Source organism: Amblyomma mixtum, chromosome 10 (assembly GCF_055824585.1).
Source record: "Amblyomma mixtum isolate Tamu chromosome 10, ASM5582458v1, whole genome shotgun sequence".
NCBI classification, from domain to species: Eukaryota; Metazoa; Arthropoda; class Arachnida; order Ixodida; family Ixodidae; genus Amblyomma; species Amblyomma mixtum.
Window position 1 is genome coordinate 145,035,293 of NC_143021.1, and position 144,179 is coordinate 145,179,471.

The window sequence follows — 144,179 nt, forward strand, 5'->3', positions numbered from 1 at the left end:
TGTATGCTTATGCATGTAAGTTTTGTATGTTCAGGATAGTGTTAACAAAGCTGTTGGTTCATTTTAAACACAAAAGCCGTCAACTTCAAGTTGTAGCAAAGAGATGCCAGTAAAGACAAAAGCTACCATTGCTTTTTTGTTTTTGTTCAGCAATCTTCCGCCTGACTTCAAATTGGTCTTTTCCAAATTTCTGATGCCTATATGCCTCAGTTAATTTTTTTCCTTTGAAAACCAGACTGGCAGTGAAATAGGTATATTTTCCTGAAGATGTTGATAGTCAGCAACTAATAGCACACTCCAAAATTGTACAGATAAGTGGTATAAACATCAATTAACAGGTAGTAATAGTAATGCTCACATTTGGTTGCTAGCTTTACATTCCGACATTTACTTTCCGACATTGTACATTTTACTGATGAGTAAAAATAAGCCTTAAACGTTGCCTTAAAGTTGTACCAGAGAACATGTGCATGTATGTCTGTCACATACTTAAAAGGATTATTTTAATTTCAATTTTTTGTGCCACATCTGGAAATCCGATTCTAAAAATTCTGCTTCAGATGTAAGCGTTTGTTTGACATAACCAGATAATATGGCCATCGTATCCGGTTTCCCTGACTATACGAAGTATTCTTTCTCTGCCTAAGCCAGGAGCCGTTGGATGTAAACCCTCCAAATTGGTGCTCGCATTTCCTCTACCTGCAATCCAGTTTACTGGCTCCCACATATCATTATGTTTATATTAATGGGAATGTCATGTATTGACTTCTATGCAGTACAAAAGCACCAACTTTGTTTTGGATTCACAGCAACATTTGATAATGCTTTGGAGCTGCCCAGAGTATATATGCCAGCTTGTTTCGTACACGGCAACAACGACATGGCCTTTACGACCAGAGTGGCGGTTGTGTCTTTTGTTCGCAAGTCGGTCGGCGCGTTTTTCTCGACCCCCCCCCCCCCCCCCCTACCTCACCCCCGGGGGATTCGATCTCGTTCGACAGCCGAACCGCGGCTCCTAGAACCCTCTGGCGTTTCTTAGAAAGAGCTCCTGCACGTGTGCTGTGTGTATTTATTTTTATACATTTGTGTGTTTTCAGCGCTTTGAAGCGACCGACTTTCAGAGGCGCCGCGAGAAATGAGGAAAGCAGCAGTGGGGCGGGAAAGCGACAAGGAGCAACAGTGTGACTGCAGTGCTTCACTGTGCGAGTGCGCGAGCGACATGCGAGACTTTGGCAACGTGTATTCTAGCCCTGTAGATAAGTTTTTCTTGTGCATATAGCCTCTGTTTTTTTTCCTACTTTGCGTTTGTCGTTAATCCACGAGTTTCAAACGTGTTGCCATAGCGCTTAAGTTACCCGGGACTATGGCAACGCCTGGGGGGTGTTGGCTGTGTGCAGTCTACTTGCGAGCTCTACATGGACTGAGGCGAGAGCTGAAGCTCAGAATTCAGTGTATTCGCCATCTTTATTTGGTTGGGCTGAAGGCCATCGGTCTGGCAAGAAACTTGCAGAGACCTGAACGACAAGAAAGCCTAGAACATTTCTGGCAAAACAAAATTTATTAACAAGTATTGTGATCCCTGTCGGATTACAATACTTATTTTAATAAACATACAGGTGGAAAGATTTGTGTTGAAGATCAAGGTGCAAATGACTGACCCGAAATGTTAAGTGAACGCAAGTTACGATCAGAAACCTTTAAAAATACCGCTCCTATCACCCACAAAACAACCACATGGTGCTGCTACGAACAGGCCATCCATATAAAACCTGCTTTCTTGTAAGCGAGATTTATGGAAGCAACTCATATTTTACGCGAAACTGGTCGTCTTCCATGTAACCGTCTTCTATAAGACTTTTTAGGCTACGTGATGGAACAAGGAAAACACGTGGTTTATTTGACGCTGTTGGTCTTTTGTAGTATTCAAGGGAACGAGTAGGTTTGACCTCAGATACAAGATCAGCCCCTTTTTTGGGATGCATGAAGCTCAGTCTTATCTTGTGCTCGAACGGCCACTCTACAATGTCGTCCATATCACCCTTGTGCAGGATGATCCGTACATGTAGTGTCACGGATTCACCGTCTCTTATGAACACGACCCCGGGTGACAAGCAGTAGCCCCGCAGGTATACCTTCTCGCTCTCGTAGGTAGTAGAGCCTTTCGTCACCGCAGTCTCAAGGAGTGATTTAACATTTTTCACAAAAAACACGCACAGCGCCACGCCTAGTTTAGCATTTTGCAAAAGCTCCTTCATGTAGTCCAGTGCCTTCTCCCCCTTTTCATTCTCTGCAGCTTTGAATTCTTCGATGGCATTAGCAGTTTGTGACAAGCTGTCTTGGGTTAAGCGAGTCATCGTAGCCAAGCTGTCTTTGTGTGCTTTTTCTAATCTGCTGAACCTTTCTGAAATATCAAGTGCATCAATTCTTCCACAGAGAAGTTCGAGTTTCTGTTTAGACTCGCTGGTTTCTCGCATGATATCTCTCAAATTGTCATTATGCTCTTTTGCTCCAGCTACCAGTTCCTTTGTCAGGGCCTCCTTCAAACTGTTTACTCCGTGAGATACTTCCATCAGCCGATCGGAGAGTGTTCTCATATCTCCTGTCATTAGCCCCAGAATTTCCTTCACCTCTCCTGCTTGTTCTTCAAACGTTCGCGTGAAAGAAGGCAGAACAGCGTTCTCATTGCCGTCTGTCGACATATTTCCATCACTATCGGGTCTAGGTGACTTCACCGGATTGCAGAAGTCCGATCTAAGGTGTGTGATCGCTTCGCAGCGAAGTACGATGTCGGAGCACTTGGGACAGCAGACGGAGTGGTGCCGACATTCTCGATGGAAATGCTCAACAATTGCCGAAACAGCCATCACGCACTGACAGCCATTGCTTTCATTCCAGCATTTCACCTGCAAATATAAAATACACAGCATGTAAAGAGCGATTGAAATATGAAGAAAACGACATCGTCGCGGTCTTTCCTTTGCACAATTCTTTGCTTTACGAACTGAAACTGGCCGTTCGTGTAAATGTCAACGACTACAGCGAAATTTTCTTTTATCCTTTGATGGCTGTGATAAGCGGAAACGGTAACACAGAAGTTTTTTTTTTGAAACCGGGACATTTTATTTGCAGTTGGCTTCTTCGGTCAACTTGTGTGGATTTTTTTCTGCCAGGTTCTGAGCAAGCTGAAACAAAGATAGCAAATAACATTCGTAGAACTGGCAACTATTGTTTTGCTCAACCGGTACTCAAACGTCAGATTGATACCTGTTTGCCGTTTTACCACCAACAAATTACGCGTACATAGGTTTGCAATTAGGCTCGACGAAAAATTAAGAGCCGTTGCAGACGCTCTGCACAGTGTCGCCAACGGCCCATGGGCTGTGGCGAAGCTCTTGCAGGAGACACTGAAAATCGAGATAGTTGGTGGAAGATGGCTTGCAATTCAGTAAACAAAACGACGCGTTGATAACGATAGCGAGCTCCCCTTAAGCCATTTAAGCATGCTTTCACGCACAGGACACTAACAGCACTGTGCTTTCCCTCGGTAAGATGGGGGCAAAGGCATGGAAAAGTATTACTTCATATCGTGCACTTTACCCACTCACGATGGCAGTGCAGACCTAGCAGATACGCCTCTTACAAAGTCACACAAACGTTTTCCCAATTTTTGCAATTGTCTAATGGTAAAGTTCAAGCCCCTTAGCATTGCGGGCAAACGAATGTGAATGCTGCGCTTTTGACTATCTGGATAAAGGAGCACAGGACCGAAGAAAAGGTGATCGCCTAATGCACAAGGTCGCTTTCTTTCTTGGAAAGTCGGTGACAAACTATTACTTGAATGCTGCGAAGCGAACTGGAATTCTTTGCGTGTGAATAATTACTCATTTTTTCCTCACACAATAACAAAATGGAATGAACTCCCGCCTGAGGTTGTAAACAGCATCGATGCCATTAACAAAATTACTTATTGATAATTGCTGTTGTTTTTCGTGCTCTTTACTATAATCTGTTACTCATATGATAGTTTTGTGCTATGTAATCTGCCGCGTTTTTTTATGTACTTTTGCCCCTCCTGTTTGGACCCATCTTAGGGTCTGCAGTATTCTATAAATAAAATAAATAAATACGCAGGAACAAAAGAACCCTCAATGCACTGTGGAGCTATCCATGTGATTTCTTAGGAGATACCAACAGATTCGTCCAATCCATACTCCTGCCCAAAGGACGAAGCGATATTACGCCGCTATTAAGAGTGGCGAGGCGCGTAGGTACTGTCGCGATCACAATATTGCGGGACGTCGGAAAGCGTGGCAGCACTGCGTTCCGCGCCATCTAACGGTGCAGCCTCGCTCCTTCTCCCCATTTCAGGCATTTCTGTACTGTCACTCCTAGCACGCGCGCAGCACGTAGATCGCCGCTGGCGCCAGGTGCCGCTTCGGAATCTAGCGAACCACGACGGCCGCGCCTGATACCGCCTAGGCCGATCGCTGCCAGAGCGCCGACGACGACGAAGCGTCGATGAAAGACGAAGTGCCGCCGCGCTGCACGAGATCGCTTGGGTTGGACTGGCCGTCTTCTGCACTGCCCGCCGTTCTCCTCGCCGTTTTGTGTCGCCTGCCGTGAACACCACCCCCTGTACCATTTGCGCAGAAACCCCCTTTCACTTGGTGGCATTTCGCAGATGCAGAAACGCATGAGAGGGACCCGCTTATATACCTTCCACTAACAATCCCCGGCCAATCACAAGGCATCAGGCTTAGAACAACTGCTGAGGTCACTCTGTCGAATGTTGGAAAGAAATATCGGCGCAAAAGCTCATGGGTAGCGCTGCTGATAATGTCTTAGTGGCAGCTCCGTGCCGTTCGATGCCAGGACGCATTCTAGTACTAATTGCAGTGGATGGGAATTTCACTGGGCATTTGCAAAGTTGGACTGGGCTAGCAGAACACGCCCCCCCCCCCTACTTGTGCATTTTTTTTTATTTCGCCGAAAGCAAGGAAACATGCACATATTGCATGGCGCTCCAATTGCGCCATTCACCCTATTCTGCCTCCGTCTCTGACACGCCTCTTCTCCGTACGGACTCGGCCTCAATGTGTATGGCCCACTCCGGTTGACGCCATATTAAGTGCAATCAATGAATGCCGTCGACGTAAAGTTAACTGCGCATTAGTGTCGCTTAGTGCTGGACTCGCGTACACATCTGAGAGAATTGTTTCCGAGTGTCAATTCACTTTCAAGGATGGTATTTTCACTTCCTGGTCACAAAAATTAATCACACATTTCCTTGCTTTTTTGTTTACTGTAGCTGTATTTTTCGCGTAGGCCTTGGCATTCCACCGTTCTTCACGTCCAGCATCAGTTGTTTATTCTAGCATTCAGGGTTTTGTTCCCACTTAAGCGTGTGCGTGCTGGAAACAGAACTACGCCTGTGAAGACCATGCACACGAATAAAAAAAATTCGAAGGCCATCTCCCGTTATGACTCGGCAAATTCGCGCACTAAAACAAACTACTCGTCATAGCAAGTCCCCTCCCCTTTCCCCAGCGTCGATCCTCCGCGAAAGCGGCCACTATCTGCTTCACCCATCGCAGCGCCAGCGGCACCTGGCGCTCGTTCCGATCTTCATGTGCCGCGCGTAAGGTAGTAGTGAGGCTTCAGACATGCCCGAGAAGAAAGAACGAGCGGGAGTGCGCCGTTAGGTGGCGCAGAACGCAGTTCTGCCACGCTTTCCGACGTCCCGCAATATTGTGATCGCGACAGTACTCTCAGTAAAGTTACTCTGACGGCATCGATTCGCAAACACAACTACGTTGTCCTTCCACTAGGTCCGCTTTTGAAGACATTACTAACGAACTGAGACATCTCAAGGCATTCTGTTTACTCGGGGTCATGCGCTGAGCACGTTGACGGCGGAGTTCCTCGCCGGGTGCAGGCGAGGAACTCCGCCGAGGAACTATCGTCATTCAAAAAGCTGAACACTACGAGGCATGAAACTTTGTGACACATTCCAGCGGCTAAAAAGACAGGGACAAAGGATGACGAGAAAGGACGAACACCGGCGTTCGTCCTGTCTCGTCTTCCTTTGTCCCTGTCTTTTTAGCCGCTGGAACGTCTCACAATAGTACTAGCAACCAACTAGCCCAACTTTTTACGCTTAATAAAACTTTCTTTAGTCCTCGCTTACCTCCGTCCTGAGCAGCTCATCAGCAGGGAATTTTTTCCATTCAATGTCCTCCTCCGGGCACTCGTAGCCGTCCAGTGGACAGACGTGTGAGCAGCCTTCCTGGGTGCACTGCTCGTAGCAAGGCTCGCACAGGACGTGCACGCAGGGAAGCCACGCGGTCTTCTTGGGCACCAGTCCGCAACCACTGCATACCCTGTGCTTCGGAAGGGGCCTGGTGAAAAGCAAAGGCTTCCAGTCCAGTTGAGCGGAGAACCCGACCAGCGTGTACTGCGTGCTGTCAAGCGGCATCATTCAACACACGCTCACTGCTCACAGAACTGTGGAACTAGAGTGCAGCACACGCCCTATACAAAAGCGCGCTATCTTGAATCGCGGAGTTATCTTCTCCGATAGCGATAGGTCGTCGCCAGGCAAGTGTGCGAAGAAAACAATCAGTTCTGCTACGACTGCTGTCTTACTGCCTCATTTTTTTTAGCATGAAGCGACACACGAAGTGAAAGCTTATTTTATAAATGGTTTGCAAGCTGAAATTACAAAGCCTACAGTTGAGCGGAGCGTCAACCAGCCTTGCACTCCAGGCACCTGGCGGCCGCTTTTGGAACTGGAAAAGTCATGATTTTGCACTCTTCTCTCCCTCGTTCTCTGTTCCACACGACAACCATCACCCCCACGGCAAACCTCCCTCCCTTTCTCTCTATTCTAAGCTTTCCATTTGTTGCGATCAAGTGCGGACTAGGTTACCTCGTATCTTCGCGGGCGATAACAAAATTGGTGGGGAAGTTCTGGTAAAGCCAGTGCTTGGCACTTGTTGATTTTAGTGACTTTGCAGCTTTGCGGGCGATAACAAAATTGGTGGGGAAGTTCTGGTAAAGCCAGTGCTTGGCACTTGTTGATTTTAGCGACTTTGAAGTTAGAAAAAATATATCAACACAGCATATCAACGTTGCGTCAAATTTGAAATCTAACGTTCGACGAAAACTCGTCTGGTCGGGAAGAAGATTCATGAATTCAATAGAAGGAACGCCGACCAAAAGGTTGTTGTTTAATATGAAGAAGACGTTTCGGCTTCCATACGGAAGCCTTGATCACTGGGCGGAAAGCCCAAAGCACATCGCTTAAGTGCGCTGCAGTAATCGCCCCAAGCATCTTGCGTACGTAGGCGGGAGATTGCCTGCGTTGTGGTTAAGGGTTTTTTCTGTTGTTTGAATTATTAGGGATTCCAGATATCGACGTGACAGCCAATTCTTGTCTCTTGCAATGACTGAAGCTTCTTCCCAGGCTATTTTGTGCGTTGCGGCTTCCACGTGTTCCGCAAGTGCATTAGAAGCAATCCTCTTGTTCCTGACGTCGTTCTTGTGGTCCCTCAATCGTCGTTCGAAATTCCCGCTCTCGCCAGTATAGCAGTAGTCGCAATCTGCGCAGGGAATCTTGTAGATCACGCCAGGAAACTTCTCTTTCTTTATCTTGTCTTTGACAGACACCAGCTCGTGCCTCAGCTTGCACGCCGGAACGTGAGCGACGTGTACGCCGTAGGTGTGTAAAACGCGAGTGAATTGAATGAATAGCATGGAAGACTCCATTCAATTACCGGTTGAGGAGGAGGCTGCTTGCCGTCTTCCTTTTCTGGACGTTTGGGTTGAACGCCGCAACCACCGCCTTTCTTTCAAAGTTTATAGAAAGGACACCCACACAGGCCGGTAGCTTCATTATAATTCCGTGCACCCGGTTTGCCTCAAACGCTCCGTCGTGGCTTCCCTCGTCCGACGTGCCAAAAACATCTGCCCAAGACCAGAAGATCGGGCTGCTGACCTACACCAAGTGCGCCGAGAACTGAGTGAATGCGGCTACCCGAAGCACTTCGTAGATTCCGTTCTTCAACGGCCATCACGCCCGTCAAAACCAGTTGGTCCCCCGTGCCGAGCTCGAGCCGCTACCCCATACGTACCGGGCGTGAGCGAGTCTCTGGCTCGCGTTTTACGCACTTAGGGCGTATACGTCGCTCACGTTCCGGCGTGCAAGCTGAGGCACGAGCTGGTGTCTGTCAAAGACAAGATAAAGAAAGAGAAGTTTCCTGGCGTCATCTACAAGATTCCCTGCGCAGATTGCGACTACCGCTATATTGGCGAGAGCGGGAATTTCGAACGACGATTGAGGGACCACAAGAACGACGTCAGGAACAAGAGGATTGCTTCTAATGCACTTGCGGAACACGTGGAAGCCGCGACGCACAAAATAGCCTGGGAAGAAGCTTCAGTCATCGCAAGAGACAAGAATTGGCTGTCACGTCGATATCTTGAGTCCCTAATAACTCAAACAACCGAAAAAACCCTTAACCACAACGCAGGCAATCTCCCGCCTACGTACGCAAGATGCTTGGGGCGATTACTGCAGCGCACTTAAGCGATGTGCTTTGGGCTTGCCGCCCAGTGATCAAGGCTTCCGTATGGAAGCCGAAACGTCTTCGTCTTCATATTGTGACGGACTAAAAGACGACGAACGGGCAGTGGCGCGGGTAGGAGCGCGTGAGTATTATTTACGTCGTGCGCTCCTTGTTGTTGTTGTTGTCCTCTAGAAAGTGGGTATGCGCCATTTTCTAGAGGACAACAACAACAACAACAAGGAGCGCTCGTGCTAGGCCCGCAGCCATTAAATCATATCATCGCCATCCATCATGTAGTCCTGTCTTCATCGGCTTGCCGTCACGTAACATTTGGTGTAAGGTGCTGGGTACCTTCTTCATCCCGGTCCCAGAGCTTAGGAGCCTGCTGTACACCGAGGTCTTCTGTGGAGAGCTCACGGCTTCGCACCTCCCGGCGCTTCCCCAGCCTGCCAGGTATGCCTCGACGCCGCCGCTCTTCACCGCTCCGCCCCAAGCCCCGACAAGAAGACACGACGACACAACGACCGCCGCAACTGCCCTGTGACCCCACTCGCCGCCCACATGAGACTCAACCACCTACGACCCCACTGAACCGAGACCGCCGCCACTGACCAGAGAACCCATTGACCACTGACACACGAGAAACAAGTACCCCAGCCCCTGCCGTTGGGTGTGTCCACGGGCCTCGACGTTGACTTCCAGAAACCGGTGGCCCCTCAGTCTTCGTGGACCTGGCTTCACCCGCTCATCATCTCTTTCATCGTGACGGCAAGCCCTTCATCTTCTCTTCTCTGTTCATATGTTCTGCCACGCCCATCGTCACGTCCTGCTCGTCATCGTCTGTGGCATTCTTCTAGTTCGCGCGATCGGGACGATCGCTCGTGGCCCCGAGTCATGTGACGGACTAGAAGACGACGAAGCGGGCAGTGGCGCGGGTAGGAGCGCTCGTGCTAGGCCCGCAGCCATTAAATCATATCATCGCCATCCATCATGTAGTCCTGTATTCATCGGCTTGCCGTCACGTAACAATATTAAACAACAACCTTTTCGTCGGCGTTCCTTCTACTGAATTCACAGCGTCCAATTTCAGATAATACCGAAGAATACGTCGTGCGCACTACGATCACTGCCTGTTCGCAGAACCATAAAAAAAAAAGAAACTGATAGCCCAGCAGGGAGTGACGGCTGCTGAAGGAACAGCACAAACAGTGAGGGAAGCGGGCCTGATACCTCCCTCGCCTCGACAGAGAATTCTGGGCCATGGCGCTCTTCATGTTCCCGGTCGACGCTCGCGCGATAACCTCCAAATCGCGCTCGACTGTACAAGGTGTTTCACGTAACATGAACCAAGGATTAAAAAAAAACTGGCACACTGGAGCTGGGTGATACCAACGACATATTGTTTCCCGCCGCGTGGCACTCAGAGTATTCTTTAAGTATAGGGTAATTAGTTAATTAGCGAAGATTAATTACTCAAATTTTCTAATATTCACACTGGGGCCAGGTGCGTTTCATTATGCTGTAGAGGGGATTACGAAACCGTCGATCCTGTTTTTTGTAGCAACGTACCACTTACGCGGTCCTTTTTTTCGCCATTTTAGGAGAGCCCTCTAAATATGAAAGAGAGAGACCAGGTGATAGCACTCATGCGCTACCATATTCGAGCGCTACCAACCGTGTTTTGAACGAAATAAATGTGCGCGCTGACCGTGCCCAAGTAAGCGGCCGCCGCTCAGTTTGACGGGCTGCAAAGTGATGAAGTGAAATAAAAAACGGAGGCTTCGTTGAAATATGCGACTTTAACAGCTTTTAATCCCTTTTTTGCTTTGTCTATGAGATGACACAGTAGTAGTTCCTTCTGATGGCAAGCGAACACTCCTTGTTCAGTCTTGGTGCACTTGGCATCGCTACAATAAGGTAGCGCTTGAGCGCAATAATGAATTTTTTTTTTCATGTTTCGCTGGCTTTGTTTAAATGCTGAAAAGAAGACCACATAAATGATAAGTTGCTACAGAAAACTGGATGGGTTGTTTCGTAACCGCCTCTACAACTTAATCAAATGCGCGTGACCATAAAATTAATATAATGAAATTTGCATAATTAATCTAATCTAATTGCCCACTTAATAGGAGTTAAACTTACTTTAGGAGGACCGCACGATGAGAAACAATATGTGTTTTGTTTTACCCAGCTCCGGAGTGCCAGTTTTTTTCAAGCCATAATTCAAGTTACGTGAAACACCCTTTATTTTAAAATGCCAACAACTGCGTATGTTTGTATTCGCATAAAAATTTCTGTTACTAAATGCCGTCTGTAGCTGCTCGCGCTGTGCGCCAACGAAAAAGGTAAAAAAAAAATGTCGACCCTGAATTAACTGTCATATATAGAATTTACAAAAAATTATATAAACTTTTTTTTTATCGTTGAGCGCTCTTGAATAATTTATTTTTTTTTTCTCTGTACGAGCATATATGTAAATTAAATTTTGAAGCAGTTTCGACTCGGGGCATCTGTTTTTGTTGGCTTGCTTTGTAGCCACTCTCGCGTGTCGCCGCTGCAGATAACGCAGTGATTTTGATGATGAAGACCGTCGTTTTGCAGATTAAAGCTCCGTTTTCATGTCTGAGAACTGAAGATTTATAGTTTTAAATAACGTTCTCGGTATTTATACATGTTTCTCTCTGTTAGAGCCCAATTGAAGCTAAAACTACGGCTTTTTTTTCCCCTGATTGTAAGGGACATGCACCTTTAACGGCGCATTTTCATTCCATGTTTGTGTCATTTGGGGACGAAACGACGAGGGCATTTATTCTATATTAACCATTCCGTGTTCAAGGTCAACCTAGCCTAATTAATACTTACTCAACGAGAACTATACTTAAGCCGCGGGATTGTTAAATGACAGTCGACAGCGGCTATGCTTTAATAACATAAAGGACAACGCTGTTGCATGGTGGAGTCCTTAAAGAAATTATTTTTCCATTTTTATTATCTGCATGTGTGCGATGCATGAAGATCGATGGCCATCACTCGCACCTTGTCATTTCTCTTGTTGCCTGCTGCATTAAACGCAGTGTACTCGAAAACTAAAAGATAAACACAGATTGGTTTGGTTTATTGGGGTTTAACGTCCCAAAGCGACTTAGGCTATGAGGGACGCCGTAGTGAAGGACTCCGGAAATTTCGACCACCTGGGCTTCTTTAGCGTGCGCTGACATCGCAGAGCACACGGGCCTCTAGAATTTCGCCTCCATCGAAATTCAGCCGCCACGGTCGGGATCGAGCCCGCGTCTTTCGGGTCAACAGCCGAGCGCCGTAACCACTCAGCCACCGCGGCGGGGTGCAAAAAAAAAAAAAAACACTCATATTCCACGTAAGCATACAAGTGTATGGAAAGGAGTTGCTCGCAATGACATACGTGACGGAAGCCAACAGGCAACGAAATGATGGAGCATACGGGATGGTTTTTTCTCCGAATAATAGTGTTAATTGGAGAACAATACTTTAAATGTTTAGCCACTTAAAGATGATAGATAAGAAAGCAGAAGAAAAAACAACCACATGGAGCTGGTTGGGTCTGAAACCACGACCTCCAAATTTCCCCAATTTCGCGAAATACCAAGATTCGAACCCACAACCGTTCGACAGGGAACCTAGCGCTGATATGACAAGCCACCACCGCTCTTTTTTGTTTACTGACAGGCCACACTGCAGCAGGTAGTCCGCAGCAGGAAAAAATGAAAGGCATGCACTTAAGTCTGCTTACGTGCGGAAATGGGAAAGCATTGCTTAGAGCTCCGTTGCCTCCTCTCAGTTCCAATTGGACGTCCGTCCTCGTCGGCGTCTGGGAGAACTGACCGAAACGTGTCTCCGCGTGGCTTTATAGGACACAGCTGCTCTATATCGACGTCCATTACTATAGTGACGTCCTAGTTTTGTCTGGGCATGTCTCGTAACACATGACCTAACGCGTGACCTGTAGGGGCACTTTGCTTAGCTATAATGGTTGTAACGAATCTTTGATGTAATTATTTACTTATTGAATGAAATAATCAATTATTCTATTTGCATAATAAATTTATTGATTAGTAGTTAATGTATAATTAATTATTCAAACAATATTGGTTAGTTAAGACCAACCAGTAATCGTTAGCAAATTAGATTTATTAATTATCATTACATTAGCTTCATTATTATTTTATTACTAGCAATTCATTCAGGAATTACTACCAATTCACCACTTTCTTGAATTGAAATGAAATCTTTTTTTGCCATCAAGTACAGATAGGGGAATTGTTGAAAAAAGCTGTCCTTGGACAGCTTGACGGGTACGCAATCCCTTATTTCGGCAGAGTGGCGGCATCACATAAGCAAACATATTTTTGATGCCCAAACATATGATGCAGATATAGTACCCATAGTAAACGAAAACAACAGAGGAACTGACTCTTACAAATTCAAAAGAAAACAACCGCAAGGCTAGATAACATTACATAGAAACCAAATACATCTGCCGGAGGTCCTTGTAGGTTGCCGTGAAGAGGTCAAAACGGACCGAATTATAATAAATCAACATCGTTGGTATAGTGTACATAAGGTGTTTCCCGTAATTTCAACGTGACATCGGTACTGACCAATCCTCGAAGTGTCTTGTAATTAACTTGGAGTTCTGTCCTGTATTCGGATAGGTTGCGTATATTGTTGATATTCCTGTGGATTTCCTGTTTATATACATCACTTAAGCGATATGTATAGAGATTGTGAGCTGGAATTACACCAGAGTTGTTAAAGAAAGTTGATGTGGTAGCAGTATAAGAAGCATTATATGTGTGTCGGCGATACCTTTTCTGTACCAGGTGGATGTGTTCTATATTATTGGATGTCGTGTTTCCCCATACTAATTGACAACAGTTCAAGTGTGATTGAAAGAGTGAATGATAAAGCAAACGTTTGATGCGTGTGGGAAGGATACATCTCAAACGAACTATTACACCAGTTATTTGACATATTTTGCTTAGCACATGCTTGACGTGATTATCCGAGGATATGTTTGCGGAAAAGGTGAGACACGCCCTGTCCACACTTCTTTTCCATATTCTGTCCACGTGACTCATGAGGCAAGAAATGCTTTGGCATTAACAAAATGCTTATATACGAAGCACATATACATCTCTTGGGTTTACCGCTCGCGGTTTTATCGAACTTATTGCGGTTTAGAGAAAAGTATGGTGATCTTGCTGCCATAGGCTGTAGCAACAAGCTGCTGTAACAGCGGTCTAAATCGCGTTTCTTGCAGAAAAAAAAAAGTGCCGAACCATGAATATGTGTACCTTACGCCCGGTACTTCACAACCACAAATCGTCATATTCGTTCCTTTTTTTTTGTTGCAGATAAGGTGGTAGTGTTTGCAGCAACAGGTAGCAGCACATTACGGCCTGTACAAAACAAATATAGTGGCCATGGTTTACTTCGTTTTTTTTTTGTTACTGGCGGTCAGTAACGGGAAGTTGACTGTTTGCCACTCAGCGTTCTATACTTACACAGAATCACATAAGCTCGTAAACAAAGGGCAACGAAACGAAGCTACGAATATTCTTGCTTAACGCTAACCCTTACAACTTACACTCGACACGCATAGAACCGCGCAATTTTTATTTATGAACTTTCTCAGCTGCCAAATACTTCGGCCCCACGAAGCCTCTTTCTCAAGCAAAATATTTTATCGGCGCGAACAGTGGCGGTGCTCTCACTGGTCTTAGACGACATCCTGTGCCGAGAAAAAAAAACCGTACTGTGGCAGTCGAGGTTTTCTCGCATGGTTTGGTTTGGTTTATGGGGTTTAACGTCCCAAAGCGACTGAGGCTATGAGGGACGCCGTAGTGGAGGGCTCCGGAAATTTCGACCACCTGGGGTTCTTTAACGTGCACTGACATCGCACAGTACACGGGCCTCTAGAATTTCTCCTCCAAAGAAATTCCAGCCGGTTTCCGAGTGCTGACATGCTGTGGTTCGTCCCTCCATTGCTCTCTTTCTCATCAGTTAGTCCGTTGAGATACTGGAGGCACGAATTTGCGGAAAGAGGAGTGCCGCGTGCAAGTTTACGGACTTGCGGAGGGCTTTTGAAAACTAAAGTTGTCCCCCGCCCTCATGCCGCTTTTTAAGGCGAAAGCCTTTAATGGCTCATTCTCCCGTCTGTCCGTCCGGTGTTACATCCAGCGCCTGGGGTGACTCATCGACGAGCGCAGCTTCCAAAAGGTGACGTCATCTTCGTCGACAGGTGGAGCTGTCGGCGCGGCGACATCGAGCGCTGCTCCGTCGTCAGTCGGTGGGGGGCAGCTAGTGGAGGAGGATGGCTCCCAAGCGGTGCAGCCGTAACATACACAGGCAGTCATTGACAGTAGAAGTAGTGCGACGAAGGCTTTCGCCTAGCGCACTTTAGGCTGCCAAAGTGCCGCCATAGTTTTTTTAAGCGGCAAGCTTCAGTAGGCTAGTCAACACCACGCTTCGCGTGAGCCGGAGCCCAGATTTGCCACTTCTACGCATGCGCGAAAGCGAGTGACGTCACGCACGGCGCAGGTGGCCGCAGCCGCCGCGACTCGTCACTACTAAAAAAAAAAAGAAACTGCGTCGAGGCTGGGAATCGAACCAGCCCTTTCGGCACTTGTAGCGGAAACGCTACCACACCGCCAATAGGACTCCTTTTTTTTTAAAATAGGACTCAAGGTTTAGAACATAAATAAAGGTGCATCTAGTGAATGCATGGGTCTCATAAATAAAATAAAAGGAATGAACAAGTAAAAAATTGAAAAATAAAAAAACAATAAAAGTAAGTAAAGGAAGATTAAAAGAACAATAAAAATACGAAAAGAAAGTGGTATAAAAATACAATGAAACAATAAAAGAACAGTGCGCCAGGAAATGTTTTCGCCTTGCAGCACTTTAGAGAGGCAAAGTGCCCCCTGAATTTTAACCGCGCCGACTTCCGTCTCCTCCTCCGCCTCCGTACAGGCAGTGTGTGGACGGCCGAACGCCTCCACCGTTATCGTGGTACTCCCAGTGCATTGCGCGCCAACTGCGACAGCCATGACGTCAAACAAAGCATAACTGCAGCTTTTCGCTTGTATATCCAGGCTTAACCAGAGCTAAGCCACTGCCTAATTTTTTCTTATAGTACAGGTGCCTGTTTTTAACAGCATTTGGCACTTCAGCTGCCGAGATGGCGGCCTCCTCATCAGCGTCACAATACTTATATTGAAACGAAATTTAAGCGCACACGAAAAAACGCACACAAGAGGAGGATACACACAGGACAGGGTGTGCTTTGTGTATCCTCATCTTGTCTGCGTTTTTTCGTGTGCGCTTAAATTTCATTTCAATATAAGCTATGCACCATCTAGCCCAAACAGAAGTTTTGTTAAGTCATAATACTTGCAATAAAAAATTACGCGCAATGCGAGAGGAGAGGGTGCGTCCACGAGATGACCTGCCCGTGACCGTTTTTCACGGCGGGGCACGTGCAGACAATCTCGTTCGGGGGCCTCTTTTCGCGTGCGTGCTGACAGGCTCCCCCACCAGCTTCTGCTTTTGCGTTCCCTCTCTTTTTGAAAAGTGATGGGAAAATAGCTCCTGCCTCGCAACAACCCCAGCAGCGCCCTCTAGACCTCGCACTTCGTGCACTAGAATGCGAGGCCAATGAACGCCGGCGTCGAGAACAAGCAGTGCGTGCCTCGCAAGCCAAAGAAAGAAGCTGTCGGGTGCCGAGCGGAATTCGAGAGGTGTGTAGGCGTATCTAGTGCAGGCTGTGCAGATAGCTTCCTGCCTCATCATAGCCTGGCAACTCTGTGTTTGTTACCCTTCATCACCCAGCACCTATGGCCCTATTTGTGCCATTGGCACGTGCTGCAAATCACCAAATACATTTCATGCCCTTGCCCTGCTTGACTGCTTGGCCCATTAAGTTGTTTCATTCAAATCGGCAAGCTTTTAGAAAACATTCCTGCAATAGCCAAGTTCCTCTTGTTCTTCATGACATGCACCTTGACTGCAACATCCCCCTATGATGCTTTTTTTCTTGGTTTTGAAAAAGCATGTGATTCCCTTATTTATGTAAGGCTTGCTTCCTCGTGCTTTAACTTGCGTCCAATAGCTCTAAACTGGATTCAAGTTTAAACAGCCAGCCGTCAACAGATTTCCCTTGCCAGTTCTTGTGCATTCTGCCTTTTACTGCATTCTTGGGCGTCCCCCAATTCTTTTGGGCTTCAGCTTTTTATTACCCACATTATGACCTTCCCTTCAGTGTTTTAACAAATGTCTTTTCATTGACGGCTATATGGCGTCTGCGATCTTGCAATCAATACCGGCGTTTCAGTTCTCCAAAAGAACATTTAGAATGCTCCAGAATGGCCTATTTGCTAATGCTACTAAGGATGCACTGATATTTATTTTATTGTTTGCATAACCGCATTTTTTCGACTTATAAGGCCTTACCGAGAAAGGTATATATTCATTGTATACTGGTTCAAATGCTCAGTCATTAATACAGCCCACAATGTAGCATGGTCTCACCTAATAATCCTTATACGCCTACCCACAACTTAGGGTATTTGCAGCAGAACATCTACTTAGCATCGCCGTCTTCCAAGTCGCGTTAAAATCTCCTGTGTGGCATCACCTTGGGTATTCATATGGCACAAGGCACAAATCTAACTTAACCAGAATCCTGAAATGTGTTCACACCTGAGCCGCTTGTTTTATCCTCTCAGATTATTGTTCGAGCTCCAGGGTCACAGCACCAAAGGTGAATCTTCAAATTTCTTCATGTCGTACAGACACTGCATTTTTTAACTCTTTGCCGTCACATAAGCAATCTGTTCCGACTCATGGTTCCTTCTGCACAAGCAGTGTTGTGCCTCCCTTAGCTTAAGCCACTGCATTTCAAGATTCATTTTTGTTTCTGCTACGAAATGCTGGAATTGCCTTCCACCGTTCAAGGCTTACTAATCTCTTGTCCTTTGAGCTGGCCACTGCAGAAATCCATGCAGTAAATGATGATGTCCATCCGCTGATGTAGGTAAATCCCCCAATGCGCTGAAGAGTTGTAATAAGGGAGTAATTATTCATTAGCATCCACTCAAGTACAGCGATAAGGCTATAAAGCTTTCTTTCGTAGCCGGATGGCTGTGCTTTGATGCTATGGTCAATTACTTTTTCTTAGTAAAAATTTCAGGGGAAGTTTGACTGTCTAAAGTGCATAGAGGCCAAAGCGTTTTCTGCACCACTTTGATTGCCCCTGTGGCACTGGAGACGTCACACATAATTAATGACTAATTAATAAGTAATGACAAAGTACTAAATATTAACAAAATGCTAATTAACGGCTATTTACTTATTAATGACTAAACGCTAATCAACTGCTAATTAATGACGCTTAAAGGCGCAGTGAAGGGGAATCTGAGCTCGTTTTTTTGCCACGGGAACTCAATCTACAGGTTCCGAGCATTCTCAGAAACATTGATTTATTGCCCTGTGTGGCCGATTTCTCTAAATACATCGGATTAACGTCCGGCTCCCGCCTTTATTTTTTGAAACCCCCGCGTACGGTTGGCGGAGTCGACCAAGGCGTGGAGTGCCTTTCATCCAGTCCCGTGGCGGCTTGCCGCTCTGCCATCGGCGGAGTAATGCGTAGCAATCCCTAGTAGCAAATAGTCCGCGCGTATTTTTATTTCTGCGGGCTTATTTTGCGGCTACATTATCTGCGAATGAAACTATTTATTCACGGAAACATAAAAAACAGAATAAAGCGAAAGCAAAGCCTCCGCGGAGCTGGCTGAAAGGCACTCCGCGCGTTGGTCGACTCCGCCCACCGTACGGGGAGAATTAAAAAAAACAAAAGCGGGAACCGGACGTTAATTCGATTGAATTGGGGAAATCGGCCACACAGGGCAATAAGTCAAAGTTTCTAAGAATGCTCGGAACGTGTAGATCGAGTTCCCGCGGCAAAAAGACGAGTTCAGATTCCTCTTCACTGCACCTTTAAGCTTCGATCGCCTTTAGGAGTGGAAAGCGGCAGCGTGCTGTAGCGCTGCCAGGCAGTCAACGGAACGCCACCACCCATTCGGCGCGATGCCTTGTCGGTTGGAAACACCTTTGAACGCAACGCTTTTTGAGGAAAGGAAATGGCGCAGTAATTCTCTGTCGTCTCGGCGGACACCCGAACCGCACCGTACAGGAAGGGAGGAAGTGGGAGTGAAAGAAGAAAGACTAAGAGGGGCCGTAATGAAGCAACTGAAAATTGTATTTGAGGAAAGAAATTACTCAGTAACTGTCTCGCATCTCTCGGTGGACACCCGTCATCCGTTTGCAGAGGAAGGGAGGAAGTGGGAGTGAAAGGAGAAAGAGAAGGAGGGGCGCCAGCTGTGAACCCTGTGACATCCCCTGCTCCTCGCGCATGCGCAGCTTGGCCTTTCTAGAGCTCTGCGTAATGGCTCAGCGACTAGCGTAGTGTTGCTTTCGCAACAAAAACAAACTATTCAAGTTCCTACTTCTCTTTAAAAACAAACTATTCAAGTTCCTACTTCTCTTTGGCACATCATGTCAGCTCATCACTCAAGTATTACCGTTAGTACGGTTTAGGTATAACAATGTTGAAATAAATAGTTCTAATGAAGTGCTTAGTCGCTTGCTCAGCTCAACAAACCAATGGTTTGGTTTATTGGAGTTTAACGTCCCAAAGCGACACAGGCTATGAGGGACGCCGTAGTGAAGGGCTCCGGAAATTTCGACCATCTGGGGTTCTTTAACGTGCACTGACATCGCACAGTACACGGGCCTCTAGAATTTCGCCTTCATCGAAATTCAGCCGCCGCGGCCGGGATCGAACCCGCGTCTATAGGGTCAACAGCCGAGCGCCGTAACCACTGAGCCACCGCGGCGGGGCACAAACCAGTGCAATGCTCTCTTATGCATAAGAACTATACTCAGGATAGTGTTCACAGGGCTGTTGGTTCATCTTAAACACAAAAGCCGTCAACTTTAAGTTGCAGCAAAGAGATGCCAGAAACGACAAAAGGCATCACTGTTTTTTTGTTTTTCTTCAGCATTCTTCGGCCTAACTTCATATTGGTCTTTTCCAAATTTCTGATGCCTATCGATGCCTCAGTTAATTTCTTCCTTGGAAAACCAGACTGGCGGTGGAATAGGTATATTTTGTTGAATATGTTGACAGTCAGCAAGTAATAGCACGCGCTAAAATTCAGTGGATAAGTGGTATGAACATCAGCTAACAGCTGGTCCCATTTACATTCAGATATTGTACATTTTGCTGATGAGTAAAAATAACCCTTAAACATTGCCTTAAAGTTACATCAGAGGACATGTGCATATATGCCTGCCAGATACTTAAACAGGTTATATTTAATTTCATTTTATGCTACCACATCTGGAAATCTAATTTTAAAAATTCTGCTTGAGATGTAAGTGCTTGCTTGAGATAGCCGGATAATTTTTATTTTTTATTTAGCATACTGTTAGTCCCACTGGGACTGTTACAAGAGTGGATTTTTAAGCAAGAAGATGCAAATTAACAGACAATAATACAACACAAGGGCCAAACAATCAGGTTTAAAAAGACAAGATGTTAAAGCATTCATAAGCGGTAACATCAAGAGCAGCTCTGGCTGTTATGAACTGAGGCGAGAGCTGCAGCTCCGAATTCAGTGTATTCGCCAGCTTTTAGTTGGGCTGACGACATCGGTCTACCAAGAAACTTGCAGAGACCTGAACGACAAGAAAGCCTAGAACATTTCTGGGACAGCAGAAATTTATTAATAAGTACTGTAATCCCTGTAAGTGCATGGAGTCGGAAACATACCGATGGAACCATTTTTGCTGAAGGTAAATGAATACAGGACTGATCCAAAACGTTAAGTGCACGAGAAACCTTTTAAAATTCCGCCGCTATCACCCACAGGACAGAACCAATTGCGACTGCTCAGAACCGGCCACCGACACCAATCCTGTTCTTTTACAAGCGACAATTATTAGAGCAACTCGTATTTTACGCGAAGCTTGTCGTCATGCACGTAACCGTAGCTTATAAGGTCACTGAGGCTGAGCGAGGGAACGAAGTAAGCAGGCGAATTGCTTGACGCTTTTGGTCTCGTGTAGCATCCAAAAAAACGAGAAGGTTCCACCTCAGACACATTATCTGCGCCTTGTTTGGGATGCATGATGCTAAGCCTTATCCTGTGCTCGAATGGCCACTGAACAACATCGTCCATGTCACCCTTGTGCAAGCGAATCCCTGCGCACAGCGTCACGCAATCCTTATGTTGGACGAACTCCACACAAGGTGATAGGCAGTATCCGCGCAAGTATACTTGCTCGCTCTCGTAAGCAGCAGAGCCTTGCGTCACCGCAGCCGTTTGGAGGGATTTCACATTATTCACAAAGAACACGCAGAACGCCACGTCTAGTTTTATGCAATTCAGTGCCTTCTCCCCGTTTTCATTCACTGCATCTTTGACTGCTTTGATGGCATGAGTAATTTCGGACAAGCTCTCTTGTGCTGAGCGCGTCAGCGTAGCCAAGCTATCTTTGTGTGCTTTTTCCAATCTGCTGAACTTTTCTGAAATATCGAGTGCGTCAATTTTTCCACCCAGAAGCTCGAGTTTCTGTTTAGACTCGCTGATTTCTCTCATGATATCTCTCAAATTGTCATTATGCTTTTTTGCTCCAGCTGCCAGTTTCTTTGTCAGGGCGTCCTTAGAATTGTTTACTCCGTGAGATACTTCCATCAGCCGATCGGAAAGTGTTCTCATATCTCCTGTCATTAGCCCCAGAGTTTCCTTCACCTCTCCTGCTTGTTCTTCAAACGTTCGCGTGAAAGAAGACAGAAAAGCTTTCTCATTCTCGTCTGTCGACATATTTCCATCGCCATCGGGTCTAGGTGACTTCACCGGATTGCAGAAGTCCGATCTAAGGTGCGTGATCGCTTCGCAACGAAGTACGATGTCGGAGCACTTGGGACAGCAGACGGAGTGGTGCCGACATTCTCGATGGAAATGCTCAACGATTCCCGAAGCAGCCACCACGCACGGACAGCCATTGCTTTCATTCCAGCATTTCACCTGCAAATATAAAATACACAGCATGTAAAGAGCGATTGAAATATGAAGAAAACGACATCGTCGCGGTCTTTCCTTTGCACAATTCTTTGCTCTACGAACTGAAACTGGCCGTTCGTGTCAATGTCAACGACTACAGCGAAATTTTCTTTCATCCTTTGATGGCTGTGGTAAGCGCGAACGGTAGCACAGAAATATATATATATATTTTTTTAAACCGGGACAATTTGTTTGCAGTTGGCTTCTTCGGTCAACATCTGTGGAATTTTTTCTGCCAGCTTCTGAGCAAGCTGAAACAAAGATAGTGAATAACATTCGTAGAACTGGCAACTCTTGTTTTGCTCAACCGGTACTCAAAGATCAGATTGATACCTGTTTGCCGTTTTACCATCAACAAATGACGCGTACATAGGTTTGCAGTTAGACTCGACGAAAAATTAAAAGCTGCTGCCGACGCTCTTCACAGTGTCGACAACGGCCCATGGGCTGTGCCGAAGTGCTTGCAGGAGACACTGAAAATCGAGATAGTTGGTGGAAGATGGCTTGCAATTCAGAAAACAAAACGACGCGTTGATAACGATAGCGAGCTCCCCTTAAGCCATTTAAGCATGTTTTCACGCACAGGACACCAACAGCACTGTGCTTTCCCCTAGTAAGATGGGGGCGAAGCCACGGAAAAGTCTTACTTCATATCATGCACTCTACCCGCTCATGCTGGCAGTCCATGACATAACAGATACGCTTCTTACAAAGTCACACAAACATTTTCCCAATTTTTGCACGTGTCTGATGGTAAAGTTGAAACCTCTTAGGATTGCGGGCATACGAGTACGAATGCTGCGCTCTTGACAACCTGGCAAAGGAAGGACAGGACCGAAGAAATGCTGATGGCCTAATGCACAAGGTCGCTTTCTTTCTTGTAAAGTCGGTGACAAGATATTACTTAAATACTGCGAAGCGAACTGGAATTCTTTGAGTGTGCATAAATACTCATTTTTTCCTCACACAATAACTCAATGGAATGAACTCCCGCCTGAGGCTGTAAACAGCATCGATGCCATTAACAAAATGGCTTATTGATGATTGCTGAGTTGTTTTTTGTTGTCTTTTACTCTGTTCTATTAGTCATATCTTAGCGATATTGCTTATTGCTTATCAATTGATTACTGATAATTGCTGTTGTTTTTTCTTGCTCTTTACTATGTCCTAGTACTCATATGCTAGTTTTCTGCGATTTAATTTGCCGCGCTTCTTTTTATGTACTTTCGCCCCTTCTGCTTGGACTCATCTTAGGGCCTGCAGTATTCTATAAATAAAATAAAATAAATACGCAGGAACAAAAGAACCCTCAATGCACTTCTGGAGCTATTATGTGATTTGTTAGGGGGTATTCGTCTAACCCATACTCCCGTCTACAGCACGAAGCGATATTGCGCTGCTATTACGAGTGGTGAAGCGCGTACTCTTAGAAAACTTACTCTGACGGCATCGATTCGCAAACACAACTACGTTGTTCTTCCACAAAGTCCGCTTTTGAAGACATTACTAACGAACTGAGACTTCTCAAGGCATTCTGTTTACTCTGGGTCATGCGCTGAGCACGTTGACGGCGGAGTTCCTCGCCGGGTGCAGGCGACCTATCGTCTTTCAAGAAGCTGAACACTACGAGGCATGAAACCTTCTTTAGTCCTCGCTTACCTCCCTCCTGAGCAGCTCATCAGCAGGGAATTCTTTCCATTCAATGTCCTCCTCCGGGCACTCGTAGCCGTCCAGTGGACAGACGTGTGAGCAGCCTTCCTGGATGCACTGTTCGTAGCAAGGCTCGCACAGGACGTGCATGCAGGGAAGCAACGCGGTCTTCTTGGGCACCAGTCCACAGCCACTGCACACCCTGTGCTTCGGAAGGGGCCTGGTGAAAAGCAGGGGCTTCCAGTCCAGTTGAACGGAGAACCCAACCAGCGTGTACTGCGTGCTGTCAAGCGGCATCATTCAACACACGCTCACTGCTCACAGAGCTGTGGAACTAGACTGCAGCACACGCCCTATACAAAAGCGCGCTATCTTGAATCGCGGAGTTATCTTCTCCCGTAGCTATCGGTCGTCGCCAGGCATAGTGTGCGAAGAAAACAATCAGTTCTGCTACGACTGCCGTCTTACTGCCTCATTTTTTTTTAGCATGAAGCGACACACGAAGTGAAAGCTTATTTTATAAATGGTTTGCGAGCTGAAATTACAAAGCGTACAGTCGCGCGAGCGCCAACCAGCCTTGCACTCCAGGCACCTGGTGGCCGCTTTTGGAACTGGAAAAGTCATGATTTCGCACTCTTCTCTCCCTCGTTCTCTGTTCCACACAACAACCATCACCCCCGTGGCAAACCCCTTCCCTTTCCCTCTATTCTAAGCTTTGCATTTGTTGCGATAAAGTGTGGACTAGGTCACCTCGTATCTTCGCGGGCGATAACAGAATTGGTGGGAAAGTTCTGGTAAAGCCAGTGCTTGGCACTTGTTGATTTAGGCGACTTTGAAGTTGGAAAAAATATATCAACGCAGCACATCAACGTGGCGTCCAATTTCAGAAAATACCGAAGAATACGTCGTGCGCATTACGATCACTGCCTGTTCGCAGAAACATTAAAAAAAAATGAAACTGATAGCCCAGCAGGGAGTGACGGCTGCTGAAGGAACACCAAAAACAGTGAGGGAAGCGGTCCTGAGACCTCCCTCGCTTCGGCAGAGAATTCTGGGCCATGGCGCTGTTCATGTTCCCGGTCGACGCTCGCACGATAACCTTCAAATCGCGCTCGACTGTACAAGGTGTTTCATGTAACTTGAACCAAGGATTAAAAAAAAAGTGGCGCACTGGAGCTGGGTGATACCAACGACATATTGTTTCCCGCCGCGTGGCACTCAGAGTATTGCCTAAATATAGGGTAATTAGTTAATTAGCGAAGATTAATTACACAACCAATCCTGTTTTATGTAGCAATATGTACCACCAACGTGGTCCTTTCTTCCGCCATTTAAAGAGAGCCCGCGAAATATGATAAAAAAAACACGTGATAGCACTCATGCGCTACCATATTCCAGCGCTACCAACCGTGTTGTGAACGAACGAAATGTGCGCGCTGACCGTGCTCAAGTAAGCGGCCGCCGCTCAGTTTGACGGGCTGCAAAGTGATACAAAAAACAAACAAACAAACAAACAACGTAGGCTTCGTTGAAATATGCGAGTTCACTGCTTTCCCTTCCTTTTTCGCTTTGTCTATGCGATGACACAGTAGTAGTTCCTTCTGAACTGGCTGTCGATGGCCTGCCTCTCACTTATCGCAGATCACAGCACGCGCGTTATTCATGTTCAGGAAGAATGTGGTGACGCATATGAAGACAGCTTAGAGAGGCGCCGGCCGCTCGCTTCGAGACGGTCAGAGAACACGCCTTGTTCAGTCTGTGTGCGCTTGGCAGCGCTACATTACGGTATAGTGCAAGTTCGCAATAATGAGTTTTTCTTTTCATATTTCTCTTGCTTTGTTTAAATGCTGGAAAAAGGACCATGTAAATGATAAGCATAACAGAACGGTGGGCCTGTTCGCATGGCACGTCAAAGAGGAAAAACCAGCCAAAAAAAGAACACACAAGGAGACAACCACGCAGCCCCTGTTGTTCTCACCTTGTGTGTTCGTCTTCCTTGGCTGGTTTTCCTTTCGTAAATGATAAGTTCCTACAAAAAATTGGATGGGTTGTTTCGCAACCGCCTCTACAACTTAACCAAACGCGCGTGACCATACAATTAATATAAATAAATTGGCATAATTAATCTAAGCTAATTGCCTACTTAATAGGAGTTATAATAATTTTAGAAGCACCACACGACGAGAAACAATATGTGCTTGGTTTCACCGAGCTCCGGAGTGCCACTTTTTATCAAGCCATAATTCACGTTACGTGAAATACCCTTTATATTAAAATGCCATCAATTGCGTATGATTGTATTCGCATCGAAATTTCTGTTACTAAATTACGTCTTTAGCTCCTCGCGCTGTACGCGAACGAAAAAGATAAAAAATGTCGACACGTACTTCATTGTCATATTTATAATTTACAAAAATTTGTATTTTTTTGCTATTGATTGATTGATTGATTGATTCAATTTTATTTGTCAACATTCATACAGGGCATGCTTGTGAGAACATCTGGATCCCTAGCTAAAAGCTAGTTGGGATCCATGCAATTCAGTTTCAAAGAAAATTGCAGGCATAACAAAAATTAATTACATACATATAAAAGCTCATGAAATTAGAAATACATAAATGGGCACATAGAGCAACAATATTCAGAACACCAAGCCTCTTTTACAAATACATACAAACACACAAAAATACATGAAAAGAAAAAACGCTGGCTTCACTCATTGTTTATAATATTTTTTCAATGACTCAGGAAAAGTTTTACAATATTTGAGTTCACTTGGAAGCTTGTTCCACAGCTTAGTACCAACATGGGCCATCCTTCTTTCTCCATAGACATTTTTCGTTTTCGGAAGAAGAAACTTTCTATGAGTGGCGTTGCGAGTGCATAGCGGTGGGATACAGAATAGCGATGAGTGTAACGGGTAATTGTCTTTAAGGCATGTGTGTATTGTCAAGACAGTCCTGTATTCAAGTAATGATTGTAGTGGCAGTGTATCCATCTGTTTAAAAAGAGGAGCAGTGTGGGCGTTGTATCCTGAATGTGAAATGAATCGAATTGCCCTTTTTTGCAAGACCCTAAGTGGTTCCAAATAAGATCGGTAGGTGTGGCCCCATGATTCAATGCAATATGATAACTGGCTTTGAAAAATTGAGAAATAAATAATTCTGAGTATGTCATTACCAAAATAATCTCGGCATTTGTACAGTGCAAAGCATGCTGCAGCTAACTTTTTACAAAGCGCCTGAATGTATGGCTTCCAGTGTAGGTTCTCATCTAGAATTATTCCAAGATAAGTGATGTTATTGATAAGTGCAATAGGTGTTCCCAGCCATTGCACGGAAGGCAGGTTTTCATGTATTATTTTTCTGGAGCCCCTAAATATTATGCATTTTGTCTTATTAACATTTACAACAAGTTTATTTGAAATAAACCAACTACACAAAGTTTCCAATTCTCGGTTTGCGGTGCTAATAAGTTCCGTTGTAGATTCATGAGCACTTAGAAGAGCAGTGTCGTCAGCATACATAAAAACAGCGAAGTGTTGTGTGAAATGCGGCAGGTCATTAATATACAAGGAAAAAAAAAATCGGACCAAGGACTGAACCTTGAGGCACACCAACCGTAACTGTTTCAAAGTTAGATTTTACACCACTAAGTTTCAAGATTTAATTTTTTCTTTCCCTGCACGAGCCTATATGTAAATAAAATTTTGAAGCAGTTCCGACTTGGTGCATCTGTTTTCGTTGGCTTGCTTTGTAGCCACTCTCGCGTCTCGCCGCTGCAGATGAAGGAGTGATTTTATAATGCATTTCATCCCTTTCCAGACTAGAGCTTCGTTTTCATGTTTGAGAACTGAAGATTTATAGTTTAAAGTAACGTTCCTGACATTTATACATGTTTCTCTCTTTGAGAGCCAAATTTAAGCTCCCCTTAGTGTAAAGGACACGCACCTTTGTCGGCGCATTTTCATTCCAAGTTTGTCACATTTGGGGGCGCGAACGACATTTCTTGTATATTAACCATTTGGTGTGCAAGGTCAATCTAGCCTAAATAATACTTACTCAACGAGAAATATTATTTAAGCCGAGGGCTTGTAAGAAGTATAGTCGACAGCGGCTAGGGGTTAATAACACAAAGGATAATGCCGTTGCATGGTGAAGTCCTTAACTGAAATTATTTTTCCACTTTGATTATCTGCAGGTGGGCGATGCATGAAGATCTGGGGCCTTCACTCGCACCTTGTCAGTTCTCTTGTTGTCTGTCAGGTTAGACGCAGTGTACGCGAAAACTAAAAAGAACACAAATTCCATGTAAGCATACAAGCGTAGGGAAAGGAGGTGCGCGTTATGACATACATGACGGAAATCAGTAGGCACCGAAACGAAGAAGCATACGGGATATTTTTTTTTCGACTTGTGGTATTTGTAATTTCACATGTCCGACTCTTCTTATTATGATAGTTATTGTGCTGGTGCCAGAATGTACTTGTTTGAGTAACACTGCTACACCCAGCGTTATTTTTCGTCAGTGTTTATTGTTGTTTTGCATTGTCACACCTTTTACTGTATTGCCCCTCCGGCTAGGGCCAGTTTTTGGCCTGCAGTATTATTAAATGAAATTATTTAATTAATTAATTAATTGGAGAATAATAGTTTCAATCTTTAACCACTTGAAGATAATTGATAAGGAAGCAAAAGAAAAAGCAACCACATGGCGCTGGTGGAATCCGAAACCATGACCTCCAAATTTCCCCAATTTCGCGAAGTACCACGATTCGAACCCACAACCGTTCGGCAGGGAACCGAGCGCTGATATGATAAGCCACCACAGCTCTTTTTTGTTTATTGACAAGCCACACTACAGCCGGTAGTCCACAGCAGCATGCACTTAAGTTTCCTTACGTGCGTAAATGCAAAAGCACTGCTTTAGAGTTCCGTTGCCTCCTCTTAGGTCCAATTGCACGTCCGTCCCCGTCGGCATCTGGGAGAGCTGATCGAAACGTGGCTCCGCGTGGTTTGATAGGACAGAGCTGCTCTATATCGACGTCTGTTACTATAGTGACGTCCTAGTGTCGTCTGGGCATGTCTCGTGTAACGTAACTGAACGCGTGACTTGTTGGGACACTTTGGTTAGCTATAAATGTAGTTGTTCATTGATGTAGTGTTTTCTTATTTAATCAAATAATCAGTTGTTTTTTAAATGTTAAATTAGATGATTAGTAGTTAATCTATAATTAATGAATCAATAATTATTTGGCAGTGTTAACAACTTAGTCTCACTAATTAATAAGCAATTAATTTTATTGCTATTCAATTTTTGTTCAAATCTGGAGGAAATGCTAGTATTTCACCAATTTCGTGAATTACTCGGAGTAATTAGCGAAATTAATTACCTTATCATTGAAATGATTATTTTGTTTAGTGATTTGGCCACTTAAACTCTTTATTAACATTGCATACCATAATTACACTCTTGCTTGATGACTGACAGTTGATGAGGACACGCTCTATCCACGCTTTCTTTCCACAGCCCGTGGTGACGTATTCTATCCACGCTACTCATATGACAAGAAATGCGTTCGAGTTAATAAAAGGCTTATATACGAAGCACATATATTTTTTGGCTCGCAGTTTTATAAACGTACTGCGGTTTAAAACAAAGTATACGGTGATCTTTCTTCCATATGGTTTTGCAACAAGCTACATTAAGCTTTAGGGCATACGGACAGCGGTCTAAACCGCGTTTTTGAAAATAAAAAAAAGTTCCCAACCATGAATATGCCAGCTTACGCCAGGTACTTCACGACCACAAATCGTCATTTTCGTTCCTTTTTTTTTTTGCGGATAAGGTGGTCATGTTTGCAGCAACTGGCAGCTGCATTTTACGGTCTGTTGCAAACATATAGAAGCCGTGTTTGCCTCATTTTTTTTGTTACTGGCGGACAGTAGCGGGGAATGGACTGTTGGCCACTCAACGTTTTGCTAAGCGTCGCCAATACTTATCATCATATAAACTCTTAAACAAACGACAATGAAATGAAACCACGTATGCATTTGCTTAACGCTAACTCTTGCAATGTACACTCGACACGTACTGAAAAGCGCAGTACTTGTTTATGAATTTTCTCAGCTGCCAAATACTTCGGCTTCACGAAGCCTTTTTTTCAAGCAAAATAGTTTATTGGCACGCACAGCGGAGGTGCTCTCACTGGCGACATCCTGCGCTTAGAAAAAACAGTTCTATGGCAGTCGAGGTTTTCTCGAGCGGTTTCCGAGTACTGCTGTGCTGCGGTTCGTCCCTCCATTACTCTCTTTCTCATCAGTTAGTCCCTTAAGATTGCGCACGACACCAATTTGTGGCGAGAGAAGTGCCGCGTGCTAGTTTACGGACTTACGGAGGATTTTCGAGTCCTAAAGTTGTCTCCCCGCCCCAATGCCGCTTTTTAAGGCGAAAGCCTTTAATGGCTCATTCTCCCGTCGGTCCGTCCGGCGTTACATCCAGCGCCTGGGGTGACTCATCGACGGGCGCAGCTGCCAAAAGGTGACGTCATCTTCGTCGACAGGTGGAGCTGTCGGCGCGGCGGCCTCAAGCGCTGCTCCGTCGTGAGTCGGTGTGGGGCAACTAGTGGAGGAGGTTGGCTCCCAAGCGGTGCATCCGTAACAAACACAGGCGGCCATTGGCAGTCGAAGTAGCGCGACAAAGGCTTTCGCCTAGCGCACTTTAGGCTGCCAAAGTGCCCCATAGTTTTTTGAAGCGAAAAGCTTCACTAGGCTAGTCAACATCGCGCTTCGCGTGAGGCGGAGCCCAGATTGGACACTTCAGCGCATGCGCGAAACCGAGTGACGTCACGCACGGCGCAGGCGGCCGCAACCGTCGTCGCCGACTCGTCACTACTAAAAAAAGAAACTGCGTCGATGCTGGGAATCGAACCAGGACCTACGGTATTTGAAGTGGAGACGCTACCACTCCGGCACGAGGACTCAGTTTGAGCATGAATAAAGGCACATCTAGTGAATGAATGGGTTTCATAAAGTGAAAATTAGAAAAAATAAAAACCAATAAAAGTAAGTAAATAAAAATTAAAAACAATAATAACAATAAGAAAACAAAGAAATATAAAAAATAAAAGGGAAAAATAAAATATGCAAAATAAAAAACAGTGCGCCAGGAAACGCTTCCGCCTTGCAGCACTTTAGAGAAGCAAAGTGCCCCCTGAATTTTAACCGCGCCGACTTCCGTCTCCTCCTCCGCCTCCGTACAGGCAGTGTGTGGACTGCCGAACGCCTCCACCGTTATCGTGGTGCTCCCAGTGCATTGTGCGCCAACTGCGACAGCCATGACGTCAAAACAAGCGTAACTGCAGCTTTTCGCTTGTATATCCAGGCTTAACCAGAGCTAAGTCACTGCCTAATTTTTTCTAATAGGACAGGTGTCTGTTTTTAACAACAGTTGGCATCTAAGCTGCGGAGATGGCGGCCTCCTCATCAGCATCAAAAGAATTGCAATCAAAATTGCGTGCAATGCGAGAGGAGGTGGTGCGGCCACGAGATGACCTGCCCGTAACCGTTCTCCACGGCGGGGCACGTGCAGACAATCTCGTTCGGGGGCCTCTTTTCGCGTGCGTGCTGACAGGCTCCCCGCCAGCTACTGCTTTGAGTTCCCTCTCTTTCAAATATGATGGAAAAATAGCTCCTGCCTTGCAACAAGCCCAGCAGCGCCCTCAAGACCTCGCACTCCGTGCACTAGAATGCGAGGCCAATGAACGCCGGCGTCTAGAACAAGGAGTGCGTGCCTCGCAAGCCAAAGCAAGAAGCCATAGAGTACCAAGCGCAATTCGAGAAGTCCACGAAGGCATTCGCGCAATTCCGCGCAGCCCGTTCGGTTGCAGTGGCTGTGCGTGCGTGTGTTGATCCTACAACGACCTCGCGGCACTAACACTGTCCTGTCAATCTAAGCAGCATGAGCCGTTTCCGGATGCTGACCTCGCTACTTGCCGTTGTTGTGGCTAAGTGGTTATGGTGCTCGGCTGCTAACCTGAAAGACGCGGGGCCGATCCCGGCCGTAGCGGTCTCATTCCGATGGAGGCGAAATTCTAGAGGCCTATTACTTTTCGGGCGATCTCTCTCCTGTATCAAAGCGCTCACGGCCGACACCCACCCCCCTGTAAAGGCCTCAAGAAGGCCCTCAAGAAGAGAGAGGAGCGTTGGCTTCTTCGCCTCTACACCAACACGGTACTGTGCCCGGCAGTACTCAAACATTTCAATTCGGCCTTTTCGGGCGAGTGTCCACACTGTGGGGAAGTGTGTGCGGACACGTATCACATGGTGTGGGCATTCCCTGCCAATCCTGCTTTCCCACCCCACCCCCACCCCACCCGAGAGGACTGGGAGGCTGCCCTGCTCGACTGCTCAACTCTCCAGGACCAATGAGCCCTGGTGACAAGAGCCCGGGCCCGCGCGGAGGCCACAGGGGTCCCGGTCTAGGGATCCCTCCTAGTGATTGTGAGGGATACCTCTTTTGTGAAAAGTATAAATAAATGTTTACACCGCTACCATCATGTACTGTGCGATGTGAATGCACGTTAAAGACCGCAGGTGGTCGAAATTATCCGCGCCCTTCACTACGGCGTCCCTCATAGCCTGGGTCGCTTTGAGGCTTTAAAGGGACTCTGAGGAGAACAGTATCAAATTTTTGTTAGCAAAATTGCTTAGTTCAGCATTTCGTGTCATTGTTGTTTCTTGTCCGACGACGAATGATGCATTAAGAGATTTGGATTCGAAGTTCAAAAACTTTTTCCCGCCGCTGTGATTCAAACTGGATACTCCTTGATGACGAAATAGCTGAAAATGACGTAATCGGAGACTCCGAAATTGCTGATGGCAAGTGGTACAGACTAGCAGCAGCCGAAATGAAAACTACCACTGGCTGGGCGTTGAAGTCCTCTTATCAGCCGTCGCTATACCTTCGCTTTGTTTACGTTCGCAGCAGCGTTACGGTGGATGCCGTTCCCGATTCCGACAGTGAATTTCTCGCAAAGAGCTGCGGCCTTCACTTCAGCGTACTGAACCCCACAAAAGCGTGCGACGCTTTTGAGTCCTGAGTCGGTGGGTCTGGCAGGATAGCCCGCGCACCGACGATTCGACAGCGTCGGCAGCAAGCCAAGCTACTGGCGCGGCAGCTGTCACCGTCGAACCACCGTCACGACTGATCAGTAGAGACTGGTGTACGTACGGACATATTTAGACTCTGTAATAGTAGTCCTCATAGTTCTGGTTATGCAGCCCATGCAGCGTCTTGTTAAGTTGACGATACAAACACGCCCAGCGGTGTGTTTGATAATGTGGAGGCTCACGCAACATTTGCTAGCCACATGTATTTTCCTCGTCGCAGGTGCGTGCCGCGGCATGACCTTCATTCGGTCGACGAGCACTTAGAGGGGCACTTGGAGTTCGCCTGATGCTCCGCACTTCCAAATCGAGGCGCGTAAGAAACCACGCTTGCACGCAAAGCGCATAACCGCGATGCACGTAACTTAGCTGGCCGGCTGTTGCGCCAGAAAGTGTAGGTTTTCTTTCCCTTTCAACATTAAGGTTGTTTTTTTACGTCTTCTTTGCGTGAGAAGAGTGCACAAGAAATTTCAAAACAAACTACACTTCAGAATCCAAACGCGTAACTTTCATGTAGTACGTTTTTCGGCCTCAGAGATCTGTGGTTTCTTTTCTCATATTTCGGCATCGCGTTTACTTGCGAGATTGGCCTGTGGAGGCGATACTTGTATTTTAGCTCATGTTCTTTTTTATTTTACAAGAGCTTTGTTTTCACTGAGAGTGGTCTTTTTGGGGTTTGGTGGTAGTACCCTATCAATACACGCCAACCTTAATGTCTCATCAGTATCCGTTTAAACCTCATAAACCTAAACCTAACCTTAATACATTGCAGTTCTGCACTTGTTGTCGCCTAATATCTCTTTACATTGCCGTTATCGTCGCGTCCATTTTCTCCCTGGGACGAAGACAGACGAACAATAAATTTTATTAGACAAGCGGGAAGGACTTGAGCGCCTCTTAACGTAGCAGGTCAACCCCACCTGATGGCCAAGAGCTTATGCGCCACGACGACCCAGTCTGGGACGAAGGAACGCGAAGCGCACGGAGTCTGTGCCGCAACAAAACAGAAGCGACCCGTCAGTCGGAGCGTCGCACGAATCTGCGCCCTCGTCGAGCGGATTAGAGGCAAGTAGAAGCCGAGAAGCTAGGAATCATACCACCGCAATGTCGTCCCAGAGGTACTTGCGGGCGCAGTGCTTTGTGCTTCCGCAAAATGGCACAACATTGCGACCACTTGGTGTGCGGGGAAATGCACGAACTGACCCTTGACTATGTAACGAATGCTGTAACAACGAAAAAATATTTTTTAACAGGAAAGTTTACTTCGTGGACACTTACGATTTTAAAATCAATAAAACTTGCCATCCATTTATTTCTCTGATATTTGTTCTTGAAACAGTGACTTGTGCGTGAGCAACACCTCTGTAACAGTTCATGACTGTGAACTAATGCACCTTGATTCCGATGACTGATATATCACTATAGCTTTTGGTGTTGCTATGTGCTCTGGGTTGTCGATGGAGCATATATTGCGTGTTGTTTCTAATAAAGCTTTCAGTTGATAGTCAGCGCCGGTCCTGTTGTCCTCTTCCTTCTTTGTCCCTCGTCTCAGCGCTGTTTTTTCCCAGCAGTATGTACCAACTAGCTCAACTCCCCGTTTTATTGTTCTTGGTCAGCAAGTGTGTGCAAATCGGCAGCCAAAGATGAAAAAAAAACAGCATTGTTTTTCACGTACGTTCAGGTTTTGTAGAAAATGTGCAAAACTTTAGTGGGCCCCATTTTTGTTCCCTAACTTACCCAAAAGCTCGCCAACGCCGCAAAACAGTCCGAGATACCAATGAAGAAACGATATACCCGGTGTTTCAGGTAAGATGTTCCGCAATATTTAAAAAGAGGCTTTTTGAGTTAGAAGTACGCCTTTTTCGCCATTGCAGTGTCAGCGATGTAGCGCATCAGAATACAGCTAGAAGTGTTATCTAGAATGCTGGTTAATGAATATAGACTAGTTAAGTTTTAAAATTACTGTTAGCCTCCTTATTTATTGAGGGTCGTGTAGCGCACCTTAAATAATATCTATGTCAGTCGTCAGGGTTTCGAAAATGCGTTTACCTTCGCTGCTGTGGCCCAACACATTTGGGCTATTTTGAAGTGTTACGTGGACCGGAGCGGTTGCTTTGCCTGCAAGCTTTTCGCAAGCCCGTGTATTTTGGTGCATGTAGACATGGGCGACAGCTCCGAGGCTAACTGCGATTTCGAAATTCTATAAACTAATATGAATATTCCTTACGGTTGGCTACGCACCTCTCAATAAATAAGCAGACTAACCGTGCTGAATTACATATAAAATAAGAGCCGCCAAACTCATGTTGTAACAATGAAAAAAAAATGCGGACATGAAAAGTTTCGAAAGTACTTGTCTCGTCCGCCGGGCCCATGGAGTGATTATCCGAGTAGGCCGCCGATTAGGTGTAGGTTTGCATCGAAATAGAAGACAAGAGAAAGAAAAATAAATATTGTACGTTGTACACAGTACTCAAAATTCTTATAGCAGAAGAAATAGCATAAGTGAATTGGGTTTGTTGGTTGACGTTCATATTTGAAACAGCGCGAAGGGCGGGACACAAGGAAGGACATACCACCTATGCTGGCTTGTGTCCCGTCTTATGCGCTGTTTCAAATCAGAAGAAATAGTAACGTGACTAACGTCAATGAATAAAAAAATGAATGGCAGAATTTTCATCACCGTTCAACGAGACAGCACATTACGTACATCTCGACTTATTTAAGAAAAAAAAAACTGGACGGACACCATGGCTTTCTCTTTAGTCTTTTTTTTTTTATAACAGCAACTGAGCCCCGACTGGTCCCATTCGCAGGAAGCTGCTCATTACGTCAGTGAAAATAGTGCACTACCATTGGCCGACTGTTGAGCACGTGAGATGAGGAGCATGCGGCTGAGAGCGCGCAGTACAGGCGGCAATAAAAGTACGCGCGATGAAGATAACGCGCGATTGGCCAATCACCGAGTGCGTTCTACACTCTTGCCTTCGCTCTAGCAGAGCCAAAAAGTGAACAGGCACCGCCTCAGGTGTACACAAAGGGGCAGCTACCTACACTAAACGCTGTTTCATGGCCGCTTTAACTAAACAGAGAAAAAAAACAGTGGAAAGCAAACCGCAATAGTCGGGAGAGGAGGTGTCGCAGCCGCCGCTGTAAATGCTAATTAGGAGAAGGCGTCAGACATCCCAGGAACGCTTAAACGCGTGCGAACGGTGCACGCAGAGTTGAGGAGGATACACAGCCCCGATTTTCCCGCCTATGCGCAGCCCCGTTCGCATCATCCTTTCGTGCGCGCCGGAACGAAACGAAACAACGACATAAACGGCGTCCAACCAAAACCGGGTTATCGGCGCCGGTGGCCGGTCAGGACACGTATCGCTTCATCTCGGACTCGCCGTAAGTGGTAATCCCTCCTCCCTCCTCCTTCCCACTCTGTACATCCTCCGCACTGCTAATTCAGTGCACCTGATGTTCTCTTTCTCTCTTTTTACCAACGCTCGCGCAACGCGCTTCCCAATTGCTTGGGAAATTATGCTCTGCCCGCCACGCCGTAGGGAGCTTACAGAATGGCACGCTATCGCCCGCAGCTTTCAGAGACATTAACCCTGAGAGAACGAATACAAGAGAGAAGAAAAGGAGGAAGGAGAGAGAGAAAGAAAGAGAGAGAGAAAGAGAGCATCCCTGCCTCGTATTCTAGGCATCCCAAGTGTTTTGTCTGGACGCGCAAGGAGCAGATACCGGGCTCGCTTTCGGATGCGCACGGCCGACTTCGGCGCGCGTTTACCGAGCGCGTTTACGGGGTCCAGTTCGCTTAACGGTCAAGATGCTGAGGGATGGACGCCGATGTATCGCTCCTGTCTCGATGCGTGCCGGACTTGTGGCACGGACTTGGATGCTCTGGACGCTGTGCTTGTGCCTCCTCAGATGTGTGTGGTGCGTCTTCGTCTTCCAGCCGCTTCAACCGGATGCTTTTCGAACACCGGTGAGTGAAGTTTTATTAGAATTATTGCCACCGATACGCGCTGCGTTGCGGTACTGACAACAGGGAGACTTTATGGTGAGTACTGCATGAGGTTCGAGCGAGTTCATTAAATCTGATATCGTTTGAACTGAATTTTGTTGAAATACCTTAATTGAATGAGGGGTATTACGTACCGCTTATTAGTGCACATGTAGTGTAATACGGGTCGAGAGCGCTCGGAAACGATGCCAATAATTAAATTTATTTATTTATAAATACTGCGGTTTTGAACAACAATTGAAATATACCTGCGCTTAAAAGACACGGACTGAAAGAAAGAGACACACACAGAAAGCGCTGGACTTACAACTGAATTTTTATTCGGGAAACACTGCTCTTTATGCACACCAGCAGCTGATAAAAAATGGAAGATGGTAACACCCGGATGATAAAAATTGACAACTGTCTCGTCACATGTCCAGTCCTACCTTCCCTTTTGTAAAAATGCCCTTTCCTTTGATAGTAGTGAAAGGGACGTGCTACTCACACATGCAACCCCACTGTCCGCTATGCTCATGGCTTCAATTATTTCACGCGCCGTTTGGTCACGGTTCCTGCTTACTATCTTCGTCTCGTTATAGGAAGGTACACATTTACACTCTTGACAGTGAACAACCAAATTCCTATCGCCCTTTCGTTCCATGTTCTTCCGATGTTCACGGAGCCGCTCGTTCAAACATCGCCCCGTTTGGCCTACATATGCTTTGCCACATGTAAGCGGCAACCTGTACACCACACCTTCTGCGCATGCGACCATGGGGACTTGGTGTTTCTTTTTACACCCCTTAGCTTTTCTCTCCGGGTACGTTACTATTTTGCATAAGTTTTCCAATTTGTCTGGGGCTGAAAAAACGACCCTAGTTTTTACCTTCGAAGCAATTCTTTTAAGATTATGGGACACCCCATGAATGTACGGAATCACCACCGTTTTCTCCTTTTGTTTTGCTCCCTCCTTGCTAGGCACCGTACCCTTTTTGCCAAATTTCTTGAGCATGCTTTTTGCCACCGACACCAAAACCTGATCCGGATAACCTTCCTATAACGAGACGAAGATAGTAAGCAGGAACCGTGACCAAACGGCGCGTGAAATAATTGAAGCCATGAGCATAGCGGACAGTGGGGTTGCATGTGTGAGTAGCACGTCCCTTTCACTACTATCAAAGGAAAGGGCATTTTTACAAAAGGGAAGGTAGGACTGGACATGTGACGAGACAGTTGTCAATTTTTATCATCCGGGTGTTACCATCTTCCATTTTTATCAGCTGCTGGTGTGCATAAAGAGCAGTGTTTCCCGAATAAAAATTCAGTTGTAAGTCCAGCGCTTTGTGTGTGTGTCTCTTTCTTTCAGTCCGTGTCTTTTAAGCGCAGGTATATTTCAATATGGTAAACCAACTCGCCCAAGAAACCACTCTGTTGAACAACAAGACCATCGCAGGTGGGTACGTAATTTGTGTAACACCAAAGGACAAACAGGAAAAAAATATACAGCAGAGAAGGCGTCACCAGCAGCGAAATTACTACATGACACTGTACTGTATCGTTTCACAACATTAGAATACATACACTGCAGTCATAAAGCCAAGCATATAAGAGGTATAATGTCAAGCACTTTGAGTAAATCAGCACAAATTACTGAGGAAACGAACACTCAAAAGTTCGTTATTGTTGCAGCAGCGCCTCAGAATGGGACAAAAAATCAGGGGGCACTTTGACTGTCTAAAGTGGGTAGAGGCGGAAGCGTTTTCCGCACCACCTTCGCTGTTTCTGTGGCACTGGTGGCGTCACATATATTTGAGTACTAATTACTAAGTGATGGCAAATCACTAATTAATTGTTAATTGCTGATCAATGCCTGAATACTAATTACCTGCTAATTAATGACGCTTAAGCTTCGTCTTTAGGAGTGGAACGCGACAGCGCGTTGTAGCGCTGCCAGGGAGTCCACGGAACGCCACCACCCGTTCGGCGCGATGCCTTGCCCTTTGAACGCAACGCTTTTTGAGGAAAGGAAATGGCGCAGTAATTCTCTGTCATCTCGGTGGACACCTGAGCCGCACCGTAGAGGAAGGGAGGTGGGAGTGAAAGAAGATAGATAAAGAGGAGCCGTAATGAAGAAAATGAAAATTGTATTTGAGGAAAGGAAATTACGCAGTAACTGTCTCACATATCTCGGTGGACACCCGTCAAAATTCAGGGGGCACTTTTTTTACTTAAATTGTGGTCATTGATGTGTGGTTAAGATGTTAAGCTTCGCCCCTAAGAGTGGAACGCGACAGCGTCTTGCAACTCTGCCAAGGAGCCCATAGAACGCTATCGCCCATTCGGTTCTACGCCTCGCTCGTCGGTAACTTGTTTTTTGAGGAAAGGAAATGTATCTGTCTCTCATTTGTCTATGGACACCTAAACCTCGGCGGAAGGGAATGGAGGAGGATGAGAGTGAGTGAAGACACCGTATTCACTAGACGCGCCTTTGTTCATTCCAAACCATCGAGCTGGCATGGCGAAGTGGATAGCGTGCTCGTCTCTCACGCCGAAGACCGGGGTTCTATTCCTGAGCTCGACCAATTTCTTAATCGCTTTTATTTATTTATATGGCCTGACTAGTAAAGATAATTAGGCTAATTGGGTAATTAAGCAATTAACTAAGCTCAGTCTCACTTACTTGGAGCATCACTATACGATCCCTTCAATTGGTTGTATGGTTACTAGCCAAAGTGCAATTGGCCCCGTTTGAAATTCGCGCACTGTGACGTCACGACCGTTTCCACCAATTGAAAAGCGTGACATTTTCTGTCGACAACTGCTGCTTACAACGATGAGACATTAAAGGCTTCCGCCTTAATAATTCTGTTCTACTATATGACCAGCAAGGTTGTTCTATTAAGGCGGAAGCCTTTAATGTCTCATCGTTGTAAGCAGCAGTTGTCGACAGAAAATGTCACGCTTTTCAATTGGTGGAAACGGTCGTGACGTCACAGTGCGCGAATTTCAAACGGGGCCAATTGCACTTTGGCTAGTAACCATACAACCAATTGAAGGGATCGTATAGTGATGCTCTAAGTAAGTGGGACTGAGCTTAGTTAATTGCTTAATTACCAAATTAGCTTAATTAGCTTTACTAGGACATATAAATAAATAAAAGCGATTAAGAAATTGGTCGAGCTCAGGAATCGAACCCCGGTCTTCGGCGTGAGAGACGAGCACGCTATCCACTCCGCCATGCCAGCTCGGTGGTTTGGAATGTACTAAGGCGCGTCTAGTGAATACGGTGTCTTCACTCACTCTCATCCTCCTCCATTCCCTTCCGGCGAGGTTTAGGTGTCCACTGACAAATGAGAGACATACATTTCCTTTCCTCAAAAACCAATTTACCGACGAGCGAGGCGTAGAACCGAATGGGCGATGACGTTCTATGGACTCCTTGGCAGCGTTGCAAGACGCTGTCGCGTTCCACTCTTAGGGGCGAAGCTTAACATCTTAACCACACATCAGTGATCACACTTTAGGTCAAAAAAGTGGCCCCCCGAATTTTGACGGGTGTCCACCGAGATATGTGAGACAGTTACTGCGTAATTTCCTTTCCTCAAATACAATTTTCATTTTCTTCATTACGGCTCCTCTTTATCTTCTTTCACTCCCACCTCCCTTCCTCTACGGTGCGGTTCAGGTGTCCACCGAGATGACAGAGAATTACTGCGCCATTTCCTTTCCTCAAAAAGCGTTGCGTTCAAAGGGCAAGGCATCGCGCCGAACGGGTGGTGGCGTTCCGTGGACTCCCTGGCAGCGCTACAACGCGCTGTCGCGTTCCACTCCTAGAGGCGAAGCTTAAGCGTCATTAAGTAGCAGTTAATTAGTATTCAGGCATTAATCAGTAATTAGCAATTAATTAGTAATTTGCCATCACTTAGTAATTAGTACTCAAATATATGTGACGCCACCAGTGCCACAGAAACAGCGAAGGTGATGCGGAAAACGCTTCCGCCTCTACCCACTTTAGACAGTCAAAGTGCCCCCTGACTTTTTTGGTAATAGTTCTAGGAAAATAGGAATATTTGTAGAAATGAAAGCTGGTGCGAGATTGAGAAATTACAGCTTACAGTAGAAAGCAAACTGACATTACCAACAGCAATAAGTTACGTGAGATCCTGTTACATGTGCATTTGAAGGCTAATCTCGAAAACAGCAAACTTAAGCACTGTGAGAAGCGAGCTGAATTATCAAGTCTGCCTCTGACGATCTACGAAGGAGCATGCCAACTGTGAACTTAGCAAAATTTGGTGGTCTGAAGCACGCCTGATATGCTCAGTAAATAGGCGGCAATTCATCACATTGAAGGAACAGGGAAGAGAAAGTTCCGTGATTTTTCAGCTACGGTCAATGCTACTGCAAATCAAAATTTAACTGAACAGTAGGGTGTTTGATGCATTCAATTCAGTCTGAGAAAGTACTGTCGCCGTTCTGGAGGTTGAGTGCGCTATGAATAGACTCCCGGAAAACAGGATTAGTCTCAAGCATCCAGACAGCAACCGTTGCCTGCTAGTTAAGGTTTCTTTATAATCTTGTGTATGTGTTTAAAATGATCACACAAAGTTTCTCGATGAATATGCGCTGTTGCGCCGCATTTAATGCCGCTGGTACAGTCGTGCTGAAGCGCACTGATAAAATTAAACCACCGGAATAAACTCAGACTTACAGCTTACGAAGAAAGAACAGCATCAGCTGCTTTTCGTAACTTTGCACTGGGGCTGTTTCTAGGACAAATGAAAACCGGGTATGAAGATAAAAATTTATGCCTAAATACCCCTGCAAAACAAAAGTGTTAGGGTGAAATAAATTATTAAACATATAAAAATCACAAAGAAATAGATATGAAAAATTATAACGAAGCGAGAAAGTGTTCACGACGGCTGGAGAGTACGTACATTTTCGGTATGTTTACACAAGTACGGCGCGGTTCGGGTGTCCACCGAGATGTGAGACAATTACTGCGCTATTTTGTTTTCTCAAAAATTAATTTTCACTTTCTTTTTCTTTTCTGCGTTATATAATACAACTGGAGTATCGCTAACGCATTGAGCACAAGCTTTTTTCTATATAGTTTGCTTTATGGGGTTTAACGTCCTAAAGCGACTCAGGCTATGAGAGACGCCGTAGTGGAGGGCTCTGGAAATTTCGACCACCTGGGGTTCTTTAGCGTGCACTGAGATCGCGCAGTACACGGGCCTCTAGAACTTCTCCTCCATTGAAATTCAACCGCCGCGGTCGGGATCGAACCTGCGTCTTTCGGGCCAGCAACCGAGCGCCGTAATCACTGAGCCATCGCGGCGGGGCCTTTGATATAATACGACTACATCGTTTCACGTGTGTTCTGCAATGTGCTTCTAGTAAGAATATTCACGCTTGAAAACCTCGATGTAGAGTCCTTGCAAGCACCGCAGTGTTCGACAAGTCTGGCACCTTCCCTTCTTCACGACTGTTGCGTGCTCCCTGAGCCGGTCGTTGACGCAACGCCCTGTCTGCCCGATATACGACTTTCCTCACGTCAAGGAGATTTAATGCACCACGCCAGTGGCATTCCATAAAATGGTCCCCGTGAGCCCAGTTTTTTCTCGTCACCGGTGATGCGTCGACCCAACTGGCCGAGGTTCCGAGGGGCCGAAAAAACAAATAGCATATTGTGCCCGTTCACCTCCTTTTTGAGGCCATGGGAGGTTTTTGTGCATGTTTATTGCAGTACGCCACTCCACTGGCGTGGTGCACGAAATCCCCTTGACATGTGGAAGGTCGTACATCGGGCAGACAGGGCGTTGCGTCAACGACCGGCTCAGGGAGCACGCAAGAAACCTAAGGAATGGGGAAGGTGCGAAACTTGTCGAGCACTGCGGTGCTTGCAAGGACTCTACATCGAGGTTTTCAAGCGTGAATATTCTTAGCAGAAGCAGATTGGAGACCACAGGTCAAACAATAGAGGAGTACACCGTGAGCACACCGTCCATTATGCTTTCTGATAAAGAAATCTCGTTTTTAAAAAGGAACGCTTTAAACTGTCCATTTTAACCCGCTCCTGTACTCTTTTTAATTGTTTTTTCCATCCTTCATAAATTTTAGCCTGGTTTTTGCCTTTTCTTTTCTTGCGTCGCCTTCACCTTTGTTTACGGTTGTCTCCATCTTTCACTCTAAGTTTCACAGTTTTAGCCTCGTTGTTTTTCCTTAGTTCTTAGTTATTTCAGCTTACGTTTTTCAGTGGCTTTGCACCTTCATCGTTTACTGTTTTTACTGTTGGTTCCGCGTCTCATCCCATTTTGCTCAGTAAGTTTCGCTAGTAATACAGCATTTTGTTGATGCCCTCAATCGTGGTATTGGTATTATCTTCACTTTCAGAATCTTTATCTTCCTGTCTCCTTTTATCCTTTTATCAAGATATCAATGGTGCGTAAGCTTGTACACATTGGTATAGTTTAGATTGATGATCTGGCGAGTCCGTAAGTGTCATTACTTCTCTATTTTGATCCCTGCTGTGTCATGTGGTGGTTGTTTAGAGCGTATAAAAGGTAATGCTCGAAGCGTTTTTCGAATAAAAGTTTGAAGTTCTGCGCTCTATGTGTGTACGCGTTTTCTATCTCTGTCCGTGTTTTTTTCGCGCAGTTTAATTATGAGCGAATAGAGGAGTCTTATATAAAAAGAAGCTTTTTCCCAATGCGCTATAGCGATGATCCAGTTGTATTATATAACGCAGAAAAGACGTTTCTTTCACGATTTTTGGGATAAAGGTGTGATGCGTTCCTTTTTCCTTGTAGGGTGTGCGCCTTCACTGGTCTGAGCGCATTTAACTTGCGTGTGCATCGCTAAATAAGCAGTTGTCAGTCAGCGCCGTGTTTCTTCCTCCTTCCCTTCTTTGCCCGTGTGCCGTTGAGCTGAGAAACTATGAACTTAAATGTATTTTTTATCTTTATATAATATTCCGCCCTTGATTAGTTAAAAGAGGAGTTAAGGATCTGACTTTCCTTGAACAGCCCTTGTTTTCTAATGATTCATTTTCTGGTGTGCGAGGAAATATCATGTCTTGGCGGCATTTTCTTCTCCCGGTGGCATGACTCAGTCTGCGAGCTTAGAAGCATGATTACTCTCTGTCGAAAGCCACATCATAAACAAGGTATAAACAGAAATATATGCGTTTGAAATTCGCGAATGGAATTTTAAATTCTTGAGCACAGTTAGCAACGCCGTGAAGTCAAGCACGATCGCCATTTTTTATACAGCTCGAACAAGACGATTGTAACGCTTAACTAGTCATTCTTGTTCACACGCGGAGTTGTCATGAAGCAGACACAGTAGTCTCGCAACGCCTTGAAAGGCCGATTTCTCAGGCGGGAGCAAAAAATTCACCAAGCGTTTGAGAATTGGAGCACCCTGGCGCATTTCTGCGGGCCTTTGTTAGGAACAACAGGAGCACGCGTTATGCAAGCGAAAAAAAAAAAGAACTAGACATATACTTTTTCACTGCCTTAGATTTTACTAGTAGCCAGCGTAAGCGAATGCAATAACTTGTTTCAATTTTCGGAATGAATAGATGCGAGATTTTCAGGGTAGCGAGACATGCGGTTTAGAGCGGCGGAGCACAGGACTGAATTTTCTCTATATAGTGGTTCGAGCTTCGAGCAAAAGGAAGGAACTCAGTGGCAGCGATAGCTATAATGATCGCAGGGAATGAGAGTTGAAAGGACTGAAAGGTAGCGAGTGGTGAGGAACAATGAAAACCTCGTTGTGCAATCTGCAAGCATCGTCACGAAGATTCTTGAACATGGCAGAGTTACGCACGCGTGAGTAGGACCTTTTGCAGGGAAATCAGTCGCGCTGTTAGAAGGCGCAATAACTGAAACCGCGTGGCGAGCTTAATTAGTCCACGCGCCGGCGATAAGGAAGGATTAGCACTGTTCAGAAACCCGCCGCGATGGCTCAGTGGTTAGGGCGCTCGGCTACTCAGCCGGAGTACCCGGTTCGAACCCGACCGCGGCGGCAGCGTTTCGATGGAGGCGAACCGCAAAAGGCGCCCGTGTGCTGTGCGATGTCAGTGCACGTTAATGATTCCCAGGTGGTCTAAATTATTCCGGAGACCTGCACTACGGCACCTCTTCCTGCTTTTCTTTCAGTCCCTCCTTCCTCCCTTCCCTTACGGCGCTGTTCAGGTGTCCACCGAGACATGTGAAACAGATACTGCGCCATTTCTTTACCCCAGAACCAATTTTCATTCCATTTCATTTTACTATTCAGAAAGCCAGCGAGTTTCAGCACCGCTTCCTTGCCTCTAATACAGAAGTTCCACCACAGTAAATCCAGGATTGGTCAGAAGTAGTTTCCATGGCAAGTACGCCTATTGGGAAATAAGGTATGTGAATCATTGCATTTTGGCCAAGTTGGTGTTTCGAAATCGGTTTCTCGGACTTGCCTCAGTTTAAGTTTGCGCCTACACACCCGTGTCTCTTTTCTTGCGCATGTGTTGTGTGTGTGTGTGCAATTACACGTACTGCTGGAAGTAATGTATTAGGCTCTGGTGAACGATTTGAACTGCCAAATATTCGTGACTGTTGGAACAAGCGTCCTTTTCTAGTCAGCAAGGTGCGGGTCGAGTGCTAGTTGGTAATCCATAGTAAAACTAAAGCGCGGCAAATACAGCGAGCACAGCAAGAAAGAGCTCGTCCGTCATCTTTCTTACGTCCCTGTGTTTGCTGCGCTTGACGCTTCCTTTCCTACTCCCTGTGTACGAGTACGTCGCCTTGTGACTGCGCTTTTATCTAAGGGTTTCGACAGAATGAACGAATAGGCTACGAAAAAGCGCCCAGCGACTGCATCTATGATTGGGCATCTGAACATGTGGCATGTAGGAAGGTGGGAAGGGCACTGCCAGCGAGTGGACGGAGGGAGAGGCACTTAATTGAAAACTCTAAGATCTATTCGCTATCACATGATCTCCTCTTCAGCATTATGCATGTAAAAAGCTGCAGATAATTCACTTAATAGATGGCGCATGCCCGTAGGAACGTTTAAGCGCTCGCGGCGCGTACAACCGGCTGAAGGGAGATGAAGATGAGGGCAGGGTTGCCAGATGGCTCTGACCTCAGGTAGCCAAATTGGCCTCCGTAGTAGCCCAAACGTAGCCAAAAGCGAAATTTTTGCGTAGCCCAAAAGTAGCCAAAAATATTTCTTTTTGTGACGACATTTCTTAAGCATATTGAATTAATTTTAAAGAGGAATATTTACATATTAGATTTCTTTCCCGCATATGATGTCTGAGGGGGTGCGCACGGCGTGTTCTTTGCGTTGTTACGTTTTGTACCCGTCATGCGCGCTAACCAGTGCGGCTAACCAGGTGCGCTAAACAGGTCCTAAAGATGGGGTCGCAGTTCCACTTTGCAGGCGCGGCAGTAGGCCATATCACCTGAGGCGGGTGACAACAGCCAGTCTGCACGCGGAAAAGAACGGCGGCGCTATATAACGCAATCGCAGCTCTAGTTTAGGAATCTTTCACCTTTTAAATGTTCGCGCGCAGGTTAGACACATCGACAGTGAAAATACCTTACTGTATACTTACGCACCCTCACATTTCAATTTTATGCTTTAAGGCAATGCAATTTTATGCTTTAACTTTCACGTAGTGTCCACTCATCGAAAGGCCATGATCCTTGACCGCCTGAAACACGTAGGTTTTCTCGAACAGAGCGTTTACAAATTGTTACTTTGTAGGAGACACGCTCAATTTCTTTAACCTGCTATAGCCTGCATTTTGATTCCAGCATGCCTTTTATTTCTGTCACTGTATAATTGTAACAGAGCACATTATAACGAATTTAACTTTTTTTTTCACGCATAAAAAAGATGTAGCCCAAAAGTAGCCACATAGCCAAAACGAAATTTCTGACGCCAACTGGGACAAAAAGTAGCCCAATTTGGCTATTAATAGCCCAATCTGGCAACCCTGGATGAGGGCAGGAAAAAAAAGAAGTCAACGCGCCGTGGATCATTGCCTGCAGCTTATAATGCGCGCTGCCACGTGCAGTCTCCTTTGCGAGCCGCCAGCGATGATGGTTATCATTAGGCTGGTGGTAATGGTGGTGATGATAGCGATGATTATTATCATAATCATTGTTGATGGGGACAGGTGGGATGATTATGATGGATTAGCCAGTGTCTAAAGCGGCTCGAAACATACAGTTTGGCGATTAACATCTCACCTCACGTTTCGGTGATGCAGCCGCTATTAGGGGCGCACAAATGAGATTCTTAGATAGCAAAAATATAAAACCATACGCATATAGCAACAGCGGCAGCATAGGAGCGTTTCATGTATTTATTATGAGCACTCGAGTTGCCGTTATTGTATTCATGTCCAATACTCAAGGACAAAAATTTTGAAAATTGAAAAATTGTAAGACACTGTTGAGGAAATGTTGAAGGTAATGGTCCGTTCTTCTGATATGTAGCAAAATCTTTCTTTCAAAGTGTTTCCATCAATCGAATCCAACAGTTAAGACTGCCATAGAAAACCATTCGGGTCGTTTTTAACGATAGCAAAAGCGTTAATAGAAAGAAAAGAAAAGAAGGGTGCCGTCGGGTAATCTGCAGATATATTGATTGCCAAAAGACATTTAGGTAACTTAATTAATTAACATTTAAGTTTAGTTTATTGCCAAATGTTATACTGCGGAATTGGGGAAACCTTCAATGGTGTAGGTGAACCCAGTTTTTAAAATTCACAAATGGAATTGTGGTTACACATACCGAAGTGAAGTCAAACGCTCACATGGCTCGGTACTGTCGCGCCCGTGCGATGGTTTTGAACAAGAGCTGCAGGAAACTGAGCCTTCCGTGCGCTTTTCGAGACTCGACGACTGAGAGTCAGTTTTCTCCAATCATATTCATTTAGTTCAGAAGGAGAAGTGAGTTTTGGTGCGAGGGTTCGTAGTCCATTTGGAAATAGAGAGAGAGAGAGAGATTAGAAGAGAGTGAGCATTAATGTGACTTTACATATCAAACAGTAAAAAAAAAATATCAGCACGGCTGCCCGCAAAGACCCTGTAGTAGCCTTCCTCGTAACTCGACCGCTGTTGGCGAACGTAGCACCATAACACCAACACTGGAGTCCCCAAGAAGCATGGCGATCCTCCGAAGGTTTTAAGAGCAGCGCGTACGGTCTGTTTTGACTCCGGAAGGAAGGAGCGGGTCTGGCGGATCCGGTGGTGACACACAACGTGAAGCATAATTTTTTACTCACACACGTGAGTACCATGAATCGCTCGGGATGAACTCCTTGCTTCCCCTCCCCACTGTTCCTTCTTGTATGCGTTTTGTGTTTATATATTTGTGCAGTTGACTGGAGTAAATAAAGGAGCAGTGTGAAAGTGAAAGCCACAGAGAGAGTGTTTTTTTTTTAGGTCCCTGCGCATGCGGCCCCGCCGCCCGAACTAGTCTTGCGCGCAGTTTTGCTTTATTTAGTGCGGCTCAGTCGTTACTTGCGTGGTGTTAACGGTCCCACATTAACGTTCAGAAGAAATTACACTGGCGACGCACGACCGACCCCAAATTGAAACACCCGTGGGCAGCCCACTCGAGCCTACAAGTGCGGTGGAAAAACAAAAATACAATCGCACGGTCAGAAAAAGGATAACACTGCTACAAAGGAAAATAGAAGGATATGAGTTTTAACTAGAAAGAAAGCAGCGGAACTGGTATGCGGTAGCATGAGTAGGAGTCTGCATAAGAAATCATGTGGCTTCTGCTACGAAACTTGTTCGACCCTACAAATACAAAAACGGCTGAACGCAATAGACTCGCTCAAATAGTACACCACCATGAAGACAATTTACAGAAGAATCAATCAAAGAACTCAACGACAGATACCTAAACACCACGCACTACACCGACCCACTTCCCTGGTGCAAGAACGAGCCGCGCTCTGAATGAGACCACGAATTCAACGCGGCGGAAGTATGGCGGGCCACGCGCCAACTGAAAACAACATCACGCGCGGGACCCGACGGCGTCACCAACAGGAGGCTGATAAATCTAGACCACAAGTAAGCGAGGGCTCCAACTGACCTAATCAACAAACTCTGGAAGGAGGGTGAAATCCCCCAAGAAAGGAAACACGCCAGAAGCATCTTTGTCCCTAAACCAGACAAGGAGCTAACAGGCGAAACCCTAAGGCTCATCTCACTGACATCTTGTTTAGGGAAACTCATGGAACAAGTAGTCTTAAACAGACTCCAAGGATACACGGCGGATCATTCTTACTGCGCCCACTGCAGGAGAAAGGCCTCCCTCATATCTCTCCAATTAGTTTTGTCCTGTGTCAGCTGCAGCCACCCTATCTCCGCAGTCATCTTAATCTCATCCACCCACCTAACTTCCTGCCGCCCCCTGCTACGCTTGACTTCTTTTGGGAACCACTTCGTTACCCTTAAAGGTGCACTGAAGAGAAATCTGAACTCGTCTTTTTGCCGCGGGAACTCAATCTACACGTTCCGAGCATTCTTGGAAACTTCGACTTATTGCCCTGTGTGGCCGATTTCCCTAATTAAATCGAATTAACGTCCGGCTCCCGCCTTTTTTTTTAAATTCTCCCTCGTACGGTGTGCGGAGTCGACCAACGCAGGGAGTGCCTTTCACCCAGTCCCGTGGCGGCTTGCCGCTCTGCCATCGGCGGAGTAATACGTAGTAGTCCGTAGAAGCAAATAGTCCGCGCGTATTTTTATTTCTGCGGGCTTATTTTGCAGCTATATTATCTGCGAATGAAACTATTTATTCACGGAAAGCTAAAAAACAAAATGAAGCGAAAGCAAAGCCTCCACAGAGCTGGCTAAAGGGCACTCCACGTGTTGGTCGACTCCGCCCACCGTACGAGGGAGAATTAAAAAAAAAGGCGGGAGCCGGACGTTAATTTGATTTAATTAGGGAAATCGGCCACACAGGGCAATAAGTCGCAGTTTCTAAGAATGTTAGGAACGTGTAGATCGAGTTCCCGCGGCAAAAAGACGAGTTTAAATTCCTCTTCAGTGCACCTTTGAGAACTAAAGGTTCTAATGGCTTCGCATTACATGCCATGCCCAAGCTCATTTTGGCTGCTTGATTTCGACCGGGATGCAATGAACCCGCCTTTGTTCAACGACGCCCTCTGCCCGCTTCCGATCTCTTAACGTTACACCAATCATTTTTCTTTCCATAGCTCGCTGCGTTGTCCTTAACTTAAGCTGAACCCTCTTTGTTAGCCTCCACGTTTCTGCCCCGCAGGTGACGACGGGTAAGATACAGCTGTGGTATACTTTTCTCTTCAGGTATACTGGTAAACTCCCATTCATGATCTGAGAGAACCTGCCATATGCGCTCCACTCCTTTCTTATTCTTCGAGTTAGTTCATTCTCGGGATCCGGATTCGCGAACACTACCTGCCCTAAGCAAATGTATTCCCTTACCACTTCCTGTGCTTCGCGGCCAATCGTTGAGTGTTCTTTTCCTTCCGAAGCTGTTAAGTATTACCTTAGGTTTCTGCATATTAATTTTTCGACCAACCTCCTTTGTCTCTCTAGGTCATCGATCATGCTTGCACAGGCAAAGCAGAACGGTGGGTCTAAAAAAAATATCAGAGGTTAACTGAGACATCGTTGGAGCTACGAGCAGTGACCAGAGTACTGAACCTGTTGGCTGCACATAATTATATTCAGGGTGTGGGCATCCCCGAGAATGTGCTGTCTGTGGTGAGAGAAGGAGAGGGAACTTGTGTTGCTGTGCGGTTGGGTAAAGAAGCGACATGCTGTCACACAATTGTCGCTGTGAGTTATTGGTTCCTGAGAATGGGGAAACATTTTGCACTTTATTTTTCTAGCTGCAAAGCCGAAAGTTGGGCAAGTTGGATAACGTTCATGATGTAACAATAGCGCAAAAGAAACACGAGGGACGGAAAGGAAACGACGCAGACAAGCGCTAGCTGTTGCGCTGCGTCGGACAAGTTGCAATGGACCGTTACACGCAGGGGGACCTCATCCGGAGCAAGGGCTACTCCTGCCAGGAGTTCACAGTCGTCACCGAGGACAGCTACCTGCTATCGCTGCAGCGCATCCCCCACGGCCGGGTGGTTGCAGGAGTTCCGCCTCTGCCCAGGAGCCGGCGGCCACCCGTGCTGCTGGTGCACGGATTCCTCTCCTCTGCGGTCGAGTGGGTCCTCAACTACCCGCACCAGAGCCTCGGTGAGCATCCACTGGACGCCGAGCCAGATGCGTCTCTGTCTCGATTGATGAATGCAAATAGATGTAAACTAATGAACACGCGGAAATATTAGACGAGAACCCCTCCTTTGCTTCCTGTCCCTTGCTACTTGATGTGTTTTACCACGAAACTGTTGTAACTACTTACGCCATATAACTCGCTATTTCGTGGTGCTTGAGGGTAGCAGTAGTAGCAGCAAGCAGTGTTTATGTGAAATATTAATGGCTGAGAATGAACGCGGGCTTGACTAATTAAACCCCCGTCACTGCCAGATACAGATATACAGGCGATCAGGAACTTCAGTGCAAGGACGAAAAGGAGGGAATGGAGACGTATGAACCTTTCTTGAATTAAGGGGAGACGCACACCTACAAATAATCGAAATAGGCGAAAATTTCGGCTTTGCAGAAATGGAATATTTGGGATCAATACTTTTTTGCCCAGAAAGTTTCAGGGTCTAAATTCGACCTCCAACTACAAAGTTATCTATATATTTGGTGCCTACGAAGCCCGGAAATGGCGATTTCGCATCGGAAAGCGGCAGGACTTCGCGTCCGTCGTCACGGAGGGCTGCGATCTTGGTTTTGATTGAAAGCGGGGCCCATTTTACACTTTCCTGGCATTACTCAATATTCTGAAATATTTTCGGAACGTCCGCTTTTTTGTGAGGCCTCGACAACGACCTCCGAATGGCTGGTGCGCACACTTCAAACACGATTCACTCAGCTTCGTGTTTTTTGCCAACTTCACTAGCCTTACCTCAGCTTTTATTATGTTTTAGGTTCAATTTCAATTAATCTTATGCCGTTGAATTCCGAAAGAACTGAACTGCGGAGCTCTGCTGTTTTTGTTTGGCTGAGTCATACATATCAAATTTTGCGAACCATAATTGCACTTAACTATAGAATCACAGCCTGCGGAGCGAGCTGGTGGATGATTAAAAAAACTGCGGCGCAGCGACGACCACACAAGACAGAAAAGAACACCTGCATTGTTGTGTGCTGTCGCTGCACGGCAGTTTTTTCAGTCGCCTAACTATGCTTCGTAATAATGACGCTTGGAAGAAATTCCACATTTTTATATGATGATATACTTCAGCAACAATATAATTAGCATAGCTACAGAAGAAAGGTATTTGCTACAGGTTCATTTGAACTGAAACTAAAAACTGTAGAAAGTGTCTCAACGAAATGCATGAAAGAACTATTTAGGCTTCAGTTATTTTCCGATAATATGAGAGCTAATTTAGATATATCGAAGCTAATTTTATTTTTGAACACAGGAAGACAAAACACATATGCACACCTAATTTCGTTAAGATATCTAATATAATAAAAATGTTCATTTCAAGACCCCCGTCTCCCCTTAAGAGGCCGCAGGAATATCAAGATTAAAGTGCAATGGTTTGCCGTCTGGCACCAAGGGACCCACTGCGCCATCCGCATGCAGAGAAGAGAGAGGTAGCAGATAGGTGAGCAATTAGAGGAGAAGGATAGGTTAGAAGGGGGTGGGAGGGGGGTGTCGTGACGGCTCCAGTGCGCTCGACCCACAGTTTAAGGAGCCAAAGTCGCATGCCTAGTGGGACGAATAAATAACGTAAATAAACGTGGACTTCGCGCAATGGCTCATACTGTCGTCTGTTAACAAAGCGTGTCACACGTGTTTAACACGGGAAGTAAAAAATCAGAAGAAAACCAATGGTTGGTTCAGATAGCGGAGGAAAGAATGAACCTAGAAGCCAAATTCGATGACTTTAAATTTATTAGTTCATTAATTATAGGCAAAAATGTCAAAATTGCGTCGAAATAGCTTGGACGTCGATATAGCCACGGGAACGGTGTGACGTCACATCCACCGGAATTCGTCACATCATAGTGAAAATTGTCACAGAGTGTTTGGAAAAACATCGGATTTGTGTCCAATTAGATGGGAAAATGTGTAATTAAGTGTAATTAGCACATAAGATCCCCGAAAGCTGTATAATTTGGGTATCGATACAGCCACGAGGACGGTGTGACGTCACATCGAACGGAAGTCTTCACGGCATAGTGTCCTCGGCTTTCGCCTCTCAACACTTGAGTTGCCAAAGTGTCCTCGCAATTTTTTGAGTGCTGTTCTGTCGTTTGCGGCACTAGCCGTCCTGAGACGAAGATGCAAATAAATAGCAGCGACGAGCCTGTGAGAGTTACAGCGACTAAGGGTCAGCCCCGGCAATGTTTGGTTTCCGACTGACACGTTTTACTGAGCCGCTCTCTCTCCGTGCCCACGCACGGACTTCGTCATCGACGGGCGCCGTCCTGCGCACGGCGCGATGGGTGCTACAAGCTCAGTTCATGAAAGTCCGTCACTTCATAAACACAGAAATTGTCCAGTGGTAGCTGTGTCAAGTGTTCGTAATATGGAACTTCTTGCTGCAAAATAGGCGCTCGTCCTGTCTTTTAGCGCTCGTCCTGTCTCCTTCTCTGTCTTTGTCCTAGTTTTATGCGCTAGTCTTTTAATTAACTATGACACACCAACTAGCCCAGCTTTACGCCTTGATTGCAAAATAGGGACGTGAAGAGAGGTTTGCAACGTCACACTGATTTTCCCTACAAGGGATGATCTCATTTGTTACACTCGAAAACTCGCGTAATCGCGTGCTGTTCAAGGAAAACGTTATTAGGTTGGCTTAAGCCAAAATCTGCGCGGGAAACGTGGTGCCAGCTGTGACGTTAAGGCGAGGTGGCATTTGGTGACGTCACATTATCAGGTACGACGTGTGTGGTCCTGTAGTCCAAGCGCTACTGGGTGTCCGCACGCGTATGGCTGATGTGATACAGCTATAACTTTGACAGGTACACCACTCAGGATGGCAAGGAGTCCGGAAATTGGATCATTTGCATTTCGCAGCGGCATTAAAATTTTTGGTCTCCAGAAAACACCAAAACGGCTGATAATTAAACGCCGTAAGCTAAAAGCATGTCCGTCACCACATTCCTTTGTCGGACATGCATTCTTGACAGAAGCAGCTGTATAATGAATCAAATGACTCTATCAACAACAAGGGTGCAGCAGAGAGAAGTGGGAAATAAATGTTTACAAAATGCAGCGCCTCTCTTTTTGTACTTGTCGTTCTGGCCGCCGCCGCTTTTCTATGCGACTGTCAGGGATGTCTTGGTGAGTTAGCTTATGAGGTAAACATGGCAGAAGTGAGACACGGAACAAGCACGAAAAGGCCGAGGTTCAAAACTGACAGGAGTGACGCTGTATACCTCTAGCACAGTTTTTATTTCACTCGCTTGCCTTAAAAACATAATAATAGAGCCAAGAAATGAGCTCATGCATTCGCCAGCCAAGATGACCAAGAACCAACAAGAGAGAGCATTTTCAACTAAACGAAACTAAGCGAGTGTCTTTAGGAAAGACTGCTACTCAGCAGTGATATGGTTTATCGTCTATGGGGGTTTAACGTCCCAAAGCGATTCAGGCTATGAAGTACGCCGTAGTGACGGGCTCCAGATAGTTTCGACCCCCTGGGGTTTTTCTGCGGGCATTGACATCGCACAGTACACGGGCCTCTAGTATTTCGCCTAATCGAAATGCGACCGCCGAGGCCGAGATCGAACCCGTGTCTTATAGGTCAGCAGTCAAGCACCATAATCACCTGAGCCACCGCGGCGACCCAACAGAGATATGAACAGTATACGTTTTTGGTGCGTTAGGTGTTCATGATGTTAATTTTTTACTTTTTTATTGTTTAAGAAGCGCGTGTTACAGAAGTCAGGTAAGTGCCCACACGTCTTGCAATCTGCATATCTTTTCCAGGCTGCCGTTGTCAAAGCGGCTGAGGCAGTTTTCGGCATTCTCTTCTCCTCGACCCTTTTTTGAAGGTTTTTGTAGGTCCCATAGCTCTTCAACGTTTTAAGAGATGGTATATGGTTTATTCCTATTATATAGAATTTGCCGCACCTAAAATGTGACCTCAAAAATGGGATGCATTATCGGTGCAGCCACATGTCTTTATAGGCGTTGGAAGGACGACACCCTTCTGCGGTAATAAGAGAAAGGTGGGCGAGTTGGTTTTGCATATACATGTACATCGATGCGCACGAAAACTAGGACCACAAGAGAGAATACAATACAAGGCCTTCTCGTTTGTGGACTTCGGTTTCGTGCGCTGCGATGTACTGCGCTGAAATTGGCGATGGTGTACGCCATCATCTAGTTCCATAGTTCCACTGTTTAACTTGAGCCCCGCCCGAAGCTACTTTTAGCGTAAAATTTAGTTGCGAACTTCTTTTCACACAGGTTTCATCCTGGCGGACGCCGGTTATGACGTGTGGCTGGCGAACCTACGAGGAACACCGTACTCTCGAACGCATCTGCAGCTGACAGAGAAAGACGGAAAATACTGGAACTTCGGGTAACGTATGTGATCAAAAATGCTTCACAAGTGGTTCTGATAGTGTCACCTTGCACATAGCTGCGCATTAGAACTTGTCGTTGAGTGGTCGGTTTTGAGCAGTGTTAAGGACGCGAAGGCAAACAGAGAGACAACGACGACCTTGACGGCCCTTCAGTAACACGAGTAATTTGCTTGTCTCACGCAATACACATCTTCGCGGGGGGGGGGGGGGGGGGGGGCGCTATCGCAGTTGTTGTTTATCCATATGCTTATTAACAAACCCTCCCCCGCGGATTAGCGTCATGATACACTGCCTGCGTCGTCTTCCTGCTTGCGGTTCGACCTCTGTGCGATTGCGAGATGATCAAAACTTGGCCTTTTCTGTTTGCATGTTTTGTAATTACAAAATGCAAATTTTACAGTTCACACCCTCCCGTTTTATTGTGTGCAGCTTCAAGACAGCCACTCAGTGGTCTGGCGTCAGCACTTTACGTGGTGCATTCAAATGAGGGTCTGGGAAGACAAAAAACGGAGCCCGAGCTCCACATTTAAATAAAGATGCATGTGCTGGGGGGACAAAGTCACCAGCCCGCGCGAGTACCGGCCGGATGCCCTCAAAATGTCACCTGGTAGCGACGCTTTGCGCCCCTGCTTGACATTCTCAGGGGTCGTTGACCTGCAGCACCGGTGCGCCGGACTTGTGTTCCCTCTGAGAGTCAAGCGAGAAGCGACGCTCAGAACGAGTCGAGAAACTGGTTTTCTTTTGTTTTCGTTAGTTTTATCCCGCCTCTTCACAATCAAATAATTTGCGCTGCATTGTGTGAACAAAATGCAGCGACGTGCTGGAGCAGCGTCGCCTCTCACTCCATGCTGAGGGAAAACCGTCGCGTACACGCGGTGAGAAGAGCACGTTTACGGGCGCGTAATGGGCGCGCTAAGCGAGCTCTCGACTACATACTGCTATACCGCCAGGTGACGCAGCGACGCAGTCCAGCCGGCCCCTTGGAGACCATTGTCTCACACAGTACATGTTTTATGTCGCGAATTTATGAGTCCTGGAATTTAGAACAACGAACCTGCACTGCCCTGGGTAGAAGGGCAGAGTACGTTGGCTCGCTCTTCTTGAGAACAGAAGGGAAGATTTTTTTCTTTACAACAAAAATAAGAACATTTTTTTCCACGATAGAAGTTTTAGTGCGCCGTGTTTCAAGAAGCGTGCTACTACCTTTCGCGTGGCTTTGTAATCTGTATATCGTGTCGTGTATTAATCAAATTAGCTGCAATGCGCCCGTGAATTGGAGCATATTTGCATGATGTGTATTTGCATTTGCATACTCAGCCTGTAACGGGTGCAACAAAATATGATCACTTTTTAACGCTGTAGGCTTAAAGGACAACTGCAGCACTTTTTTTGAGAATTTCGCCACATTCAAGGATTCAAATCATATAGGCTGTAGGTAAAGCATGCCAAATGTTTTTGCAATCGACGATTGAGTTTTGCGCTTCTCCTTAACGCATCGAAGGAGTGCAGGGAATTTCATCGTGACGTCCCTTAAGGTATTATTTCAAATTAGCGCTGTCGTCAGCCACGCCATGCCATGACTTTTTAGACGCTGCCAGACAACTCTCGGCAGGGTTTGCCTTCGCAGCTTTGGCTTTTTCCTTCGAAGCAGGCGCTTGTACATTGAAAAGTACTGATACCTTCGATGACTTCATCATGCGCCCCCCACTTGGCGGCGTGCGCTGCGAAGAAGCGTGAAGGGCGTCCGGATTTCAATCGGCGATTACTTCACTATTTCAAGTGCTAGCCCCAAAAGACTTTGCATGCTTTACCTGCGAGTTTCACATATTCGACCCTCTTAAGTTCGTTCATTTCTAAGGCATATGCAGTTACCCTTTAAGGCTGGCCGTTCTGCAGAAGATCCAGCGTCGTCATTGCAATGAGCGAAAAATTCCCGGAAAAGCTACCTATGTCTCCCGCCTGGGTCACGTGACCTTTTATCACGTCTTCACAGCCTTCACTCCCTTTCACTCTTTTATTGCTCCTCTCAGGAAAAGTAAAAAAAACATAAAATAAAGAGAGAGGATGTCCGGACCAGCAACGCTTTTGCCATGCTTAACGCCCAATTCAAGATAAATGAAAGAGAGGTAAATGCTCCAACGAAAAAAAAAAAATTTAAGGGAAAACCAGAGCAGTAGGAAGGAAGGAAAAACTTTATTTTACTCTAGTCCTTTTTCCTGCGGTTTGGGAGCATCTTCAGAGACGTTTTCTCCTTGATTTTACCCCCAGGAGTCTTCTCTGTCGAAGTCGTCCGCCTCTAATCAGTGGTCGGTTGCCCTCAGTCCAGGGCTCCGCTGGCCACTGCCGCCCGTTGAGCTCGCTGTACCAGACCTTCTTGGTCTTCACAGCGGTCGCTGGACAGCAGAGTCTCCACTGCTCCGCACTCGGGTTTTGTATTTTGGGGACCACGTCTATCTTTTGGCAGGCCCATGTGATGTGATAGAGAGTAGGTTTTCCGTCGCACCAGGGACATTTGTCCGCGTATATGGTAGGGTGCATTTTGTTTAGTATATGTAGGTTTGGGAAAGAGCCTGTTTGTAATTGTCTCCAAGTGACAGCTTCCTCTCTGCTGAGAGATTTGTGCGGTGGGGGATACCGCAATCTTCTGCCTCTGTAGTTTTGTAGTATGGCCGAGTAATCCCTGGGTGCTGGCGCGAGTTCCGCGGGCTCATCGGATGCTCGGAAAGTAATGTATCCTCGAGCTATCCTGTCGGCCTCTTGGTTCCCTGCCACCCCCGTGTGCCCCGGTACCCACACAATTTTGTGTGGGATCTTGTCGCTTTGTTCTTCCTGGTTTTTAATTCTGTCGCTCGCTGCGAGGAGTATACGGAGCGCGTGACGACCTATCCTGCCATTCATGTAATTTCGGCAGGCTGTTTGAGAGTCGGTGAGTATTGTTAGCGACCGCCCGGTTCTATAGCCCTCCGCCACCGCTAGAGCAACGGCTACTTCCTCGGACTCTGCAGCTGTGCAGCCTCGGAGAGACGCGCTGGTCATTTCGCGTAAAGACGAATCGACCACCGCCGCCACAGCGATTTTGGTGTCTCCTCCTCTCCAAGACGCGTCTGCATACACGGTCGTGGCTTGAGGAGCGTATGTTCTTTCGGACTGCACGCTGGCTTTGCCTGTCTGTCTGTAACTTTGACTGTGATGTGGCTTTTGTTTTCTCTTCTGTCGAGTTTTTGTTTCTTTTTACTGCTCTGGTGAAGTCGGCCCTCGCTTCTCTTCTACCTCCATCGAGGCAGAAGAGAAGCGAGGGCTGACTTCACCAGAGCAGTAAAAAGAAACAAAAACTCGACAGAAGAGAAAACAAAAGCCACATCACAGTCAAAGTTACAGACAGACAGGCAAAGCCAGCGTGCAGTCCGCGAAATAAAAAAAAATAAAAAATGCGAAAAACCAAAGTCCCAGTATAGTCGTCGTCTCAGTATCAATCAAGACAAAACAGAGTGCCGGCCGCTACGAAAATCAGGGAAGTAAAAACATAATAAAAAATACAAGGGAAAACCAAAGTCTCAGCGCAGTCAATGTCACAGTCACACAGTCAAAGCACAGTATACATACAGGCCGCGACTAAAGGCACCGATGCCCAACAAAGGAGCACGGAGCTCTCCTCTGTGCAAGAGCTTGTCGAAGAGAAATGAGAGGAAAGAGAGAAATCAGCGTGAGTAATTAGGAATTGTGCTACTTATGAGGCGAACCATTTGAAGCAGAAGAGCACAAGCAGCAGGGTCTCGGAGAAGGGAGGGGTAAACAGATGGTGTGATGTCCGATGAGCCAAGAGATTTTAAACGAGAAACTAAAGAAGCAGGAAGGGAACAGTCCCGGAAGTAGTGGCAGAATTCTTCGCATAACACTCCACAGGAACAAGTTGAAGATGGAGACAGGCCAAATTTTTAAAAATAAAACTGAAATCTACGATGCCCAGTAAGTAAAGTAATAAGAGGATTCCTGGGTAGACGAATAGGGGGAATATTAAGACTATAAGGGATCCAACTGAATAACTCAGTGCCGCCATTATTCTCCCCCCCCCCCCTAAAAAAAATGCTCCATAAAAGAAGTGAAGAACGATGTAAACGGGAACGTACGCAACGACGTGAAAGGCCAGAAATTCGTAAACTGCCGTATTACCCGCCTCTACAAAGGAGCTTTGTCGGCTAACTCCTGACTGAAAATTCCGAACGACTCCGGATATATGAAATAAAAGAAATTGGCGAGAGAAGACAAACTATAGAGATCTTTCTTAATGGAAATAGTTGTCTGGTTGTAAGAAGTAACTGAAGACAGGGCAGAAAACAGAGAGAATCAGTGTAAAAATGAACAAGCGTAGAGGAAGGGTTATAAATAGCATAAGCAACAGCAAAATGAAAGGCTGCAAGCTCAGCGGCCTAGGCGCTAGTGGGTGGTTCTAAAGAAAGACGATGAACGTATACAATATTTTGTGTTGAGCTAAGAAGAACAAAAGCAGCACCAGCTGAGTGAGGAGTGAAAGACCCATCAGTGTAAATATGCAATGCACGTTGACAAGAAAAGAATAGGGCTTCCTGAGAACTGGGATGTTGTGGTCCTGAATATATTTAAACATCGGAGAAGTTGCACGACGGGTGTGATCCAATTTGACTTTGACAAAATGGATGGAGTCGGGCAGAGGACGCGCGGTTACACGAGCGCTAAGAGCCATAATTAGTGCGGGAACGGATCGTATCCGTACGTTGACGCAAGGGTGAACAAGACACATGTCCAGCAGGATGGTCGGACGGGTGACCGGCGGCGGCGCAAGGGGCGCACTTCGTTTTGAGATTTTGGATGGGGGCCGGGCAGGCCGCCAAGGCATGTGACCCCACACAGCGGATGTAACAAGCCTTCGAAGGATGGTTTAGCACCGTGCATGCCTTCAAATCGTGGCCATATTGCGCACAATAGTTGCAGAGCGGCACATGCAGGTCTTCGTGCACCTCGACCGAAGTCCACCCGAGGGTCACGCGACGTGCCTCGCATAGACGTACAAAGGCAGGGGGGTCCACCTCGAGGACGTGGACGAACTGTCCGGATCTTTGAGGAAATGAAAGTCTGACCTTACAGGAGGATGGGTCCAGATGGGGTCGACCCCAGCCAGGCGAATGTGCGGGTTCCTCAGTCGGGTGACACGGACATTTATTGAGGTTCTAGTGGCCTCGATGCGGGTAATGGCGGCCTTGAGGCGGCCCAGGTCCACAGGGTCACTGGAGGCAACCGTGAGGGCACGAGGGGAAGGCCGAAGGGCAACAGCTCCGATGCCCTTGACCTCGTGATCGATGTTCGCCTTAATCAATGCCGCCACTTAGCGGCAGACGTCCACCGGGGCCACGACGGAAGTTAATAACAGCTGATGCGGCTGTTGGTTCGGTCGGGAGTCTCCAGCAGAACGAGGCTCTGGTGGTGCAGGGGTCGCATGCAGAGCTGCAATTCTGGTATTCTTCTGAAGAACAGGAGCGGGAGCACCACGCAGGGCGTCAGCGAAAGTCCGGGGGACCAGTGCCTTCTGCCGGAGGCCGCTCAGGTATGCTCCCACCGGAGTGCGGGCAAACTGACCACCGCGGCAGGTTGTGTCTTGAATAATTATGGGTTGTGAGTGGTTGCTTGGGAAGAGCAACCTGGGCCACCACCGGTCTTAGCACCTGCTATCGCAGGGCACTGGCGCATCGCTTAACCGCTGGACCACAGCGCCAGGAGGGGTAATGTGGACTATCAGTGATGAATGAAAGTCTAAAATAACATTAGCAAGAGTTATTGTCGGGATAGTTGGTCAGATTCTTCGTTCGCCATAACCAGTTTTTTGCGCAAAAAAGAAGAGACATTGAGAAGACGACAGTACAAGCGCAAATGTACTGTCGTCTTGTCAATGTGTCGTCTTTTTTGCGCAAAAAACTGGTTATGGCGATCTAGAATAACAAATTCCTCATATATGGGTATTAACTTATTGACGCTACCGCATAACACCGTTAAGGTGCAGCTTAAGTGTCCCGGCCAATTTTTACATTACTTTTATTTTCTCAGAATTGGTTAGGGCTGTTTTATTTCAGGTGACGGGAAGGATCAAATATCGAATTTTCATTTCTTCTCAATGTTAAAGCGCGATGAGAAGTTATTCAGAAGGGCTTATGGACAACAAATTGCTGCATCTTCTTGGGCAGGACATTCAAGTCATGGTCGTTTGTAAAAACAAATAACGTAGAAGAAGCAGACGTATATGAAAATGGTGTGATCACTGATCACACACTCACGGGATGGTTGTTGCAGTCAGATGTGCGTGCAGAAGGCAAGGGGTGCAAACCTATGAGTTTCTTATGATAAGAAAATAAAAAATACCATGTTTAGAAATATATTCCTATGTGCAAAGAAAGGACTGGCGCGTGTTTAGATTGATCTTGCCGAGCCCAGCTTAGGGCGATTCCCTGCATTATGAATAGTATACGCGGTTGTTAGTGTCAGGGTATGTAATATTTGAACTCACGAATTGTTCTGAATGCTTGTACACACCAATTATAAACGGCATTTAGATAAGGAGTGTATACCAGGACTAATATAGTCTAAAGAAAGCTTAAATTTTAAATATAACACCCAAATTGCGCTGAAGTACTTGAGTGGCGACCTGAAGTTCTTGACGTAATGGAAACCTGCTACGGCGGCTAAATTTGGTGAATATAATGAGCAAAAACAGTTGCTTCTCTGATATGTTTTTTGCCTTTAAAGGTCACAAGCAGCCTGAATTACACCTGGAGCCCTTCACTGAAGCGTCACGCATGAGCGCGTTGCTGCTTTGACAAACAATACTTCTTACAAGCACATGGATACTAGCTTACGTATGAGCTTTGTAAGAATATGACTTATATTGTCGACTTGGGGAGTGAATACTCTCTCATTTTGCTCATGGACTTGTGTGGTGACTTTTTTTTATGAAATTATGTGATGAAGTTACGGACTGCTAAGTTGACATTTTTTTTTCGGACAGCTGCGCGCTTTTGCTCACAACACGCAAAGGCGCGAAGGGAAGAAACGCCTCAGCAAAATTTGGAAGGCGTCTTAGTTTAGAGTGTTATCAAGGGTGGTGCGTATCGTGTAGTTTCCGCTAGCCTGCCTTTCATGATCGTTATCGTCAGAGCAATTACATCCTCCCCCAGGAACAACCGAATCTAGTCTAGACAAACGCTTCTAGTTCCCACGGCTGACATCATGTGCTTCGTGGCGCTGAATACTCAAAATTCACTTTGCAGTTTGGAATGTTCAGTACATCCAATAGATTTGCTACGGCCGTCGGGAATAATGCGAGCGCAGGAGTATTTACACGTCAAACTTTGCTGCGAGTGGGAAGAGTCAGCAATGACAATCATCGGGTTCGCACAGACTCTCTCGAGACTCCACAGCTGTTTCAAAATTACAAATTTAGAACATCCTCTCTTAAAGGGATCCTGAAATGACTTCGATGGCCATAATCTAATGCAACAGATCTGCAGAGGTGGTCTTTGTGGGTATTTGAGTCAAATTTGATAGCTCTCCGTGGACCCTATGATTTAGAAATAATTTGAAAGAATAGCTGCTCGAAGTAGCTCGCTAGCGATTAGGGCATCACACTTCACCGCGCGCCCTCTACTCCAATGACATTAGTGTTCTGACGGGGCGAGCTTGAAGGCTGGCTCTTCTGCCCACTGACGTCATCGGGGTAGGGGATGCGCGGTGAGCTCTGTCGCCCTAATCGGTTGCGAGCTACTGCAAGCAGCCCTTCTTAACAATTATTTCTAAATCATAGGGTCCACACAGAGCTTTCAAATTTGACTCGAATACCCACAAAGATCACCTCTGCAGATATGTTGCAATTGATTATGGTCACCGAGGTCATTTCAGGGCCCCTTGAAGTTACACAGTGTTCGCTACGGGCGACCAAAAGATGTAGGTAGTTGCTGATGTGTAGGGAAGGTGGGCATGGGAGGCCTTTCTTTCCCACTGATCGTAACAGAGCCCTCTCCTGCGGCAGTCACGGCCATGCCATCCCAGCAGACTTTCTACCGCATCTGATGAAGTTTCTGCAGCTCGTGCTTCGCCCGCCTTCCCTTGGAATCCACTCCGTTGCCTTAAGAGACCACCGACTTAATTCCGTTCGCATTCATGCCCTCTCTGTGCCAACGTGTTCTTGAGTTCAACAAAGATATCACTGACTCGCCTTTGATCCCAGATGTCCACTATGCTCTCTTTCTATGGCTATACACCGTCATTTTTCGTTCTGTAGCCCGTTGCCCTGTACTGAACCTTGCGTTGCCGTACGTTTTGGACAAAAGTAATCAGGCACCGGAGTCGCTTGTGAGCCGTATGGTAGAGTCCTTACGGCAGCCCTGAAAGTAAAAAGTTTTCGAAAAGTGAGGACAACGCTTCTCCTTAATTTACACTGATTTAAAGCTTATTGCATTCAATAAATTCTCTGCTACACGGCTAAGAAACATCCCCAGTTAACTTTTTACTTTTGACGAAGACGATACCTTACCCTCAAAGCGTATGCAGCACGCCGCGAACGTTAAGCGCATTGTGTTGATTCTAGAAAAAAAATTGTGAGGACACTTTGGCAAATAAAGTGTTCAGAGGCGAACCCGAGGACACTATGCCGTGATGACTTCCGGTAGATATGACGTCACACCGTTCCCGTGGCTATATCGATACCAAAAGTACGCGTCTTTCGGGGTTCTTAGTGTTAATTACGCTTAATTACACATTATTTCATCTAATTTGACCCATATCTGACGTTTTTCCAACCATTCTGTGACAATTTTGACTATGCCGCGACGACTTCCAGTGGATGTGTGTCACAAAGTGCGCGCATGCCTTATCTTTCTTTTTTCTTCTCCGACCAAAGTGGCCACGGCTGGCCACGGCGCCGGTAGTATGCGGGCATGTCGCGACGCAGCGGCGATGACTTTGCCTCCCCCCGCGTGGGCGTTGACCCCTCGCGACGCTGGGGGGTCAAGACTACGCCGCCCCCCTCCTCAGGATTATCGCCGGGAAGCGGCCGGTGAATGCCCTAGCACCCGTCCCAACCTTGGGAAGTTAACATCGCTCCTCGTTAGGACCATACCTTTCCTTCGCATCCCCTTCAGTTTCTTCATGTTTCTTCTCCCCCCTTCTCAACATCTGTAAATCGTTGGTGCACGGGGCCGAGAGGATTCGTTTGCTTTTATTTGTTTTTTTTTGTGGTTTGTCACGTGAACACGGTGGCGGGAAAATCACGACTGAGTTAGTTGGCTTAGAGATTTCGGTGCGTGCGGACGTGTGTGGGGTCAGCCAGGGCAGTGGTCGGCAAGCGAGCCTAGGCGGTGTCTGACGCGTAGAGCGCGGCGACGGCGGCCCCGAAAGACGCGTGGAAGACGCGTAACCCGTGGCCCAAGTTCGCCCGTATCCGCACCCCCCCCCCCCCCCCCCCCCATCAGCACCGCGCGCTTCCGCAGCCCGACGCTCCCTGCGAACGGACCTTGCCACTACGCAGCTAAGCCACCGTTTCTCACCACTCGCTCCACTCTTTTATTTGTTCTGTCGCTGTTCTCGTCCTATTCTTTGTACATTGCTTTAATCGTGTAGCGTTGCTGTATAGCTCTCACTCTGATATTTTCCTCTTCTTGTTAATAGTTTGTGTTTGTGTTCTGATTTTGTGCTTGTTGTTCGCATCGCGCCTGTGCATTACCGCTATTTTGCTTGGCTTGTTTCGTAACCGTTGTTCTTGTTCTTACCCGAGTAAAAGGGTTGCTAAGAAACTTGCCTATACGCCTCATCCCTCCGGTCAACGGCTAATCAGGCGTGGCCCCTATCGCCGGTCAGCAGTCTAACCTGCTGGAGAAGTTTGTCGCTCCACCCCCTCCTAACTTACGGAGAGTGCAGTGGTGGGCAGGTTGGCTCGATTAATTATAACTTCGGCGCCAATCCAAACATCAAGCCGCCCACCATATCGTGACAATGTGACGTCACACCGTTCCCGTGGTTATATCGTTGTGCGTGCTATTTCGACGCAATTTCGGTTTGGTTTATTGGTTTATTCGGGTTTAACGTCCCAAAGCAACACAGGCCGGAAGGGACGCCGTAGTGAAGGGCTCCGGAAATTTCGACCACGTGGGGTTCTTTAACGTGCACTGACATCGCACAGTACACGGGCCTCTAGAATTTCGCCTTCATCGAAATTCGACCGCCGCGGCCGGGATCGAACCCGTGTCTTTCTGGTCAGCAGCCGAGCGCCGTAATCACTGAGCCACCGCGGCGGGACTGACGCAATTTCGACATTTTTGCCTGTAATTAATTAACTAATTAATCGTCAGTCACCAAACTTGGCTTCTAGGTTCATTTTTTCCTCCTTTATTTGAAGCTACCTTTGGTTTTCTTCTATCTTTATTTCCCGAGTTAAACGCGTGTGCCATGCTTTGTTAACGGACGACACTAGGAGCCATTAAAGGCTTTCGCCTTAAAGGGGTAGAGACATCAAATTCCAAGGTTGTACAAAAGACTGCCATACGTTTCCTTTGTATGTGAGGACCATAAGAGCGAAGTATTAAATTTAAGGGAGGTCTGGAACATATTTTAATTTCATTTTAAAGTTTGTGAAAATGCTCACTCTCGAAGTCTGAGCCATCGCTAGTGCATCAATGTAGGAACAGAGAAGAAAACACAAGCAAGTATTTCCTACGTCATTGCACAGTTTTCTGACGTACGGGACCAAGTTTTGCGGTTTCGCGGCCTAGCAACCTTGGTTACGAGTGCTCACGAGTCTTTTTTTTTTTCTGCACGCTCGCGAGTGCGATGGTGCTTTACGCCCGGCGTTGCCGCAGGCGATGTCGTTGCCGAAAGATCCACTTTTGCAGAGGCATATTGCCCGTGCTCTAATGTAGGAAGCATTCTCTAGTATGTTATGTATTTTCTTGTGCGAACGTGAAGTACGCCGAGCATGCCGGCCGGCCGGCCAGCCTGGATCCCGTCTGCCGGCGTCATAAAAAGGAGCTAAAGTGTGTTCTTGACGTAAATAATAAACCCTGGGATAAAAATGTGAAAAATGTGTCATTTTCGAGGATCGCTGACGAATACTGAGCTGCTGGCAAAGGTAACGACTGTGATACGAGCAAACTTTTTGCCACAACCGCCTCGCAGCTGCCGCTGGCCCGACGTTGCGGTCCGGCTCGCCTGGCGCCCGCTCGCTTCGCTGCTGAAGACGTCGTGGAGATTTACCATACTATTATTTTATTGTGAGATGATGCTGTTGACAGTAAAGCGATGTGTAGAGTAGGCCTTTTATTATAGCGCAGGCGACTTCCGAAGCGCCGGCCGCTGCGACTTCGATGCGGAAGAGGCTATAGGCCTAGCGACGACCACGGCAACCAGGCAGCAGAAGAGCTCGTCGCCCGGAGCGCCCGCGAGCGATGCCGTTGCCGAAAGCTCGAAACATAAGCAGGCATGCTTTGTCGCTGCTCGAGCAGTCTTTCTGAGGGACTGCTGTACGGCGGCGAAGTGCGACACCGGTTGCGGGCGGAGCTTGGGTAGAGCGGCGCAGCGATGCTCACCGCTCCGTGTCCCTGCTTGCAGTGGGGCGGCAGTTCGCAAGCGACGATCAGTGCGGCGCGTCGGCCAAGTGGCCATATGGCTTGATGAATGTTGCTGCGCGTGCATTATTTGTCTAAATAATGATTGCACTTCGCGCTCTGAGCTCGCTACTTGTTTTTTGTCGGCGAATGTTTTCGCTCGGCCACCGATATGCCGTCGGCCAACGGGTCTCGTTTTGGTCGGCGGCGTTGTCACACTAGGACGACGCTTGGTCGTTGGGGTTGGGGCGTCGTGTTGTCGTCGGTGCATTGTGACTGGCTAGTCGGGAAACGACCAGGTTGGCCGACGCGACCGTCGGCGTCGCTGTCGCGTCGACCTCGGGGTCCCGTCGGCCTAGTGTGAACGCGCCTGAACTGCGCGCTGGTCCCAGCCTGCCCTAGTCGTCGCTAGGCCTAGGTGGTCTCGCTTCCGCAGTTGACGGCGCTTTGGAAGTCGACTGTGCTATAATAAAAGACCTACTCATCACATCGCTTTAGTGCGAACTCGTCCCATAGTAGAAGATAAGTTCGATTTCCACGACGCCTTCATCAACGGAGCTAGCAGACGAGCAGCGCGCACGAAGAAGCAGCGTCGAGCTGTCGGGATGGGACAACGTCGGCGTGAGGTCGGCGCTGTTGTCGGCAGAGTGTGACACACGGGTCGGCCGACGGCTGCTATCTCGGCGACGCGACGGCGATGCGCTCGTCAGGCGACGACCGGTGCTCGGTCGGCGTCTGCGCAGTGTGACAGACGCGCCGACGGCACGAAAATCGCTGCCGCCGACCATCGCCAGACTGAAATCGGCCGATCGTCGGCGTAGTGTGAACGCGCCTTTACCATTTGACGTTGCCTACACGCTCGGCGTTCGCTGGCACAATCTGAGCTGCGTCGGGCCTGACGCCTGCCTCCTCTTCGGAATCGCTGGCCAGCGGATCAAAAATGAAGTGGTTGTCGGGGTTCGAACCGCGGCGTCTCCTTCCTCGTCTGCGTCATCCCGCGATTCCTCATAATCGGTGTCTTCGGCGAAATAAAACTCTTCTTTCCGACTCGGAGCTGTTCGACTTGCCCTCCGTCCGGCTCTCCGTGTTTACGCGCACCACGTGCGTGTCAAGCAGACGACATGCCTACACGACGTCACGGCTTTCCGGACCCACGTGACAACGCATTGTCTGGTTTTTGACGTCATGAAACAGCCTGGCAAAACCTGGCAACTACGAACCGAAACCGAAACTGCTGGGTACAAATATTACGATTATTAATTATATAATGCGAGTTCATGCTTCTAAGATGGTGTTCCATGCTCACTGAATCGCTACGCATTATTTACAACCCAGAGATACAACACAAAAATTTGGTGTCTCTACCCCTTTAAAAGAAGCGCAGTGGAAACGAGCGCTCTGCCCATCGCAGGTTGGACGAAGTCGGCCTGTACGATGTGCCGGCCATCATCGACTACGTGCTGGCGGTGACCCGCTGGAGCGAGCTCTTCTACCTGGGCTTCTCGCAGGGGAACGCGGCCGCGTGGGTCACCCTCTCCGAGAAGCCCGAGTACAACGCCAAGGTGGGCGCTGGCTCGATTTGTTTCATCCCTTCCTGCAGTTCGGCTCAAAATGCATGACGAAGCTTAATTCCAAGATGATAGGCTCACAAAACGAGCGCTAGAATATTAAGGCGGAAGCCTTTAATGCCTCATCGTTGTAAGCACGAGTTGTCGACAGAAATGTCAAGCTTTTCAATTGGTCGAAACGGTCGTGACGCCACAGAGCGCGAATTTCAAACGGGGCCAATTGTACTTTGGCTAGTGTCCATGCAACCACTTAAAGGGATCGTATAGTGATGCTCCAAGTAAGTGGGACTGAGTTTAGTTAAATGCTTAGTTAACTAACTAGCCTAACTAACCTTTCTAATCAGGCCAGATAAATAAATAAAACCGAGTAGGAAATTGGTCGAGTTGGGGAATCGAACCAGGGTCTCCGGAGCGCGATACGAGCACGCGAACCACACAGCCATGCCAGCTAGGTTGTTTGGAATGAACAAAGGCGCGTCTAGTGAATACGGTGTCTTCGTCAATTCCCATCTTTCTCCCTTCCCTGACTAAAAAATTAACAACAAGAAACAAAAATGAGAAGTAAAGAAATAAAACAAATAAGAAAAAAGTTAGAAAGTGAGTAAAAATTAAACGAACAAAATAATAACAAAAATATAAAGAAATCAATGCAAACCAGCGCGCAAGGGAAGGCTTTCGCCTTGCAACATTTTAGAGAGCCAAAGTGCCGCCTGAATTTTTCTCAAAAACCGTACAAAAGGTGGTTTCATTCTGGGAGTACGCACCCATGAAGCTAAAATTTTTTAGCTAGCAAAAAAGCTTGCAAGCTTGAGGCCTGCGCAAGGCGCTTTAGAGAATACGGTAGATGAAGCAAGACATACTTCCTAGCTGGAATAATGAAGAGCAAATTCCCTTGGACATGCACGTGTTTAAAAGGGAATCAATGGTAAGAGCTACGGCGGTGAAAAAGCAGCTCCAAGAGTGTCGGCGTCACAGGTGACTCGTATAAGAGGGTGCGCGGGTCGTTTTAATGGGTCGCTTCGTTTGCGTTTCACAACCTGGAAAATGGCCGCACTGAAATACAATTATTTTTTCTTTTCTCACCTTTACTGCCACTGGCTTTTGATAAACCAGCACTTGTGCCAATCAATTGCAAGTTGGATGCCAGTGCTTGAAATCACGAAAAGTTGCATTACCAGTAGGAGAAATGAAGCGAATGATAAACAAATGAGCAAGATTACTAACTGGGTAAACGCCTGTATAAAGCCGCTTGTAGTAATAACGGAGGTGGCATACTAGAATTAGTTCTTCCTCGCCTTACAGAAGGGTTCGGTGAAACTCATCTGCGGCTAACACTTGGCGCGTATGGACAGGAAAGCGTGCCTACTATCCATGACGTAAAGTACATGTTCACTCTCATCCATTGGCATTCGCTCACGCATGTGCAGTAGCGGCGCATAGCTAGCGTGCCGGGGCCGCCGCTGCTGCCGCGCGCTCTCCATCGCCTCTCTCTCTCTCTCTCTCCTCGTTGCTTTCGCAATCCTCTAGGTTTAACCAGAGCTAAGCCACTGCCAATTTTTGTCGAGGTCCGCTTAAAGAGCCCTGTGCGCACCTTCCTTCGCAGGTGCGGCTCCTGGTTGCGCTGGCACCCATCGGCAACGTCACTCACCTCAGGAGCCCCGCAAGACACATGACGTCCTGGTCTCCGCTCCTCACGGTGAGAAAAACGCTCAAGCTATATGGCTCAAGCAAACCTCTGACAGCTGTCGCTGTAAAACCACTGCGTTGTGGTCTTGGGGATAGAAGCGTCACGATGGTCACCCACCGCTCTCAAGACACGCGGCCTCTATCATGTGATGATTTTAAACAAACTGGAGTCAAGCGTCTCTCAGGCTACTTGAAACAGCGACGTGTTCGTGCGAGAGAAGGCTGCTTGAGTTACATTCGGTGTCGAGTGAACGAATTTCCGGTTTCTATCAGAGCTCGGATCAGCCCCTGAGGCTAGCCAACAGGCTAGCCATAACAAATTAATGTGTCGGCACTCGCTGGGATCACCGTTCACGTGAACATCAGCACCGATGGGACAACTATCGAAGAAGAGACGGACAGGAGAACTGCTTGTCCAGCCTATTTGTTCCAATATGCCTGTCTTTTTGTTGAGGAGTACTCGTTCGCTGACTTGTTGGTGCATGCTGTACCTACCTGGGACGAAGAGGCGCCAAGTAAACAAACATGCACTGCGCATATGTTGGTCGTTATCACTCCTATGTCTCTTTCTTGTGCCTGTTCCTTTGGCGCAGTTCGTTTGTTAGTATCTGTGCGTTATTGTTCAAATTCGTAGCTTTTCTGAGTTGCCCTCAGAGTTGCGCCGCTGTTCACAATTCGGAGCATGAATCTAACCTTGCCAACCTTAGCAAGCAATAGAATATTATTTTGAATTTTGATCGTACAGCAACACATTGTAGGGAGAGGTTATTTAATATCGGTGCCGCGGGTGACTGTATGTAGTAAATAACCTAAGGAAGTCGGTCTTTTTATGTCCTCCACCCTTTGGCCCCTCCCATGTTCCCGAAGGCGGCGCTGGTGAAGCTGAACCGCGGCCGCGTCCTGGTGCGGGAGGAGAACCTCAGACGTGCCTCCTACACCGTGTGCGACAGACTCCAGCTGCGCTACGCCTGCTCCACGCCGGGATTCTACTTCCTGGGCATCAACCACGTGCAGCTGAACGTGGTGAGTGTGCTTCACGTGCACTGTACACAACACGGCAAGAGAATGGCTGGCTTGTGCGAGGAGAATTATCATCATCATCATGAGCCTGACTACGCACACTGCAGGGCAAAGGCCTCTCCCATGTCTCTCCAGTTAACCCTGTCCTTCGCCAGCGGCGGCCACTGTATCACCGCAGACTTCTTAATCTCATCCGCCCACCTAACTTTCTGCCGCCACCTGCTACGCTTGCCTTCTCTGGGAATCCACTCCGTTACCCTTAGGGACCAGCGGTTATCTTGCCTTCGCATTACATGCCCTGCCCAAGCCCACTTCTTCCTGTTGAATTCAACTAGGATGTCATTAACCCGCGTTTGTTCCCTCACCCACTCCGCCCGCTTCCGATCTCTTAACGTTACACCTATCATTTTTCTTTCCATAGCTCGCTGTGTTGTCCTTAGCTTAATCTGAACCCTCTTTTTTAGCTTCCACGTTTCTGCCCCATAGGTGAGTACAGGTAAGATACAGCTGTTGTATACTTTTCTCTTGAGGGATATTGGTAAACTGGCATTCATGATGTGAGAGGGCTTAAAGTTCCAAAGTGACTCAGGCTATGAGAGACAGCGTAGTGAAGGGCTCCGGAAATTTCGACCACCTGGGGTTCTTTAACGTGCACTCACATCGCACAGCACACGGGCCTCTAGAATTTCGCCTCCATCGAAATTCGCCTGCCGCGGCCCGGATCGAACCCGAGTCTTTCGGGTCAGCAGCCTAGCGCCATAACCGCTGAGCCAACGCGTCGACTAATGGTATTCTTAGCTCGGAGAAGTGATATCATACATAGCAGTTTTAAAGGGGACCATTCAAAGTCGTAGGAGCCCCTGACGACAAGTCAGCGACTCGCTCCCTCCTCTCTTTCTTGGCAAGGCCACCAACACTGAGCCTAGTGAAACGGAGTGCGTCGCAAACTGTATAAACTGAACAGAGATTTGGAGTTGTGCCCTTGAAATACATACTGATTTGCTTGAAATCCCTGCTCATGACTTACTGAAATCGATACAGATAGCGCAAATGCACTACTAGCCTGCCAAGCCGTCTTTTCGCGCTGCGTTCCATGCTAATACCATTGCACTATGCATTCACCATCTCTCGTATTAAATGCCTCATAGTGTTATATATTGCGTCTGCAAAATCTTATGGTTCACGCGATCAGAATACTAACCTAATGGTCATGAGGCTTTAAACGGCTGGTACATGACAGCTATATTCTTTCAGTATATGAACTTGACAGAAGCCAACAGCCACAGAAACCAAGGGGCACAGGGGATTTTTTTTAAGTTATTTATTTTGTGGTGTTGATCAATTTAGAATATTACTGAATATGTTATCGTTTAAAGATAACTGATTAGAAAAGCAGAAGAAAAAACAACCACCTGCCGCCGGTGGGATCCGAACCCACGACCTCCGAATTACGCGTCCGGTGCTCTACCTCTGAGCTACGGCGACGGCTGTCAATTCTGCTGTCGGGGGTATTTATGTTTGCAAGTAACCTAACCTTGAGAGTGTTCATCAGCTCCACCCACGTTCACAAGCGGCGGAAGTAGAACGTCCTGAGTTACCGCAGGTGTGACGTAGAACGTCATCGAACGGAGAGGGTGGAAGCTGCGTGAGAACCCTCTTATGCTTCCTAAGGCGTCAAGGCTGCCAGAATCGAGGCCCTCGCTAAGCAATTAAGCAAACAAGGGAAGGGGATGAGGGGCTCGTTATAAATATGACAGAAGCCAACAGCCGCAGAAACCAAGGGGCACAGGGGATTTTTTTTAGTTATTTATTTTGTGGTGTTGATCAATTTAGAATATTACTGAATATGTTATTCAGTAACATATTCACATATTCAGTAACATATTCACTAACGATAACATATTCAGTAATATTCTAAATTGATCAACACCACAAAATAAATAACTTAAAAAAAATCCCCTGTGCCCCTTGGTTTATGTGGCTGTTGGCTTCTGTCATATTTATAACGAGCCCCTCATCCCCTTCCCTTGTTTGCTTAATTGCTTAGCGAGGGCCTCGATTCTGGCAGCCTTGACGCCTTAGGAAGCATAAGAGGGTTTTCACGCAGCTTCCACCCTCTCCGTTCGATGACGTTCTACGTCACACCTGCGGTAACTCAGGACGTTCTACTTCCGCCGCTTGTGAACGTGGGTGGAGCTGATGAACACTCTCAAGGTTAGGTTACTTGTAAACATAAATACCCCCGAAAGCAGAAGAATTGACAGCCGTCGCCGTAGCTCAGAGGTAGAGCACCGGACGCGTAATTCGGAGGTCGTGGGTTCAGATCCCACCGGCGGCAGGTGGTTGTTTTTTCTTCTGCTTTTCTAATCAGTTAATTTAAACGATAACATATTCAGTAATATTCTAAATTGATCAGCACCACAAATAAATAAATAAATTAAAAAAATCCCCTGTGCCCCTTGGTTTCTGTGGCTGTTGGCTTCTGTCATATTTATAACGAGCCCCTCATCCCCTTCCCTTGTTTGTTTAGTATATGAACTTGTTAGACATAACCAAGCCACTCTTTTACAAAGGCTTTTAATAACGAGATTACAGTAGCATTTATTCCCTGAGCTTCACTAATAAACGCTTCTAAAACACGTTTGGCAGGAGATAATGATATGTAATGATCTTAATTATGCATTACTTACGAGCAATGCACCGACAATTTTTTCTTCATCTCTCTCAAGAACACGTCACCACCCGTCATTTAATTGCTGAAAATACACAGATTCAAATAACCTAAAAACAATCGTTTTCTTGCAGAAAAACTACAATTATATAATTTTTCGCTACACAATTTGTTTTCCTGATGTGTCTCTAATATTTAAATTTTAGATATCTTGTGTTCTTCTAAAGTAACTGCTTTTCAAGTACATTCGCACAGTAAGTGTGGAAAAGATGAAGCGTACGTGAAAATAGGTGAACCGCACGGATACTGCATTAAATTTAAAACAAATTTTGTACAAGTATGCTACCTCTTCAAGCCTATGATTTTAATTTGTTCAGAAAGAAATGTACGCTCTCAGCACCTCCTAGAATGGCTTTTGTTCCACGTTCCCGACTAGTCACACGTCGATTTTCAGCGTGAGTCGAATGTGGTAATTTTGATTACGATATTTGAAAAAGTTCAAATCTTTTACTTTAAAGGACTTCTGTTGCCGTTTCACCTTAATCTGTACCCTTACGTACAGTGGTAGAGAGGTTCGGGAAGTCTTGCTCATCCGTGCCCCCCCCCCCCCCCCCAAAAAAAAAAAAAGGCTTGCCGTTCTGGTATGTAGTGCTGCACTGATGATGCCTGTGAAGGTCCAAAGATGTCGGGTGCCGATGTTAAGAGTTCTGACCCACCTGAGATCTAGAGCAGCAGGAGCGCCTAGTTTCACTATACTGCCGCAAATCTTTGTACTGTTTGTTCATTCTTCAAAGCTGCCGGCACGCCGCTGCATCGCTTCGTTTGTGACGCAAGACGCGCCTAGAATTATCTCGAGTGATCGCATCCAGGCGGAGCCGATTCTACGTTGTTCCAGAGTGTTCCAGTAACTTTCCAAGCTGTATCTCGAAAGTTCGCCATCAGCTTTAAAAAGAACTTTTTGCTACGTCGCTGCCTACTGATTCATTCATTCATTCATTCATTCATTCATTCATTCATTCATTCATTCATTCATTCATTCATTCATTCATTCATTCATTCATTCATTCATTCATTCATTCATTAAGTCCTCAAAGGCCCCATTTAAGGGGTATTACATGAGAGGTGGGCAGGGAGTACGGCAGTCATGACAGAAAAAAATGATTTTCGACGGCAGTCTTGAATTAATGAAGATCTTCAGGGGAAGCGATATGGCCGGGAAGGTCGTTCCAGTCCAGGGCAGTACGGAGGAAAAAGGATTTTTGGAACGTTGTGGTATGGGCGCGCTGGGGGTAGACTGCTCTGAGATGGCTGTGACGGGATAAACGATGGGCTGGGCGGATGAGTGCGTTGTTCGGTGGCAAGCTGTGAAAAAATGTATGATAAAGAGAAAGGCGAGCTAGTTGACGACGGGATGCTAAGGTACGAAGTTCAAGTCGAGATTTTAGTCCAGTTACACTAGCGCGATAAGAGTACTCTGAAAGAATAAATCGCGAAGCGCGATTTTGAATAGATTCCAGTAAATTCGACAGGTTGGTTTGGTGAGGATCGAATATATAACTGGCGTACTCTAGTTTAGGTCGGACAAGTGATATATAGGCAATTAGTTTGACGGAAGGGCGTGCTAAGGAAAAGTTACGCCGTAAGTAGCCAAGGACGCGATTGGCTGAGTTAGCTATATTAGTAACATGACTGTGCCAGGATAGGTCACTGGAGATATGGACATCTAGGTACTTAATATTGCCGGTTTGAGTTATGGGACAACCGTAGAGGAGGTAGTTGGGAGGTGAGAAGTTACGTCGGCGGTGAAAAGAGACTAAAAAGGTTTTAGTGACATTTAGTTTCATGAGCCAGGTATCGCACCACTCTTGCACTTTAACGAGGTCGTTCTGTAGGACGGCAACATCTGATTGGTTATTTATGGAGCGGTAAATCACACAATCGTCGGCAAACAGGCGTATGTTCGATGACATGTTATTTGGCAGGTCATTAATATCAATTAGGAAAAGAAGGGGGCCTAAAACAGTACCTTGAGGAACACCCGACCGGGCATGGGAGAGAGCGGATGAATGGGAGTTGGCGACAACAAACTGGAGACGATTGGTTAGAAAACTGCTGATCCAGGTGAGCACACAAGGGTCTAAATTAGGCATGACAGTTTGAGTAGCAGGTGACGATGCGATACTTTGTCGAATGCATTCTCGAAATCTAAAATAAATGCGTCAGTGGGTGTATTAAGGCCAAGGTTGGTGTGAATATCATGAAGGAAAAGAGCAAGCTGTGATTCACAAGAGTGACCTTGATGGAAATCATGCTGATTGGGGTGGAAAAAGTTGACCGATGAAAGGAAAGGTTTGGTTTGGTTTGTGGGGTTTAACGTCCCAAAGCGACTAAGGCTATGAGAGACGCCGTAGTGTAGGGCTCCGGAAATTTCGACCACCTGGGGTTCTTTAACGTGCACTGACATCGCACAGTACACGGGCCTCTAGAATTTCTCCTCCAAAGAAATTCTAGCCGCCGCGGCCGGGATCGAACCCGCGTCTTTCGGGACAGCAGCCGAGCACTATAACCGCTGAGCCACCGCGGCGGCCGATGAAAGGAAAGATGCAACCTGGGAATAAATAATATGCTCCATGATTTTTGAACAAACACTTGTGATAGATATTGGTCTGTAGTTGGTGGGGCATGAACGGTTACCTTTTTTTGAAGACAGGAACGACCTTCCCAATCCTCCAGTCAGCAGGAATGGCACCACTAGTTAGCGATTGCTGAAATATGAGTGACAAAACAAAACTACTGACTTGTTTAGTATTTTTAAGCACTTTGGCATTAATGCCATCTGTTCCCACGGCGGATGAATTTTTTAGTTTGTCGATTACATTAGAGATACCGAACGGGTCGAAGTTTATGGGATACATTTGAGGATGAGCATAATTCGGGGGTGAAGGGAGGTGCACAAGTGTCTCATTGGTGAAAACAGCGCAAAATGCACCGTTTAGTACACCAGCAACTTCGTGTTCAGGAACATTGCAGCCGTCGTTATGGAAAAAAGAAATACTGGTTGAAACTGAAGGATTGATTGTTTTCCAGAACTGTTTTGGGTCGTTACGCAGCATAGAGGGCAGAGTGTTGTTGAAAAAGTTGTGTTTGGCGGTATATAAAGATTTTTTGTACTCGCTGGCGGCGCGAAAATACTTATCCCATGCAGCGTCGTTGTTAGAATGCTTTGCAATGCGAAATAGCCTTTTTTTTCTTGTTATTCAACCGGTTTAGTACAGAATTGAACCATGGCGACTGTGCACGCTCTGTTATTGTGATAGTGGGGATGTACTTTGCGATTAGACGGAGCATTTAGGTTTTAAAAAGTTGCCAGTTAGTATCAACAGGACGCTCTTTATAACTGGCCGCGAAGGTGTCACAAAAAGATGCCAACTCTGTATTCATACCTGCATAATCACTTTACCATAAAGAATCAGTTTTTTTTGTTTTTTTTTTTTGCTTCTGAGTGAACTTCACTGGAAAGAGCCACAGATTACAGCGTGATCGCTCGGGGACGGGAGAAAGATAAGCGAAGAAAAAATATCGGAGTGGGTTGTTAAAATGAGGTCCAGGATATTAGAGGAGTGGTCTGTAATGCGTGTAGGTTCTGTGACCAGCTGTGATAGACCGAAAGTCAGGCACGTGTTCATGAATTCACATTCGTTGTTGCACTTTGACAAGGTGGAAACAGGGTTAGTCCAGGTTATCGAGGGATAATGGAAGTCACCAAAAAGAACGACGGGGGTGTTATGATACATGGTTGTTATAGCTTGCAATGATTCGTAAAATAAAGGTAAGAAAGAGTCGTCGTTAGTTGGGGGTCGATAGCAAACACCAATTAGGAAGCGCGGAAAGGTAGCATTGCAACATATCCAGATTATTTCTAAAGGGGTCGAGATATTAACGAGCGTGCAGCGCAGCGATCGGTTAGCGGCGATTAGAACACCGCCACCGCGCGCATTGCCGGGTCTATCTTTGCGAAAGATATCAAAGTGAGGGAGTGAAGGCAATATTTCGAGATCAGTTATTGATGGATTTAGCGGGTGCAAGTCAGCCCAAATAGCGAGACTTGTTTAGAAGCCATTTTCTCCGTCTTCCTGCTCTCCGGACTGCAGTCACCACTACGTGACAATACACATATCAAGAAGGAACTCTGTGGCATGACTAGTTTTAACCAATACTACACCTGTTGACCGCAGCCTTTGCCTACTTCAGCTCTAACATTGCGGAAGAACATCGTCAAGACCCGCACTCGTTAAATATTTTAGGAATTTAACTGTATGAAGCAATAGATTAAGGACTGGCATTTCCATGTTGTAATTAGAGAAACATTTCTGCATAAATACATTTGTCTGTGTTTCAGATTTCATTTTTGAAGTATGTACATGTATAAATTTTTGTGTATAGAGTTATATATATATATATATATATATATATATATATATATATATATATATATATATATATATATATATATATATATATATGTGTGTGTGTGTGTGTGTGTGTTGACTCGGTATAATGCTTTCTGGTGCACGCGCGTAAAATATTATTTGATCGTATTTTGTGCTGTAGTGCAAGAATTTCTGCAGAAACTAATCTAATCATTGTGTGTAATTTTTTGTGTGATTTTAAACCCCTGTACGCTGCCATCAAAGGGGGCAAGGGCCTTAGTCAAGCTGCTTAACTAGCAGCTTTTAGTCCTTGCCCTCACATTTTTTCTGTACCAGGATAAATGTGGAATAAATGAATGTGAATTGTACTTAAACTTCACATTTTGCCTCTGGAACAATCATCAACTGTTCCGGTGTGATGACTTTTTGTAAGTCTGTAGTTCAGCCATTAAAACTGTGCATAATAGACAGATATGTTTGAATTTCTTATGGTGCTATCCGGTAGCAGCTCCGAGGGGCTGAAATCCTATTTCCCGCTTGCAACCAGACGGCCTCTTCGTGCCGTGTCTTGTGCTGAACCGAAGTGCACTTGTAAGTTGAGCGATGTTGTGCTGCTCACGTGTGCCTTGTTTGTCTCTGCTTCCTCGCATGGAGACAAGGCTACCAGTGTACATGGCACACTACCCGTCTGGAGGTTCCCAGAAGAATATGGAGCAGTTCTTCCAGGTGTGTACGTGGTTGAAGATGCGTTATGCGGTGGGAAATTTTAGCGTTTAAGTAATTTTCATAAGCAAAAGTGTCCGGATAGAGCAGACCGGCTCTTGATAGCTGATATATCAAGACTGTTTTTGCTTCTTTTCCAGAGATCATCATAACGGTGAAACAGATGAAAACTGCCTATACCTTTTGTAAATATTGTTTGCGTTGCTTCCACTGGCCATGTTTGCGGCAGCAAAATAGGCTTTATATTGCTGAATAAATTGGATTTAAAGATAGAATATACTGTGTTAATTTGTTTCAAACTTGGTACGTGAATAGTGAAAACGGCTCCGTGATCATAGTTTTTTAAAAATAAAGATGACTGCGTAGCTTAGTTGCAGTGATCCTCGTAAAATTGTCCAAATATCATGGCACAGTTTTGGGGGGAAACGGGCGTTGGCGTCGGTTGCCGTGTTCGTTTTTTACCCTAGCTGGCTCATAAACAGCGCAGTTTTCTGTAACGTAACATGTTTTTAGTTACAACGCGACAACCAATCGACGCAGGCAAAATTCAAATTTACCTCATTGTCTATTTAAGTCACCGCAGTCTTTGTTACGCGGCGAGGGAGTGAGTGAACACTCAGCATGACATCCGGTGATCGTTTGATGTTCCACTGCGCACAACCAGATATCACCTGAGCTCAAGGCCAAACTTCTTTCTGAGCAGGTTTGGCGGCAGTAACTTATGTACCGACAACAACTGTGACTCGGCCGCGTTCATAGGGAACAGCGTTTGGCTTTATGTGTACACGCATAAAATGCTTCCAAGCGACGCTATTCCCGAGAGACGCGTGAATATGGTTTGTCAGACCACGCACGTAATGCGAAAGAAGCCATGGACTTCTTGTTCTTCCGGACGTGCGACGCCAGATCAGTACATGAGCGTTTCTGCCCTTCGTCTAGGTTGGAACATGTACTACATTTTCGGACAAAAATTTTAAATACTGTAAAATGGCGAGTTAATGTTATAGAAATATTGAAGGTAAATGTCCATTCTTTCGATGTGTAGCAAAATCTTTCTTTCAAAGTTTTCTTTCCATCTCTCGTATCGAGCAGTTAAAACTGGCACAGAAAACCAATAGGGAACGTTTTTAACGACAGCAAGAACATTAACAGCGAAAAAAATGGCAGCCTGGCGAGGGTAAATCTGCGGATATATTGACTGTTATAGCGAAATCTTACAATTTATTCAAAAATCGCGTTTATAGGCCCTTTCCCGTTCAAAAATGCTTTTCTCCACAATTGTTGGGTGGGATTAAGGCTGCTACTCTGTACTCTGTTTGATAGTGCCATAGCCAGGAACAGTGCGGCGGATTTTTTCTGTCCTAAAGGAATAAACCATTGAAATAGGTGCCAGATACAATGCCTAACGCTCGCTTTGTCCAACACTTAAAAAATGCAGCAATTTTTTTTTCTCCAACACAGATTCGTCGAGCGAAGCAGTTCCTCAAGTATAACTACGGCCTGCCGGGGAACCTTCGGCGGTATGGTCAGGTGGGTCCGGTTGGTCGCCGTGCTTCTATGGGAATGATTTTCAATCGGCTCCACTCACTGAATATTATTTGAATCTTTCTAAGCCTAATGGGAAAAATATAATCTGTGTTTGATTCTTTTGTCCGTAACTCATAGAGAATTCATGAGTGATTATCTACCATCGCGCTTAATCGGCGTCAGTCAGCATTATTCGGGAAACCCTTGCAGTTGACTGTCGTATTTGCTCCATTAAGTAACTCTCTCGCGAACAGATGAAGCACCCCTGCTTTAGCTTGAAGCACTGCGCTTTTTCCCTTCGCGTAACAAACGCTGCACATTCTTGTGGCGCGCAGTCTGCTGCTGCTGTTGATAGTTAATGCTAGCAGGCGGCCATTTTTGAATGTCGCAACAAGACAGGACACTACGCATTGATGTAAAGCGCCATCTGTCTCGTGTCAAGACTGCTATATCGGACCCTACTGGACGAACTGCCAATAAGAATGTTCCACGAGGAATCCGAGGACCAATAGAAGCCACAAGTGGCCTCACAGGATTCCTTGCTCCGACTTGCAATATTGAGAATCGTAGCAACTTGCTGCTGCTAGGCTTCACGCTGAGTGGTGTGAGTTCTCCTAATGTGTAATCTATAGTTGCGCTTTCTTTACCCATCAATGTCGGCTGCTACGCAAGTACTTGTTGCTTTAAAATAATGTATTTCAGTATGCTATCGAGCACGGAAACCGAACTGAGGAGTGTGTTTTGTTTTATTTTGAAGGTTGGTCGTGCAGAATAAGTATTGTTACTTTTTTTGCCCCGTATTCACTTTTTGAACCCTTTATTTAAACCTTTTCCGCGTGTATTGAACGCACCCCCCAAGTTTCGAGAGATTTTTGGAGAAAAAAAGTGCATTCTTTACAAGAGTTCTTTAAAACGGCATTTGTTGCTCCAATATACTCGTATGACATTTCGTGGCGTCACCGATGGCAGTCCAAACAGTGGTCTCACTACCTTACTTGAGATTGCGCCACCCGTGCACAATTCAGAATCCGCATCCACAACCGCACGCAGCGAAGCATGTTCCACGTTTCTTAGCAACACCTGAATGAAGATAGAGTTGCCAAACCGGTAGAGGACCATGGCGACGAGCGACACCTGCTGAGCCCATCTTGATAGCATGACGATGGAGATCGAAATAGGCATGAGGCACTCAAAATGTGAGCAGCGGTTCATTCATTCATTCATTCATTCATTCATTCATTCATTCATTCATTCATTCATTCATTCATTCATTCATTCATTCATTCATTCATTCATTCATTCATTCATTCATTCATTCATTCTGTAAAAAGGAAGATGGGCAGCGGCGGCAGCCGCACCGCCCGTGCCCGGTGTCAGGTCGCGGCACTGATCCTCGGATCTTAGACCGCTATTTTGGATAGCTGTCTTTAAGCTTTTAAGCTGTTTCCCCTGTAATTCCTGATATAACTCATTCGTCGACACTACTGCATCGTCTCTTTAGGGCGCGCAGTATGTGGCCACAGGAAGCCGAAAAAGTTCACAGTGACATGTAGGAGCTGTGTAATGCAACATAAGTGCCGGAGATGGCTGTGACTACGAATTTGTAGTTTCGGTTTTCGTTCCTGGTAGCAAGAACAGCTGAGTGGCCCAGCGATTTTTATCAGGCCAGCTGCAAAACTCTTCATAGGGCCCAAACATTGATTTCCTGAGCTCTACTGGAACAACAACAATAACACTTCGTGCTGAGATTAGTTGGTGCATGATAACACTACACAACCGGAGGTTTACAGACTCTCACGCCACTTGTGGTGTTCACTCGAACTGTTCAGCGCAGCTCGAAACTTCAACGTAGCGGAGAGGCTAAAAGCTGCTAGACGCAACTGATAGCTCACAATCCAGCTCAGGCGGAGCGACCACCTTGAAACAATCGCCAAGTGGCCACTGGGGACAGTCGGGGTTTGAAGCGGGGTTTCCCAGCTTCTAAGACCCATGAAGCTTGAGTCTATCCCGGGTTCCCCAATGTAAACCATTATACCGCACTGTGTTTCGCCCGTATTGTGCGCTTTCGCCTCAGCGCCAGCGATTCGACTGTTCGCTTGATACAACCACTTGCCTCGGCGATTTTCTCGGATGCATTGTGGGGCCGTCTGCCTTTCTTCTACGACGACGCGTTCGCAGGTGGTTCGGTTCTATGAAAATACCTGGCTTTACTAGTTTTCCCTCGGAAGGTGAAGAGTTATGTTGCTTCTGATTTTGAGTAGTTAGCGAAATAAAAGAAATAGTTCGCGACCATCGGAGTCGCTGCAGCTCAGATCCCTGCGATTGCGAAATTTCATAAGCAGGGAGATCAGTTCCTCCTAAATTAATAAATGATTTAGAGCACAGAATCGGTATTCTTGATATGCATGCACGGTTTTCATTGTGTTGAAATGCAGTAGAACGCCCCGACCCTGGCTAATTCTCCTTTGTGCATGAGTGTAAAGTTTAATAACTTTTGAGAGCACCGCGAAACTATGCGACGATCGCAGCAAAGCAGGACTGTCGTATAAACGGATTATACGACTACGATTCTAGAGGAAGGTACTGAGCGCCCGCTTAATTCAAGAACCGGACTCTCTCACATCCAAGGCCTTCTGGTCTCATACCAGACAGCCGCCTCGGTGGCTCAGTGGTTATGGTGCTCGGCTGCTGACCCGAAAGCTGCGGGTTCGATCCCGGCCGCGGCGGTTGAATTTATTTGGAGGAGAAATTCTAGAGGTCCATGTACTGTGCGATGTCAGTGCACGTTAAAGAACCCCAGGTGGTCTAAATTTACGGAGCCCTGCACTACGGCGTCTCTCATAGCCTTAGTCGCTTTGGGACGTTAAACCCCATAAACCAAACCAAACCATCATACCAGACAGTGGCCTGAACGCAAGAACGAACAAAACTCGAGAGGAAGCGCCGTGTGTCAGTTTTCAAGCCTAGCCATAAAACAATGAAAGGCTGAAGGCGTTGCTTTTTAGCGTATCAGGGTTAGGTCTCGGCTCTCACGTGCCCTGGGAGAGAAGGAGTACAGACAGTACCTTCAAGAAGGTTTGGTTTACGAAGGCGCTCTGGAGTTTTCGTTTGTTTAGCACGTTCACGCATCGCAGGGTAGCATCTGCGGAACGAATGTTTTGCTTCGATTCTTCGCTTAATTCCGACCGGCTAAACGACCATTTCGACCTGGTGAACCAGAACCAAGAAATCAGCATCGGTTCCCGAGTGTTGTGCGTCATATAAAGCTGCTCTTCCTCTATTTCGCATTAACGCGGGTGTAGAATGCGGGGAAGCGGCACGGCCGGCCCTTGTATGCGGCCATGCTGCACCGAAAGCATTTTGTCGAGTGTACCGCTGGGTAGACTCAATGTGCCTCTCTCAAGCTAAAAACTATTGTCGTTATCTGTGCGAGGAGAGAGCTCGCCTAGAACAGAGTTGCACTTTTTTCGACGTGGCCTGAATCAAAGAAGAATGCATCTGGCTTCTGGTGAAAACCGGACACGATAGTACCTTGACCTCACCACCCAAATGCTGCTTCAAAGTTAATGCAAGCTGGTGTGATAGGAATAGTAAACGAGAAACTATCTTTCGATGTCTTGGAAACGGGCTATCGCTCAGTGCCATCGGATCATTGCAGCCTCGAGGAAATGAGGCTGCAGAACTGAACCACGAAGGACCGTTTTATTCACCCGCCTGCCTTGATACAATGCAGTACTGGGCATTCAGCACGGACAAAAATCCCGAGGAGAGCTTGACTGACGCGTGACATCGGTCAGTCGGAATCCATTAAAAAAAAAAAAACAGATTCATCTGTAGGTGCTATGATCATAGCTTTTCACCTTCATCACATGCCCACACTTTATTATTGGAGACTTTTAAAGAGAGACGCACACATGAGCGCATCCTCATGCTTCGCAAAATCATCCACATGTCATCTGGCAACCAGGCATTCTTTTTTGGGGCTTCTAGAGAGCGTGAAATTCGACAAACCCGCCCACTAAACATTGTTACTTTCAGAGAGCACATAGACTGTTTTAAGTTTTCCATTTTTCCGCTTAGCTTCTGAAATTTGGAACGATCTAGGTGGCTCATTTCGCTCATTGCCACTTGAAGAGTTTGTTCTTCAGTTGGCTACCTATGTGATGTGTTGATCTGTTCTGAGTATTTACATTGTTATTTGTGCTCTTATTTTGTATGGAATCTATACCTACTCCTGCTATGTCGGAAGTGTTTGCAGCAATTGTGAATAATAAAAAATGAGCACTTCTTGCCCCTGAACATGGGACGGAAACATAACACATAAGAATGAAATGAAAAAAAAAACACAGCTGCCGGAATACAGCCTGATATATTTTTAAAACTACTTGCAATCACTGGTGGAGTGTGAAAGAAAATTACAGAGAGAAAATGTGAACCGACAAAAAACAGGCGCATTAAATCAAACATGTGGATACATGTAAAGGTAGAACATGTAGCAACTAAACTGGGCAGAATGGAAGGGAATTCAAAAAGGGTAACAATAAATTGAAACATCACTGCAGTATACCGGAAAAAGCGAAAGCTGCAAAAAAGAAATGGGAAATAGACTTCCGAAAAATGACAAAACCACAGTGACATTCAAATCGCAGTTCTGTAAAAATATTTGACGGAGCTCCTCGAAGGAGGACCTAAGTCCTCGTTTCTCCTATGCCATGTTTGCGAATATTTCGTGTCACATTCGTGTCACATATCCCATTCGCAGCCCGTGGCGCCCCGCTACGACTTTTCCCGAGTCGGCGTTCCAGTGGCCTTCTTCTCCAGCCTGGCTGACTACCTGGCTCCTCCCGAAGACGTGGCTACCCTCAGGGCCAACCTGCGACACGTGCTTGTCTACGACTACGTGGTGCCCGACCCAAATTTCTCGCACCTGGATTTCGTGCTCGGGGTCCGAGCCTACGAGATCCTCTACAAGACAGTGCTCCAGCTGCTGGATATCTGGAGTCGAGACTACCTCATTGTGTGACGGACCACGGCTACAGTGCCAACGTCCACAGTTCCTCCGCGCCTTCTCTTCTGAACTGTGCTTTGACAACAGTGCAGTCATATGTCGCGCCAGAAGCCACCACCAGAAGTCAAATACGAGGTTTATAGCAGAAATGGAAATTAGGGCTTGTATATTCATTCCCACGAAGCCACAATAGCGGCAACACTTTTTCGTCGACACCGTACAGCCCATAAACACAGGGGCCATCTGCGAATGCACAGCTGACGTGTTGATGAACACGATCATCATCATCGTCAGCCTGACTATACCCACGGCAGGGCTCAGGCCTCTCCTATGTCTCTCCAATTAACCCTGTCCTTCACCAACTGCGGCCACCGTATCCTTGCAAACTTCTTAACCTCATCCGCCCACCTAACTCTCTGCCGTCCCCTGCTGCACTTGCCTTCTCTCGGAATCCATTCTGTTACAGCCAAGGACCAGCGGTTATCTTGCCTTCGGAACCAGATTCGGCTATTCTAAATCTCTCTCGTGAGTCAGCCATCAACTGCAGGGACAAATACAGCAGGGTTATCACCAACGAGGAATAGGCAGCAGCAGCCATGGAAAATAAGCGCTGCACTACTGATGCTAATGGCGTCATATGACGTCATTCCAGTGGCAGAAGGAACCACACTAGAAAAAGAGGTTTACAAAGTACGAAAGGTGAGAAACGTTGTTGCCATAATTTGTAGGAATACTCATGTTGTTTCTTCGAGTGCACCAGTATCGTTGACTGGGCATTGGCAGAGCCGATTTCTACGTGACACTTCAATTGGAAAGGAAATTCGGAGCGTCTGTGTATGTGTATTCGTGGTTACATCACTCAACAATGCTGCCTGCTCAGGGCGAGTGTTAATATTGCGTTTGCACCAATGCACTGTAATAGGGATGTTGTGCCAAAGTGGAAGTGGAATCGGTGGGAAATCATCGTTGGAGCAGCTGCGGACAATGTTTGGCGGGCTTACCTGAAAACATTTTCGGCAGCAAGGGCAGTGCTCTTGCTCAAATAGAAGAAATCTCCATTAAAGTTCTGCAATTCCTTGCCTCCAGTGCCTGCCGTATTACGAAGGTGATCCATAAAGGGAGACGCCGAGAGGTCAAATGGATAAATATTATTCTACGGGTCCATGAACTGATACTGTGCCACTGACACACGTTCCTGATACACACAATACAGTTGTCATGCTTGTCGAAACGTTTATGCGAGCCGCATACTTATGCAGCCATGCCGGCATAGAAAAAATCTCCGAGTCGTTGACCATACGTTGGCTGGTTGATTTGTTGGGTGTAGTGTTGCAGAGCGACTCAGGCTTTGAGGGACGGCGTAGTGAAGGGCTCCGGATAATTTCGATCACCTGGGGTTCTTCAACGTGCACTGACATCGCTTAGTACACGGGGCAGTTGCATTTCGACTCCATCAAAACGCGACCACCGCGGCCAGGATCGAACCCGCGTCTTTCGGGTGAGGAGCCGAGCATCACAAACACTGAGCCACCGCGGCAGCTATGTTTTAGTTTTGCAGGCTACGCAGGTGCTCATTAAAGATGTTGTGGACACAGTACTCTACATGTTAGTTCCTTAAGCAGTATAGTCAAGTCGAATGTAAATTGCTGTTTATGTCCATGGACTGAAAGATCGTTGCTCAATCTTTATATCTGTTCTGCCAGTATGCAGCTGAGTATGCCAAATTCAAATGTCTTTGCATGACATGTAATTAGTACCATATGCCTGAACAACCTGCTAATAAATCTGTGTTGCAGAGCTGGTCTTTAATACGATAACCTGAAAACATTGCACACCTGAATATTTGGCGGAAGTTCCGGGAGCGCAGCCGTCTTGCATTAGATAATGCGCAGGCCTAACGCAACATATTCAGTTTATAATAGCTGTGTGGTAAATATGCGATTTTACGGTACGGTCCTGGAGGTAAGCGAGAAGAAGTGGCGGGATATCACACCCGTCAGAGCTGAAGTTGCCTTACTTTATCATTCACCTTCGTACTACTCAAATGAAGTATACCGCATTATCGATACAAAGTACGCGGTGACCTTAAAGTTACAAAAAAGTAAAATTTTCTCATTTCGAAAGTAGAGACAATAGCACGATGCGATCCGGAGAAAAATATACAAAGGAAACGCTGGTATTTGTTTTTAACACAAAACTTCCTTGCAGAAATATTTACATTCTCCACCAAACGGTGGCAGTTTAGCTCTTCAGTTGTCAGTCCTTAATACAGGGTCGCTACAGCGTCACTTTTCGGTGACGAATATGGAAATAATTTTTTCTGGTTATTAAGAAATCTCATCTCGTTTCGGGTATTTTTGTGAAAACCGCATCGCCTTAGTCTCGCTACTTTTCGAATGACTGAATTGTTAGTTTTTCAGTGATTTATGGGCCACCTGTATATACAGGTGCATTTCCTTAGCTTTTCTCGTTTGATAGCCCTGTTTCTTATGTTGCCATCATTCTTTGCTCGTCTGTTGTATTTTGTACAACATTCTTTTCAGTAACCTGCTGAAGGTTGTTTCATGTATAGCACCGTATTATTGTACTTGTACACATTGGTGTGCTTGCCTTGTTCAGTGCTTTCACAAATCGCACATACCAGTTTTGAGGGGTTTTGGTCCTGGTCTCCGCGACCAGGACTAACCGGCTGCAGTCTCAGGTACCCAGGAGCATTTGCATACTCAGGTGAACAGTAAAAAATCGGCGTGTTATTTTTTACAGAGGACAGGAATTCTCTACAAATGTAATATTGATTTTTCACTGCTGTGGACTTTAATTCTGCAATGGGCAATGATTCCCATTATTGAAACCAAAGTGCTTAATAAAGTAGTACAGTGTGTGTCGAACAACTACGAAACACATTGTTGGCGGTCACTTTGTTCATATACAGGAAGTTCCATATAACATAAGCCGAGGCGTAAATACTGCATCGCAGTTATGTGAAATAAGGGCCATATTTTTTCCATCGTGTCAATTACTACACCTATTGCAGTCATTACAGTTGTCAGTTACTACAGCTAGTACAGTTATTACAGCTCAATTACTAGTATTCTTAAAGTGTGCCTAATTAATTGTTAGCAAAGAAAATTTATTCAAGTATTATAGTATTCATTTCACACTCAAACGCGTTTCCTTGGGATGTAGAGTGGGTTGAGGAATGGTCTATTCAGATTCTTTGCACCACATTACCCCCTGCAGGGCCGTTTTATGCGAAGCATACTACTTTAGCTACCACTTCAGCCCTTCACCGTGGTTATGCGCCTCCAAATCACGTGATACATGACGTCACACCACCTGACACGATGACGTCACGACAGTAGAGAAACGGGGGCCCACCTCGCGCCGTCGCTGTGGTTGTGCGCCTCCAAATCACGTGATACATGACGTCACACCACGTGACACGATGACGTCACAACAGTGGAGAAACGGGGGCCCACCTCGCGCCGTCGCTGTGGTTGTGCGCCTCCAAACCACGTGATACATGACGTCACACCACGTGACACGATGACGTCACGACAGTGGAGAAACGGGGGCCCACCTCGCGCCGTCGCTGTGGTTGTGCGCCTCCAAATCACGTGATACATGACGTCACACCACGTGACACGATGACGTCACGACAGTGGAGAAACGGGGGCCCACCTCGCGCCGCCGCTGTGGTTGTGCGCTTCCAAATCACGTGATACATGACGTCACACCACGTGACACGATGACGTCACGACAGTGGAGAAACGGGGGCCCACCTCGCGCCGTCGCTGTGGTTGTGCGCCTCCAAATTACGCGACACGATGATGCTTCGCATTCTCCAGGCTTAACCAAGTTAAGCCTCAGCCATTTTTTTTTTCCAGCATTTAAAGAAAGTCCACACAATGAGATGAAAAAACACGTGACTGCGCCCTCGCACTAAACCGCGTTTTGAAATAACCAGGCGCGCACGCTGACCATGGCAGCATGTGCGGCCACGACTGAATTCAAGGAGCTGCACAATAACATAATATACGGAGGCTGCCTTCAATTCCATCATCTCACCGCTTTCTTTTTCTTTTGGCTTTTTATTGGTGATTTTTGGTCACATGCTTCGCTTTAAAGCATTATATGCGCCTAATTTTTGTTGTACGTTTTCTTCTCTGTAACTAGATATAAGATATTAGAAAGCATTGATCATCTAGTGGTATTCGCTAATCAACTGATACTTAATAGGTAACAAAATTTCTTCTCTCATGCTGTTTCAGTTCCAATAACCGAACTATGACTGTGGCCTCAAAGGTTGCTTTAAGTCAAGTGAGGAGTGAAATAAAAATGAAATATAATCGTGACTTTCCTGCTGGTTCTCATTCCGGCTTTTGAGACAGGCTGTGGTGAATTAAAAGCTACGCAAGTTTTTTATGCTTCACGTAACCTAAAGGCGCTTCTGACGTGACAGTGGGAGGCAGAGCAGGAAAATTGAAAAACGGAACTGTATTCTTGTCGGTCATCACCATCAGCCTGACCATGTTTCTCCCATGTTTCTCCCATTAGCCCTGTACCTTGCCAGCTGCGGCCACTTTTTTCCCGCAAACTTCTTAATCTCATCCACCCACCTAACTTTTTGCCCACCCCCGCAACGCTTATCTAGTCCGTTACCTTTAACGACCATCGGTTATCTTGCCTTCGCAATGCATGCCCTGCCCAAGCCCATTTCTTCTTGATTTCGACTAGGATGCCATCGGCCCGCAATTTCTCTCTGACCTATTCTGCACACTTCTTGTCCCTTAACATTACAACTAAAATTTTCCTTTCTATAGCTCGCTGCGTTGTTCTCAATTAAAGTTGAACCCTTTTCATAAGACTCAGCGTTTCAGGCCCACAGGTGAGTATCGGCAAGACAAAGCTTTTATATACTTTTCACTTGAGGGACATTGGTAAACTGTCATTCATGATCCGGGAGAACCTGCCATATGCGCTGCACCTCATTCTTATTCTTTTAGTTACGACCCTTCTGTGATCCAGACCTATGGTCACTATGTGCACTAAGTAGACGTATTCCCCGAACACTTCCAGAGCCTCGCTACAAATTGTAAACTGCTGTTGCCTTTCGAGACTGTTGAACATTACTTTGGCTGGGTCGTGCAGTCCGCCTGCCCTATACTCCGGCAAGGTCAGGTTGTTTACTTACAGAGAAATCCTGCTACACTACAGACTTGCAAGACTCGGATTTCCCTCAGCAGATGAAACACTCTCCAAACAACAGGCCAAAGCCTGGCGTAAACTTCAAACTAACACCTATCGAAATCCCCAATTGTGTAGCTTCTATTCGGAAGGACTCTACTCAGACAATTGCTAAAATTGTGATGCGAAAGCCGATCTAAATCATATGATCTGGAACTGCCCGCAGTCCCTACCCGCGAGTCGATTCATTACCGACTGTGATCATTGGAAGGCTCTATTGCTCAGCCCCAACCCGGGGACACAGATCCAGCTCCTCCAGCTAGCTGTAGACGCCGCCGCTGCCCAAGGGATAGCGGCCGCCGTTTAAGCGGGGGGCGACTTCGGGTCGCTCCTCTATATCCGCTGGAAATAAAGTTTCACGACCACTATGGACCCTCCTTCCTTCGTGGTGTGGCTAACACCTCTTTTAGGCACCACATTCGCCTTTCCTCCAAGAATCCTCTAACGTCGTTGAATAATTAGTTCGTTCAAATAAACCAAAAAATTTGGGCGCATTTTTGGGCGGTGGCATAATCTTTTCAAGCGTTTGAATTAAACTTTCTTGCAGCTGGCGCAAGGCAGCAAATATATTGTCTTTAAGAGATGCTGCTTCGTAAAGAACGCGGGCATTTAAACACACTTCAATAGCGCTTGAATGCATTGTTTGGCGTTGATCTACAGCGCTTGAATGCATTGTTTGGCGTTATACAGCGTAGTGTCTGCCGTTCATTTAGCACTGCCTCTGGTTCATTTGCAGTTGGTGCAGAAGCTTGTTAGCTTAAATGTTAAGCTGCTATATTGTGCTGACGGATGACATTTTAAAGAAAGGTGTCTGTCGGTCGTGACTCACAAGTTTTGGTTTTGATGTATGGAACCAGCTAACTGTCTCACTTCTCGGTGGCCACATCACACGTCGTGAGGGCAGGGCGTGACAGAGAGAAAGAGGCTGTGCCGTAGTGGAGAGCTCCAGAATAAATTTGACCACATGGGGATCTTCATGCACTCGTATCACACAGCACCCGGGCGCTTTTGCATGTCGCCTCCATCGAAACGCTGCCCCGCGTCCGGGCTCGAACCTGGGCATTCCAGCTCAGTAGCCGAGCGCCCTAACCACTGAGCCGTCACTGCGGCTTTTAGGCATTTAATTTTTGCTAGCTCCTAGTCGCGATTACTCAATTCAACCTGTTAGCGGGGGTGGGGGTGAAAACATTTATTAGAAAGGGACAGGAGGTATGCTTCATCAACACGTAAGGGACCGATCCTTACGAACACTAGGTGGAGGGCCCTAGTTTGGAACCCCAGTGGCGGTGGCCGCCGCCCGGGCGCGCCCGACTAAAGCTTGTTCGGCCTTTAAATCATGGCAGCCGAGCAGGGTCGCCTCCCAGTCCTCCCGGGGTGGGTTGGGGGGAATAGCCGGATTGTAGGGTCAGGCCCACACCATGTGATAGGTGTCAGAAGACACCGCACTACAGTGCGGGCAGCTGCCGTTAAACGAGGGGTTAAAACGATTTAGTGCTGCCGAGCACAGCAAAGCATTGGTGAGATTGCGAAGGAGCGGCTCATCCGCCTTCTTGAGGCCTTTAGATGGGCGGGGGTAAAGGTGATGACTATCTATGATAGCAGCCTGTACTATCTTTGAAGGTATAGACAGGGTTAGAATCGGGTTCCTGATCGGGCGGGGAGGAGAAAACAGCCCGGTGAGAGAGCGCGCCGGCGGCTGAGTCGGCTGCCTCGTTTCCTGCCAATCCCTGATGAGCAGGGGCTTATATAAGGTAAAGTTGCGCGGGGTTCCTACGGTATGCAATTTTGGTCGTCGGGAGGAAGCCGCGGAGGCGGCTTTGGTTTCCAAACGGGTCCAGTCTTACACTGGGGCCCGCCGTGAAGCGCTGCAGAGCGCGCAGCAGGGCTTTGCTGTTTTGAGCGGCCTGCCGACACGGCGTCCGCTTTCTTGCAGTTTGCGCTCCGCTTGCGTGATGATGATGATGAAAAGCCTTTATTTAATAAAAGAGGTGAGGCTTTCTTAAAGAGCCCCGCAATGGGTGGAGTCCCTATTCCGGGACCCCATTGGTCGAAGCCGCCAGCTTAGCCCTCTTGACCAAAGCCTTTTGGGCCTGAAGGTCCGAGCAGCCAAGCAGGGCCGCCTCCCATTCCTCTCTGGTAGGGTTGGGGTGGGGGGAGAGAGCTGAGTTGCGCTGGCAAGCCCAAACCATGTGGTAGGTGTCAGCCACCTCGCCACAGTGTTTGCACCTGCCAGTGAACGCGGGATCGAAGTGTTTTAATACTGCCGGGCACAGCATTGTGTTAGTGAATAGTCTAAGTAGAACGCGTTCGTTTGCTTTCCCCAGTCCCTTTGCAGGGGCTGGGTACACGCGGTGCCTATCCTTATAATAAGATGTTATGTCTTTGAACGAGAGTAAAGAGCCACCTTCAGGTTTCAGGTGCTCAGGAGCCAATGGGAACGCCCGGTGAATGAGTGCTCGGGCCGCCGCGTCTGCAGCTTCGTTTCCTGCTAGGCCCTGATGGCCCGGAGTCCAAACTATGCAGCGGGGAGTAGGATTGGTGTCTCGGCTGCAGTTCCTTAGTATTCGTTCAGCTAGTGGAGTTATCCAGCCAGCCTCATAATTTTTACACGCCGAACGCGAATCTGTTATGATGTGTTTTGATTTGGTATCAGAAGCAGCTAGGGCGATAGCAACCTCTTCAGCTTGTGTTGTGCCTGGGGCTTGAAAGGAGAGACCATCCACCTGTATTTCTTGATGTATGACCGCGGCAGTGTACCACCCCCCGTGGGTCGGCCCGGCTACATCTACGTAGTAGACACCTTGCTTGTTGCCATAGTGGCGCGCTAAGGCTTCCGCCCTAGCCTGGCGACGACCACTATGGTCTTCCTTATCCATCTTAGTGGAGAGGGGTCGAACTCTGACGGCGCGTCTCCAGAGTTCGGGCACTCGGACCCGCTCCTGAATGTGTAAATCGTGTTGGATGTCAAGCCGGGCTAGCAAGTCCCGGCCCGACTTCGTTTGGGCTAGCCTCGTGTATTGATTTGTGAGATGGGCTTCCTTGAGCTCCTGAAAGGTGTTCACCACTCCCAATGCAAGAAGTCTCGCATTGGAGGTGGAGACAGGAAGGTCAAGTGCCCTCTTCATCATTTTACGGAGTATTACCTCAACTTTGTCTTCGTCGTTCTTCCGCAAGTGTAGATAAGGGACCGAATAGATAATTCGGCTGATTACGAAAGCATGGGCCAGCCGAACTGCATCCTTGCTTCGCAAACCCCCTCTCTTATTGGAGACGCGACGGACCATACGGCCCACCTGGTCTCCGATTTTGCGGAGCTTGTGCAATGTTGTGTCTACTCTTTGGCTATTGATGAAGAGTCCGAGTATTCGAATTTCTTTGGCCTCATGTATGGGGCCACTTGTTAAGGAGAGATGTATTTTGGTATTGTCCTTAGGTGATGCCCTAAGGTGTACAAATTCAGATTTGCTGGGTGCGCATTGGAGACCACAGTGCCCTGCGTAGCGATCCACTACGTGAGCGGCTGTTTGCAGGTGAGCGGCGTTCGTCCAGCTTGAAAAGCCTCATGTTCTCAATGGGCACAGAAATCAGGCTATCAGGCGTTTGAGTTGCAGGAACCTCGGACAAGGCCATGATGTGCGGGTCGTAGCCACATTGCATGTACAGTCTTTGTCAAAAGTAACCAGGCTGCATGGTTTTGCTTCTCAGTCGTTTATTTAAACTATTACGCCAGCCCTCAAGCTCTAAATCTCTGTACGGTAAGGAGAGCCCCTGTCCTCAATTTCAAAGAACTTTTCGACCTTAGGGAAAGCTGTAAAGGCTCTACTATACAAACGAGAAGCAAACCATGCGGCCTGGTTACTTTTGACAAAGACTGCACATCTTGGGAAGCCATCATGCCGCGGGTGGGCGACTCACTCACGGCTGGGCTTCGGCGCAGGTGTTACGCCTAGCACCACCGCCACGATACGCAGAGTCGGCCCTAAAAAGCCTAAAAGTAGTTCCTCCTGGATGCGAGTGGTATCTACACATAGCTGTCAGCTTCACGAAGACAGTCGCAGCTGTTTTCGGAAGCATCCCAAAATCTCGAATGGCTTCGCGGTGCTCCGTTCACTGTAATGTATCTCAGCCGAATGGTGTTAAAAAATTCGTCTAGCAGCACAAGGGGGCAGTCGACTCGAATGACTTTCGGTTGAAGGGCATTCGAAACGCCTGTGTAGCATGGGTATTACTTGTCGCGGATAGTGATGCTTTTTATAGTTAACTTTTATTCAGATGTGGAAATTAATCGGAAAACTAATTTGGAGTAACCAGATTAGCGAAAAAATTGCATTTCCTTGGTATTTACGCGAAACCAAATTAATTTATCAAAGGTGCTGCAGCATCCATTGCCACTGCCATCATTTCGAAATGACACTTCTTTTGTCTTGCGGAAGTGCGCACCGAAAGTGTTTCGTTCAAGAGAAGTGCGCTTCGTGAAAGTATCACTAAACCTGTCCGTGCGACAGCTGTCTGTATTTGGCTTCCGCTGTCAGAAGGAAGGAGGACTTGGAACTCGAAATCGCCTTATCCCAGGGTCACACGTAACCCATCAGCCGGTTGTGCGAAGACCCCGCCGTAGCCAGAAAGCCATGGCAGGCCAGAACCACATTGACTGGCAGGCAGACACGCGCGGCGAAGACGCCGCACGCGAGTGACGTCATCACCATTCGACTCTCCCCTTCCGCGACGGGCAAGGTGACTTCTGTGTTGAATGAAAACAGGTTTGGGGCCGCACCTCCTCATTCCTGCAGTCGCTATAGACCAGAATCCAGAGCCGCTCCTGGGCGCGGCCATTTTCCGCCGACTGGTGCGCCGCGGTGCGGGCGTTTCTTTGGGGACTGCGGGGCTGCGGCAGCTCCGCGGCCGCGCCTGCATAGAGCCGCGCTTCGGGCGCTAAAAAAACATTGCCGAGCATACTTCCGCAGCGTGGCTGTGTTGCAGGAAGTATTCACGTTATCAAAGGGAGCACATTGATGCGTTTTAATGACATTTAGTTTGACATTCACGTGAATTGTGCTGACGCTTAGAACGCGCTCGTGCTTATATCGCTACCGTCTTGGTGCTCCACTGCAAAAAAAAAACAAACTTTTTGATCAATATCAAGCATTAGGTGCGCGGCTAGCATGCAGTTCCAATTCCCATTTATTAATCCTTCGACCATAAAGTACCACCCACAAACAGGGCTTTCTTGTCGCATGCGTGGTGCGCCAGTGTATCAACAAATTGCCGCTGTGAGCTTAACTGAGTCACAGCGCCAACAAAAAACAAAATTTGTCATGGTTTATGCAACCTGGTGCATAAAAACGTGCTTTTGCTCAAATTATCAAAGCTTGAATAGATATTAGCAGCGAATCCAGCTTTCATGAATTCTGAGGTCCGAAGCGCGTTCATTTTATTCGGTAGCTCTCGCCGCGTGTGACAGCGTTGCGTAGGCGTTTGGCTAAGTGTGAATGAATGTATTAAAATCGCGCATATTTTCCTATGATTAAGGTAGATAGCAAAAGCAGAAAGACACTACGGTAAACACTTTACCCCCCCTTGATCCCTATGACATGCGCGCGGAAAGAGCAACTGAAATCGGTAGCGGTCGTGCTTTACAATCCTGTGCATGAAATGTGTTTAATGGGAACTAGAGCAAGCTCAGCGCAAGGATGTAATCGAAAGCAAGCGCTTCGTCGGGACAACCTTCAGTCTGCAGCTCGCCTATCCAGTTACTACACCACTGAATCAAATCAATAAATCCACATTCCTGTGCCTAAAATTATCATAGATGATAGCGCACGTAAAAGACGGCAACAAACGACACGCCAGCGCAGAAATCTACTTAGAAGTGCCGGTTTCCAGTCCGTACGCTACCTGGCCGACTACTCCGCGGGAAAAATCCTTGCTGTTTGCAATACTATCCTAGAATTTCCCTGAGCAGCGCCGCCGCACCAGCGGCTCGGTGGAGCAGCGTCGCCGCTGCGGTGCCAGCGTTTAGAATCCTGAGCCAGCAGAATATCATCACTGAAAAACCTAGCGCGAAAAACGAGACACAGAAAAGTTGAAGACAGGACAAGAGCGCTAATCATCAATATCAATATCATAATGGTGGGCACAAACAACGAGACAGACGCGCATTGCCTCGCCGCACTTACTCACATCCAAATGAACGGAAAAAAACTCGGAGATGTCACGTTAACGACTAACTGCGCGTAAGATAACCGCAGTACTGTCTGGTAGAGGGAAAATGTGAGTAGTGACGCACAGCACACACCCTCATACGTTATGATGAAGCACTACAACGACAGAAGCGAACACGTAAACATGCATTCTACGCGCTGCGCCGGCGCGACCCGCAGTCCATCGGGCCGCGCGCGCCGATAGATGGCGACTCGTGTCGAGAGTAGAGGCGCGCCAGCAGCCTGCGTGTGAGGGTAAAAGAATCTGGTCTATAGACCAGAATCCAGAGCCGCTCCTGGGCGCGGCCATTTTCCGCCGACTGGTGCGCCGCGGTGCGGGCGTTTCTTTGGGGACTGCGGGGCAGCGGCAGCTCCGCGGCCGCGCCTGCTTATAGCCGCGCTTCGCGCGCTAGAAAAACCTTCCCGAGCATACTTCCGCAGCGTGACTGTGTTGCAGGAAGTATTCACGTTATCAAAGGGAGCATATTGATGCGTTTTAATGACATTTAGTTTGACATTCACGTGAGTTGTGCTGACTTAGAACGCGCTCGTGCTTATATCGCTACCGTCTTGGTGCTCCACAGCAAAAAAAGAAAAAAAGCTTTTTGTTCAATATCAAGTATTAGGTGTGCGGCTAGCATGCAGTTCCAATTCCCACGCACTCTTAATCCTTCGGCCATAAAGTACCACCCACAAACAGGGCTTTCTTGTCGCATGCGTGGTGCGCCAGTTTATCAACAAATTACCGCTGTGAGCTTAACTGAGTCGCAGCGCCAACAAAAAACAAAATTTGTCATGGTTTATGAACCTGGTGCCTAAAAACATACTTTTGCTCAAATTATCAAAGCTTGAATAGATATTAGCAGCGAATCCAGCTTTCACGAATTGTCAGGTCCGAAGTCGCGTTCATTTTATTCGGTAGCTCTCGCCGCGTGTGACAGCGTTGCGTAGGCGTTTGGCTAAGTGTGAATGTATGTATTAAAATCGCGCATTTTCCTATGATTAAGGTAGACAGCAAAAGCAGAAAGACACTACGGTAAACCCTTTACCCCCTTCCCCCCCCCCCTCTTTGATCCCTATGACATGCGTGCGGAAGGAGCAACTGAAATCGGTAGCGGTCGTTCTTACAATCCTGTGCATGAAATGTGTTTAATGGGAACTAGAGCAACCTCAGCGGAAGGAGGTGATCGAAAACACGCGCTTCGTCGGGACAACCTTCAGTCTGCAGCTCGCCTATCCAGTTACTACACCACTGATTCAAATCAATAAACCCACATTCCTGCGCCTAAAACTATCATAGATGATAGCGCACGTAAAAGACGGCAACAAAGGACACGCCAGCGCAGAAATCTGCTTAGAAGTGCCGGTTTCCAGTCCGTACGCTACCTGGCCGACTACTCCGCGGGAAAAATCCTTGCTGTTTGCAATACTATTCCAGAATTTCCCTGAGCAGCGCCGCCGCACCAGCGGCTCGGTGGAGCAGCGTCGCCGCTGCGGTGCCAGCGTTTAGAATCCTCAGCCAGCCAGCAGAATATCATCATTTAAAAACGTAGCGCGAAAAACGAGACACAGAAAAGGTGAAGACAGGACACGAGCGCTAATGATCAATATCAATATCATCATGGTGGGCACAAACAACGAGACAGACGCGCACTGCCTCGCCGCACTTACTCACATCCAAATGAACGGGAAAAAACTCGGAGGTGTCACGTTAACGACTAACTGCGCGCAAGATAACTGCAGTAGTGTCTGGTAGAGGGAAAATGTGAGTAGTTAGGCACAGCACACACCCTCATACGTTATGATGGAGCACTACAACGGCAGAAGCGAACACGTAAACATGCATTCTACGCGCGGCGCCGGCGCGACCCGCAGTCCATCGGTCCGCGCGCGCCGATAGATGGCGACTGGTGTCGAGAGTAGGGGCGCGCCAGCAGCCTGCGTGTGAGGGTAAAAGAATCTGGTCTATACTGTAACCCTCACTCGTTTGACAAAGCAGACTAGGCTCAAGATGGTAGCGGCTGGTGGGCTGGTCCCCTTCGACGCACGCATTGGGAGAGATGCCATCCTGATGCATCTCGCCTGACTTGATGTGGTACTTGTAAACAACGGCGTGTCGCCTCCGCGAGATACGCCAGGAAATATGATGGGCCACTGTCATATTCATGTAAACGCGGCTAGATATTGCACAAAAGGGAAAGTCCCCGCCGCCGCCGTCAGTTGGCCTTCAGCTTTCGGTGACTGAGGTTGTAGCGCTATAGAGCCTTCATCGTCCAAGTTGAATCGCTCGCGTCTAAATCGACAGGCGAGACAGCAACGCGTGGCTGGAGGCGGCAGTTCACTGACGATGAAGTACGCGACCATCGCAACGCAGCCAAACGGGCGAAGCGAGCGAAGCGAGCTGTGCAGCTGAGGAACGTTAACCCCCCAAGCCCCCGACAACACAGCGACTTACACATCATAAGAATTACTTAGGTACCCCGGTATTTTTTTGCTTGTATTTAGTATCTTTTTTTTGCTACAGCCTTCATTTGCGGGAAGAGTATATGGCCACACGGTTTGCTCTTCAAGACGCGAGTATTGTCATACATTAAATGTCTCTTCAAAGGTGCACTTGGCTATGCATTGTGCTAGATTTATGTGTGTGCCGCTTTTTCATCAGATAAATATTCCTCGTTCCACCCAAACTTGGCGCTCGAAGAGAAAAGGCCGAAGGTGTAATCAACGAAATTCCTTGTGGGAAGAGCCTGACAGCGTACAGTGGCGGAACGAAAACCTGAAAAATAGAATCAGTGCTAGAACTACCTTCGAAACTTCTTGAGGGAGCGTAGCGGAGCTACCGGTCATCCAGATTGCACCAACCACAAAATTGCAAAATTTGCTTCGACAACACTGATGATGATGATGATGAAAGCGAGTCCTAATTGAATCGTGTTACACACAGAATACTGTAAGTCAAACGCTAAAAGGCAACCTTCATGCAATGTACACTGCAGTGCACAGCCGCAAAGGTGCGCTCAGACAACACTTCAACACGACCAAAACTTTAGTCCAAGCTTTACACTCTTGCAATGAACGTTTTAGCTTTCCCAAAACACAAACACCGGGCGAAATTCCGAGACCTGCCTCAATTCTCCGCGGAGCGCCTCACACAAACGAAAAGATTGAGAACAAGTGAGTGCTTGGTATGACTCAAGACAACACGAGGCTACACCGAGCTCCTTCAAAAGCTTCTTCCCCTCCATCCCTTCCGCAACCGGTCTCCCCCGCATCAAGCAACAATTGCGCCCTAGAATGCCCAACACTGGTTCCTTTCTTAGGTGCTTCGAGAGCCGCGTCTGTGAGCTGCGCCTTTCCATACGAACCAAAGAAGGAAACTAACTTTCAATAAACCTCTCCCGGCATACGTCATTGGCGCACGGGTCTCTGGCCTGGCGAGCAAATTAAGTGACTTCTAACCGGGAGGGGCAGCAGATGGTACTCATACCCTGCTCATATCAAGGCGTCTTTAATCGGGAGAAGAAAGGCGGCGGGAAAATTGTCTACACATCCAAAACCAGTTTAGAAGCAAAAGCGGGCGATTTTGCTCATCCGGCCTTGCACCATTTACGTCATGTTCTTTCTTTCGACCAGGAGAGTTCTCTTTTTATGGCCCCTCCTAACAAATGTTTCTAGTTTTCATTCTTTTCAATGCCGCAACATAGCATTTGTGCGGGCACTTTAGTTTGTTCTCATTCTTTTTCCCCCTCTAACGCTCATCCCTTGACATCCTTTGATCCGACTTTTCGCGTTCAATTTTTTATTGGTTTTCAATGCATTTAGAGCAGGAAGGTGAATCGTAAAAGAAAGGTGTGTGCGATAACGCAACTGATCTAATATACCGGTAATATACAATAACTTATTTTTTAAAATAATTACAGCGCAGCTTCAAGTGTATAGATGCAAATGCTCCTCAAAGGAGGCCCTCAAGGCAATGGCGTCAGCAGAGTGACATGACTTCGTGGCTAATCCTATTAATCCGCGGTTAATCCTCTTGCACCTCCCAGCCCCCTTCAATGTCACTGGTGGAGGTGCGGGAAATTAACCACGACATCATGGCAACCGTCCGCGGCCATTCGCTGGAGGGTCTGCTTTGTCGACAAAATTAAAATCGTCACTTCGCAAAAATGAAACAAAGTTAGTGGTGTCATATGGTATCTTGAAAAGGGCTCCTTGGTACCTCAAAAGCGCAGCTTCATTTCTGCAGTTATATCCCACAGATAGGATCACGGCCACACATCATACATGCATGTGACAAAAGTCTGAACAAAAAAGAAACATCAAAAAGAAGTCACCTATAGCTGTTGTAATAGATGTACGAATAGTTATAATGCGTGAAATTGTTCATTGATACTTATATATTTTCTAGGTTTTGAAACGAGCACTTATTAGTGAAATCTGTCGAGAAAAAAAGGGTTCCTTCATTGATACTATTATATTTTCTAGGTCTTGAAACGAACATTCTTTATTAAAATAGGCTGAGAACAAAATAGTTCTGAACATAGGTTAGAACCCCAGTCTCCATATTCCGACAATACTACGAAATCATTATTTTGAAAGCATCACAGATGGACGCGACAGTTTTAACTATCTTACCTATAATGCTAATGACATTGCCCTCTTTGTCTCTTATCGCATACATCTCGTTTGTACTTATGCCTAGTTTTCTCTTCCCTGCTTTTAGGTTACCTCCGATCTTTAGAGCATGAGCGATTTTCTCCATGTTAAACTTCCTGATGTCGGCTACCTTGCGCTTATTTATTAGCTTCGACAGCTCTACTATTTCTATTCTGGCTGTGGAGTTAGACGTCCGCATGTTTTGCCGTTTCTTAATCAGATCTTTAGTCTCCTGACATAGCTTCCCGGAATCCTACCGCCTACTTCTACGGTGCACTCCGTAATGATATCTGTGAGATATCATCACGTGCAGCCCTTTGGCGCGCTATGCGCGCACGCTGTCGGCACTAAACGCGTTTCTACACACCATGAGTGCCGACACGCCAGTCACATGAAGGACCAGGGCACCGGGAATTGTCATCTGCAAGAGCGGATCGACGATCTTCGCCAACCAATGCACTGGAAGTAAGTGGAAGCGCGCTTGGGCACACTCCACGTCCTTCTACGCGGTGGAATACGGCCGCCAGCTCAGCGCCGTCACTATGGCCGAGTTACGCTTCCGTAGAAGGTACAAGAACCAGCAAGAAAACGACTTGTACGCGCCGGGCGGCATGCTAATTTGTCTGTAGCTTTTAAACTCAGTGACGTCCCCTTTCCTATGTATCAAGGTAATGTTAGTTCTTCCAAGATTTAATACCCTCGATGTCGTACGTGTCTACAGCGCGACGAATAGCGTATAGTATAAAAATTGGCCTCCGATTTACCTGGTTACGCTGAACGCGACTTAGGTGTGCGTTTGCCTTAGTGTTTGCCCTTATTTATCTTTTTATAAGTTTGAAAAGCCGAGTCACATCCAAACGATTTTGCAGCATTTCTTCGCGGCTTTCCTCTTGCGATAAAACACCTGATCTGCTTGTTGCGCTTCAAGTAGTCGTTCCCTCGGTTAGGTGGTTCCTGAAGCCACTTGTATTTGCCTATTTATTGCATACTCCTCCGGTGACTGTAACACTCTCCTCTTCTTTCTCGAACTTTACCGCGTTTGCCTATCTTCATCTGTTTCCGCATTCCGTTTAGCAAAGCTATACTGTCTCCACCGCTCTACTTTGGCTTGCGGCCTTGCTATATCTACTGTATCATGTGACTTAATTTAGCACTCCCTTCCTTCTCGTGTCTGTTCAGTTCACCGTGCAGATCTTTCGGTTTCCGAGTCTGTGGAAGGTCGGCTTCTTCTGTGATTTAACGTTTGGAGCACTATTCGTTCCTCCGGTGACTACATCTTTCGGCTCTGCTTTCTGCCATCTGCATGTGCACGCAGCCACGTTTCCCGCTCTTCATCTTCACACCCTCTCTTCACTCGGCTGCAGCTAGCACGACGCACTCGTCCCATTAGCTGCACCTGGTGCGACGCTCTTCCGAGCTTACTTCAGCTTCCTCCCAATGGATGCAGCTAGCGCGTCGCTCCGAATTTACAGTAGGTTACCCCAGTTACTTCGAGCATCACCTGGACATAACCGCTTTTTCGCCCGTAACACATCCAGTGCCTAGGCACTAAAAGCGAGATGATTTTGAAGCGAGTGCTTCTTGCTTCGACTAACGCCCCCATGCTAGCTAGCGTGAAAAAGCCAGCCTGCAGACGCGCATCTGACACTTCGATCTCGTGGTCCCCAGTCGCTCACGCTTTCTACGACACCGATTTGCACATGCTGCTAGAACAGGACGGCACGCGCACAAAACAGAATCGAGGATGAACGCCATGCGCAGCGCTTGGTTCCGTATCTGCTGGTGTTCAAACAGAACCGGTCCTTATTTTACTCGCAAACAAGACTTATTAAGTCACCTTTTTTTTTTTAAAGAATTTGGCCCAGGTTGTATTCACTCTCACGGATGTTAAGTGAATCCGGCTGCTGTCCCGACATAGTAAATTAGTAAACATATGGCCAAACAACAGATAGACTGCGGAGAAGAAGAAGAAGCAAGGCAGCAGCGGGTCTGTTGCATCGCCGTGGGCAAATCTGCTCAGTGCAAGGTAAAAATAACGTGCTTATGAGACAGCTCAGCCGCGGCGCGCCCCACGAGATCAACGCTTATTTGCCCCAAGTGGAAGGCTTCCGGACCGTGGACAGCAACGCCCATCTGTTTGGCTGTCTCACTGCAGCAGGAAATGGGCTGTCTCTATGTCGCTGTCATCGCCACGGCTTTCTTCTGCCTTTACATCGAGCGAGCATCCATACCGCGCGTTACAGATGAGCTGGCCGCTGAGGTGATCCTCGGAGACGACCCGGCTCTGCCACCCGTCTTTGCGGCTCTCTACGGGGTGCTCCACTCAGCTGAGAACTTTGTAGCCGCCATCCGCGAGGCTAAGCGCAACGGTGCTTCTGGTGTCGTGCTGAACGTGACCACCACGCCAGAGGGCGTCGTTGTACTCCTCTGCGACAGACCCTTTCAGCGCACGTGGTATGATACCTATCACGGCACGGTACACTCTCACACGGCGCACCTAAGCGATGTGGAAGGCTCCAGTCAGCAACCAACGCTCCCGAAGTTAGACGGACAAAAGGAGCTAGCGCCGACACTCCAAACGGGTGTCAACGAGTGCCTTCGCCTCGGCCTACGGCTCATCCTTCATGTAGATGATCTTGAGCCACGCATCTTGATAGCAGTCCACGAATTATTCACCGAGCGGCCCGAGCTGTACCGACGAGCAGTCGTCGCATCTGAATCCCAGTGGTTCTTGTACCTTCTACGAAAGCGTAACCCGGGCATAGTGACGGCGCTGATCCGGCGGCCGTATTCCATCGCGTACAAGGACGCGGATTGTACCCAAGCGCGCTTCCACTCACCTCCTCTGCATTGGTTGGCGAAGACCGTCGACTGGCTCTTGGAGATGACAATTCCCGGTGGCCTGGTCCTTCATGTTACTGGCGTGTCGGCCCTCATCATATGTAAAAACGTGCTTAGCGCCGACAGCCTGCGCGCATGGCGCGCCCACGGACTGCACGTGATCGCCTGGGCTCCGAACCGCACGGTCGAGACAAACTTCCTGCGCAAAGTCCTCAAGGTGGCCGTTATCACGGAAGTAATGCGGCAAACGTGAGACGCCAGTTTCTTCCGTTGGAATGCAGCGACTAGTTGAATTCATTGCCCGCGGTGATCACAATAAACTAGGCAGGATGTACTTATAACAATGTGCTGTTATTTTTTCTTAATTCTATGGCTTAGCACGAGGCAGGAAATGCTTACGGAGAATAAATTTGCGATATATTTGTGATGTGAAAAGCCATTTTGTAGAAAGAAAAAACTGGTAATGGTGCAAGAAACGAAGACACGGAAGGCACACAAAAGACAGGACTGACGCTTTTTTTTTCTTTCAACATGAACATTCGCAGTTTTTTTTCTTTCAGCTTGAACCAACTCGCTCAAACTAGAGTTTTGCTTGACCGTTTCGTCATTTTGTACGAACGTTAAACATGTGCGATGACACCGTTGTGTATTGCCATAGTTCCCCAAGCTAGAAGCCATCGAGTACATAAATGGGATCCTTCAACACGAGAAAATTACACTGTACAAAGCTCGATGCTTCTCGAAAATGAACAGAAAAAAGCGAGCTAGCGTTATCTGGTGGACAAAGTGACTACGCACAAAGTGACTACGCACGTTAGACCAAAACTCGCAAGCATTTGATAGTGTCTATGGACAATCGGCACATATTTTAAGTTACTGTAGGTCACTGAGGCTCATTTAATTCGTATTTATCTCCTTTTCCTGGTCCTTTTGCGCTGCTCCTTATGCTACACCTTAACAAACCCGCCCTGCTTACCGTTCTATTGATTTTTTTGACAGCTTGAAGTCGTGGTTGCAACTTTACTTCAAAGTAGTGCTGATGAGCGAGAGTAATAAGGTCTTAGTGTTATGAAACGTGAGCGAGTTAGAGCAGCTGTTTTCTACAGAATGGATAGTACGATAGTTTTGTGATGCTCTAGATGGACTGCGCATAATTGTTTTTACCCTAATTTCTTGAATTCGCTCTCATTGCATTCTATGCTTTGGGCAGTATTGTAAAGAGTTTTGAAAGCTCTGCTGCCGACTCATGTTATTCTCGTGCTTTGAGTTGCCACTTCAGGGCCTGAAAAATTCATTCACTGCTCGATGGGTTGTTACAGTGTATGCAATTCCTTACTGTAGGAAAGAAAAAAAGCCAACGTTCGGAGCCAGGTCCAGGCTGTAGGGTGGGTGAGCCAGACGTTTAGCATGCATAGAGTTCAACTTCAGCAATTTCAATATGAACAATGAATAAGGCCTTTTTGGGCGGCTCAGGACTAAGTTAGACGAATTAGTCTTTGAAAGTGCTCGGAAGTCCACAGCACAAGAGTGTTTTTTCATCTCGCCTCCAACAAAATGCAGCCGGGATTCCATCTGATGACCTTGTTCTCAGCAGCTAAGCGCCATAAGCACTGAGCCACCGCGACAAGTATACTAACTGCAATGATGGCCGACTCCAGGAAGTGAATGATGACGTTAGATTTGAGGGCCGACATGTGGGCATCGTACGAAACAGTTTCCTGCAGTCCTGCTCTAGGCTGCTGTCCTTGTAGCTGCCACAAAGTTGTTAGTTTGCCATTGACGAGCAGCAGCAGCTGATCTGGGATGCCAAGTCGTCGCAGATCAGAGCCATTATACATTTTGCTCCAGCCATTCCTCGGAAAATATAAAATTACTGACGAAGCACCGGGCAAAACATGAACTGTGGTCTCGCAATCATTTACAATAGGATAGTGTCTATTTTTTATTCTTTCCACCTTATGAGGGCAGCACTATATACTTGCCATTTAACGCGCATGCGCTTCTCATTTGTTACAGCGTTTTGCACCCATCGCGATGACTGTCTCGGAAACCCAGTGCAGAATTTCTGGCACTTTCAGAGAACCACTATGTAACACCGCTTCGATGTCTTGGAATCCGCGCAAATCAAATCAATAAGCACTTTCGTCTGGGCGAGTTCGTTCATAACAGCAATTAAGGGAATAAAATTGCGCAAAGGGGTTGAAGAAGAAAAACGCAAGAGGCGTGAGAACAGGACAGCGCGCTTACCAACATTACGTGACAACATTACGTTTTAATGGTGCCGTTGCAGCGTGAGATTTAAGCATAGTACTAAAAATAGCCTCAAGTGCAGCCTTGGCTACTCCCATAACGTTCTAATTAAGTATAACTTCTTCAGCTATTTATAAGATTTTGTACAGTAGTATTAATAGATTACATTAATATCTTTATATAGAACCTAAGATTGACCAACATTACGTTTTAATGGTGCGGTTGCAGCGTGAAATTTAAGCATAGTACTAAAATCACCTATTGCACTAGATGCTAAAGTTTTGATATTTGATATGAGAGCGCTGTCCTGTTCTCACGCCTCTTGCGTTTTTCTTCTTCAACCCCTTTACGAAGTTTTATTCCTTTAATTGCATCAAATCAAAACGACGATGAGTTGCTGAGTTGCTGAAGTCAGTGGGTGCCCACTTCCATTTTATTGCTGAGATATTCCAGCCTTCTAGATTCTTTCAACACTAGAACAGCTGTGGCGCTGAAGGGCCAAGGTACTGAAAGTTCGCTGCTAGCTCTGACGGCTGCACACTGCCATTAATGCATTCGGAAGGAAATACAAGATAGGCCCTAAGGGCAGTACGATAATTCAGTCCTAAACTTGTCCACCATTCAGGTTCAGTTCTTTCAAACTCCGCCAGAGGCAAAATACACTTTCATGTGGTAATGGGCCCGCTGCTACTTGATTTGAAAAAAAAAAAACCCTGGCTACGTGGACACCTTATTTGAATCTATTGTCCCTGTTTCCTTGGCGTTGTTATAGTGTCTTCAAATACTTGCAGATATCAACAATTTTCGGTCTTGTTTATAGATTTATAAAGTTACTCATGAAGAAACACTTGGCACTGTCTTTCCAAATATGGGTCTGACACCACCAAAAGCCGTCCACCAGTAAGTTACTTGTACATCATGACCGGTAAGCGAAGTTGTCCCTGATGTTTGGTTGGGTTCATTGGGGTTAAGGTGCCAAAACGCTAAGGCTATCAGGGACGTCGTAGTGGAGGGCTTCGGACAATTTCGACCACCTGGAGTTCTTTAACGTGTGTGGAAATCACACAGTACACGGTGCTCTAGCATTCCGCCTGCTTCGAAATCCTACTGACTTGGCAGGGATTGAACCCACGTGTTTCCGGTCAGATTCCGAGCACCATAACTTCTGAGCCACCGCGACGACGATCGCCCCGATGTGGGTTGACGCTTAATGGCCGGATTCGTTGCAAGTACAGGTTTATTACTTCACAGCCACGCTAACGATCTTTTCGCAATATAACAGTAGCCATAGAAGAAGGTAACAAAAAATGAGTTTTCGGTGGCTTTCTGGACAGTAGCGCGGCGTCCTTGCTTGTACTGCGATTCACTTTCGGGGCGGCCAGGGCCAGAGAGGGGAAGAAGCAGTAGAGCCGGAGGAGGAGGTGGCGTGGTCCTCGCGGATGAGCAGGGCGCCCCTGTCGGCGATCATGTGCACAGGCACGTTCAGGTTGGCTGTCACAATGCAGGGCATCACGGATGCGTCCACCACGCGAAGGGACTCCACTCCGCCGCGGACCCTGCACACGCAGAAGGGAAAGAAGTTTGCAGAAAGTGGGGGGGGACACAAGCTCTGCCTCAAGGGTATGGCGCGATAGCGTTGTTTCCCTTCAGTGGACTGCGGCTTCTTTAAGACCTTTAATGCCTCATCGTTGTCGACAGAAGGCTGTCAGCAGAGGTGTCGCGCCTTTGACGGGTGTCAACCGAGATGTGTGAAACAGTTGCTGCGTAATTTACTTTCCTCAATTAAAATTTCCGTTTTCTTCATTAAGGCTCCCTCTTTCTTCTTTCACTCCCACTTCCTCCCTTCCTGTACGGTGCGGTTCAGGTGTCCACCGAGATGACGGAGAATTATTGCGCCATTTCCTTTCCTCAAAAAGCGTTGCGTTCAAAGGGCAAGGCATCGCGCCGAACAGTGGTGGCGTTCCGTAGACTCCCTGGCAGCGCTACAACACGCTGTCGCGTTCCACTCCTAAAGGTAATGCTTAAACGTCATTAATTAGCAGTTAATTATAATTCAGGTATTAATAAGTAATTAGCCATTAATTACTAATTTGGTATTACTTAATAATTAGTACTTAATTATGTCTGACGTCATCCAGTGCCACAGAGACAGTAAAAGTGGTGCGGTAAACGGTTTCGTCTCTACGCACTTTAGACAAAGTGCCCCTGATTTTTTCTGCACATCAGTTCGCAGAGACGGACATAGTTTTCTATTTTATTAAAGTGGAAGCCTTTAATGTCTCATCGTTGTAAGCAGCAGTTGTCGACAGAAATGTCACGCTTATCAATTGGTCGAAACGGTCGTGACGTCACAGTGCGCGAATTTCAAACGGGGCCAATTGTACTTTGGCTAGTAACCATGCAACCAATTGAAGGGATCGTATAGTGATGCTCCAAGTAAGTGGGACTGACCTTAGTTATTTGCTTAATTACCCAATTAGCCTAATTAACTTTTCTAGTCAGGCCATATAAATAAATAAAACCGAGTAGGAAATTGGTCGAGCTCGGGAATCGAACCCCGGTCTTTGGCGTGCGAGACGAGCATGCTATCCACTTCGCCATGCCAGCTTTTCTTTTTTTTCTTTATTGCCTGGATTTGGCTCATGACATTGCACAACAAAAAATGGCTGAGGCTTAACTTGGTTAACCCTGGTGAGATGCGAAGCATATCGTGGTTTGTCTTGGTTTCTGTGTGGTTTGACGTCATTGTGTCACGTGGTGTGCGTCATTCGCGCTTAGCTAAGGTTAAGCGTAGTCACATGCGAAGCATATTGATGGCTAGGCTTGGTAATACATGGCTTTCCTTGGTTGAATACTTGGTCATTTTAATACAACCACTAGAAGCCTTCGTCGTGGGGGAAGACAACGGTATGGCTACAGCGGAACGCCGACTAACCCCGAGACGCGCATTGGGTGAGCGCCTGGATTGCCACGGAAGCCGCGTCCGCCTGCCCGGTGGAGCGAGCGTTTCACCTACACCGAGTGTGAACGCGCGTTCGAAATGCGCGGGAATGCCGCTCGAGGACATTCCGGCGTCTGTGCGATGGCATCGTTCTCCCTCGCCCAGCGCGTGACGGCGATCTGTCGTGACTTCATTGTGTCACGTGGTCTGCACGGCGTGCAACCGCAGCAACGGCACAAGTTGGAGCCCCGTCTCTCATCTGTCGTGACGTAATTGTGTCACGTGGTGTGACGTCACCATACCACGTGGTCTGCACAGCGTGCAACCGCAGCGACGGCACAAATTGGAGCCCCGTCTCTCATCTGTCGTGACGTCATTGTGTCACGTGGTGTGACGTCACCATACCACGTGGTCTGCACGGCGTGCGACCGCAGCGACGGCACAAGTTGGAGCCCCGTCTCTCATCTGTCGTGACGTCATTGTGTCACGTGGTGTGACGTCACCATAGCACGTGGTCTGCACGGCGTACTCGGGGAACAGGGGAAACGAGTTGGCTCACAGTATAGCTCGAGGTTATGTCAGCCGAGCAGTGAGCCGGGTTGAGTCCCCAAATTTCACGAGAGATGCATTCATATCATTTCACGAATACACCAATCAGTTTAAACTGGAAAGGAGGATCTATCCGCCACCAGACAAAAAGCTCGACAAAAGCCAGGAGGTAACGTGGCGTCGGCTCCAGACGCGAGCCTTCTTTAGCCCGTCGAGACTAGCACACATGTATCCAACACAATACAACGCTACTTGCAAACAATGCGGCGAGATAGCCGGATATGACCACATTTTATGGAGCTGCAAAAAGGCGCCGCCACCGGCGGACCTACTACCAGTCCCTTCTCTAGAGCGGTGGGAGGCTATACTGGCCAGCTCAGACCCGTTGACGCAAGTCCGGGCCACTGAGTGGGCTCACAAGGTCGCCAAGAGCCATGGGCTCGAAGCCACCTAGTATAATGCCCACTAGGGCTCAGTGCTGACATAAACGTTTTCCAATCCAATGGAGCCCCGTCTCTCATCTGTCGTGACGTCATTGTGTCACGTGGTGTGACGTCACCATAGCACGTGGTCTGCACGGCGTGCAACCGCAGCGACGGCACGAGTTGGAGCCCCGTCTCTCATCTGTCGTGACGTCATTGTGTCACGTGGTGTGCACGGCGTGTAACCGTCACGAAGGGCTTGGGTTACCTATTGTAATATGCTTCGCATAAAATACACATAACGCTATATACATACGACACTGTCGTGGTCAGCCAGCACGAGACTGGCTTCGTCAGCTTAAACTTGCCATCGGCCATACCATGCTGAATACGCCGGTTCTCGTCCTTCGCCATGCCAGCTCGATGGTTTGGAATGAACAAAGGCGCGTCTAGTAAATACGGTGTCTTCGCTCACTCTCATTCTTCTCCCTTCCCTTCCGGCAAGGCTTAGGTGTCCACCGAGATATGAGAGACAGATACATTTCCTTTCCTCAAAAACCAATTTACCAACAGGCGAGCCGTAGAACCGAATGGGCAATGGCGTTCCATGGACTCCCTGGCAGCGTTGCAAGACGCTGTCGCGTTCAACTCTTAGAGGCGAAGCTTGACATCTTAACCAGACATCAGTGATCACACTTTAGGTCAAAAAAGTGCCCCCCTGAATTTTTACGGGTGCCCACCGAGATATGTGAGACAGTTACTGCATAATTTCCTTTCCTCAAATACAATTTTCATTTTCTTCATTACGGGCCCTCTTTGTCTTCTTTCACTCCCACTTCCTCCCTTCCTCTACGGTGCGGTTAAGGTGTCCACCGAGATGACAGAGAATTACTGTGCTATTTTCTTTCCTCAAAAAGCGTTGCGTTCAAAGGAGGCATCGCGCCGAACGGGTGGTGGCTTTCCGTGGACTCCCTGGCAGCGCTACAACACGCTGTCGCGGTCCACTCCTAAAGGCGAAGAGTAAGCGTCATTAATTAGCAGTTAATTAGTATTCAGGCTTTAATCAGCAATTAACCATTAATTAGTGATTTGTAATCACTTAGTAATTAGTACTCAATTATATGTGACGCCCCCAGTGCCACAGAAGCAACGAAAGTGGTACGGAAAACGCTTCCGCCTCTACGCACTTTAGACAGTCAAAGTGACCCCTGAATTTTTTTATTTATTATTCAATTTTAATTTATTTTAATTTTATTTTTTTCACAAGGCCAGGCCTTTCTTCAACGAAGTCAAACATACGTTCGCACTGGCCGTAAGGTAGCGCGCCCGATTAACGACCCAAAGGGCTGCGGTTCGAGTCCCGGCTCGGCCTTTTTTCTTTTAATCATTGTGGAGTCCCAGTGACATGACCGCGCATTGCGCGTAGCTGTGATGTCGCGAACCTCTCAAGCAATCTGGATTTTTTCGACACGCCAACTGCGAAGCCGTGTTCTCCGCTTACAGGAGGATTAACGCTGTTCGGTTAAAAAAAAAGATCGATATCTTGTCGTTAGACGTAGTCATTGCCTAGGTGGCCGCAGCTGGCAAGGGACAGGGTTAATTGGAGAGATATGGGAGAGGTTTTTGCCCTTTAGTGTAAGTCGAAGGTCATACCACGAAGCACAACACAATTAATTTGAAATTCATGCCCGAAAGACACAGACAGGGTGGTGTGACTAGATTCATTAGTCGGTGCAGGCGCCCAGTAATTTCCACACAGAAAATGTCTAAATAACTGCTTCTAGACGACCAAGAGTCTTATCTCGAAATTGAACTCCTGCTGCGGCAGTAATTGCTTTCAACACAGTGCATTTTATTTCCTTCAAGGACATTTGACTGCCGGAGATGGTACGCGAAAAGTCGACTTGACTTGCTATGTATAGCTTATGTCAAAAGTTTAATGCGCAAGTGATATCTGCTTCTGGGTTAAGCAGTGGGGCTTGTTTTCGCGTCGCCAGCACTGCAAACCTCTTCAACGTGAGAGAAACTTTCTCAGTCCTCCAAATGTTATTTCTTCCGCAAATGCAACAGCCCCGTAACACACTTTTCCACTACCTTTGGGAATGTCCTTCCCCAAAGGCAGTACCCCCCATCCCCAATCCCACTCATTCTTCCTGGGAGGTTGCTTTACGGACCGCTCAGCCCGCCGGCCAGAAATGGCTGGTGGATCGGGCTTCACGTGAAGCACAAGCCCGTGGACTCCTGGACCAGTAGGAGACCACCCTGGAAGATTTTTTTGTGTGTGTTTAATAAAGTTGTTTCCATCCATCCCCAGCGTATAAGCAAACCCTTTGAGCTCTTTATTTTTCTCGAAGGTTTACAGGAGCAGATAAATGTAAACGGAGCAGGCTGTTTCGCTCCCAGTGCAATCACGTCTTCCCTAGCAGAAATAACAAATCCTAGCAGAAATAACAAACCACGAGAAACCACCGTGGCCGCCACTGCAAGCATGTGCACACAATACCTTCCAGTTTTGAATTTGGAAACGCGTAAAAAGTGTTCGAAGGCAACACCGAGCTTCGTTTCTTTTTTTCCGCACCTGCATGTCTCTGCGAGTCCACTGTAAAACACGACTACTAAGAAAATGAGAAATCATCATGGTCAGCCTGCTTACATTCACTGCAGAAGAAAGGCCGCTACCACACCTTTGCAATTAACTCCGTCCTTTGCCAGCTGCGTCCACCCTATCCCCGCAAACTTTGCAATCTGATCAGCCGACCTAACTTTCTACCACAGGGGAAAATGGCTGGAGGAAACAGGTTATCGCAACTGGCGTTTGTGTTGTCTTTTGTTGCGAAAGCAACGCTACTGGAGCCCAGCTCGGCTAGTCGCGTATGCTAGTGGCGATGCGGCTACCAAACGACCTTGAGTCACCGTTACCTAGCAACCGCTTCAGCTGCGCTCCAACAGATGGCGCCGCGCCGCTGCCGCCTGTCGCCTACACACCCAGAGGACACCACCTTCGCACAGGCGCTGTGTTTCGCAGCTCATGACGGCATCGTGCCGGCCCTGGCCGGCATCGTGCACGAGCTAAACGAGCCGGCACGAGCTAAACCAAGCGCTTAACCACAAGCTAACGCCACAAGCGTATTGAGCGTATTGGCGAAAACGGCACGTACTATCTTGTGACGTTGCCTAGCAACCCGAGTTACTACCCGAGCTTACACGAGTTACTCGGGTAAGCTCAGGTAACAACTCGGGTAAGTTCCGTCGAGCGTCGTCCCATCTGCGCGAGAGGTTGCTCGGGGAGAGCAACATGAGTCGCGAAATCCCGACGGGTGGCTGGGATAGAAACAGGCACCTGCCGGTGCAGTGGCGCATCGCTTAACCGCTGCGCCACTGCGCTGGTAGTGGTATATGAGGACTCGCCGCCATATATGAATCTTAAGTAGGAATTACCAATTCAGCATACGTGGGCATTAACCCACTAAGGATATTGCTACGGGGATGTTAGGTATTACCGTTACGGTAAGTCTATATTGGTGGCTGCTCTGAGATGGCCAGCACTCAGCTCAGGCTCCAAGGGCCCAGCTACCCACTGTCAACGTCGTCGTCGTCCAGCGCACCGCCACTTCTTCGTTCACGATTCGTTCACTTATTCAGTAACCAGTTCACCGGTAACAATATCATGCCACACCCACAAGGCGGAGTTTAAGTGCCCCCTCCAATTGAAGAATGAACACCTGCTTTCGCAGGTCTACTCGGTTTAGCTACGTTAAGCCCCTATCATTTTTTTCGCAACGGCTGCGCAAGGCCTTTAGATCTCTCTGTGTACCTGAGCCTGCTGTCGACCACGGCGCGGTCGTCTTCTCCCATGGGACACGTGCAGCAGGGATGCCACACTGTCTGGGTGTGGTGGCGTGCCAGGCATTCGAGGTAAGGTTCGCTCCACATCTCGCCCGCCTCCTCGCAGCCGGGAAAAGGGACGTTCCACATCTTGGTGCCCAACTTGGCGAACGCCTCGGTCTCCAGGATATCCACGGCCTTTCGGGCGCCTGCAGACGCCACCGCTTTGGCCACATCGTCATTATATCCTTCCTGAAGCTAAGGTGCAGTACCAGATAAGAATTAATTTTATTCTAGGTGACAAGCTATAAATTTCTACTGTTGGTTTAGTTGCATTGGTTTGGCTAGTTTGGTTGCGATGTTAGCTTGTAAGGAAAATTAGTTGGATTCGATCCTTGAAGTTCGGTTCCAAACAGAACAGCACAAATTTTTTTTGTTAGCTTGGGGAAGACCAGAATAAATGTTACAGAGCTCGAGTTAGGGTCTAACTAGCATGTTTAGGCGAGTGCCTTCACAGTAGGAGGCAGCGGGCTGCTTCGAATGCTTTCCATCTTGAAGACATCATTTCAGTTGTGTTCTGACACACGTATTGTAAGTTTTTACAAAAAAATATACCGCAGAGGTGGCTAGGACAAGGATATATTGTTTCAATCACGTTAAGAATAGCTTCTTTTGATTGGTTGCTGAGATCCGTACTGCGAGTAGCCACAAGACCATGGATATATACATTTTACACTAATACCTCTGCACAAAACTCACATCATGCAATGTCACCACGCTTGCGCTAATCATTGCTTGACTAGGTCTTTAACCACCTCGAGGCTTCCACAGCGCAACTGCTTAAAAATTCGCTCCGGCGTAACCTACTAAGGAAGGCATAATGAGGCCTAATGATACACAAATAAGGAGTCGCGCTTGCGTGACACGTTATAATATCTAGGCACGCTTGACCTTAATGAATGCCCTTCATATTTAACTCCCACTCTCTTCTCTTTGAACACATAGTCTTTTCTTCTTTCTCACACTCCACGGCAGCCTACCCGAACCTTCTTGTTAGCCTCCGCTCGTCTCCTTTTCTATGATTTTATCGTTCCTTCTGAGGAGAAGGCAGAATCAGAGTTCGGAAGGCTGTTATTTCCCCGGTCGTATTCTATCGTTAGTGTTTCTGCGAGCGATGGAAGCGAAACCACACATGTGCCCGCGCTTAAGTGATGACACTAGGGCAATACAAAACTGGTGCAAAGCCTGTGCAAAGCCTAGTCCAACTCTGTGAGGGAGTGATCGTGTGTTGGCTTCTATGCAAGACAAGCCTCAGTGCACGACCGAGACACCTGCCTTGCGCCGCCACCTTGATGTCCTCCGGATGGGTGAAGTAACGCGGGTCAATGATGGGTGGGTCGTCCGGGTCACTGCTGCGGAGACGGATATATCCTTTGGACTTGAGTCGATTCAGGATGGGCGCTAGCTGGAAACCGTGCTGGCCACGCTTGGAACGGTAGTATTTGTTGTACGCCTGCAACGTAGAACCGTAACGTCGGACAACAAAGCAGCTACGCGAGAACGCGCTTACTGACCATGAAATGGTATTTGCTGGAGTTAACCAAAATGCGAGAGCGATCGGCATTCCTCACTCGTCCCAGCAAAAATTGTAAAGCTAGCTTTATTAATACTGAATATCTCGACGATTAAACAAGATGCTTCTTCTCTCCTCGTCAACTCCTAAACGCCAACACACACAAAAAAAGAAAACAGGCGCTCCCATCTCGCTCACGTCACTTGAGCACGCACCAATCAGAAGGCTTGCCCAGATTTCCTATTCACGTAATCGGCTAAGAACGCGCGGTGAGGTGTCGGCCCAATATATGGCTAGCGGGAATTTAAAAAAAATAGTTTTAAATTATAGAGACCAAGGAGAGCTTTTAAATCTGACTCGAATACTCACAATGGCCGCCTGTACAAACTTGTTGCATTAGAAAATGAACATCGAGATAATTTTAGGGTCCCTTTAAGTGTGGCACCACTACCTTTGCCTTGGGTATTCGAAATCGCTGAGCGGACAGGACATTTAATGCGCGGAAGGGGTAACAACGGGTCTATACTTGGACAACAAAATAGATAACTAGGAAGGAGAAAAATATCTCTAGGTTGTAGTGAGTCAGGTGAAGAGGTGTATTCGGATGATGCAGGACAGGGGTAAATGTAAATTTATGGCAGATTCCCTTGAACCACAGTTAACTTAACCAGACTGAAATCAATAATAACCGAATCGCCTGTATGTCTAATCTGGGTGTGAAGAAAGTCGCACGAAATGACGAAGGGCGGCTACACTGCCTGCGTGCTTTCAGCCATCACTATCACGACAGCACGGATTGGTCTTGGTTAGTTACCGCAGTTTGCCGAAGCAGCGAATAGCATTCCGGAACTTTCTTTTGCCATCGAAACCGTGCTCAGAACACTTTTAACGGCAATCACGCTTTCATGTGTCATAACTTGGCTTCGCGTGTGCTGCAAAGTGACAGCAATAACTGATCTTCGTGGCCTGCTGTTTCTTGAGAGCGCATACTGCACTGTGCGTGGCTGCAAAAGTCCCGCGGGTGTTGGCTGTTCAGTAGCACCGGGCGTTCAGGTTGAAGTATGGCTGCGTCTTAAAAAGTGCGGAGTGCTGTTTGACATTCAAGGAGCTAGAGCCGGAAGCAATATGAGAACAAACTTTTTGCACGTAACTGCTAATTTTCTGGCAATTTCTTCTCTAAAGTAGAAAATAAATTTTGGTTATTATACGCCAAGAAGAAAACTAGTTAGAGAATAGAAAAAAAAACTGCCTTGATACACATAGTTTAAGGTGTAATCAATTAATGAATGCTCAGGCTTTGTACCCTGTCATAATTCTCACGACTGTACATCTTAAGTTTTACAGTGATAGCTTATTTAGGAAACTTTTTGTTGTGAATGGCATCGCTGTTGGAGTATTAATCTATAACTGGCAGATAGCGCCCTCTCCTACCTGCCAGAGAGACTGTAGTATTGTTGATATTCAGCCGTAACAGAATGCAGCACCTAAACTCATGTCACGCAGGAGAACATTGCATCGGGTGCCCTTGTGGAAGCAGCGGCGCGGTTGATGTTTTAGCTGCTCTTTATCGTGCACAGCCGCCGCGGTGGCTCAGTGGCTATGGTGCTCGGCTGCTGACCCAAAAGACGCGGGTTCGATCCCGGCTGCGGCGGCTGGAATTTCTTTGGAGGAGAAATTCTAGAGGCCCGTGTACTGTGCGATGTCAGTGCACGTTAAAGAACCCCAGGTGGTCGAAATTTCCGGAGCCCTCCACTACGGCGTCTCTCATAGCCTCAGTCGCTTTGGGACGTTAAACCCCATAAACTAAACTAACCTAAACTTTATCGTGCACAGGCACAGGCAGCGTAAGGTCTCCGGGGGTGTTTGTAAAAAGCTAAACAACTTAATTGTTCTCAAGCTGGTGTTCAAGCGCTTCTGCGAAAAGGAGAATAGTAAAATCATGGCCCCCTCTGCATGTGACTGGGTGTTTTATTCGGTGAGCTTGCAAGAACGTAAAAATCGAAGGCCAAAATAATGACATAATTGCAATTTTCACCTATTGCAGGCCAAATACGCAAGGTGCGGTCACTCTATTCAGGTATCTCCTCTCCCTTCATTTCATTCTCATCTCCTCATCTCACGCAGAGCCACCATTAGCTAGGCTTTGCTTCCCTTCTAATCCACTGTTACCTTGTCAAACTCCTTTTGTTTTATATCCGAACTACATGCGTCGCCCACATTCACTTTTTCCTCAATTGTTTGCTAGTATACCGCGATCTAGAGCCTCTGTTATAACTGACACAGGTCTCGTATCGCTCAACATTACCTATGTCGCCTTCCTCTTCATTACGCGCTGAGCTGTCCTCAGTCTAAAACATGAGTTCGCCTAAAACTTTCTGTCTCCTAAGAGAGTAGAGTGGCAGGATGCTACTCTTGTAGATTAAAGTCCTGTTAATTCGACACCTGTTAATAATAATAAAAAACTTGACAGTTCACATGGCCTGTCTGGTCAGGTCAAACATATGGGCTATTCTATTTGTGACGGAACAGCGCAAAAAGTCAGGGAAATAATCGAGGCAGCTTCGATAGCGAGTCTGCGCGACGATTGTGTCATCACGCCGTCTGTTGCTTTGACTAAGAAAGAATTTGAAATGTTAAAAATGTGATTATAAATCTCTGTGATTATTTATCTTATGTTTTTTTTGGACGCTTGAACGATATGGTTGTGACGCATTTGTTGTTTTTTGAAGGGGAGAAGAAGGTATAAGAAGCAGTGTTTCTTCGAAATAAAAACCAGTTGTAAGTCAGCGCTTGTCTCTTGTCCCGGTGTTTTGCGCTGTTCCGTCACAAATGAATAACCAACATGCCCAAGCTGCTGTCCGGGCTATTCTATGCTGGGATATTGCCGTTAATGCAGCGTGATTTGGCCGAGAATGGGATAATTCGGACTGGCGGAGGAGCTCGCATTCGCACTGACCGCCCGAGATGGAGGATGATGGTGGTTAGGGAGCGACTAAGAAGCGTGGCCTCTGTAGCAGGGGCGGGGTCACTTCTAAAGAAGGCTGTATGGCTGGGTGGGTGGAAGCTAGCTACTTCATTTTAACCGCGCATTTCTTACACTCTTTTCATCGAAAACGTAGGGTTAATGGTAGTTTTGTCATCCAAAATTTCTGGCATGGTAAACCATTTTCCTGGCCACCCCTTGGAGAGAAAGTTTCGGAATCATTATCAACATCAGCCTGATTACGCCCACTGCCGGGCAAAGGCCTCTCCAGTGTTGCTCCAATTGACCCTGTCCTTTGCCAGTTGCTGCCACCGGATCCCCGCAAACTTCTTAATCTCATCCGCTCAACTAAATTCTGCTGCCTCATGCTACGTTTGCCTTCTCTTGAAATCCGCTCCATTACCCTTAAGGACCAGCGGTTATCTTGCCTTCGCAATGCATGTGCTGCCCAAGCCCGTTTTTTTCTCTTGATTCTGACTAGGATCTAATTAACCCCAATTTGCCCCATTTGTTCCTTAACATAAGCTCTATCTTTTCCGTTAGCCTCCGCCTTTGTGCCCCGTATATCAGTACCGGTAAGGTACAACTGTTGTATACTTTTGTCGTGATGGATAGATCTAAAAGAATTCCGTGCATTACGGACTTTACATCCCGTTCCTGCTTATGCCTGGTTCAGGTTGGAGGAATTCTCCGTTTAGCTACGATTTCGTGGTGCTGCCATTGTTGTCGACCACTTCCTGACGGTTACCTAGCACTCATTGAAAAAGTGCGACAGTGTTCAGTTAAACAAAGGCCGAAGTGCCTTTGTGGCTGTTCGTCTCTGACAGGTAGAAGTTGAAATTTGAAGGCGGAACGAACAGTTGTGATGACGGTATATTTTGTTTCTTTTTTCTTAATCTACAACAAAAATCAAACCAACCTACGCAGAGGTTTTCTTTACCAGGATAGAATTATGATGAGACGGAGGACGACTGCAGCCTTCTGCAAATGCATGCGTTACTTTAAAAAAATCCTTCGGAGTTCACGAGGAGGTCAAAATATGAGCCGGTATTTCATAGCTGCACATGTATTACGCTTGTAGTGCCGTGCTTCCTTAAGCAAGGCATGCTGAAAGTATACTCCGAGTTTCACAAATGACTTCGGACTTTTATCCCTGAGTTAATCCCGTCCACGGAAAATGCTCTCTGAGCGCATCTCTCCTCATGCAACCATCTGGACGATAGAAGACAGTGAGAATGTAATTCTGAACACGGGTACCTCTTGCGTTAGCCCCGTGTCGACCAAGTAACGCTCCCCCTCTTCGCTGGCTGGAGACACTGAAAGGAGTACTATTTCGACGTCCGGGAAGTCCAGGCTTGCGTTGACGTACGAGGTGCTGACGAACGCCACCGCCTCGATACCCGCCGGTATGGACAGCGGCCCTGCGGTTGTTACAGCCCCGTATCAAAGCTGGCACACGTCAGGCTTAGCCACTAAGAGGGCTATTAATTTTATTCCCCTTGGCGAACACTACGCACGAATAAGAACTGAACAGTAGAATAGACAAGCACATTAGAAAGGTAGTCGGGGTGTTTGACACGAGTAATTGTCGACGTAAGGCTATTTCGTCACCAATAATCTCGCGGCTGCCTGCTAGCCTTCGCGAAAACATCCAGGCTTGCCCACGAGTGCACATTAACGGTACAGCTAAGGTTCAAGAGCGTTTGATTCTTGCTTTTAGAAAAATTTATGTACGCTCCTTCGTGTCTATGTTGTCGCTTGTTCGGCAGCTAATTAAGAATCTTCAAAAAGGAAATTCAGCTTGACAAACGGAGCACTTTTTCCTATGAAAGGCTACAACTCTAGGCGTACTAACGAGAAAGGACTGCGTTTTCATCGCGTGGAAGTAAGTGCCGATGTGGGCCACCCTAAGAGTCCAGGAACAATATAAAAATTGTATTGAGGTTCTTGCATATTTTCTACTGAAAACGCCAGGCAGTGTCGACATATGTGTTTGATTTGTTGGCCATGTTTAACTTATAAAACTCTGTTTTCTGATAAATTCACCCTTTTGTGAATGCAAGTCGGTAGTCTACTAACACACGAAGGCTTTAGTTTGCCTTCAGTGATCTTTTAGTTTGCGCTAGCTGGAAGGCATGCAGGAGGAGAAAGCATGATACTCTGTAGAAAAAGAGAAAGAGGTCCCCTCTTCTAAACATACGTGCCATTAAGCCTGAGGACATCATCATCAACATGATGATATGAAAGACAGAGAAAAAATGATGGCCGATTTGACTAGTTAGGCCAGATGCGAATTAGGCGCACTGTAAGTGCTAGTGCAATAATGAAACGAAGGCTTTACGAAAGCAGTCACTGTCGATTAGAACAGCAAATTCATGTAAAAAGAAGGTAATGAAGCGTGAGCAGGCATAGGGGAAGCAGCGGGGCTGGGCTCAGGCGACGGTCATGGTCATTTACTCCAATTCTGTTTTCTTCCTCTCCTGTTTGCAAAAGTTTTTTCTGATCGCCTTTACGTTAATACTTTTCCATAACATCTTCAATATTTTCTTAACAATGCTATTTTGGCGATATATCATTTTTACCTAACTAGGGCTTTCAACTTCATAAGACTCCTTACGCGCCACAAAGAAATACTACTTTCCTTCTGTACAAACGTTATTCCACATCGTCGACGCGAGCTTTCGAAGGGCCGCTGCTTGCATCACTGTTAATAAATAAATATAAACCACTAATAAATGAATAGCATCTTCAAGGACCCAGCCCATGAACAACTAAGTAAATAAGTGTTCACGCCGGCTAAAATCTCTGTTTTTAAGTGAAGTGCTCTCTCTCTCTCTATACTCATGTTCATTATTTTACCCATGCCCATCAAGCCATAATTACCATCACAGAAACCGACCATTTACAATGCACTGTAGTCTGATACAACCCAAAAACAGAGCGGCAAAACAGGCCCTATTGCGGATTGGGTCGACTGGTTCTCATGATATTGCTGGTAATCCGGTTATTCCATGGTTAACCTTTTTGCACTGGACAGCCCCCTATGATGTCGGAGAGGAGGTGCAAGGAGACGTCATGAAAGTCGGATGACGCCATTGGCCGCAGGGCTTTCATTGAGGGACACTGCAGCTTCGTTCTTAGGTTGTATCCCCTTGTAGGCAAGCTGGCGGTCGGCACCACCTCGATTCTATTTATTTATTTTATTTTATTTACAAATACTGCAGGCCCTTCTCGGGCCCATGCAGGAGTGGATACAAAGGAGACAATAAAGTGGAATAAGTTAGGTACATATATATTACAAAATAGGAATTCATTATCATAGCGGCATCGTGGGGGTAATGATGCCAATTCAGGGAAACGAAAATAGCTGGTTCAGCACGGAAACAAATATAGTGACAAAAAATACAAAATGAAAGCGAGCATCATAGTTTTATCACGGTGGCATTACTGATGAATCAATGCTATTGACATGCCCTATGAATGATTCAATGATTTAAAGGGGATGCGAGTAAAATCTGTCGACCTATGGCATTCCGGACCAAAAAAATAACCGGACGTTTCAGGCACTTTGGCAACATCAATTCGTAGAAGAAAGAGGCTCGCAGCGCGGCAGGTATCCCAATTGAGCACGAGTGACAGTGCACAAGCTGTCAGCTCTACAACACAAAGGACGAATCCCGATTCTATTCCGGAAATTTGTGAAGAATGTGCATTGTGAGTCAGCGTAATAAGGCGACTTTCATTTGTTCGAAACCCGCCTGCATTTTTCCTTTCAGAGTGTAAAACGTTTGTTGGTAAAAGTGCTGAACTACGTGTTCCAGTGAGCATTTTTACGTTAACTTCAGATATTACGGTATTTTTCCCCTAGGGAACAGGGGAACTTAACTAGACGATGTGCAGCGTATGACAACGCGTGTTCCGCGCTGCGTGGAGAGCTATCAACTTGAAGGTGCGCTGAAGAGGAATCTGAGCTCGTCTTTTTGCCGCGGGAACTCGATCTACACGTTCCGAGCATTCTTAGAAACTGCGACTTATTGCCCTGTGTGGCCGATTTCCCTAATTAAATCGAGTTAACGTCCGGCTCCCGCATTTATTTTTTGAATTCTCCGCGTACGGTGGGCGCAGTCGACCAACGCGTGGAGTGCATTTCAGCCAGCCCCGTGGCGGCTTGCCGCTCTGCCATCGGCGGAGTAATACGTACGTATTTTTTATTTCTGCGGGCTGATTTTGCTGCTGTGTTATCTGCGAATGAAACTATTTATTCACGGAAACATAAAAAATAAATAAAGTGAAAGCAAAGCCTCCACGGAGGTGGCTGAAAGGCACTCCACGCGTTGGTCGACTCCGCCCACCGTACGGGGAGAATTAAAAAAAATAAAGGCGGTAGCCGGGCGTTAATTCGATTTGATTAGGGAAATCGGCCAAACAGGGCAATAAATAGAAGTTTCTATGAATGCTGGGAACGTGTAGATCGAGTTCCCGCGGCGAAAAGACGAGTTCAGATTCCTCTTCAGTGCACTTTTAATATCTGCCACGTCAATAAATTATCGTCAGTTTTTCTTGCCTGGGGCTGGCATTGCTGCGGCGATTACCTACCGAGGTTCGAGTCCCAGAGGACCGACGTCTCGACCGGTTCATTTCTACCTTTGGAGTCCACATCAGTAGTAGGCTCAATGCAACAGCAATCACACACACAACTCTGAAAAAGAGAAGCTTCGACAACAATACCAGGTAGGGAGGCGCAGCCATTTTACGCATCGCGCATTTAACAGACGTATTGAAGAAGCGTAGCTTGTTGGGCCAGTTGGTACATGGGAAGTGTAAAACCAGCGGAAAGGACGCGTTCACAAGGAGGAGAAGTACACAGGACAACGCTGGAAACACAAATGAAATATTATTTACTTGGTGAATCGCCAACAATAGAACAGGGCGCACACGCGCGAGATCACTACAAACGCTATTAAAACAACACCAACAAAACTGAACAACAAGAACAAGTTTTGTTCTTGTTGTTTTGATTGCGTTTGTGGTGCTCCCGCTCATGTGCGGCCTGTTCTGTTGGCGATTCACCAAGTAAAGAATCTTTCAGTTGTGTTTCCAGCGTTGTCGTGTATACTTCACCTGCTTGTGAACGCGTCCTTTCCGCTGGTTTTCCACTAATTTAACAGGCGCTTTGTGCTTGATCACGAAGAGTGCGCTTTATTACAATATTTTCACCGTTCACTCAAGGTGAACAACACGGAAAGACGCTGGCAGATTCCACGTGCATAGAAACTTCCCCAGTGCGCATTTCCTGGCCACTTCACGCGGGAGAGTTAGGCCACCTTTTATAGCGCATGTGTGGCAAGCAGGCGCACTCACCATTCCTGCGGAAGGCGTAGTTGAGTATGATGGACGCGCTGTTCAGCTTCACCTCGCAGCTCTTCTTAGCGGTGGCTGCGATTCCTCCGACGAAGAGGTGGTCCTGCAGGTTTTCGCCCACGGGCAGGTCCGCCACCACGGGTATCTGTACATTGCGTAGGCAAATGATCAGCGAAGCGCTCCCATGCTGATGGGAAAACGCTGCCACGTTACCGTGGCACCGCGCCTGCAATTAGCGTCTACATTACAACGGCTAATGTCTGCAGTAGGGTAAAAGTGCGGGCTAGTTGGTGATCCATTACATATAAATACCAGCGCAAACCAGCAAGACACACGACGAAGAACGAGGACACTCAAGCGCTGACCTCTCACTGTTCTCGATGGAACGGACCAGGGCCTCTAAGTTCAATTCCTTACACAGCTTTTTAGCCTTCATCTTTACCCTCTTTAGCCCAGTGCGGTTTGTCTCGTCAAAGAGGTCGCCAAGAGCTGCCGATGCCTTCGACAACAGCAGATTTTTCGGAAGTACAACGAATCCACTCTCTTTATCTTCTGTCAAGAGGGCTAGAGATCTGCCTTTCAGGTAAAAAACAACACCTCCTAAAGGCATCTTCCGGGTTTGCGGCTTGTGGCGAGAGACAACATCTAAACTTCCTGCTATGCATCTGCTTCTCTCAGCCCCGGGAGCTGACCTTGCAACCCGGTACACGAGGGACAAGAGCTCTTCCCACGAAACCCCTGGTTCAACGGCGAACTTAGGTCCTTGGCTGAGCACCTCGCTCGCCTGATCTGGCAAAGAATAGGCTTCGATAGTGTAGAAGGCACCCGAAGGAGACTTGCGAGGCTCTGGGCATCTTTTCCGCAGTCTTGCCAACGAAAGGTTCAAGAGATGCTCGGTTGTGCTGTCTATGAGGCGAAGAGCTTCCCGCCATGTTGCAGGTGCGTAACGTTGCGGTTTCAGCGGCCCAGAAAGGCGAACATGGAGCCAGTCCTTGAAAAGGCGTGCCTGGTTGTAGGATTCTGCTTTGGCAATCAATCATAGCCGCTTCCCTCGGCCGACCGACGGCAGCATTCCACCGAAGAAGGCAAGCTGTTCCACCTGAAGCATGTTGTTCCGCACGCAAAATGACATGGTCCTTGCCCTGCAGACTGCTTGGGCAGCCAAAAAAAACCTGATGCATGGGATCCAGTCATGTGTCTTGCTGGTTTGCGCTAGTATTTATATGTAATGTCTGCGCGCTTTAAAAATGTCGGCGGCCTACAATGAGAATTCACTATTCATGCCTCAATTTAATGGTACCGAAACGGCTCGTGTGTTCTGTCCTAAAGTAATTCGTGTTTTAATTTTCTCCATGCAACCCTTTCTACCGCATGAGGGACAGGTAAAAATTAATTATTCACGTATTACAGGGCGCACTTAATGGGCCTTTTGAAGGTTATAAATCAAATATTGCTTTTGTTTCCACCTCAGTACAGTCGCTTCTAGACGCTAGGATAAGGATGCGGGCTAGTTCGTGATCCATGGCGAAAAACTGCGACGCACAATAGAAATAGCGACAAACAGAGAAAACTTTGCACTAAGCCCGTGCTTACAACTGACATTCATTTGAAAGAACCAGGACTTAAATACTGATTTCGCGAAAGGTTAAGCAAACAATAAACGTTATGATTGATGCTGCAATGCACCAAGTATCGCACCTTTTATGTTTGATCTCATTTATTCAGAAATCAGTATTAAGTCGCAGTTTTTTCGAACAAATGTCAGTTGGAATTCGGAGGTATGTTAGCTTGTCTCCATGTGTCCTTTTTTCTGCTGCTCGCCGCAGTTCTTTGCCGCTAATAAATGCCTTTTTGTGCAGTGCCTCCATTCAAGATATGTTGGGGTTGAGACATATTGAGCTTGTTTCAACTTCCCCTTTCTTAACTTATGCTTCATGGCAGACTTCTGGAATAGAAACAAAAAATAAGGCTGCCGTCAACGTCCGCAACTCTGCGATGAAAATGCCGCAGAACAACACGCGGACACCACGTCTCACATCGTCATTCAGCCCCCCCCCCCCCCCCCCCCCCCCTACCCCGAACTCCTCGAGCTGCTTGCGGGGCCCGATGCCGGATAGAAGGAGCAGGTGTGCGGAGCCGATGGTGCCCCCGGACAGAATGACCTCCTTCCGGGCGCGCACTTGGGTCTTGTCAGCGCCGCGCTCGAACTCTACGCCCACGGCTCGGTGACCATCGAACAGCACCTGCGGACACCACAAGTACGAACTCCCCCCCAGTCAGGTACGCTGGCCCATTCTTTGCTGCAATAACAAATATGGAAAAAACTAACAGTTCATGCACTATCACAAGTAATGTGCTGAGGGATCCCTTCAAGCTGGGCATCATAAAATTGTTCCACTGAAATAACCTCGAGGTCTGAGCTGCATCGTCATCACCGCCACCTGTTGAGTTGAACTTGTTTGAGGACAGAGGATTTTTTCCGAAAATTTGCGCGTACATCTGGCATCGTTAAACATCAGATGCCGAGTCACAGAAAAAAACCTGATCCCATCACGCCAGCTGATTTTTGTTGCCCATGACCATGGTTTCCTACGCTCGGCGCTGGTGAGACGCTGTCATTTGTTCCAGTCTTAAACGCAGCCGACTGATCGGCGCTACTTCGTATCCCTTTAATACCCAAATAGTGGAAACACACGAGCAAAAGATATTACCTTCAAACTTTGGTACGTAACCGACCAACATTCAATCGCCCTTAGCAAAATGTTGTCGGGGCTGGAAAAGTTTGACAAAGAGGCATGTCGCTTATCAATAAGCACTTGCTTCATGTCATTAAGTTTTTCCCAATTGTGTGAAAGTCTAAATTCAAGGCTTTTAAAGAAGTATGCCTCCCTATATGCCTCCAGAAATATGCCTCCCTATTTGCCTTGGTATATGCAGGGGAAAAGGAGACGAGGAGTTGTTGCAAGCACATTGGAAGTTGCGCATTTGCCCCAACCCGCTTATTTCTTTACACAACTTGTTCAGTGAGTAGTAAAGCGGCAAGCTAGGCTTGTTGGTGGATTTTAACGGAAACAAAAGAAATGGACGGGATGGTCGCAGACACACCGTGTTTTCTACCGCAGGAACCCCATTTATAAGATGAAGTTGTATAGCGTGACACCCTACATTTTGAAAGCAAACCATGGGGATGGGTAGTCGTTATGGTTCGGCTGCTGACTCAAAATAGGCAGATCCAATACCTGCCGCGGCGGTCGCACTTCGATGGAGGCGAAATGCTAGCGGTCCGTGTACTGTGCGATGTCAGTGCACATTAAAGAACCCCAGGTTGTCGAAAATTTCGGAGCCCTTCACTACGGCGTCTCTCATAGCCTAAGTCGCTTTGGCACGTTAAACCCCATAAACGAAACAACCAAATCTGTTGTATGCCTATTGGTTAGATTATTTCAGGCGTCACGCAGTTACCATGGTCGCGGCCAGTCAGCCGCGTCGCTACGGCGGGTCAGAAAGTTCTGTCTCCTAAGGAATTCCCACGCGCGTCGCCAGCCGGCGGTGGGGCCGACTGGGTAAGGCCGGCGAACGAACCTCGGCTTTCAGCTTGCAAAAAGTGATCGCAGTACATGTTCACAACTGGTGGTGTAGGATAACTCGCTACAAAGCAGAAAAGTACGGCATGTGCGGGTTCTCGTTTAATTCCGTCCTAACTGTACAAGCAAAATGCATACTAGTGCAGGAGAACAAAGACGACAGACTTTAGAATGCGAAAGGGGCGCTAACTTTAAAGTGAAAGCTTATTCACACGGTATGATAATATACAGAGGCTTATAACATGAATAATCCGGCCATTGATCACAAGATGCTGTTCAATAGCAGAATATTGCGCTCCTGTAGTGCGACAGAAGGTGTGTTAAGCTCGTGGCACCAGCCTTGGGAATGAAAAAAGCTCATACTATCTGCCTTACAGTTTGACTCTTGTGTGGGAAGATAGCATCACTGTCTTCTAATATCGCTCTATGACCGTGTTCCTTGCAATGCAAGCTCAGGTTAGAAGATGAACGTGGAGGTGATATTCTAGAGGCCCGTGTACTGTCCGATGTCAGTGCACGTTAAAGAACCCCAGGTTGACGAAATTTCCGGAGCCCTTCACTACGGCGTCTCTCATAGTCTGAGTCGCTTGGGATGTTAAACCCCATAAGCCAAAAAGAAACGAGAAGACGGACTCTTGTGCTTCAAACAACGTTTGTGCTCAGTTAACAACGCCCTGTTTGTCCAATATAGTTGCTGCCGCTGGAGAGGGGAATCTTATAGACTGTCCTTTTTTTGGCATGCCACAACGGCACACTGGCGGTTAATTGTGCAGGCATTATAACTTTACTGGTCACCTAGTTCCCTGATACACTGAACAACTTGACAAATTATGCCATGCTTACTTCCGGCCGAAAAGAACACTGACGTCAATATGGTATATGCTACTATGTATATGCGGCACCAATTAGCCCAGCTGTCCTGAACTGTCTGATGCCTTCAAGCGGAGAAGCATATCAAAGGCAAGCCGAGCTATAAAACCGACGTATGTAAAATATTGTGGAACTCTCGGGATAGTCATTAATTTTTGCACTTTTAGTTTCTACAGCTGGTTGCGAAGCTTTAGGGCTGAGCTTTCGAAAAATAGAAGAGCAGTAAAAATGTAATTTATAAATGCAAAAAAGCGTGCTTAAAAATGCTTCATCCGCTTTGGTATAATTACGATATTTTATTGTTCTTTATCTTTATCCAGCGCACTAAATTCACACAGCATTTATGTTAATTCTGCCCAGACGAAGCGCCGACGACCTGCCCGGTGCCGAGCAGGGACTACCCGTAACTTCGCTAGTATGTTGCTTTTCCAGCATAAAGCGGCTCATTTCTCACCTTGGTGGCCTTGGAGAGCAGCGATATGTGCAGATTTGACCGTAATGATATAACGGGCTTGATGAAGGACTTGCTCGAACTGTGGCGAGCTCCATCCAGCACGTTCACTTGGATGCGTGCGAACCCTGCATCGAAGGGTGTTTGGAGAGGCGTTTCAGTGTTCGTGTTTTGCCCATGCGTAAAAGTGTTTTCAAACCTGTTGATATATTCTGAAGCTGACTCAACCACCAGCTTTACTTAAGCGATGGGTAAGTTACTTACCGAACAGTGACTACCTTCCCTGTTTCTCGCATAGTTTTCGCATGGCAGTCACTACTGGCAGATTCATACTGAATCTTCATAATTAGGCATTGGGCAAAAGACACAAAGAGATGAACAGGCTAATCTCCGATAGACAGGTGGCCAATCTTCTGGGGAAAAGTGCATGCCATGCTCGCATAATTTCTCGAGAGCACGTTTTAAGCAAATATAATCAATGGTTATTAATAAAACAGTAATTACTCACTGACGTCCACCCAGGCGCAGCCATACGGCTTCAAAGGAAAGCTATGCAGCTTTCTCAGAAACTTCGCAGCTAAAGAAAAATTCACCCTGGTTCGGGGTTCGAACCCGGGACCACCGCTTCACCGGAGCAGTCGCTCTACCAACTGAGCTAACCGGGACGGCAAGCTTATGGTAGGGCGAGAGCGAGTTGATCAGTTACTCGAAGTTTATCAGTTATTCAAGCGTTTGGCAGCAGCGGCAGCGGACTGTTTCTACGCCGGATCGCCTGACATCGTTGCTTTTTTTTTACCACTTCGCAGACTGCTGCAAAACTTTGGACGCGGTGCCGTGGTCACCGAAGCACTGATCTGCTATCTTCAGAGGAATCGACGGGAAAGCAGCTACGTGCAAACCGACGTCACAGTGCTATGAAAGCCACGGACTACGCCCCTTAGGCATTCAAGCGTTTGGCAGCAGCGGCAGCGGACTGTTTCTACGCCGGATCGCCTGACATCGTTGCTTTTTTTTACCACTTCGCAGGTTGGTGCCACGAATTTTTGTTGTACTGTTTTTTATGTACTGTTACAACACTCTGCGGCCGCTGCTGCTACTGCTGCCAAAGCAGTTTCTTTGTTTACTCTGTGATCCTGTTACTTTGCTCTAATGCCGGGCCAAACAAACTGTGTATCGTGCAGAGAAAAACTTGGGGATGAAGACCAGTATGCCACATGTGTAGAATGTTCCTTCAGTTACCATTACGGTAACTGTTCGGGGGGTTTCGAGAAAAGCGGGAAAGGCAAAGGTGCTAAAAGTTCATGGAAATGCCCTACTTGTAAAGCTGCTCATCTGAGAGGGCAGAAATCATTAGACAAGCACAACAGCGAGGAAGGCTGTGAACACACTGGCGTACTGGCCGACATCAATGCGAAGTTGGCTGTTTTGGTCGAGATGAAAGTGCAAGTTGATGGTTTGGCGGGTTTGCGAACAACAATAGAAAGTCTTGAAACATCTGTTCAACTGATGTCTGAAAAGTATGATGAAATTCTGGCCAACCAAAAAAAACAGGATTCTGATATTCAGACCCTCAAAAAAAGAATGGACTACCTTGAAGCAGCTGATCATGCAAATGAAATTATCAACCTAAAATTGCAGGTCAATGAGCTTGAGCAGTACGGTAGACGACAAAACCTTGAACTTCACGGACTTAAGCAAGATGAGGATGAAAATTTGCTGTCAAAAGTGAACAAGCTAGCCGAGTCACTTGGTATCGATTCACTCGAAGAAACTGACCTCGATGGAATTCACAGGCTCCCCTCGAAAAACGCAAACCCTCCAGTTTTAATACGTTTCGTGAGCCGCAAGACAAAGGAGCAATGGCTATCCAAATCTCAAGAACTCAGAACGCAACAATCTGACCTCCGGTTCTATGAAAACCTGACAGCCAAAAACAAGCGACTTCTCTGGCTTGCTCGCGTGAAGGCAAAGGAATTTGACTACAAGTTCACATGGGCACGAAATGGGAAAATTTTCTCAAGAAAAAGGGAAGGCGACCGTGTACTATGCATTGCTTCTGAGAGCGATCTCGAGAAGATTAGATAGTTTTCCATTTATCGTCTCAAGCTCTAAACCTGATTTTTTTTGTTAAGTATCACTATGGCTTACATTGACATTGTTTCTTTCAATAACCAAATGTCAAGCTTGAAGAAGCCCGAAAAAAATTATTTCTCAGTTCTTCATTTAAACGTCCGAAGCCTATGTCATAAACAGGATGAACTGGTCACATTGCTGAACGAACTGTCGATAAAATTTGATGTCCTCGTATTCTCGGAAACATGGTTGAAAAGTGAACTTGATGCTTTTAATCTTGAATCTTACACCAGTGTTTCTCAAACAAGGGGTGACAGGAGAGGAGGCGGACTCACTGCATACATAAAAAATGGAAAGTCCTACTACATACTTTCCGAAATTTGTGAAAACAATGAGGATGTTGAGGTACTGGCAGTGTCTTATAATAACATTATTGTGATAGCAATTTATCGACCCCCGTCGGGCTCTGAACACATGTTTTGTAATTACCTTGAAAAAATACTGGACTTTGTTACAATTAATAATATGAATGTAGTGATTGTAGGTGATATCAACATAAACCTTCTCTGCAAACAACCAGCTACTAAACACCTCCTTGACCTGTTGCTTAGCCACGGATTTGATAACAAGGTTGAATCTCCAACTAGGGTGACTGATTTTTCTGAGACACTCATTGACGTGTGTCTGTGCAACTTTGGCGGTTCTGGTGTAATTTCAGGTGTCCTGACTGTTGGTCTCAGTGATCACATGCCCATTTATAGCCTCATCCCACACCACACTGAATACAAAGATAAAAAACAACAAGAAAGCACTTATCGGAGGATTAATGACGAAAGTATAGCCAATTTCAGGAGTCTAGCCATGAACGCGGATTGGAGTGCCGTCCTATCTGAAAGTGATCCATGCTTTGCGTATGGAACATTTCAGACAATTGTTGAGTCACTTTATAATGAGGCGTTTCCGCGGCGGCCAGCAACGAAACATAAAAAGTCCAGGAAACCATGGATCTCAAAAGAACTTTATGACCGCATACTACATAAAAATCGCTTATTCTCAACTTTTATCGAAACAAAAAACGCAGAGATATTTCGAAATTTCAAGAAAATCAGGAACAAGCTAGGGGCCGACATAAAAAAGGCTAGACAACAATACTATCTAAACAAGTTCTCGAATACTACATCTCCAAAGCAGAGTTGGGCTCTCGTAAACGATATCCTCGGGAAAAAACCAAACAGTGTCCTCTCTTCACTAAACATTAATGGGATAGAATACACGGGGATTGAGTTGGCAAATAAATTTAACGAGCATTTCCTTACAGCTGGTGTAATGAAAAATGTAGATCCTCTCCGTAAAGAGCCTACAAGTTACATAAAGAAGACATACACAAATTCAATTTTCCTGGAACCATGTACTGATAATGAAATTGTAGACATAATTAACTCACTCCGAAACGATAGTGCTCCGGGAATAGATGACATCCTGACACGGCCAATCAAATTTGTTGCAGATATTTTAGCTGCCCCACTAGCACATATTTGTAACATCATGCTTAACACTGGTAGGTTCCCAGACTTGATGAAAGTGGCTCGTGTAGCTGTAATTCACAAGAGCGGTGATGCCAACAACCTCAACAACTACAGACCGATTTCCGTTCTCTCAACTTTTGCGAAGGTTGCTGAACATGTAATAAATAATCGCCTATATTATTATCTGGCACGACACAAAATTATTGCAAAAGAGCAATATGGTTTCCAAAAGAATAAAACAACAGAATCTGCTTTGCTTAATATTAAGGAACAGCTAATTGACAATATAGAGAGAAGACTAGTAACAATAGGAATTTTTCTTGATTTAAAGAAAGCTTTCGACTCGGTAAAACACGATATCCTTCTCCAAAAACTGGAACGGTACGGGGTAAGAGGTCTTGCTCTTGAGCTTCTCACCAGTTATTTAAAAAATCGTTTTCAAATAACCCAAATAAACGCAGTATCATCAACACCAGGGGAAATTGTAGTTGGTGTACCACAGGGTTCTATTTTAGGACCGATACTATTCCTTCTGTATATTAACGACATAGTGAACATACCTCAGACTAAGAATATTATTATTTACGCAGATGATACTAATGTGTTCTTTTCAGGAAATAATATGGCTATCTTAGAAAAAGAAGCAAACGTATGGCTACAAGAACTTTCTTCATGGCTGGAATCTAACCAATTGAAACTAAATGTTGAAAAGACTAAATATGTCGTATTTAGAGCCAAAAACAAGATGATTACTGAAAGTTTTCAACTGAAATTTCAAAATTCAACTCTACTTCGTGAAAATTCAATAAAATTTTTAGGAGTAATTTTCGAGCAGCACTTACTGTGGAATGACCATTCAGATTATTTACGCAGTAAAGTATCGCGGTCAGTGGGCATAATAAACAGACTACGAATGCTTGTACCTGTCAGATGCAAACTACAGCTATACTACTCTTTAGTTCACTCCTATATACATTACGGCCTACTTGTGTGGGGAACAACAACACTTACTAATATAGCAAAATTATTTGCGCTACAAAAAAGGGCTATCCGAGCTGTATTCAACCTTACACTCAGCCAAGACACAGGGGAGGTTTTTAGAAAGCACAAGTTACTTAAAATACAAACAATGTATGACAAAAAACTGGCTATATACATAAAGAATCAAATAAAATACAGTAAAGAAACGTTTCAGAACACATATCTGCACATGCCTGGACTATATAACTTCCGAACAGCTAGTTTCCATGTTTCAAAGTCCCGCACAAATTATGGCCACCAAATGTTGACATTTATGATACCGCGAGTTCTAAATGCTTACGCCCCGCTACTTTCTATGGCAATGGAAAAACGAAGTGACCAAAGCTATAAAAGAGCCGTGCATGATATGCTACTTTCGTGACAGTGCTGTATAAGTAAACACCGTTGTATCTTTTTTGGTATCAAATCTGTATACTACTGCCAATTTAATTTTTAACCTGCGTTTTTTTTTTCTGTTCGAAGTCGGTTGCTGTCAAATGCTTTGAATGTTTGTTTTAATTTGTTGTTTGTTTTTGTATAGGAGGGCAGGCCTTAGTCAGGTGTTGTTTAACGCCTTTTGCCTGCTCGTCCTTGGTTTACGTATGCATTGTAAACCAAAAATAAACCAATAAAAAAAAAGTGGGAAGAGTGCTGGTCAAAAGTTTAGGGGAATCCTCCAAGGTGGAGTAGATTTGTAATAAGGGAGCCATTACTCATTGACGCCAATGAGTAATTACTCCCTTATTACAAATATACTCCACCTTGGGGAATTCCCTTAAACATTTTACCAATAATCAATGGTTGTACTATATACCTTTCCCTTTAGGGATTGTGCTCAGCCACTATTCATGGCCTCAGAGTATACCTGTCCAATGCACTCCACCCTATTCTTACGCTCCAGGCCATTTCCCTCACAATCCTAATCAGCGTCCAAAACATGCTAGATAAATGTATCACTTATCACATCCCATGTCACGCCACTATCGTAAACTTCGGCTCCCGTCCGTAAGAATAGAATATTTTTTCAATAATTCTTAGTCTAACCGTTCTGCGCTGTGGGGTTAAGTGAGGAATTTCCTTAGCAGTGAACAAAATTTGAGGCTCTGGCAGCCTGATAGCTTCAGACATTGCTTCATTGGGAAGGAAGGGACAACCGTTAACGGTAAATTACATAATAATCTACAAATCTAAATACATTACGAACACTGGTACTCACACATTGATAGCCATGCAGCTTAACGAACTCGTGACACTGGTCTGACTGTTTCTGTAGCCTTTTTGTGCCGAACTCCTCCTTTCAGAATTGCTCCTGCTGCTGCGAACGTAGAACATCTGCTTTCCGCTTGTCACGCAGCCATCCCTTCCCAACACTACCTTAACCCTCTACTCCCTAGTGGGCGGCGCGGCTCGCCTTAGTCACGTACATCGGTCAGTTGGCTCATGTCGGCTTGGAGTAAGAGTTTATATAAAGTTTTCATTTGACATGTAGTAAAGTGTATCTTCCTCTTGATGGCGAGCACTAGGCCGTAGTCGTGCAGCATCCATAATTTCTTTAGTTTTAGCTCCAGTAAGTACACCACTTTGCAGTCAGTAAGCAATAAATACGCACAGCTTGTTTCTGATGGTAAAGCTTAAAGAGCCTCGACTTTTTTCTTGACTCGGCCATTCAGCTTGCTAAGCTTTTATCTACCAGCCCCTCGGCAATACACAAAAATTAATAATCGCGTAACAAGTTTCGAGGAAAAAATGAGAGCGCTTTAGTTTTGTCCGCGTATGCAATCCGCTGCTGGGAGGGGATAAACGCGCATGGGTTAGCATGCATGCCAAAATAAGCGCACTAAGTCAGCAATTTCAAGCGCATGACACCCAAACACGATGCGCTCCGCATTGTACCACCAGGACTTTATAGTGTTGTTTGAATGTTTCCAAGGCGTTCACACCTTCTTTGTGCTGTCACGCGGCAAAAAATTCAAGGGGCACTTTGTTGACCTAAAGTGCGATGAGGCAGAAGCCTTAAGCGCAGTGTTGCTGCTTGTGTCACTGATGTCTGGTTAAGATGTTAAGCTTCACCTCTAAGATTGGAACGCGACAGCGTCTTGCAACGTTGCCAGGGAGTCCACTGAACGCCATCGCCCCTTCGGTTCTACAACTTGCTCGTCGATAAATTGGTTTTTGAGGAAATGAAATGTATCTGTCTCACATACCTCGGTGGACACCTGAACCTCGCCATAACGGAAGGGAGGAAGATGGGAGTGAACGGAGACACCGCATTCACAAGACACGTTAGGACTGATGCTTGGGCGAGTTGGTATGCCATGTTCAAGAAGAACAGCGCGAAAAGACAAGGACCACAGGAAGATACACAAAGACAAGCGCTGACTTTCAACTAAAGATTTATTGCTCGGAACGCTTGCGCTTGTCTTTGTGTATCTTCCTGTGGTCCTTGTCTTTTCGCGCTGTTCTTCTTGCACAAGACACGCCTTTGTTCATTCCAAACCATCGAGCTGGCATGGTGGAGTGGTAGCGTGCTCGGCTCGCACTCTGGAGGCCCTGGATTGATTCCCCAGCTCGACCAATTTCCTAGTCGGTTGTATTCAACTTTCTGATCTGACTAGAAACGTTAATTGGTTAACTAAGCAATTAACTAAAATCAATCTCGCTTGCTGGGAGCATCACTATATAGCGCCCGGCGACGCTATAAAGCGCAGGCGCTGAGATCGGCGTTGCCAGCCCGCGATAGAGGAAAATAAAGATGGACAGCGCATGCACACCCGGCACGGGCTGTTTGGAACTAGAAGCCTGCCACGCTGGTCATCTTGCTCTGGTGCTCCGCTGGGATCCCGCAAATCCTCAACAACTATATCATCCCTTTACTTGGTTGCATGGTTACTAGCCGAAGTACAATTGGCCCCGTTTGAAATTCGCGCACTGTGACGTCACGACCATTTCGACCAATTGAAAAGCGTGGCAGTTCTGTCGACAACTCCTGCTTACAGCGATGAGGCATTAAAGGCTTCCGCCTTAAATTTGTGTGACCTACCTGTTTGGTTGGGCCCGTTATAGTCGACGTAAGGGTAGCCGAGCTCCTTTCCGGCCTCCAGGAAGACGTCGCTCACCGGAGTCGTGGTGCCGGCGTATGCGCACGGGAGCTCGCCAGTCGAGCCGTGGTACCCTGCGCACAGGGCAGGACTCTGGGTCGTACTTTTCCGACGTAAGCCTGCCCAGTCCGCAGCAACTGCTCGTTCTGACACCAGCTACGGGAGCTAATGCTTGTTTACCTCTCTCCCCATCTATAACTTTGAACAGAACCATTTATTGCCAGTATTTGTACGTGTGCATCAAGACACTTTGTCACGCAGAACGGGATAGCGTTTATGATATTTCGAAGCTGAAATCACACAGAGGGTTGAAAGGGTGGTGCGATTGTAAGGGTTAAGTACTACAAGAAACATGCGAGTATTCTTTACTGCACCCGAACGAGAGCTTTATGAGCTTGTTTTGTCTATATTTTATTTTTTCGACTCTCACTATAGAGTAGCGGGGACATTGGTTGCATATATCTATCTATTATTAGGCACAGCAGAAGGGTCGACACAAAAGAAATTACAAAAAATGCAAGCAAACTGAAGTAGGATATGCAAATACTAACAATAATTTCACGGTGAAGCTGCAGCAGGTAGCTCCGGCCAGATTGAAGAGCGGAGTGGAAAATGTATGCACGTGTAACATATTTCAAGCCGGCATCTGAGAAGTACAGTTTTACTGGAGGCACGAAGCTAATCCACTGCTTCTCCATGTTACAAATTCAGGATTTCGAGCTGCACAAACACTTAGAAACTCTTGCCGACATCGCGATATGATTAGGTTCCCACTGCCACTTGTCACCAAAGCATTCGTAAGAGCCACAAATATGTCTGACTCTGGCTTTGCGTATGAATCACTATCAAGTTAGGATATATAAAGTCAAGAAGGTTTGCCTTTCGCACTTGCGCAATAAATTGACCAAATCGGCGAAATGAATAAAAATTGGAGAAAATAAGGCGTAGTACTCCTCAGCCGCTCACTGCTGCTTTCACATAACTTCCAAATTTTCAAAGTACCTACCTTCAAGAGCTCACAAAGGCCTGCAGCTCGCGTGTTCGCGAGTGTTGGTTCTTTCGGATGATATTTAGCCCTTCACACGGAACAAGGAGGACAGAACAGGACACACGCTAAACATGTTCAGTAATGTTACTTTCATAACGGGCCCAAACGCATATTTCCGGGCGTATGTGCGCAGAAAACGTGATTGAGAAAAGCGACCACTATTGCGCACGTACCAAGCTCTTGCGTAATAGCCTAGTTTCTCTCATGTGATAAGAAGACAATCGAAGAAGCACTGACGCACCGCCAGCCTTCCCTGCTAATAGGGACAGCTTCAATATTTCGCGATATAAATGCGAATATTCCCTGCCGAGCCGTGCATTAAATCCAGCAGTGCCTATATTGATAAGGTAAAAATGTAGGCCCTGTTATCGTCATAATCGCTACAGCGTTTCTCGTAGAGGTAAAATTTCAGTTAAGGGTTAGTGTGCTTAGTGTGCTCATCTCTTTCTTGATTCCCATCTGAAGCGCTGTTTTTACTGCGATAGCACTACTAGGCACATTTTCTGATTTCAGGCGAACCTAAGTCCCAGAAGCCGCAAAGCAGGCTTCTGGGACCACCCACCAGGCCAGCCAGGTGCGTGTGTGTACATCTGGTAGGCCTTCGAGAAGGCCTGGGTGAACGATACACCTGGCTTGAGGTCTTTTATGTAAACGCCTTTAGAGTAAAGGCCTAATGGTAGAGGACTATAGGGTGAAAGCCTTCGTAGTGAATGTCTCCATGGTAAAAGTCTTTAGACAGAAGGCTTTTAGGCCAAATGCTTTTATGGTTAAGGCCTTTAGTGTAAAAACCTTTAGGTCAAAAAATTGTTTCGCATTCACAGCACGCAAGCACCTTAAGTGCCCGCCGTAATTCCTCGGTTAGGCACATTAAAGCGTCTGCTAAAGAGACGAACCTCCCACTTCCCAAACTTGCTGCTTTGATAGGGAGCGTTGCGCTTGGAATAAAAAAAACATAAGCTGTGCAGGGAGAGGTACTGCGTTTGCTTATCATGTTACTCAGGTCCTGAAGAACTGATGAATCTCTGATGAAGGTCCTGATGAAGGCTCAGGACCTGATGAGGGTCCTGAGCTTGTTTCTCATTGCAAGAAGTTCGCTTTTGTATTTGCCTAGACAAAGGTAAGTCCTCTTGTCGAAACGCTGGCTAAGCAGACTGAGGCTCCCCCCTCTACTCTTGTTCACATTATTTTTGTCATGGAGCCCATCGTCATGCTCTCTCCCTATCACAGGTAATGAGTTTGTTAATCAGGGTAATTAGTTTGCTTTTAACGGCAGTGAGTTTGCTTATCATGGTACTGAGTTTCTTTATCTAGAACAGATGTCTGAGCCTCCCTTCTGCTCACAAAAAATGGCGGCAGGTTCTTTTAAAATTGACAAAACAACCTAATGGTTCTAAAGAACCCTCAAAGAAACTCTGCGCCGCTGGAGCCTGCTCATCGAAAACAACTTCTTCTGTGGCATGGTTATGCCGCAGAAAACGCTACTTTGTAACAACCCACTGCAGTAGCTCAGTGACTATGGCTCCCGGCTGATTAGTCCAGTATCACAAGACAAGATCGGGGGGTGTCTGTTACAGCCGGCGTCGCCGCTTCGGCGTACGTGGTGGTTGCGACGCGCGTTTATACTTTCAATCTTTTCTCTCACATATTTCATCTCTCATCTGCCTGCACACGGCAGCGGTTGTGGCTCAGCTCGAGCTAATGGGCAGGCCCGTGCACGTTCCTTTTCATCCTTCCTTCAGTCGCGACAACAACAGATAGAAGGTCTCCTTTGGCGGCCGCACTGCGATAGAGGGGAAATGCAAGAACGCCCATATGCTGTGCTTTGTCTGCACACGTTGAACAACACCTGATGGTCTAAATATATCGGAACCCACAACGGCGCCGTCTCTGTTCAGCGTTCAGCGTTGGAACGTTAAACCTCATGTACTGTACTATGGCGTATTGTAATGGTCAATTCTATTTCGGGCAACCCTTGCAAAAATTTTTTTATACAGTCTATAGACTGTCCATCGACGTCTGTCTATACAGTTTATAGACTGTCATAGACAAATCCAAGAGAGCAGTCTATAGGCAATACAAATGCTATAGACAGCCTATAGACTTCATAGACACAAGTCTAAGGACAGTCTATAGACTGCACAAATAATTTTTGCAAGGGTTGGCTTAAATAGAATTAAGGATTACAATACGGTAGAGTACAGTACATGAGGTTCAGCGTTCAGCGTTGGAACACTGAACCTCATGTACTGTACTATGTCGCATTATAAGCCTTAGTTCTACTTCGGCCAACCCTTACAAAATTTTTTATACAGTCTATATACTGTGAATAGACTTTTGTTTATAAAGTCTATAGACTATATCTCCATAGACAAATCCTAGAGAACAATCTATAAGAATACAAATGCTGCAGACACTCTAAAGACAATCTATAGATTTATGGCCATACAATTTTAGTAGACTTTTATTGATAGACAGTCTATAGACTATAAATAGCCAAAAAATGCCTATCGGAAGAAAATAGAGTCTATAAGATTTCTATAGATTGTCTATAGACCTTTTTTAAGGGAAATGCCCAATTTTAATGAGCTAGAAGTTTTCTCCAACTCATTTCTTTGCAGAAAAATAAGTTGCCTTATTGCAATGAGTGACATATTTTCATGTCGCGGTGCACCAACAGTGGTAGGATTTTAATGTACCTACGGTGTTCTACTGGAAGCGTATAATTCAGAGCAATGGCTGCTGCCTCATGGATTCTTTGGCGTGCAAACAATAGGTGCTGTCCTTAATATCATACCGTTGTTGCTGTAGGCGTCGATGTAGCAGTGCTCGATGTTCTTGAAGTGGGGCAGCACGTCGTCGTAGGTCCATCCGCGGGCGCCGTACTCGTGCGCCCAGCCGTCGTAGTCCCGTCGGTTGCCACGGACGTACATCATGAAGTTGATGACGCTGCTGCCTCCCAGGGCCTTGCCGCGGGGCCACGGACTGCGCTGCGCGCGAAATATTGAAGTTGACGCTGATTAGTTACTGAATTGGTTTAGTGGAATGGAAAGTTGGGCGAGTTGGTTTACGTTCATTTTGGGTGGAAAAACAGCGCGAAAGGGACGGAAGACAAAGATGAAGGAAACCACTCAGACGAGCGCTGAGACACAGCTCTCGTTGTAGTTGTTGTTGCCTTGGTGGCATGGCACAAATATTGGCCAAGGTTCAGTGAGGAGAGCCCAAAGAAGTTGAATTGGTGCCAAGCTAATGGATTAACTTTGGTTGCCAAGTTAATGATTTAACTTTGGGTGCGTATTCCGAGGAATTAAAGATGGAATTATAGATAAAAAGAAATTATGGGAAAAAATGAATTGGTAAAATAAACGGGCATAAAGATTAGAAAATTGAATACAAGAAAAATTCTGAATGATTTTGCAATGCGGAAATTTTGGATGCCATTAGCAAGGGAACCTGCCGGTAGCAGTTATGTAATGGTGGCGGAAATCGCAAACTTGGTGCAATGCGAAACCTCTGGCGCTAGCACCGAAGGAGAGAAGAAGCGGAACCGACAAAGTGTGTCCCATTCGAGAAATTGGAATTTCGAGATACGTCCTTCTCTGAAGTGCAAACCTGCGGCAATAGAGCGGCTCGTCTGTGTGGTTTCCTTCATCTTTGTGTTCCGTCCCTTTCGCGCTGTTTTTCTACCCAAACTGGTTGATTGGTTTAATTATATATTTTACAATGGGGCTAATAAATCCCTTCTGCTGTGCGGTAAGTTGTTGTAGAAGGCACGTCATTGAAGTATGCCCCTCAAGATTTCTTTGTCATGCACCGGATTATATTTGTTTCAGTGAACACATGCTTGAGGTTGAAAGCCAAGTTGGCATGAGCTAGAAACCCCATTGGTTGCTCTGGTTGTCCCTCTTGCGCGTGAACATCCTCCACAGGTACCAAGACTAGCACTGTGGTCCCTTTCCACTGAACCCCTAGTTATGCATAAAAAAGAATTTCCCCTCATCCCCTTCCCTACCTGATCGGCCTTAGATGCCGCCTTTATAGCATTAAGCCCACGACCGGTGACCCTTCGGTGGATCCCTGGTCACATGGGCATTCCCGGCAATGAGCTGGCTCACCAGCTTCCCTGCGAAACTATACACCGGGCGGCGGGGATCCCATGGACGAGCCCACCGACGGAGCAGGCGGCCAGGACTTACGAACCGATTGTCAACGAATACTACACGCAGCGAAAATTGGACTTAGCTGATTTACCACCGCCACACCAATCTTAATCGATCCGTGAAGCTCGCATTCTTCGCCGAATAGAGTTTATTCTCCTACATACACCAGCCAAACTTTATCTATGCCGGTTCACTTCCACACCACAGTGCCTAAACTGTCCACACACATATGCAGACATAGAACACTGCCTTACACAGTGCCACGCAGCCTTCCAGTCCCCCGCCTATCCTTTCCGCCCAACCCCACCGTGGCCCATCTGGTTCGCCACCCTGGATCTGAAGCTTGCAAAGAGCCCTCGTCGCCTTGGTCCAGGAACTATTGAACGCCTAACAGAAAGGATGTTCTAATAAAAGTGTCAAACCACCACCGCCACCTCAGTTACATAGAAATGACATCGGTTGCTCTCGCTTCCCCTCTTTTACGCGTATGCTCCTACCTTTGCACACACTCGGTCTAGAAATGTAATCTGCTTCTTTATGATGTAATTCAGGTATCTGCGCATATATGTTTTCTGTACTGAGGTGATCTATTCTGCTGTATACCAGATGTTTAGTGGTAGAGTTTTAAAGAAAGTTTCAAAGATAGTCATTTTGGGATAAAAATATGACTTTCGGGGCATGATATTACCTGTGTTGGCGGAAAGCCGTTGAATTGTCTTAAGTAGCAAGACTGTTATCTAATTTCTTAAAATGAAATTCTTAACTATCACAGCTAGGCAGTTCGTTGCAATTAGATATTTGTGGCCGCTCGTTAGTAAGAGCCAAGTCAGTTTTTCGAATTTCAAAAAACGCGATTATTCTCGGCGCTGTAGGCTCAACAAAATTTGGCTACATCATGCCAAAATACATGCCCTTTGGAAGAGCGTGCAGGCAAAACAATCTTTCCAGTGCATATAACTAGTCAAAAAAGCCTAATTTTGTCGAGCCACAGCGCCAACGGGAATCACGTCTTCGAAATTCTAAAAACTGCTGTGGCTATCATTAACGAGCGGCTATAAATCTGTATTTGCAACTAGGCGCCTAACTCTACTCCATAAAAGTTAATTATAAAAATATGTTAACCAGCTTGCTGCTTAAGGCGATTTACCGGTTTTCTGGTGTCCGCCAACACTGGCAATACTATGCCGCAAAATCCATAATCTTACACCAAAAAGTCTATTTTTGAAAAGTTTTGAAAGCCTACCCTGAAACACCTGGTATATATTGTCACCGAGAAAAGGTTGGCGTACACAGGGCACGCGTACTTAGACGTGCTAGGACGTGCAAGACAAGAAGGAGCTCGAAAGAGGAAAAAGACAATCCAGCTAGCCCGTAGCTTTGCCAGTGGTTGCAACTGCCAGATAATAAGAGTTCTGCTGCAGGACGGCGCCACTAGAAGAGTTAGGAGTGTGGCAATACATATTTTTATTACAATCTGTGGGGACCTCTATTCGTTTACGGCATAGTGCGCTCTAATTAAGAAAATAAAATCTACAACTCTGAAACTGCAATAGGAGCACCAGTCGCTTTCCGCATTCTGCTTCGCTCTCATTCAGCTCAGCCGCCAAAGCTAGAATCAAATCCCTCCACTAGGATGAAGGCCAAAAACACTGCTTGAAGTTCAACCTCTTCTCATTCAAACGATGAACAACAGAGGCTGCGGACGTATTGATGGTGGTATGCTGGATATAACATACACAACCTGCACATGGGCAAATAAGAGCGCTGCAGGGGAGTGCTTTCAGATAACTTCGACCACCTCAGGTTCTTTAGATGTGCGCTCAGATCACTTAATACACGGGTGTTTTTTGTACTTCGCATCCATAAAAAAAAATATTGCGAGGACACTTTGGCAACTAAAGTGTTGAGAGGCGAAAGCCTAGGAGAATATGCCTTGACGACTTCCGGTGTATGTGACGTCACACCATTCCTGTGGCTATATCGATACCCAAATCATACATCTCTCGTGGTTATTAAGTGTTAA

The 144,179-nt window shown here is 46.6% G+C and overlaps 4 protein-coding genes across 4 annotated transcripts; 2 read left to right on the forward strand and 2 right to left on the reverse strand.

Moving 5' to 3' along the window:
* Positions 1-1,681: 1,681 nt before the first annotated feature.
* On the reverse strand, positions 1,682-6,558 carry LOC149327195 (TNF receptor-associated factor 6-like). Its single transcript, XM_089563352.1, has 2 exons — positions 6,188-6,558; positions 1,682-2,903 (listed from the first exon to the last, which is right to left on the reverse strand). Exons 1-2 carry the CDS (start codon positions 6,476-6,478, stop codon positions 1,791-1,793), a joined length of 1,404 nt encoding a protein of 467 aa, XP_089419478.1. The 5' UTR covers positions 6,479-6,558; the 3' UTR covers positions 1,682-1,790.
* A 14,047-nt stretch (positions 6,559-20,605) lies between these two features.
* LOC149327196 (TNF receptor-associated factor 6-like) lies at positions 20,606-23,906 on the reverse strand. Its single transcript, XM_089564813.1, has 2 exons — positions 23,390-23,906; positions 20,606-21,694 (listed from the first exon to the last, which is right to left on the reverse strand). The coding sequence occupies exons 1-2, from the start codon at positions 23,678-23,680 to the stop codon at positions 20,606-20,608; spliced, it is 1,380 nt and encodes a 459-aa protein (XP_089420939.1). The 5' UTR covers positions 23,681-23,906.
* A 12,051-nt stretch (positions 23,907-35,957) lies between these two features.
* On the forward strand, positions 35,958-85,636 carry LOC149327197 (lipase member K-like). Its single transcript, XM_089564080.1, has 9 exons — positions 35,958-36,529; positions 50,592-50,805; positions 55,112-55,226; positions 68,260-68,410; positions 70,020-70,112; positions 70,970-71,125; positions 78,878-78,949; positions 80,408-80,476; positions 85,236-85,636. Exons 1-9 carry the CDS (start codon positions 36,371-36,373, stop codon positions 85,494-85,496), a joined length of 1,290 nt encoding a protein of 429 aa, XP_089420206.1. The 5' UTR covers positions 35,958-36,370; the 3' UTR covers positions 85,497-85,636.
* An 18,109-nt stretch (positions 85,637-103,745) lies between these two features.
* Positions 103,746-104,678, forward strand: LOC149327198 (glycerophosphodiester phosphodiesterase 1-like). The gene has a single exon (XM_089564814.1). It carries the CDS (start codon positions 103,746-103,748, stop codon positions 104,676-104,678), a length of 933 nt encoding a protein of 310 aa, XP_089420940.1.
* The last annotated feature ends 39,501 nt before the right edge of the window (positions 104,679-144,179 follow it).

Coding starts and splice junctions, on each gene's coding strand:
- LOC149327195 (XM_089563352.1), bottom strand. CDS start 6,478: ATGATGCCGCTTGACAGCACGCAGTACACGCTGGTCGGGTTCTCCGCT. Junction 2,904..6,187: donor ATGAGCTGCTCAGGACGGAG/GTAAGCGAGGAC, acceptor TTATATTTGCAG/GTGAAATGCTGGAATGAAAG.
- LOC149327196 (XM_089564813.1), bottom strand. CDS start 23,680: ATGATGCCGCTTGACAGCACGCAGTACACGCTGGTTGGGTTCTCCGTT. Junction 21,695..23,389: donor ATGAGCTGCTCAGGAGGGAG/GTAAGCGAGGAC, acceptor TTATATTTGCAG/GTGAAATGCTGGAATGAAAG.
- LOC149327197 (XM_089564080.1), top strand. CDS start 36,371: ATGCTGAGGGATGGACGCCGATGTATCGCTCCTGTCTCGATGCGTGCC. Junction 50,806..55,111: donor CTACCCGCACCAGAGCCTCG/GTGAGCATCCAC, acceptor CTTTTCACACAG/GTTTCATCCTGGCGGACGCC. Junction 70,113..70,969: donor CCTGGTCTCCGCTCCTCACG/GTGAGAAAAACG, acceptor ATGTTCCCGAAG/GCGGCGCTGGTGAAGCTGAA.
- LOC149327198 (XM_089564814.1), top strand. CDS start 103,746: ATGGGCTGTCTCTATGTCGCTGTCATCGCCACGGCTTTCTTCTGCCTT.